The sequence below is a fragment of the Eucalyptus grandis genome, chromosome 6 (genome assembly GCF_016545825.1).
Source record: "Eucalyptus grandis isolate ANBG69807.140 chromosome 6, ASM1654582v1, whole genome shotgun sequence".
NCBI lineage: Eukaryota > Viridiplantae > Streptophyta > Magnoliopsida > Myrtales > Myrtaceae > Eucalyptus > Eucalyptus grandis.
This window is the reverse complement of record NC_052617.1, coordinates 9,165,025-9,306,216: the sequence shown is the minus strand read 5'-3', so window position 1 is coordinate 9,306,216 and position 141,192 is coordinate 9,165,025. Positions and strand designations below refer to the sequence as shown.

At 40.1% G+C, this 141,192-nt stretch overlaps 13 protein-coding genes, 1 long non-coding RNA gene and 1 pseudogene across 16 annotated transcripts; 6 read left to right on the top strand and 9 right to left on the bottom strand.

The window, feature by feature from the left end:
• Nucleotides 1-7,743: 7,743 nt before the first annotated feature.
• LOC104433994 (beta-1,6-galactosyltransferase GALT29A) lies at nt 7,744-9,462 on the top strand. Its single transcript, XM_010046928.3, is given in 2 exon segments — nt 7,744-8,455; nt 8,458-9,462. Coding segments are annotated over 2 exon segments (1,323 nt in total). The 5' UTR covers nt 7,744-7,974; the 3' UTR covers nt 9,300-9,462.
• A 1,859-nt stretch (nt 9,463-11,321) lies between these two features.
• LOC104433993 (beta-1,6-galactosyltransferase GALT29A) lies at nt 11,322-13,081 on the top strand. Its single transcript, XM_010046927.3, has one exon. It carries the CDS (start codon nt 11,669-11,671, stop codon nt 12,842-12,844), a length of 1,176 nt encoding a protein of 391 aa, XP_010045229.2. The 5' UTR covers nt 11,322-11,668; the 3' UTR covers nt 12,845-13,081.
• A 6,933-nt stretch (nt 13,082-20,014) lies between these two features.
• Nucleotides 20,015-23,165, bottom strand: LOC104433992 (zinc finger protein WIP3). The gene is made up of 2 exons (XM_010046926.3): nt 22,419-23,165; nt 20,015-20,905 (listed from the first exon to the last, which is right to left on the bottom strand). The coding sequence occupies exons 1-2, from the start codon at nt 23,040-23,042 to the stop codon at nt 20,465-20,467; spliced, it is 1,065 nt and encodes a 354-aa protein (XP_010045228.1). The 5' UTR covers nt 23,043-23,165; the 3' UTR covers nt 20,015-20,464.
• Nucleotides 23,166-33,375: 10,210 nt separating this feature from the next.
• Nucleotides 33,376-39,653, top strand: LOC104433991 (probable sodium/metabolite cotransporter BASS4, chloroplastic). Of its 3 annotated transcripts, none has more exons than XM_018869245.2 (14): nt 33,395-33,836; nt 34,339-34,435; nt 34,623-34,730; nt 34,804-34,871; nt 35,303-35,381; nt 35,468-35,526; nt 35,676-35,744; nt 36,379-36,492; nt 37,624-37,645; nt 37,893-37,960; nt 38,348-38,433; nt 38,522-38,651; nt 39,017-39,118; nt 39,217-39,653. In XM_018869245.2, the coding sequence occupies exons 1-14, from the start codon at nt 33,651-33,653 to the stop codon at nt 39,289-39,291; spliced, it is 1,263 nt and encodes a 420-aa protein (XP_018724790.2). In that variant the 5' UTR covers nt 33,395-33,650; the 3' UTR covers nt 39,292-39,653. The 3 variants fall into 3 exon arrangements, with proteins under 3 accessions (XP_018724791.2, XP_018724790.2, XP_010045224.2); XM_010046922.3 differs by having other exon boundaries at nt 33,398-33,827; XM_018869246.2 differs by lacking the exon at nt 39,217-39,653 and having other exon boundaries at nt 33,376-33,836; nt 38,943-39,081.
• Nucleotides 39,654-44,208: 4,555 nt separating this feature from the next.
• LOC104433990 (CEN-like protein 2) lies at nt 44,209-46,420 on the bottom strand. The gene is made up of 4 exons (XM_010046921.3): nt 46,128-46,420; nt 45,963-46,024; nt 45,292-45,332; nt 44,209-44,721 (listed from the first exon to the last, which is right to left on the bottom strand). Exons 1-4 carry the CDS (start codon nt 46,326-46,328, stop codon nt 44,504-44,506), a joined length of 522 nt encoding a protein of 173 aa, XP_010045223.1. The 5' UTR covers nt 46,329-46,420; the 3' UTR covers nt 44,209-44,503.
• A 3,416-nt stretch (nt 46,421-49,836) lies between these two features.
• LOC104433986 lies at nt 49,837-53,359 on the top strand. The gene is made up of 5 exons (XM_010046918.3): nt 49,837-50,144; nt 51,006-51,259; nt 51,759-51,970; nt 52,063-52,330; nt 52,806-53,359. Exons 2-5 carry the CDS (start codon nt 51,008-51,010, stop codon nt 53,094-53,096), a joined length of 1,023 nt encoding a protein of 340 aa, XP_010045220.2. The 5' UTR covers nt 49,837-50,144; nt 51,006-51,007; the 3' UTR covers nt 53,097-53,359.
• A 147-nt stretch (nt 53,360-53,506) lies between these two features.
• Nucleotides 53,507-55,230, bottom strand: LOC120285902 (anthocyanidin 5,3-O-glucosyltransferase-like). Its single transcript, XM_010046919.3, has 2 exons — nt 54,324-55,230; nt 53,507-54,249 (listed from the first exon to the last, which is right to left on the bottom strand). The coding sequence occupies exons 1-2, from the start codon at nt 55,186-55,188 to the stop codon at nt 53,702-53,704; spliced, it is 1,413 nt and encodes a 470-aa protein (XP_010045221.2). The 5' UTR covers nt 55,189-55,230; the 3' UTR covers nt 53,507-53,701.
• Nucleotides 55,231-60,801: 5,571 nt separating this feature from the next.
• On the bottom strand, nt 60,802-62,614 carry LOC104433989 (anthocyanidin 5,3-O-glucosyltransferase). The gene is made up of 2 exons (XM_010046920.3): nt 61,695-62,614; nt 60,802-61,620 (listed from the first exon to the last, which is right to left on the bottom strand). The coding sequence occupies exons 1-2, from the start codon at nt 62,560-62,562 to the stop codon at nt 61,067-61,069; spliced, it is 1,422 nt and encodes a 473-aa protein (XP_010045222.2). The 5' UTR covers nt 62,563-62,614; the 3' UTR covers nt 60,802-61,066.
• Nucleotides 62,615-66,180: 3,566 nt separating this feature from the next.
• LOC104435725 lies at nt 66,181-67,060 on the bottom strand. The gene is made up of 3 exons (XR_005551897.1): nt 66,814-67,060; nt 66,520-66,703; nt 66,181-66,421 (listed from the first exon to the last, which is right to left on the bottom strand). It is a non-coding gene; the product is annotated as an uncharacterized LOC104435725 (long non-coding RNA).
• An 11,161-nt stretch (nt 67,061-78,221) lies between these two features.
• LOC120294292 lies at nt 78,222-95,210 on the top strand (annotated as a pseudogene).
• Nucleotides 95,211-95,635: 425 nt separating this feature from the next.
• On the bottom strand, nt 95,636-97,379 carry LOC104433985 (anthocyanidin 5,3-O-glucosyltransferase). The gene is made up of 2 exons (XM_018869240.2): nt 96,469-97,379; nt 95,636-96,394 (listed from the first exon to the last, which is right to left on the bottom strand). The coding sequence occupies exons 1-2, from the start codon at nt 97,340-97,342 to the stop codon at nt 95,841-95,843; spliced, it is 1,428 nt and encodes a 475-aa protein (XP_018724785.2). The 5' UTR covers nt 97,343-97,379; the 3' UTR covers nt 95,636-95,840.
• A 9,213-nt stretch (nt 97,380-106,592) lies between these two features.
• Nucleotides 106,593-108,393, bottom strand: LOC104433983 (anthocyanidin 5,3-O-glucosyltransferase). Its single transcript, XM_010046915.3, has 2 exons — nt 107,473-108,393; nt 106,593-107,398 (listed from the first exon to the last, which is right to left on the bottom strand). The coding sequence occupies exons 1-2, from the start codon at nt 108,338-108,340 to the stop codon at nt 106,845-106,847; spliced, it is 1,422 nt and encodes a 473-aa protein (XP_010045217.1). The 5' UTR covers nt 108,341-108,393; the 3' UTR covers nt 106,593-106,844.
• A 6,988-nt stretch (nt 108,394-115,381) lies between these two features.
• LOC104435723 lies at nt 115,382-123,807 on the top strand. Its single transcript, XM_039314300.1, has 7 exons — nt 115,382-115,542; nt 121,399-121,528; nt 122,069-122,280; nt 122,373-122,640; nt 123,102-123,392; nt 123,551-123,676; nt 123,790-123,807. Exons 1-7 carry the CDS (start codon nt 115,382-115,384, stop codon nt 123,805-123,807), a joined length of 1,206 nt encoding a protein of 401 aa, XP_039170234.1.
• Nucleotides 123,589-125,398, bottom strand: LOC104433984 (anthocyanidin 5,3-O-glucosyltransferase). The gene is made up of 2 exons (XM_010046916.3): nt 124,501-125,398; nt 123,589-124,426 (listed from the first exon to the last, which is right to left on the bottom strand). Exons 1-2 carry the CDS (start codon nt 125,366-125,368, stop codon nt 123,873-123,875), a joined length of 1,422 nt encoding a protein of 473 aa, XP_010045218.1. The 5' UTR covers nt 125,369-125,398; the 3' UTR covers nt 123,589-123,872.
• Nucleotides 125,399-129,473: 4,075 nt separating this feature from the next.
• On the bottom strand, nt 129,474-130,890 carry LOC104435722 (ABSCISIC ACID-INSENSITIVE 5-like protein 1). The gene is made up of 4 exons (XM_010048423.3): nt 129,988-130,890; nt 129,818-129,889; nt 129,690-129,719; nt 129,474-129,580 (listed from the first exon to the last, which is right to left on the bottom strand). The coding sequence occupies exons 1-4, from the start codon at nt 130,888-130,890 to the stop codon at nt 129,491-129,493; spliced, it is 1,095 nt and encodes a 364-aa protein (XP_010046725.2). The 3' UTR covers nt 129,474-129,490.
• Between the last annotated feature and the right edge of the window lie 10,302 nt (nt 130,891-141,192).

The following is a 141,192-nucleotide window of genomic DNA, read 5'->3' as shown; positions in this document are numbered from 1 at the left end:
TAGTGTTTTTCTTCAATCGCGGTCCCTAGCGAAATTCTGCGTTTGAACAATTGGGAAATAGTAGGTGCGGGAAATATAATGAAATCTTAAGGACGAGGGGGCGTGGATAAGCATGAATTGGTAGACTAATCGACCTCGTGCGAGACGTGGCCCGGGTCGGAAGCTTTTGAAATACGTATTTTAATTGGGCTTGTCTGCGTATTTTAATTGGGCTCTGAGATGCGTATTTTAATTGGGTAGTTTAAAGTGGGCGGAGATGGGAAGATGAAATGGGTTTGTTAACATCAGCGGATGACGTGAGGCATAGGTGTTGATACAACGTGGGTCGTTTGCTAGTCGTGTTAATTGGGATGAAAATGATTTTTGCTGATGCGTTATTACTCAGGGAGCTAGGAAAAATCATTTGATATCGTGCTTCGGCAATTTTGAAGGATTCTAGGGGGGGTAATCATAAAGTTGAAGATCCCTTTCCGGTTTAGGCTTAGCGAGTGAAATCGCAAACCGATGGCCAGAAAGTATAACGGAGGCAACACCATCGACAGCTTTCTTAGTTGACGAGACGATTATTACCAATATCGATGATGTGGCCTAGTCTATCTATGGTATTACCTATAGTTAGGTTGGTGGGATAACTCCTGTCTCATTCGATATCTTGGCAACATAACATCCGAATTATGTTCAAATAATGTTGGTACAAGAAAATCTCACCGGTGGGATGGAACTCAATTCGGATATATCAGAATTCTAAATAACCAAGATTTATATTACCTCGCCTTCTTCAGTGATAGCAACACTTGCTATTGCAAAAGAACCATCATCGCGACAGCTAATCACCATCGATTCCTCTCATCGTGCAAGGATCACTGCCTTGCGGCTGTTCAAGGTCGTATTCCCCGACTGGAGCTTCCCGGCCGACATCTCCACCTTTGCCAAGTCGGCACTTTCCACTTGGTCCTCGATGATAGCAACACTTCTATTGCAAAATGACCTTTCACCTTCTTCTACTTCTTAGGGCCCGTATCGAACCAAACTCTACCATCGGGCTTTTCCATTTGGACTTGCTTAGCTTGAGTCGGCCTGTAAGCCGAGTCAGTTTTAAAATGTCACGTCATATTAAGGGTAATAACCAGTTTAAAATAAAAGGCTTTGACGTTGGATATCACATGTTAATTTGCTCGATAGAGTTGAAAAAAAATAGAAAAAGATAATGTTTTTGCTGGAATTTGCGTCGGCGGCAAAATATTTTGCACCAAAAGTTATTCTTCGGTCTTTGTTAAAGGTGATAGGTTTTATGGTGACTCCAAATAGAAATATTATAGATAGAAATATTACAGGTACATATGCTTTTTTAGTATTTAACCAACATTAAACAAGATAAAGATACTCCTTACCCCAAAAAAAAAAAAAAAAAAGATAAAGATACAATGTTGAAATTTAATGGACGACTAAGCACCCGAAAACAATAGCAAAGATACATGGCAAGATTTGATAGACGACAGTAAATATGAAAACTACAACTATATTACAATACAAGAACTGAAAGATAATTAAAAGATAACATGTTTCGTTTGTTTGTTGCAAGGGCTTCTACAATATAAAAACACTAGAACTTATAACCATAAGCACAGTTTTAGCCATGCTTTCACATATTCAGAGTTTTTGGTTCTATAACTTCACATCACCATGACTTCTCATATTCAGGTGAAAACTAAATTCACATGAATAACTTCCTCGTCCTATATGTCAATTTCAATGTCGATGACTTCATCCCAGATAAGTGATATTTAATGTTGATAACTTCCTCATTATTGATACTCTTCAAGTTGTCGACACTCATCCAAAAGAGCTTAAATTTCTAAAAATTTCGCTAATAGTTAAGTTGTTAACTATTCTTGTCATTGATGACTTCTGCTATTTATCAAACTCTGCTCTCATTGACTAAATCTATTTCTTGTCCATAATAACCAAAAGTTTCATTTTTTGTGTAAACAAATGCCTCATCTCAAAAGAAATGAATCATTCATCGATTATTCAATTCATTCAATTCTTTTAAGTTAAATAACTAAAAGTCATCATGTGCCCCCTTGTCATTGACAAATTTGATTTTTCCTTGCCAAATTTTATCTTGGTCAAATTCATCACACATTTTTTTTTCATACAAGGCATGTCCTATGTAAGGTCTTCATGTGACTCGCTAACTCTGTCCTTGAATAGTTGCTCATACTTAGGCGCTCTTGTTGCAAATTGGAATAAATCAGCAAAACTTCAACCTTTGAATTTTTCTCTAAGATTAAGTTTTTATTTATGGAAAGGCAAATTTGTGAATTCCTTCTCTAAGAGAGAAGTAAGACATTTATTCCTGGCCCTCTTGAATTGACTAGAAAACTGATCGACTAACTCATTATCATATTGATAGATTCTAGCTAAATCAGCAATTGATACCTCATGTAGCATTCTATAAAATTAAAAATGACATTGCCTTTCCATCTCGACCCAAGTGTGGATTGAATTAAGAGATAAATTTGTATATTAAGTAAAAAGAAATTCATTTGTTCATACTTCTCCACATTGTGCAATAAATGGTCCAATGTGTTCAATAGTCGATTGGTCATCTTCGCTAGTGAAAACAACAAAGTTAGAAGTTTTGAATTCTCTTGGGTAAGGCATAATGTCAACCCAATCCAAATCTAACTTTTTATATACTAGCTTGACCATTCCTCTGTTGGCACCTAATTGTTGTTATACAAGTTCAACTTGATCAAGATATGCAAGTTGATAAACTTGCCTTTTATACGCCTTAAGCTGAGGGTGCATCGGTTGATAGACTTGACCTTTTTGCCCCTGGGTTCAGGGTATATAGGATTTCCAAGCATTCGTAAAATCCTTACTAGTGGTGGGATCATGTGGCTTATATTATTTCCATCATTCGGTTGACTAAGAGTTGAAGGAACATATTGGAAGCCATTATGTTTGATTGAATCAGTATGGATTGATTGAATGTTGCATGTTTGGAGATGACATTATTGATCACATTGACAACCGTCAAACATATTGGAAGCCATTATGTTTGATTGAATCGGTAAGGATTGATTGAATGTTGCATGCTTGGAGATGACATCATTGATCACATTGACAACCATTGACTTGATCATAGTAGAGATGTGTCTTTATAACTCTAATACAAAAATTGAAAACTAACATTATTTGTTTATTTGTTGCGGTTTGGGGCATCTATATTACACAAACTCTAGAATTTATAGTCTTCACGTAATTTCCTATAAGCAGTTCTTGAACAATTTTAGCTACCTATTCACTTCTTTGGAGTTTTCGGTTCCAAATTTTACATCGCTATGTCTTCTCATTTCTAAGTAGTTATTGTGACCGACTTCCTCAATCTATACTTCAATGTCGATGTAGATGACTTCATTCTAGCTAACTAATGTTTGCTATTGATAATTAATTTAGTTGTTGATACTCTTCAAATAGCTTAAATATCTGAAAATATCGCTACCCATCAAGTTGTCGATTGTTTTTTTCATCAATGATTTTCACTATTCACCAAACTTTGCAATCATCTGCTGAGTTTATCTCTCGTCTTTAGAACAAAAAAAAAAAAAAAACTGAGTTTATCTCTTGTCCATAATAACCAAAAGTTGATCATTTTTTGTGTAAACACTTAATATTCTGTATGGATAGATATAATTATTATTATCACCTCCTTTGACTAGTATTAACTAAATAAGTTGGTTAGAATGATGATAGGTAATGCGCATGCAAATCAATCATTGATGCTTTTTTTTCTCAATTGAATTGTAAAAGTAAAATTAAAAATACGAAACTAATTCTTAATAGCTGCTTTTACATCCTATCTCGAAAGGAAAATTTACTCAATTAGCTTGAAATATATTGTACAATTTATTAATCCAATCATGGATTTTTCAATTTGGCCAATGAAATTTTAAATCTTTATGGGAGAGTTCTTCCGATCGATTGATATTGGAAATTGCTAACACAACAATTTACAAGTTATCCATGTCAATGTGCCACGTGGGAGAACCAATGATAATTAGATATCACGTCAGCTATATTAAGTTTTTTTTTTTTTTTTAATGTAGCCTAACTCAACATAGCCGAGTTGACATAACAAATTGAAGAGCCAAGCACAAATGATTTTTTTTTTTTTTTCTCATTCCTTTTACTTTTCTCCGGAAGCAACCAGAGAAATTGATTTGACAAGTTTTTTTATTGGAAAATTTTACAAAATTGACAAATTATTACAAAGGAGTTGTAAGTTGCACTCAACGTGATCTGTGATTCATCTTTGAAAATGAATAGTTTGATTTGACAATAAAGTGGGTTCCCTATATTCTGACAATGACGTTGTACTGATCTTTCATAATAAATCGCCTGCCATTTTACAGTGGGCACTTTCGACAAGCCATATATTAATCCTAAAATGTCGTAAGCAAGGGTGTCAGCCGAAAAGGTGTGTTTTTCATTAGGCTTCCTTTCAGAAATTTGGATAAACCTTCCCTAGATTCCATCACCCTTCTGCTCCAAAATTTGGAAAATTTCTAAGATTTAAATTAGGGAGAATCAAGGGACTAGTTTTTAAATAGAAAAACATGGATTAATATTAGTTTATAGCTAGAAATTCAGATAATATTCGCTATGCTTGTGCTTTTTATTAATTTATCATTTTATTTTCCCATAAAAAACAAATTATATGGCTAGATTTCCAATTCAGAGACTGAGTTTAGTATGAGTGAAAGATTTATTACGAATATTCAAAATTTCTTGAATAGTGATTCTTAAATCATAAACAAATAGAGGAAGTGACGCTAATTAGCACGAGTAAAAGATTGACTACGAATATTCAAAATTTTAATGTAACAACCACATTTTTTTTTTTCTTTTTTGGTCTGATGTAACATCCCATTGTCGTGTGAAATGCTTTTCACGGGAATAATAATTTGCTCTAGTTTTCGTCAAAACACGATAACTTCATGTCTCTAGGAAAGATATTATATTGGTTAGAAAACTGTTTTTTTGGAACTATAGGGTTCATTGCCGGCTATGAAAGCCAATTATATCTCATTGCTTTATCCGTTGACAATAGTGGTATCTAAAAAACAAAGGGAAAATTCGAATTTTTGTTTTTCAGAATTTTTAGAAATCATAAATACTTCAAATTGGCGTAATATAGTTCTAAAGCTCCATGCTATATGCAATATCGTTCATATGGTCTCTACTTGTTTAATTGTTGATGCCACAACACGCAGCGAAGAAATGATCAAATGATCATAAACATAGTCTTGCAAGTGAATATTACACGATTCATGATTGCAAAGGGTGTTTCCACCGTAGTATCTCGAGGCTTACCTATGGTTTTCTTGTAAATTTCTCCGTCTCTATACTTAGGTAATTTCAACTCGATCAAATTAATCTTGTTTGACTTTACAAAAACGATGAGTCATAACTTTCGAGTGATGATAAAACCAATGCTCAGCACTATCAAATGTACAAAGCCTAACAAAGAAAACGGGGAGTTTGGACAAGTGATGAAGAACCCTCAAAATCTGTAATTTGAATAACCACTAATACAATCAATATCGTCTGTCCTTATTCAACATTTAAAATAGGTGATCTTGTGATGAGATGGGCATGAGTAATTAAGCTAACTATTTAATTTCAATATCTAGCATGGACGTGATACAATTTGTTTCTTTTTAGCTGTCCTTTTTTGAATTTACCGCGAAACTTTGGGAAGCCGGACAAAGAGAAAATTATTGGAAGTCAATTCCTTTCGGTGGTTTAATTAGTAAATTTAATACTTCTTACGACAATTCAACAATGACATTAACAATTTTTTGACCCGACTCACTGGGAGAATAATTCTTTTAAATTACGATGAAGGTAACAAATTAAAATAAAAATCGACGTATAGAATAAAGGAGCTAGGTCTTCTGATCAAAGGGATAGGTCCAAAATATTATTCAAAGATTCCAAAGTGGACTCGAATGCAAGGTATTACTCCACGTCTTGCGAAGGAATCATCATCCTCTCTGATTTGTTTACTTTTTTTATTATGAAATTTAGTATTACAAATTAAAGCGGTCTGGCGAAGTAAAGGTCGCCCTCGAAATAATCGACCCAAATAAATTAATTAGACATGTGGTCACCGTCCCTAGATGGGCACGAGGTTACTTGCTTTTCAATTTTATTATTTTATTTCGGCTCCTGAATTGATTATCCGTGGGTTAAATAATTCAGCTTCTCCCGTAACTCCGCCCAGTTTAGGCGACTGACAGACTGTATTTGGATGGGAGTGAAAAATAATGCGCTGGGATACCAAATGATTAAACTCGTTTTGTAGGTCCATGGCAAAAAGAAAAAAGAGAAAAAGAGTGTTGCTTATATGTCTCAATCGATGATTCGCCTTAATTGATATCGCGGAAGTTAGTAAGAACCTTTCAAGAAACTTACTTATTTATTTATTTATTTATTATTGGGAGAAAGCATAAGATAACACTAAGAAAACCCACTAAAAAGGGGTCAATCCAATCTATGGGTTGTATGGTGATAGTTTAAAACAAAACCCGTGGTCCCAAAAAAATTAATTTAAGAACAAAGCAAAGGTTATTGAGTCTGAAATCACGATGTCCTTGGAGTTTTTGAAAAATACAAATTAGAGAACAATAGAGACCAATTTAAAATTTATAAACTTATACCATATTTTACATACAATCCTGAGATTTAAGTAGATCAAAGAGTATTTTATGAAGAAGGTCTTATTGAAAAATATAGTTGATTTCAATGCTCAATCTCACAATGATTGAAAATTTTTAAATCAATTATTCCTTTTTATTTATGTGAAAATTGAAAAGAAAAATAAAATAAAAACTCGGTTCTTGTTGATTGTGATCACTAACGATGAGAGACAAAACTTCACACGATGAGTTTTACTTATTAACCATTACTAATTTATCTTGTCTTCTTTCAATGACAACCATACTTCATAATAATTGGCTAGGGTAAATTAGAATACCACACTCTAAAGCTTTGCAATAAATTTTAAAGTAAATTATAGATGCTCAAAAGTTAGATCCGGATCATATTCTTTTTTATTAGTCTAAACTTCTCTATCATCTTTGACATTGGAAATAAGTTATGGGTCATTCACATACCTTGTACAACCTCCAATAATCGTGCCATACAAATTCTGAATCAGCAAACTTATTAACTATTCCACTCAATCATAAGCAACTCATATCCATCTTAATCAAAGCTATTACCATGCCTTTTCTTAATCAAACACAAGACGTCATGCTTTTTGAGTGATTCAATCGCCTCGCCAATGCGAATCTTTTACCCCCACCCAGGGCGGATCCCGCCCCAGATTTCACCCGACCCTGTATCTGCCTTGCTCCTAAAAAAAAAAGAGAACCCGACCCGGTCACGTCTCTAATTAGGCGGCTGAAAGGCGAATCGATTCAAAAATTTCCACGGGGGCCAAACAAAGCCTTGCCCGATTCGGGGAGACTTCGCCCAATCAAAATAACTAACTTACCCGCCCGACCATTTTCTTCAACGCCGAAACTCGTCTCGAGCCGATCTCCTCGATTCGTTCGGACAAAAAAGGGTCAACGTCGTTCATGCCGCGTCGCCAACTCGCTCCCACGCCCGCACGCCCGCCCGCCCGCCCGCTCGCACAAAAGATTCACGCGACATTCCTCCCCACAAATTCATCACCCTCACTCCCCCAATCCCTGCCTCCACCAGTCCCCCGCCGATCCTCCGTCGCCGTCCTCCCTCCCTTCCTCCAAAATTCCTTCGATTAGGGTTCATCTCCTCTCTTTAAATTTCCCCATTTCGCTCTCCTCCGCTCCGCATTCCGTCCCTGCTTCCTTTTCCCCTTTACTTTCCTTCCACTTCCCAGCTCATCCCTCCCTCTCGCATGGATCTGATACCCCAATGTGCCAGCTCAACCGCGCCGCTTCTCCTCCTCCTCCTCCTCCTCCGCCGCCATCTATAGCGGCGGCGGCCCCTCGCCGGTCTAAGCCCGCCCCGCCCGCTCCGATGAAGCGGCCGGCGCGCCCCCTTTTCAGCATTCTGCTCCTCGCTCTGCTCGCCGTCGCCCTCACCTGCCGCACCGCCCTGCTGCGCCGCGGCGGCGGCGTCATCGGCGGCGGAGGCGTCGGCGCTGGCGGAGTCGTCGGCGGGCCTTTCGAGCTGGAGGGCGCGGCCCAGTCGGTGATGCGGGGAGCGCCGCTGCCGGACCTCAACTCGTCCATGCTTCGGTACGCCGAGATCGACGCCTCGGAGGAGTGGCTCAAGAAGGAGACCGAGCAGCTCCTGGAAGGCGACCTCGCGAGCAGCGGCCGATTCCGGACCTACGGCACTTGGCGGAGGTTCAACCACCACGACCCCAAGGCGAGAAACTCCCGGGGCATGCCGCGACGCTCCGCTCGCCGATGTTCTACCGGTACTGGCTCGATTTCAGGAGGAATCTGCGGGATTGGGCGCGGAGCAAGCGGTTTCAGCCCGATGTGATGGACGATCTGGTTCGGCTGGTGAAGCATCCGCTCGATAGGCACGCCGGCCTGCCGGCCTCGGACCGCCGGTACGCCTCCTGCGCGGTGGTGGGCAACAGCGGGATCCTGCTGCAGAGCGGCCATGGCGAGTTGATCGACAGCCACGAGGCGGTGATACGGCTGAACAACGCGAGGATCGAGAACTTCGGGCGCGACGTCGGGTCGAAGACCACCATCTCCTTCGTGAACAGCAACATCCTCCACTTCTGCGCGCGGCGGGAGGGCTGCTTCTGCCACCCCTACGGCCCCTCCGTCCCGATGGCGATGTACATTTGCCAGCCGGCGCACTTCCTCGACTACATCATGTGCAACGCCTCCCACAAGGCCCCGCTGATCGTGACCGACCCGCGGTTCGACGTGCTGTGCGCCCGCATAGTGAAGTCCTACTCGCTGCGGCGGTTCGTGGCGGAGACGGGGCGGCCGCTGGAGGCCTGGGACGCCGCCCACGACGCCGCCAACTTCCACTACTCCTCGGGGATGCAGGCAGTGATGCTGGCAGCGGGGATATGCGACCGGGTCAGCCTCTTCGGGTTCGGGAAGTCGGCCGCCGCGAAGCACCATTACTACACGAACCAGAAGAGCGAGCTGGGTCTGCACCATTACGAGGCGGAGTACGATCTGTACCGGGACTTGGCGCAGCAGCCGCGGGCGATCCCGTTCGTTTCAGCTAAGTTCAGGTTCCCTCCCGTGGCTATTTATCGATGAAGTTGGTCGATTTTTCTTCTCTTTCTTTTCTTTTCGGATCTTGGGATCGATTTTGTTCCACCCTTCGATTCGTCACACGATTGGTATAGTTTGCTCATGTTACAAAAACTGTAATTTTCCCACCGGCTTGTCCAAAAAGAAATGTTCCTGCAAATTCCACCTACAGTCGCATCGTTTTTGATTCTTGCTCGTCTGTCGGCACTGGTAGAGATACCGGAGAGACTAGGAATGGCATTCGAGAGAGTAGAATCGGACGGATCGTGACGAAGGTCTTTCTCCTCCTGTCCCGATCCGATCCGGCTCTTTCTTTCATCACTTAGCCGAGTTCCTAGCTACGAAATGTGAAGCGGAACACATGGGTCGTTGAATAATATGGACCCCACACATAAGGCTCGCATGATCCAACGATTGAGATAGAGCGAATTCATATGAATCGAATGTCCGTTGACAGGACGTTTACATGAATTGAGTTGGGGGATGATTGCCTCTTGCCATTTCTGTACATGACGGGACGAAGCAGACAGTGGGCTTCCTGTCGCTAACGGTTATAGTTGGGCCCTCAAGGCCATCATGGCATTGATTTGGTCCCCGCAAGTTTCCCATTAGGGCTTAGTGGGTCCAATGGGCCGTGACGTTCATTAGCATTTTCCCGTTAAGTTCTTAAGAACAACAGGAGAACGTGACGGTTTTGTTTTCTTTTAGAGCCTCTTCTTCAAAGTCCCTCGGACAGTATCCTCCTGTTTACGAATTTGGTACTTGATTTCACTTTTTGAAGAGTATTAGGACTTGATTAAAAGTTTCGGAACTTTTATTGCACATTCACAACGGGCTTACGGAGTTTTGGTGCATTTCTTCCGATAAAGAGAGGCTATATTTTTCATCTACTTAAAAAGTTGCGGTGTGCAAACTTGCGACAACCCCACTCTTCACTTTTAAGCATTGCAAATGTAAGTGAAAGTTCAAGGTGGGCACAAGTCTGTGAAAAAGGGGATAAGTGTTGATTTAGAGTCATAGATTTTAGCTATTGGTTAATTAAGGTCTTGAAATATCCCATGTTGCTTGATTATGGTATTTATATACTTTTTAGATACACGTTTCATTTATCCTTTTTAGCTTGGGCTATCGATTGGGTACATAATATCCTAAAAAGAGCTCCAATTAGGCCTCAAGCTCCTTGTCGGAGGAATTCAACTGTTGGAGACAACATGCGACAAATGCCCAAAATTCATTCCATTGATGATGAGCTCGAGATTTGATTCTCGATTGTGATTTTTCTTTTTAAGATCTTAACTCCTCAATCGACCAAAGTAAAACCTTCGATCCCCAATTGACTTATGGCCCGTTTTAGGACTTTGTCCTGGCGGTAAACATCGCCCATATAAAGATCACCAGTCAAGAATGAACAAATAGCTGAAAAAGTCCTATAATAGCCGGCGGAACACGAGACCTTCGGATTGTCAGTGCATCATGCAAAGACACTACCGGATGCTAGTTACATCATTCGCTTGGAAAGGCCGGTCATCAACCGAGAGATTCGGCCGGTGATTAAACAAAGCTTTTGGGGTTAGAAAAACTCCACGCGAGCAAGATATTCACGATTCTCGATAACATAAAGAAAGAGATGCTCCTCCTATTCATTGCCATCTTCTGAAATCACCAATGTTTCGTAAACACCCAGTTGGACTTTCGGATGCGTACTTGCCTAGTTACTCCATCCGTCTCTGTTCACTGAAATCCATACCTAACTAACGTCCTCGCTTCGGTAACCGTCCCCGAGCCAACAAGACCAGCCGCCCAACGGCTGTTCAAATCCCAGGTGGTCCAATCGAAATCGAAATTCTATCCGCACGCCATTTTCGTGTTGGGCGGGGGCGCAGCAGCATCCTTTTCCGTCATTCATTTCTCGTGGCCTGCCAAAACAAGAAAGACAGAAACACACACAAAAATCATTGCAATTTGAAAAACACACACCCAAAAAAAAAAGAAAAAACAAAAAACAAAGATGGAAGAATTCCGCGTCGAAAATTATCAAATTAAATGACGCCCTCCTCCCCTTCTTCGCTCCGTAGCGCGTTCATCCTCCACCACTTTCCACACGCACTACTGCAGTGAAAAATTTCTTCCCCAAAAAAATTTCGTTTAGGGTTCGTCTCGATTCTCGATTCTCGAATCTTGCCGCAGAATCCTGAATCCCGCATCTTCTCCCTCCCCCCACCACCACGCGCGGCGGAATCCCTTCTCCCCCCCGTCGGGCGTCGCCGGTCAGCCGCCGTCGCTTTCCTGCGAATCCCCGGTCTTCTCGGATGATGCCGCGGTAGCGACGCCGCCTCGCCGCGGGCGGTCCCCCCCGGGAGGAGGAGCCGCCGCCGATGATGAAGCGGCGGGCGCGCCACCTCTTCAGCATCCTGCTGCTCGCGCTCCTCGCCGTCGCCCTCGCGTTCCGGGCCGTGCTCCGGCGCGGCTTCGTCGGCCCCTTCGAGCTCGAGCGGTACGGGCTCGCGGCGGCGCGGCGGCCCCCGGCGCCGGTTTTCAACTCCTCCTTGCTTAGGTACGCGGAGATCGACGGCGCCGATGAGAAGTTCAGGAGGGAGACCCAGCAGCTGTTGGACGGGAAGTTCCTCGGACACCCGCAGTTCAGGAGGTTCGCAGCTCGGAGGAGGTTCACCAACTTCGAGCCCAACGGGAGGATTAACATGGTTGTCCAGCTGTCGCTGGCGCCGAGGTATCAGAGGTACGTGCAGGATTTTAGGAGGAATTTGCAGGATTGGTCGAGGAAGAAGCGGTTCGAGCCTGATGTAATGAATGATTTGATTAGACTAGTGAAGCATCCGCTTGATAGGCACGGTGGTCTGGTGGTCTCGGATAGGAGGTATGCGTCTTGTGCTGTTGTTGGGAATAGTGGGATTTTGCTGCAGAGCGAGAACGGGGAGTTGATCGATAGCCACGAGGCGGTGATTAGGCTGAACAATGCCAAAATCAAGGGCTTTGAGAGAAATGTCGGGTCGAAGACCACCATTTCATTTGTAAATAGCAACATTTTGCATCTTTGTGCGCGGAGGGAACGTTGCTTTTGCCACCCTTACGGAGTGGATGTTCCGATCGTCATGTATATCTGCCAACCAGTGCATTTGCTCGATTGTACGATGTGTAACTCCTCTCACAAAGCGCCCTTGATTGTCACTGATCCGAGCTTTGATTTGTTGTGTGCACGGATCGTTAAGTACTATTCGGTGCGGCGGTTTGCAAATGAGACGGGGAAACCTTTGGAAGCATGGGATGCGTCACATGATAAGGTGTTCTTCCACTATTCCTCGGGGATGCAAGCCATAATGCTGGCTTTAGGAATTTGCGACAGAGTCAGTGTTTTTGGCTTTGGGAAGTCGGAGTCGGCCAAGCATCATTACTACACCAATCAAAAGGGCGAGCTGACTTTGCATGACTACCGAGCAGAGTATGAGCTCTATCACGATTTGGTTGAGAGGCCTCAAGCAATACCATTTATTTCAGATAAGTTCAAATTTCCTCCTGTGACTATCTATCAGTGAAATTGCACTGGTTGGTTTGTATTTGTTTTCAGTTTTCGGTCTTTGAGGAAATAGGTCAGTCTTTCAATGTGTCAAGATTGAAATAACGTGCTCATGTTGTAACTTGTAATCTTCCACGGGATATTCATGGAATTAAATGTCAGAATATGCAAATTACAAGATTGTTTAGATGTTAGCCCCGTTCCTTCTTACAAGATTGTCTTAGACGAATAAAAGTTGGTTTACTCATTTTGGTTATGTTTACCCATGGCACAGCAGCTGAATTGCCCAATTTGGAGAGTTAATCTCATGGAATTGATAAATCTCCTCAATGATGTGAAGATTCTAATTGGATCAGCAGTAGCCATGTGAAAAGTCAGGAAATTCATATGACTTAAAAAGTTTCTTTTGTTGAAGATTCTTTAATATGAAAATTGGGATTGCTTCTGTCTAAAAAGTAGTCGAGATATTCACTTGCAAATAGCGGGTGCTTCCTTCCTATTGAAGTTTTCGTGTATGCTGATCTCTGCAAAATAAACTGAGCATAAGAGGATGACTGAGACTGTCCATTCATATGACCAGAAAAATTAGATTTATAAAAACCCAACTTGTGTTTTCCAAAGTCGCCTGTCCGAGGATGTACATAAACTGTTCAGTATAAACATGATACTGTGATCTCCCCCAAAGATTTCTATGGTGCAAATATTGGGCGAAGCAACTAGTTCGTCAAAGCTAGATGCTGGGAAAAGAGAACCATCTCTTTTGAACTGTCATGATTTTTCGTTTTGATCTCTGTTCAAGAGCTTGACGATATGGACTATGTGTTGGATATTCTTCTTTCCCTGTCTTCCTAGCATCTAATGCCTTCATTTATTCCAGACTTGGTTATTCTTTATTATCTCCTCACTCTCATTTGTATATTTTATTGACATTATGGACATGACAAGATAAGTGGTGAAATAATTATCGGAACTGCGATCATATCTCATCTACAAGTTGCTGTTAAATGCCAACCGGCAGAATACTTTCTATTGCTCGCCATCTGGTAATGCATGTGTTTGTGATTGTGAAGCATAAGTTCATAACAAGGAGAAGAGAGGATTAGAGTAAATTTTGAGACTAGCAGTGAGGATCAGTTGTGTGAGGCTTCTGGTGGAAGAGCGTAATCCAGATTTTCTTTCGGGCGAGGTTTAATTTCAGCGTGTTGAGTAAGACAACTGCCCAGTGATTCCGACACGAATCACATGTTCTCACCCCATCCTCAAGATCCAAGGTTCCAATCCAATCTTCGACTTCTCCTCTTCTTTGGAAGGGATATGCTAGTTAGGCTATAGCCAGAGCCGCTTATCTGATTCCAGTGGTTTTAAGCTGTTCTGAAACGTTATTTGCTTCTCTCAGTGAGTTCCCCTGACTCATGGGTCGCTTTCGCTTCATTAAGTCTTGCCGTTCTTCTTGTTCTCTCTCTCTCTCTCTCTCTCTCTCCTTGTGGCAAGAGATTGACCTACAGTTGCGAGCTCAAGCAGGTCAATCAGCGGTTACCATTCTATTCACGTTGTTGTTGCAGCCATCGCTCCGCGGACAGGACTGAGGGTTGGCAAATGATGTGGTTGCAAAACTCCGGCTTTCCTCTTTCGAGAATGACCTGATGTTGCTTTAAAGTTCATATCACCTTGGTGGGCCTTAACAATATAAATACGCAATCCAAAGCGATCCTCCTTGGAATTCATGTACGCTCGTAAAGTGGCTGTGCAGCCTCGAACGTGTGGTTGAACGTGTGGTTGAGGAGAAATTCGTTGTGTTGACTTGGTATTCCTATTGAAACTCAATTTCCACGAAATAACATCTGGAGAAACTCAATTTCGACGAAAGAACATTTGGAGTGTCAAAATTTGACATAGAAGAATACTTAAATATTGAAAATTAGGAAAATAATATTTAAGTGGCAAAATTAGAGTAAAATGAATCAGTTGAGTGCTATCGGGGAGAAAATTCCATCAAAAGTTGACATGATAATTTTCTGGTAAGATAAGTACAAAATCACGTCATTTTGCACGTTGACGTGACTAAAAACAAGTGTAAAAATGATATCGTTTTGTTGATATGTTTAGATAATTAAATTATAAATTATTTTTTTTTTTTCAAAAAAGATAAAGAATACAAGTGGCAAGGGTGAGGGCCAACGACCCTTGGCCCAGATTTGGGCGAGGGCCTGCGAGCCCTCACCATCGGTTGGCTGGGGTCACTAACCTCTAACCAAGACCTAGTGACCCCTACTGACCCTTCCCCTATCGTCGCCGACCCTTCTTGGCGATGGTGGGGAGGCGACGACACGAACTAAGCCCTTGCCTTTTGCTCCTCCTCCTTCTCATACTTTAAAATATATATATATATATATATATATATATTATAAAAAATTTAATATAAATATGTTAATTTAATTGATATTTATATTAAAATTCAAAAAAAGACAAAACAACATCCTTTTAGTTCTTCGTTGCGGACTTAGTTCTCCAACATGTCACGTAAGTGAATTATATTATAAAAGAATTACCATGTAAAATTTTTGGCCACTTTCGATGAACTTGGTACTTAGGTGTTCTATTTTTTTAAAAAAGTGGCACTTAATCGATACTTTTTTAACTATTGGCACTTAAATCTCCCCCGTGCTAAATTTTGGCACTCCGGGTGTTTTCTTTTTTTATCCAATTTGAACCATAAAAAATAATGGGTCTTGACTTGTTGTTTTTGTTGACACTCTTTCACTCGTTCTGATTAATTTGTCTTTATGAGTGTAAGTTTTTGGTGCCGATCCGCTTTGTACAGTTTCTGGTTAAAGCTCAATAAACTATTACTTCACCAAAAAATGAAAATAAATAATGGGTCTCACCAGATTTGACAGTTTAGATTCAATTATGTATATTAATTAGGTTCATGCAATATTTGCTCCTAATCTAGGGTTACTTTGCATAATTGAATCGCAATTCAAGATACCATTCGATTTATTCCCATCATTTATACGAGCAAAGCCTTTTGATCTCTAGCGAATTCACGATTTCTCTCTAGATTTTGGACATAATCGATCAAAGGGTGTAGAAAATATGGGATTAAAGTCATATGTGGATGCAGTAACTTCAAAAGGAAAGAACTCAAAGTAATTACTGGAGAGAACAGGTAGGATGCATTGCTTAGCATGTTCCCTCTTTTGTTGGGGACAGAGAGAAGCGAGATTTGAATATCATGTGGGAGATTTTACTAGGTATTCCTCGAATCAAAATAAACATGTTCTCATCCAGAAAGAGTTTCATACCCATGATTGTCAAGAGATGCATAATTATTCAAAATAATCTCCTTCAAAATTATCTAGGCATCACGAAATGAAGGGAAATTATAAAAACAGTTATAAACCTATTATAATTTTTCCAATTCAGCCTTAAACATTTTTTTGTCAATTTAATCTTAAACCTTTTGTAATTGTATCAATTCAGTCTATTTGGCCATTTTTTATTAGCCATCAAACGTTAACGTGAACAATTTTTAATAATTTTTTTTTGAAACTTATTACTAATTTCTTTTTTCTTTTTTTTCTTCACTTCCTTTAGCGGCCGATGTCAACGTTAGCGCCAGTTGGCCAAAATTGATCGGATGGACTGAATTGACGCAATTACAAAATGTTTCAGATTGAATTGGTCTGAAAAAAATGATTTAAGATTGAATTTGAATAATTGCAATATATTTAGGACTGCTTTGGTAATTTTCCTTGAAAGAAATGCATTGTCCATAGTCATTCATTGCTATGCCCTACAGAAATTTTTCAAATCATGTGTCTGATGCCACTCACTGTCAAACCCCACCATGTGCCTCTTCAAAAGAACGATGGCATTTGCCACTTAGAGGTAGCGGGTTTGATCCGTTTAGGGATATGCGAGTTTGGTTCGCTCATCGAACGAAAGATTGCACCGAGGCACGATGACGAACGATTAAGCGCCCCCAGTGGGTGTTCTCGATTCTCATGGAACTTTTGAAAGCCCGCAACATTCTATCTAGTTAGTTCATTTTGCATTTGGAGGGGAGTTTCAACTTCTAGTTTCCTTCTGCCACTCAAAGTCGCCCCGGCCGTAATTTCACTCGAAGCTCGGGACGTTCCATCCAAAACACTGTCTCTCGACTCGAGGTCGCACGTATCTCCGGCCCATACCCAATCCGGACTCATCAAACGAGTCGACTTGGTGCTCCGTTCGCCACGGCTCGGATCTGACACGTCCAAACTTAGACAAGGATTTTCAGTCTCCCTACGGACAAGGACCTCTCTCTCTCAATCGAGCTTTTACTCTTGAAAAAACGGGCCGTACTTGACCCGCCTCATCTTTTGCGGGCTCCTCAATATGTAGAACCCTGGCCCATTCACCCTTATGTGCTCGACTTTTAGTTTGGCGTAGATTTGGATAAGGGAGACGATTAAGTTACGGCAGTGCCATCTCCACCACCAACTCTTTTTCTCGAATTCTTCGGAAAATCTGAATGAAAATTCGCCTGGGATTTGCTCCACTTCCGTACGAATAAGAAAGAAATCAAGGACAAAATTAATCCGTAACAAATCTAACTACTAAATTAAATAACAAGTACGAAAACATCCTCACTAAACAGAGATTTTTATTAAATTTATAAAATAGAAAAATTCAGAAACATTTTTTTTTTTTTGGAGACTATTGAAGATATTATCGTACATTTAGACGGGTCCTCATGTTTTTGTGCTTGACTTAAGTTGGTTTGAAAGGAACTCTTGTTTTTCTTCATTAGAGACTACGGTAGTGGATTTTTCACCGTCGTTGGATAACCACGTCGGCTTAACCGACCCCTTTCCGATCTTGTACCTTTGATGAATGTGACAAAAATCACGCCCATGATTTTGCTTGCTACTTTTCCTTTTCTAGGATTTTGAAACTTTAGTGCCAAATCCTACTTCTTTAGCCTAATTATCGTTTTTTTTTTTTTTTTTTTTTTGTGCTTGACAAAAGGTGGTTTGGAACTCTTGTTTTCTTAATTAGAGACTCCAGTAGAGGATTCTTCACCGTCGCTGGAAAACCACATTAGCTTAGTTGACCCCTTTTTCAATCTTGTGCCTTTGATGAATGTGACAAAAATCACGCCCATGCTTTTTGCTTGCTACTTTTCCTTTTCTAAGATTTTGAAACTTTAGTGCCAAATCCTACTTCTTTAGCCTAATTGTTGGAATATTCGTAAGCCTCCGTGTAAAGAATTAAACTCCCCATCCATACCCGTCTGAGGTGGTTTGCTTCTTCTCCCTGCATCGTGTATTAAAAAAAAAAAAAAAAAAAGAAGAAAAAGAAAAAAGAGAGGAAATTTCTGTACTTATGCAATGTAACACAAGTTCCATTTCTTTTGGTGTTATGATGATTCCTTCTTCACTAGCACATTCTAGGTCTCATTCTCGTCATTACCTTTATTTTCATCAACCACTTTACTTCGTATTCCATCGATCTACAACAGATTTAAAATATTGAAGGATTCAGCACCACTTATCGCCATATAAAGATCCACTTCCAGTTGCTTATCTTCTTACAAACTGAAATTTGCGGTCATGATAGCACCGTCAGAATTTATAGCTAACAACGCCGTGATGCCAGCACCATCCTGGAGAGTATTCATTGTATTCTTCCTCTTCACTTAAGGCATTAGCAAATGAACATATATACTCCATCGCCATCCTGGACTCTCATGTCGCACGAACTTTCGACAGCACATGGTTTGAGCAGCAAGATCGCTTCTCGTCTATAGATTTTAAGCACGGAATGTGGGCGCTTCATCATCAAATGATCTGGTTGCTAAAAGGGTTTTCATGTAGTTTTAAGGTGTAGAACTACATGGCGTTTCTTCCTTTTCTTTCCCAAATCTCGAGCTTTCGAATTCTCTCCCGACAAAGCATGGTGGCTGGTACTACATTAAACAATTTGCACGACCACTGTTAGTTTTCCCCGTTCGCTTTATAAGTCGGTCAATCCTCCTAATTGAGGAAGCAAAACCCATTCACTGGTTTTCACTGTTCCTCTTCCGCCTCTTAATATTTTAATACATTTTGAATCCATTCGGGATGATAGATCATGATGCCTTCCCATCTTCTTTTTGAAAAGAGCCGCTTTTGTGGGTATCATTTCACACGCACGAAGAGAGCCCACCGATTTCAACTTTCAAGAGTTCTCATTTTGCAACAGCTGCCCTAGCCCTCCATCTAAGGTTTAGGTTAATGATCTACCCTTCTAATTTTGTGATACATAACATAACTACGGAAGAGAATTCTCCTTTCTCAATCCAACATTATCGATATCACATGAGAAACGGAATAAGAGGCTCTTTGAGGATGATGCCGCAACCCGTCACATGACCAGATTGTTGGGAATGAAGGAGATGAGATGCAATCGTCGTTGGACAAATCGCTTCTCCATCAGATCTGTCGACCATCGGAGTTTGCACGACACCCCCACCCTCCCCCCCGCGGGGGGCCCGGCGTAGTAGACGGATCCGAGAATAAGAGAAGAAGAAATGCGGAAAGGTTTGCAGCTGTGAAGTGTGGACACAACTTCAGGAAAAGTTGACTCTCTTGGGCTGAATCTTTTTCCTGTTCCCCCTTTCCATCTGGTTCTCCATTTTTCCACCCACCAATTTACGCGGCACACAAAGGTAACTGCTGGGCTGATATACGTGTGCCTATGACTCCACAGAATTCCACCTTCAACTTGAGATTTATTTGACCAAACGCGTTCCCGGAACTCACGAAAAGCCAGCAAAAAGAAGTATAAAGATCTGAGGAGCAACCCCACCAACGTCCGAGCTAATGGTCTCACGTTCCTGTGGCTAGTAGACAAAGGCCTCGCGTGAAACTTATTTCAGATAACTATAACATGTCACGCGTATGAATAGGTCGGTTGTCTTTCATCCGGAAAAATTTCTTTTATCCATCAAAGATGCCAATAACTCTGGCACAAGCTTTTGATTGTCGCAAATCCTACAAACATTACTGAGTTCAATAATTGTTAACTGTCTTAAAATCCAATCTATTGTAATGATCCTCGTAAGATTTGAAGTTTGAAATGAGATTTTCATGTGGAACTGACCATGCACTCTAAATAAGGAATTAGTTATTACTCAAAAGTATTAAAGAGGATGAACAATATGTGAATAGACAAAGAAAAAAGACCAGGCAATTAATCGGTGGAACAACACCACAATTCTCATACAAAGTAAGATTACCAGTTGGCGATGAAGCTGACAAATTTTCTCCTTGTTGAGGTACAACAAAAGCCTCTCCTCTCTTTGAGCTGCTAATCTAGTGAAGAAAATTCATCTGCTTCACCACCAAGGCAATCAGCTTATTAGTGGCAATCATACTACTCCAACTCTCTCTAACATTTTTACTAGCTTATCGCTTGGCAAGTGCTCCGTAACAAACCAATCCCTAACCCTAACTTGCCTTCCAAGCAAGTCGTCGAGAATTTTTTGTTACCGAGCACGAGCTCATCAGATAAGTCCATCTAGTTTCAATTACTTAACCCTCTTCAAGCAAGCCATAAGAACCCAGCGGACGAAAGGACAAAAGAAAAAAAAAGGAACACCACTTATAGTTAATCACGAGCGAGCAAGTTCGTCCTCGGATCCAGTAGTGACACACTCCTTCTCGTCCTCAAAACCCTCGAGAGAAGGGTGTGGAGAGTGGCCTCTCCCAAATGACCTGATGTGGTCTTTGAGCGATCTCTTGTGCTTGAAGTCAGAACCGCAGGTGCAGTACCACAATTTCCCGCAGTTCTTCTCATGGGTCCGCCAGTCGCCTTTGACCGCGAAGGTCTTCCCGCACTTGCGGCACATGAAAGGCTTGGCGCCGTGCTTCCGCTTGTAGTGGGTTTGGAGGGTCCTGAAATCTTTGAGCGGCTTGGCTCTTGGGTGGTTGATGTTGTTCTTACAGCCTTGCGCACAGCAGTAGCATGGCAGCCTAAGCATCGCTGCTGGTTGTGTGCCCTTCAGCGAGTCTGGGCCCTTTCGATATTCCGATCCGTGTCCCCACATATGCATCTGTGGTTAAAAGGGTGTTTCAATGACTTAGAGAAACAAATCTATGTTTTACTATGGATTCATAATATTAAAACTTGAGATTAAAGTTTTTGAAATTGTCAAAGAATAGCTAAGAATTAAGGATTTTGAAAGTACAATTTCCCCTAGTGCCCATGTTATATGAAGTGTTGAGGCATTTATGCGGATAACTTAAGAAAAAGTAAGTTTATATTAAATGCGGCATTATCGAAATCTCAGAGCCTTCCAAATTTTTTTTCCGAACTAAGGCTTGATCAGTTCATACATTGATTTATATGCCGCCTCGCATAGTAAAGACCAATGAAAGGGGAGGAGATTTTGATTATAATGAAAAGAGCAGCTTTCAATTTTCAAATTGCAGCTGGCCCTCTCATTTTTCTCTCTTGACATGAATCACTTCTTGAGAGAAGAAGGAGAGGGATAGATAATCTGACTAATTTACAAGCCACAAGAGATTTGCCCGAAATCAAGAAGGTAAAATTGAGAGGCTACGGAGATGGTAATAAACACGAGATGCTCGGAGGCTGCACTCATTTTCTCCAGTAATTAAGCAGCGGAGAATGAGATGAGATGACTTTATTAGGCGATGAACACTGGTGCTGGTGAGTGCACTTAATATCCCAATCAAGCGACTGGCTAAATCAGATGGAATGAAAATGTAACAAAGAAAGAAAAACACATGGACTGGAGGAAAGTTATGAGAAAACTTAAGAAAGAATCAATTACTATAATTTTATCATTTAGCATTTCGCTCGGAATTCATTCAAAAATGAACATGAAGATCCTTTTGGTTGGACTAGAGGATTGACAACTAGAATCGTTTAACTACCGACACAGGCGCACAAGTTCAACGCAATCATCTTCTTGGTGTATTGCATTCAAAAGGAGATGAATATAAAACAACAAAAGCTAAAAAGAGAAGGAGAAAAGAAAGGCAAAGTTTCTGGATGATGCCCAGGATAGTGATCTTTAAAAAGGCGATGAAGATTTGCTAGTGCATCTACCTCCCTCAACACGTTATCCATGCACGATACCTGCTCCCACCTTGACTCTCTTTCCCATTTGATTTTTAAAACTATCTTGTTTTGTTTCTGGATGAAGAGCCACGCAAATTTCATTCCAGTCTCAAAAATTTTAGCTGGGCTTCATATGTACATTGCATCAATTCGTGAATTTATGATGAAAAGGCATGTTCGACCGAATCGTCTCACCTTGCTCTCCCGCTCCGAAGCGCCTCCGCAAAAAGAAAAGAAATCGAAAACGAAATAATCATGTTTCATCATAAGATTTTTGAATTTTCATCGTCGCCATCTTAAATTATAGTCATTGTCGGAGAAAAGTCTAAAGGGAGTGCGCGGAGAATGTGTAGAATTTTCAAAACATAAAACTGACGCAAAGATCTGTTGAAAGATCGCCAGAGAACAGATGCTAAACTCCTCCACGAGAAAACCACATGAAAAATTACTGTAGAGCAATCAATAAGCGAGTTAATTACCTGCATGTTGTTGTACCTATTGAAGGTCTTGCTGCAAATGGCACAAGCGAACTGCATGGGCCCCACGAGGATCTGAGCTGGTGTCGGGATCCAAAACCTGCTCTCCGCATTGAAGCCGGAGTACCCATGGAGCAGGTTCCTCTTGTGAACCGCTTCCTTGATCAGGAGCTCATCAAAGCCATGCTTGCTCTTCTCAAGATTGTCGCCATAGCCGCAGTCCACGCCACCGAGTGGCAATCCAATGTGCAACCCCACAGCAACGTTCGCTGCTCTCAGCTCTCCGACCCCATGCTGTCTCTCTCTTCCCTCTCCGACAACCGTGACCTCTTCTTCATCGCCTTCCTCTTGCTTCAGCGGCTTTGTCTCGGAAAGCTTGCTCAGGAGAGGCAAGCACTGGATGGTCTCACGGAGGAAGCGCTGTTCTTGCTGCTGTTGCTGGTGGAATGAGTTGGGCGAGTCCACGAAAGTCGACGGTTTCGCAAGATGAACGGGTTCGGTCAGGCAAGAGGAAGAGGAAGAAGATGGAGAAGAGGTTGAGATTGATGGTTTGAGCCACTCAATGAAAGTTGGAGGTTGATGACACGGCTCTTCCTTGCCAGTTGCGAGGTAGTCCCTGAAACCCATCTTTCACTCGGAGAGGAATTCACTCAGAGAGAGAGAGAGAGAGAGACTGGGGGAGGGAGGGAGAGAGAGGGAGAGAGAGATCCCTGAAACTATCCTTGGATGGTTTATATCCCGACTTTATGTAGTGGGAAAGGCCTTGCACTTGGGGTTGATTTATGAAAGGTGTGGTTTGGTTTGTCTTTTAGGAACTTTTTTTCCTTCTTCCTTTTTCCTCTCCAGAGAGAGAGAGAGAGAGAGAGAGAGAGAGAGAGAGAGATTAGTGGTGAGTGGGGTTAGGGATAATGACATGCAAAAAAATGAGACTTACTGATGAAAGAGAGAATCCTAGAATAGTCTCAACTGAGTGTCTATTGCAAAGTCATTGAATATTTTTTTCTTTTCCTTTTTCTTTTTTTTTGGAGGATATAATGGAATTTGACCCTTGATGCATTGTTTTTCCTAAAACCATGACAATGTGGGATGATGACTGAGTATAAGGGTGGAAAGAGAAGAAAAGGTGGTAGAGAGAGCATTTGGTCAATACCTAAAAGAAAGGAAAAATATTAAAAAAATTTGACAAAACTATGTCATGGACCTCAAAAGGAATTTAAGTACTGAGAAAAGCCAGGTTAGATGAACTTTAACTTCCGCAAGCTCTCATATTATATAAAACATACCGTATTTCTTGTGTCTATGATGACATAGAAATGGATGCCCTCAAGCTAATCTTTTTCAACATAAACTGCCGAGGGGTGCAATTGTTTTTATAAACTATAAGCAACGTACTGTAGGATCAAGAATAGGTCTTCCGACATGAGAAATATTATATTTCCTTATTAAACTAAGGAAAGGGAAGAACCAAATGACTTAATTAGTTTTCTATATTTCCATTGGCAAACATGCCGTGGTATGCTCCTCAACTTTATATGGCGTTCGGTATTTCCTCATTGGATTACATATGCGATGAGATTCATTTGATGAGTTTGAGAGAAACATTGTATTTGATCTATAACAGTGACAATGTGTTTGTGCGCAGAAACACATTCATTAGGTTATGTGCTTTGAAACCGTGTTTAAATACGCGTCATGAGAGTGGGATCTATGTGAAAAGAGAGTGATCTTTAGTGATGGAAAATGGAATCGGAACAAGACTGGATGATGACAAAGGCAAAGCAATGCTTTGGCATCAACTGCGATTTCATTGTATTCTCTCTCTCTCTCTTTTGGGGTGTGTACAGTTCAACTTTCTTGTGTCCAGCGACACCACACAAAAGAAAAGAGACCCCACCTGGCCAAATTATGCAATCCAGGTTATCTCCTCGTCCATCTTTACTTGGTACATTTCGGTATAAATAGATTCATCTTTCGAACGTGAACACACGAAGGAAGGAGGCAAAGCCAAATCCATAGAAAACAGCCGACAAGATATAATGACCGGATTTTCAGGAGACAAAACTACAGTCTCTCTTTTTAGCCCTTTCCTCTTGTTTTCTATCCCCACCCCACTTTATTCTCTTCCCAGGAAGACACCCTTCCCTTTCCTCTTTCCACCTTTTCTAGTGCGTACTCTCACTGTGTCCTAAATTCTAGAAGGTAACAGGCTCTCATTTCCTTAAATTTTTGGCGTAATTTGATGGATCGAATCAATCACACTCATTTATACAGATTTTTTTCGATTCACCCCGTGATTATTGAGAAGTCTGGTCCTGATAACATGAGGTAGTGTCAGGGATTGCTTTTTGTCACTGTCTTGGAACGTTGGTGCTAATCTTTGGGAGGTTTATGAGCTAGGCGACCTTCTAATTCTAATTACATGGAACTTTTACACGAGCTATTCTAACTTCGCAACAGCCAATAATAACTCACTCAATATTTATGAGATTATATGCGATTGTTGCCAGATGTATGACTTAATTAATAGTTAAGGAATTGATCCGAATGTGCGGTTGTTTAGATGCACAAACCCTAGTGTGGTTCCTTTTATTATTATTTGCTGACAATTTCATTTCACGTTAAGGCCACCAATCAAGGTTGTGATCATGTCTTGTATTACTCGATTCATCAATTTTAATTAGGGAGACGTTTCGTGGTCCAAGCTCTCATGATCTAAAAGTGTACTATCTGCAGTTGCTACCTTTGTTTATTCTAACCTAATTAGTGAAGGATAGATAAAATGGGCTTATAGGCTAACTTTACCAGCTTTCCAATTCATTTCTCAAACCGAACAAAATAATAATAATAATAATTCATTTTTCAAAAAGTTCACTTTCTTTAGCAATTATTGTCCACCCTTTAGTCTCGCTTACCATATTTGATTTCATTCTCTAAATATGCAAAAAAAGAAGAAGTGCAATTCTCCTTATTAATCGGTACAAATTTGTACTAGTGCACGCCGAGCTCGACACAGCAACTTCGCCACATAAGAAGAGATGACGCGTGGATAATTTCGATTAGCGTTTCCACGCAACATAAGAAAGTTCTCTAGACTCATCGAAATGAAAGCCAGAATGTTTGAGCTGATTCGTGAAATGGCATGATGAACTATTGACGGACCGCATTCGAACTGCCGACAACAACGCATCATGTCTATATTTAGTCTTTATCTCTATCTCTGGCCTTATTCATGATCAAAGTCGGGGTCAACCATTTGCTAGGTCTTTCAATGGAAACAGTGAAATGCCATTTCCAGGCTACCTAGGGTTGATCGGGCCGAAATGGTGGAATATTGAAATTTCGCCGATGTTGATTGTTGAACTTTGTCATGCTCATTCGATTCAACTCTGACATCATTGCCAGCTTCAGAGTTTTTTTTTTTTCCATGGTCGTTTTGAAGAAGAGACGCAGATGTTTTTCCTTGACCAAATCGGTCGCCACATTCATCGGTTTCTCTCATTTTAAGGCTCCCAATTGCCGTGAGGTTCTTTCAGTGTGGACTGTCCATTCACGTTTTTTGTTTTGTTTTTTCTTTGGACATACTTTTCTCATTAATGTCATATGTTTGTGTTCTCCTATAAACTTTCTTGAATGTGAACTTCTAGAGGTTAATTATGGCGGCTGAAAGAAGAAACTTAGGGTTTATTTAGGTAATACGAGTTGAAGAAATATCAGCATCATAATTTTATGGTATCCAAAAGTTAATTCGATAATATTATTTATGTAAAAATTCGATGGAAATTGAGATAGGTGAATGTATCGTGTTAAGGTTATACGGTATGAATTTGGACCTGCTATACTGCCGGTTATTTATGCACTATCATCAAAATGAGGATTAGAGAAGAAATCTGGAAACTCCCCAAGAAATGGCGCTCTCAATTGGATTTGACTTTTTTTAATGTGTATTAGGGAAAAAGATATGGAAAAATGTCTCCTAAAATCAGGACCTACTTTCCCCCCGGGGCAATGACGAGAAATTAATCGTTTTACGTACTCAACTTGGGTTTGTTTCGTCATCAACCGGCGTACAGATATTTATTTTCCACGCTTTAAATTTTTTTTTTTTTTGTTGGAAGCTTTAAAATTTGGTTTCAAAAGACTTAATTTGCGTATTTTTCTTATGGCCATTTGCATAATTCATGAACTCTTGCACCCTAATAATCATTTACTGTGTTATCGTACTTTTAATGAGAAGCGATTAAGCACTTTAAGAGTCTCAGACGCCCCATTACTAAAAGAAAAGAAAATAATTATTAGTCTTTTTTTTAAGTACACCATGTACCTTTGAGATGTTTTCACATGTAACTAATTAGCGAGACCCTCTCGATTTAGTTGTATGAGGTCATAAAATGCGAATAGAAAATAGATGAACAACGATCGGGATGTGAACCCTTTATTATCGTGCTAGGAGAGTAATTTGATTCAGGGAATGGTGTGCAATACAATCTACCTTCACTAAACCATGCATCGCAATCAAATGGAAAAATGAGAAAAAGAGAAGATGCTAATCCAGGACACACATATGCTAATTCCACAAATATTAAAAAACAACTTTTGAACATATAATTTACTTTTTTGGGTTTATTTTTGTCATCATCATCCGGTAATCCTGAGCAACTTTATTTCATTAATTTTTAAATTTAACTGGACAAAATGGCCCTTGACCATGTCTTAATTATTTTTCCTTGCCACTAATTCCAGGATCAAAACCAACCCCCCTCTCAAAAGAAGCCACCTGCCCAAATGATTATTGCCTGTAGCGGTCAAGTTAAAAGGGCAAACCATCCAAATCAAAGACGAATCCATAGAAAGAAAATCTACCCCCCAAAAAAGTATTAAGCAGGGTCGATTCCAAATTGCACTTCCGCAAGCACGTGTCGTCGTTTTCTTGGTTTTCTTGGACTTTCGTTTGGCCATCTTCTCCAACTAATTGCAATGCAGCAAGAAGTAATCACGCGACCTCTGATCTTCTGGCTTATTGGGCTCCAATTTAAATAATCTGTTCTTTTTTCTTTTTCTTTTTAACAGTGCGAAATGTTTGGTATCGTTCGATCACGTCTACTAACTTAATAAATGACGAAATTTATCGGCAACCCTACTTATTATAAACTCGAATGAGTTTTTCTGTATTTTTTATCTATTGGAGTTCTCATGTAAGTCTAAAGATTTGAATGGCCCACATCACTTGAAACGAGAAATGATATGATGTTAGTGTTTGCATAAATAAGTACGAAAGGGCACTAATTAAGAACGTATGTAAATTGGCGCTCTTGTTGTTGTTAGGTGATGGTTTTACCCCTAAATATTTTTTGATATTCATTAATGATGAATAAACTTGCGATATGCTTTTATACATTATGATTCCACGATCATGGTGAGGATCATTATTCGTTTCACTATTAACATAGGAAAATTCATTTATATTTACCAATGGATGGTCGACATGCATGTTCGTAGTTTCATCCATGCATCAACCATCCAATAGTGAACGAGTAATCTTCTTTTAACATCGATGATAGACTTAACAAATATCCTTATAATAGCGGTGACAATTGTTTTTGTTCAGTCAAATTTGACTCTATAATAGGACCAAAAGAATTTTTTTTTGACTCTATTATGTGTATACGGATGACGGTATAGCTAGTCAGTATCGAAATATCCTTCTCTACATAATAAAAGAAAATAGAATTTACAGAGTCAAAATTTTATTGCATGCGTGAAGAAAGCAATATAGTCAGTACGTTGAATGTTACCCTGGAAGTCGCGGCTGTCCCTTTTCACATTGACCTCCTCTCTGAAGCCGGATCGAGCGCCTCCGCCGCACGTCAGCACGCCGTCACGCCGACGTCACGGGTACCCATTGTTGTCTTGATTGGCGGGAGTGATGTGGTTAGCAGGGATTCGCACGGTAGGTAATTTAGGTAAAAATGATGAAAAACATCGATTCCCCCCCCCCCCCCGCCCCCCTCCTCCCTTTTTCCTCCTGCTGCAGCGTCGGTTGACGTTGACTCCAGTCTCCCTCTCTCCTCTCTCTCTCTCTCTCTCTCTCTCTCTCTCTCTATCTTTGTCTGTCTGTCAATACGGCAGTTTGAGCGGTTGACAGGTTTTCGCAAATGGGTGGAACGCGACCGAACCGTCCCACGAAATGCAGAGGCTCCGAACTCGAGAGAGAGAGAGTCGTGCGGTGTTTTTTTTTTTTTTTTTTTTTTTTTTAAGGATTTTCCGGTCGTTTCCTCTTTGCCATGCGAATCGGTCGCCCGTCGCGTGGGAGGCGGTGTGCTTTGCTGGACTCTCGCCAACTCGACTCATCATTGCATTCCTTGCGTCTTGAATCGGGCGGCAGCGTTTGCCTTTCTTTCTCCATTATTTTTCCAAGTAAACGGTTGAGGTACGGGGGGAAGTGACGACCACCATTGAACCCGGCGGGGAATTGGGCAAATCAACTCGGCCGCCCCCGCGTGCGAAAAGCGTTCCGGATCGGGGCCGCCTGCCTAGGGCCAGGGTTTAAACTTAATGAATACGTAAGGTTTGTAGAGTATTTTATGAGTTCCAAATAGTTAAGTCTTTACGCTGTACTATAAAAAAAAAATAAAAGGCTCGTGACTTTTCTTTAGAAAAAAATGATTATCTAGGAGTGATGAAATGAATAGTGTCAATCCTGATTTAGTTTTAAAATCGATTTGCAAACGCTCCTATTTTTGGAAGTGCGATGTTTCTAGCCTTGCCGACACGCAAACGGCTTTATCTTGTGAGGGGAGCTTGTAGATTGGTGGTTTTTGTTTTGGTTATCTCTCCACTTTTACATGGAGTCCCATTTTGAATATGCAATATCGGAACGAAACCTTTTCTAAAACCTTCCATTCACGGCATGCTCTTCCAAAAATAGAAAACACCTACCTATTCCACTTTAAGTATAGAACACGCGTATAAGAATAATAATGCTGTTATGATCGTATAGAAAAGATTTACATTGATCCCTATAAAATGTCGTACCGATTTTTCAACTTTTTGGTAACCCTCTATCTTAACCTATTTTTAAACCGAGAGATGGGGGGAATTAGACCACTAAATCAAATGGACCACGCAAGGGTTCGTCGAGGCCCAATCAGTAATCACCCCCCTCGGTCCAATATGTCAATTGCATACTGATTTGACCCGAAAAGAAGACTGGAATTTAAAAACGTGGTGATCCTCGTTCCAGCAAGTTCCAACGCACTACCCAAAAGCCTTTGCGTGGAGAAAGGATTCGACCTATTTGTGTGACTCGATCAAATCTTATCTGAGAATTCAGTCAAAGTGGCTCAACACTTCACCTTATATATGTCATCAAAGTGAAAATGTCACGTTACACTTGCATTATTTCGATTTGATCCGTCGACTTTTATCTCACAAGAAAATAATCTTTCATGTATTTTTCTTTCTGTTCAATTTAGATAAGAACAACCCGTCTTTGATAGGACCCATAAAAGCCGGTTCATGATATATGCCGTTTGATCGTACTGTTCATAAATAAAATAGTTAAAGATAAAGAGCTTTTATACGGTGTACAACTTGTCTACTCTTTTTATACACGACCCACTTTTGTCACCCGTTAATTGGGTAGTTGTAATTTGAAACGTGGACCGACCGTCCAAATCGATGGTGATGGACGTGAATTATGTACCAAAGAAGAGTACATACGCTGTGTATTTAAAATTTTCTCTCTAATCTCTAATTCACTACTCATTCGAGATTTGAAATCTTGTAGTGGGAGAGTCAACTTTGTTGTGCAGAGACCGGGCTTCGCTTGCATCATACAATACGAGTTGAACAAAAAAGATTTACCGTACATTTGTCTTCACATGAACATTATTAAACCCTAGAAGTCGCTACTTAAAGTCACTTTTTTTTTTTGTCCAAAAAATAAATATACTACACCCGATGAGTTTTCACGTGACTTCTAAGTTTATGCATTTATAGATATGAAGCACTTTCAGCACGAATATTATATTTATAAAGTAGGTAATAGTAATGCACACATCTTTTTCATCTTTCCTCTAGAAAGATATATTCACTCTCTTCATATGCTGCTGTGCAATTATCTTGGCATTATTCTCTTTATACTTGGCATATGGTGCGCCTTGGATTGCTTAAAAGCATGTTTGATGACCATGTTAAGTGTGTTCAATAACTATTCACAACTTAATTGATTGGTTTAAGTGAAAAAATCACTTAATGTAATAAGTAAGAATGACATGCTTAATTGGTTAAACGATAAAATGTACAAGGAAGACAAAAACCTTACAATTTCCTCGATTGATAAGAAAACTGCCACTTTAGTTTCATATGTTATCGCACGATATTTTATTTCCATTTTTAGCAGTTAAAGGCTTCAGCACTTGTCATTCAGTACTTAAATTTTTAATTTTTTATCTATTTTTTTTTCTTTTTTGGAAAAGAGAAGGAAGGTTGGGTAGGGCTACAACCATGTCCTGGCGAAATTGGCCCATTAGGATGATGGGTTTGAGGCTCAAAGGAAATTGGGCCATCTGGAATCATAGTGGCCAAAAAGTTGACTTGAGAATGAATCCAATCCAACATAGCAATACTAAGGGTGCGTTTGGTTTAACTTTCCCAATGAGCTTTTAACCTCCAAACCCCTTGGGGAAATTTTAGAATGTTTGGCAAGCCTATTTAAGAGGCTTTCAGTTAAATGTTGGCGTTTGGGAAAGCGGAAAGCCCAATGCTGATAGAGATCAATTTTGGGCTTTCAGCAATTGCCCAAATATTGAAACTACTTTTATTTATTCTTTTTCAAAACTACAATCATAATTTTTTTAATTTTTCGATTTTACTTCTCATTGTTCTAAAACTACACTCACCTTCATTAAAGTTGACAAAGAGTTTAATATTTTTTTAATAAAAAAGAAAAATGAAATCTAAAAGTCCTTTATAAAAAAAGATTTGCCATACACTCTTTACACCAAAATAGCTTTGTAAAGAATTTGTTACCAAATACAATTTGCATTTCTTTAAAGCTTTTTAAGCCAAAGATATTTGCATTTCCCCAAGGCCCATTTCCCTAAAGCATGGTGGCATTGACTATTTGCGTCGCCTTTTACTAAACAGGGAGATTATACGTATCAATTCGATTCAACACCAGAATAATGCGTAACAAAAAATTGCGTGACCATTAGGGAATCATTATGTGCTCGGGATGGATAATCAGGCCGCTGATCCATAGATATTAGCCAATGCGTTTGATTGGGAAAAAGCCAAGGCGCTAAGATGTTGTATAAATCGAGATATATGAACTGGCAGCATAGTCCACGGATATCTAAACCAGTATCGATTTTTTCTTTTTTCCCTCTCTAGATTCTCTCTTTTAACTACTTATTCCTTGTTCGCGCTTAAAGTGTTGATGGGCTCTCTTGAGGCCAAGCCCACGAGACTTCTTTTATTTGGTGGTGTCCAGTTGGGCCCAAACCTCCGGTAGTTGGAGACAGCCCAATTGGGCCCAAACACCCGTGCATCGACAGCTCTCTTTGGGAACACCTGCGTCTTAAACATGTTTACTTAGCTAACAAGGTCAAAAATAAATAAATAAAGAGCCGTTGTTCTTAATTATTTCAAGGAGCAAGTGCAATGGAACAATAGTGGTCGGGCCTAAAAAAGAAAAAATCACAAGAACAATGTCATAATTTTGACACGGCACTTTTTTTCTAAGCGAGTAATTAGGAAATCGATCACTTATGTGCATCCACAATTTTCCTTGCCTAAACAACTTATGCGGCAATAATTTAATAAATCATTCGACGTGGCTTGATGGGGTTAATGACATGTAGGATTTTCCAACAAGAAGATGGCATGAGTTAATTTTATTTGGTATGACAATAAGAGATCTCGAGTTTAAATCTTTTCAAGTTACAATTACATTCTCGATGAAATATAGGAAAATGATCGGACTAAGCATGAGGGAGGAGTGATGGAATATTAAAATATTAAACCTATTTCTGCTTAAATTTTTAGAATAATTGATAGCAATCCTGCAAAATCTTACATCATCAATCCCACATAAGTCATATGGCTTCTAAAAACACTTGAATAATCGTTTAAAAAGCAATGACAATGAGTGTTGTGTGAAAGCCAAGGCTTGTTAGTGCTCTTGTTGCGAGAGAAATTGTTCATGTGATTTGATTATGAGTTCAATTTCAATGGACACAATGCAACAAGCTACCACGATCTTGATGTCAATCTCGCAGCCCTGAATTTCGTCATTTGTGTTTCCGAAGAGGCCTCGACTTGGCATGTAAATGCAAAATGAGAAACTAACTCGTGTGAATAGAGACGAATAGAAGCGTGCATCAATTAGATTCTGGTGGGGGAACTTTTTCCTCAGTAAAGTTCTATGGTCGAAGCTTAACTACGGCAGTTCATGTACCCAATTATTCGTCATGATCTCAATATAGTCGGTGAAAAGCTAATCCGGATGAAACACCTGAAACTAGTCGCAGCAATTAACAGTGTCAAACAGATGACATCTTGCGAATCCGTTTTGACTTGTTTATTGCCCTTAGCTAAGCTGCTGCAGCTTCCTGGCTCTGTTCAAGAGCTCCCATCAAATATGGAGCGGCGAGTCTATGATGGAGCTTGAGGAGCCCAGATGGAATTCGGCCTGGATTCTTCCTCTAAGGAGAAGGCAGATTCAGTATCGATCATCATCCCAGTGGGTGAAAGCGAGAGATTCAATGATCGAAACCGTAGATGACCCGACGAAAAATCTGTAGAAATTGTCTGAATAATACGAAGATAACATAATGCATGCCAAGGAAATTGGTTGGTCTCCTTTCAAGAACGGCCCCGAGTAATTTGGAGGGCACGGTCGATGATGGTACAGCAACTTGTCGGAATGGGGCGATGGATGGATGGGACCAGTACTCGGTGCTCACCATACAAGTCCCTTCACCGCCTCCACGCCGAGCCAAACTCGTCCCAGTCACCAAAACTTTTGGCTCCTCCTCATTCTTGTTCTTCGTCACATGTCTCAAAAGAGATGAGAGTAAACCGAACGAAGTGCTCGGGTCTTGAAAGTGATCGTTTTTCTTGTACCCATTTGGGCAATTATCAGTCATACGTTGTTTCTCGTGTTGCTACTGCTTCTGGGTCAGGCTTCTTTTTCTTTTTCTTTTTTCTTGCACGCGCATCGCTGGTTCGATCATGGAGGCACGAACTGTCTGCTCCCCACGTATCAGACCTCCTTGTGCAGCTTCCCGACGCTTCAAGATTGTCCCTCCCACCAGCAATGCTCTGGTTTCTGGGGTGTCTCTGGTCTCCACGCTTAATTTGAGGACGTTTTCACCCGCTATTTGTCGAGCCATGGAAAAATCTGACCAGGTACCTGAGGTTTTTCTTCACTTCACTTGAAGGGTTCCCTGTATCAAGTTGACAACTTTTCATGCCTGAGAGATAATTTTTTAGCTGAACGAGGGGATTGGGAGTAAGACGTACACGTACCATAGGATTTTCTTGATGACGATGCAAGCACATCAAAGTGCTTTTATGAGTGAATTTAGAGTATATACATGTGTCTTATGCTGGAAAGATGTGATCTTGCGGAAAGATATCATGTTCAAGGAGTTAGGGTCTTGAATTGTTTTGGAGCATATGGGGATATGGAAGATCCAATGGTATAAGATAATCATTGTGGTTGACACAATTAAGTGGAAAAAAGACTTTGCCTGTTGCTTGCTGTTTGTATTTGTCCTAAACTGGATGATTAAAAGCAGGTTTAGCGAGATTAAGAATACATCTTCATTTCTGTTTTATTGTTCCTTTCTTCTGCTGGACACCACTCTTCGCATTCTCTCATACCCCTCTCAAGATTTCTCGGATTGCTTGCTTGCAGGGAAGAGCTGACTGGAGTCAGGAAGAAGAGATACCAGAGTCATTTCAGTTGATGAAATCAATAACAAATTTTGCACTGACTAACTTTCTCCCAATAGGTAATGCTCCAGTATTGGCTGGCATCAGTTCATAATGCACACAGTAGGTTTCTCTAATTTGATTAGTTGATCCTCACTGCATTGTTGTGGCTTCAGATGCTTGAGCATTTAAACTCCCACAGAACTTAGTAGCTTAATTTTTAAAAATACATGACGAACGTTGTAACTAAACATGTTGAATTTGCAGCTCTTCTCAGTGGAGTAGCTTTGGGATTAGCAGATCCTACTCTCGGTTGTATAGCACATAAACATTCATTGACACAATTTGCCACTTCAGGAATATTCTTTATATCAGGTGAGACTTTGGTCTGATGCATGTTGTTTACAGGCTTTTGTTGTCAACGTCTATATCTGTTTTAAGTTTGCAGGTCTGAAGTTGCAGGACAGGGAAATAGGAGCTGCCACACAAGCGTGGCCTTTAGGATTATATGGGCTAGTATGACCTCCGCTTTTTTTCTTTTTTGACCATATGGTGAAACTTCCTTTCTCCATTCTTTCTCATTGATTCGTGTATGCATCACTTCTGGCCATGCCTAACGTTTACTCAAACTTAGATCTGAAAGGAAAAGCCTTCTATACTGAATATAATTAGGTCAATTTTTGTACTTGTTCTGTAGATAAATCATGGGACGAGTCTTTTATTCTCTTCTGACTCTTATTAAATGCAAAAATGACAGCACTGACAAATGTGATGCCTGATTTCTAATGCATTTTTCTTAAAACCTTGAAACGGACGAAAAATGTGTATCTGTTTTTAATATCGGTTTGTGTTTTCTCTTTTGCTAAGAGTGAATCGTCTGTGTTTTGCTTTCTGAAGAGGAAATTTGCTGGGACTGTTTCCATCTAATGTTATTATTCTTTATTCAGGCTTCTATACTTCTGATCAGTCCTTTCTTGTCCAAACTAATTTTGCCATGTCAGCTCGCACCTCAGGAATTTGTTACAGGCTAGTGGCTCAACTTTAAACATGATCATTTTTTGTTTCTTTTATCTGCAAAAGTTACTTCTCTAATTTGAAAGTTGTTGGAACAGGGTTGGCCATTTTTACTTGTGTGCCAACAACTCTATCTAGTGGAGTTGCTCTAACTCAAGTATGTTCTTTCTATGTTTTCATAAATCAGTTCTGCATCTTTACTACAATGTTTCTCCAGTGTCTTTTTGTTTCTTCTCTGTCTCTCTCGGTTTAGGTAGAGGTTCCTTGAATTTTCATTGTTTGACTTAAAAGATTGCATTTTTGCAGCTTGCTGGTGGAAATTCTACTCTGGCACTTGTATTGACTGTAATGTCTAATTTATTAGGCACTGCTGCTGTAAGTCTTGAGTTCCTAAGCTATTTCTGCTTTCCTTCTTTCCATTAGATAATATAATTAGTGAAAATGAACTGCAGCAACATGTCTTAAGCAGGTTGATTGTCTGTCATCATCCTATTGTTGGACCTGATTTCTTTCTGGGATTTGCTGCAGAAATGCTGCTATTATCCTCTTTGGAATCAAAGCTGAAGAAAACATAACACTCATGCTTTTGTGTTATTTTTGTTGTTCGTGACATTTTAATTAGCAGTTAAACTCTCATCTTGCCACCATTCACAGTCTTCAAATTATCCAGGCTTACTAATACTCATGAGCTTCCATCTTTCTCTCATCAATATTATTGCATTTTCTCATTGAAGCTATTGACAAGTGGCAGGCTCAGTTGTATTAAACGATTTAGCTAGATCAAGCTTTGTTTGATAAGCAATCTAAATAATCTGTTTGTGAATAGTACATAGTGATTCTGCCACAAGTGACTAGGCTGCATGACTTCTGAACCTGCCACGGCACTTTGCAATTCTTATGTGCCAAGTCTTATCAAAATTCAGAACCATCTTTCATGCAGCCAACTTGGACTCTGTTTTTTCATTATTCAGGGAATAGAATACTATGCTTATGAGTTCTCATCTTCTAGGTGCCATTTTGGGTATCAAAGTTCTTCGCTGATGGTTTTGGTGTATCCATCCCTACCGAGAAGCTTTTTTGGAGCCTTATGTATACACTTCTTGCCCCTTTGGTTCTGGGAAAGGTTCATTTCCTATCTAAAGGATTTTACTCCCCAACTTTGTGGATTAGTTACTGCTATCAGCCTTGTGAGATTAAATGCCTTTCAATAAGAGCTAAGTAAAAACTGGACATGGCATCTCACTGAAATTGCTAACATTTATCTGCCACACTACAGTAGATTCTCAGGTCTAGAGTCTTGATTTTGAAATAGGTGTCCTGTGTTGAGACGCTGAGCAAGTGAGAATTTTGAAATTTATTTCCAGCAAACAGATGAAATTAATATATTAAGACTGAGCATTCAACTTCGATCTTTATGAACTGCACAATTTGTAATTGCAAATTTCATGCAGCGAGACAATTCAGGAAAAATGCACAATTTTACTGTTGGCTTACTCTATCCCCCAATTTCCTATTAACTGCTTCTCTAGTTTTGGTTTAAAAGACTCCATCAAATCGTTTTTCTGTTGGGTGCTTGTTATCCATGAAATCAATTCAATCGTTGGTTACTTATCCAGAGCAAATTGTTGTTTGCTGCCGACCAGTTCACTTAGCTTTTAGGTAAAATGAAATTTTTTCTAAAAGAAAGTTTGGTGGTGTCTGCGGGTCTTTGAATTCCTAGGAATACAAACAACCGGGTGGACAGAACTTAGGTCTTGGTCTCTTGAAGGCAGTTTAAGCTGGGAACTTTCAAGGATCTTCTGCATTTGCTGTGATGGATGCAACCCATTTTTCTGAACCTAGGTCATGTCGCTGACATAAATGCCCATATATGAAATGTCTTTCAACTGCATGTATACTTGATTGTGCATCGTTACAATTTCTGCCTGCTACCTGGACTGGATATCTGTGCCACGTACCTGCAGTCTATATTGCCTAGTATAGTCATGGTTCTTACAGCATTTAGAGCTTATAGAGGATCCAATACAGGATCTAGTGCAATGGCATAGTTGAGTTCATATAGGCGATTCCACTTAGTGGGAAAAGGCTTCTTGTTTCTTGTTGTTGTTATTACATTAGCAGTATTTTGAATACAGCTTTTATTGAAGTTCTTTCTGGAGCTGTCTAGCACAATTTGAGGGATTTTCTGCCTCTTAAAGCATGTGTTTGTGCATCTTCTCTACATCATAATTTTGACGAGACTTTTCATTAACAGGTAGCACGGTATTCCTTCCGAGGTAAGTTTCTCGACTGTTCCTTACTTACAGAGACTATGTCATGCATTCTTGAACTTTACCAACCTGTGCTGCTTCTTGTCCCACTTCCAGAGACTATGTCATGCATCAGATTTTGTGAAAGATGACCTTTTCATTGTTCTTCAGAAATGAATAGATGAATGGCCATTTGTACTTAATTTGTCTGTCCCTGGATCGTATGTTTCCATCATCTCCTTTCACTATGAGACAGCTTGTCTCTAGTTTGCAGGTCTGGCAACCTATGCTGATCAGAACAAAAGGGTTTTGACAATGATTTCTACGATCCTTCTAAGCCTTGTAAGCTTTGAAATCTTTCAAGTGCTATTCAGAGAATTTCAGAAAACTCAATCCCACCGACTATATAATGTTTTCCTTTCTCTATATTCCTAACCCTCTTAAAATGCCAAAAATGCTAAATAGACTGAAAATGGATGAGTGCTTGCTGCTTACTGATTTATTCGATTAATTAGGCTGATATGTATGCTTCTATCATTTGTGAAGAGAATGTTATCTAACTGTTTGCATTTAAGCGCCTTCTCGCACATACATGCACAAGGAACCAAATCTTGATCTGAAAAAGCACATGACATGGTGCATGGTGCATCGAGCTTTGGACTGGGAGATGCTCTTGATGGATTCTTCTTCATTGTTACTTGAATTAAATTTGCTTCTTTCTTGCTTTAGACGCCATGGATGCAAGTGAGTAAATCAAGAGAATTGCTCTTAATGGTGAAGCCACTTGTTTTTCTCAAAGCTATTGGGCTAGGAATGTGAGTTCATGGTTCCTCTGGAATTTCACGATTTGGGGTTTTCCTAATTTTCAATCTTGTTCCAACTGATGTATCCAATATCTCGCAGAGTCGTGCACCTTTTCTTTCTAGGTTTCAATGCTGTTGCCTTGAAGATTTTCTCGGCTGCCTCTGGTTCGAGGATGGCTTCTCTAGTGAACAAAAAGAATGCCCGTGCCCTTATGATAGTTTGTAGTCAGGTGGGTTTCCAATGGATGAATTCATATTGTACTCAGATCATCAATGGATTCTTATCGTTGTGCACCGAAAGGTGATTAATGAAGTATCATGCCAGTTATTTTTGTTTAATGTGAGGAATTACCATGCTAAAGCAAAATATATTCTAATTCATCTCCATACCTTCAGAATTTTGTGAATATCCAGCCAAAAAAGAATAATAAGTACTTTCGTCTATTAGCAACATCCATTACTCAGTTTGACATCCTTTCTTATCATTTTCTATTTTATCTGTTAATAGCTGATTCTTTCAGTTGTAGGATTGTTTCTTCTAGCTCAAAAGGTGCAAACGTGGGCATCGAGCTCATGAATCTTTCTAATTTTACAGAAAGCGCTGCTGATTGTAGTAGCAGTGGTGGAGCAGCTGAACGGTGCACTTGGCGAGCCTGGGCTGCTAGTGCTCCCTTGTGTAGCAGCACACATAACCCAGGTATCTCGTTTCTTCTTTCCTTTTTACAACCATTATTGGTGATTATGTTTTTATTGGCAATCTAACCGTCGGATGTGCATTTTTGTTCGTGGCTGTAGATCATCATTGACTCATTAGTAGTTAACTTTTGGCTTCAAAAAGATCGAGCATACAAGAAAATCAAGACAGCATGAAGTTTGTCTTCTCAGCACTTGTTGGGTATTGGCATCTTCTGCATTCTTCAAGAATACAGCGCTAATGCTACTGAAGAACGTTTCATCCTATCATCTTTGGATGGAAAGAGCGCGTTCTTTATAATGCTGAACAAACTCTTCAGGATGACAATTTACGATTTTACATGTTCTGCTAACCCAATAAGCTGCTAAAAGTCGAGCTGTGAGCTTGTGCGCCTTGTGATGACGCCTTCCGATCTCTAAATCTGATGCAGATAGATACCCGGTTGGGAAGAAGAATTTAAAGGTTCTGTGGGTACCGTTATAGCTTCATTAAACAGCAAAGCGTTCCTGCATCTTCACCTACATGAGATGCTTAAGAAGAGGTCTCATGTTGCATCTCTTTACTTTTACTGCAGCCAATGGCATAGTCCAGACAGAACTTCACCAAAGAGGCTTTCAAACTGAAAAGTTTTGATGAATAATTCTCCTCAAGCCCTTAAGATTTCTATCACACCATGATCTCGAGAATCTGTAGTACGCCCTGAAGTTTTGGTCGGCGAGACAGTCGACGGATTTCACTTCAGAAAATGATACGCCCTAAAGCAATAAGCGTCTGGTACAAGCCCAAATCATCAAGTACCTTCAATTTTCTTAAGGACATGAAATTGCAAGTTGCAGATTTACCACTGTCGTCTCTTCATCATAGGCTTCAAGCTTGTTCCGGCACATAGTTTCATTATGTACCACTATTAGTAATCGGCCCGCGTTTCTTGCAAAACTAATGTATTTTCACTAGGAGTTGAAAATATTTAATAAGATGGTTTTAGTTATTATTTAAAACTAAAGAAGTTTTGTCCACTATTTCTGTTAAAAAGTTCTATTTAAGAGGATAAATTTTCGTTTTTTGTAAAATAAAATTTATATTAGTAAAATTGTGAATTAATATACATCTTCATCTGTAATTAACTACAAAGTTAGCGAAGTAGTCGAGGGATATTGACTTTCATCATTTTGAGGTTGCGCCATGCAAAAACTGTTTTAGGTCAAGAAAAATATGGGAGAGTGAGGGAAGAAGGAATAGTCATGTTTAGAGAAAATAGAAAAAAAAATTATACTCAGATTTTAAGAATTAATATTATGAAAAACTTCAAAATATTACATTTGTGACAAATTTATCATAAACTAATTTTTTTAACAATAAAAAACTCAGAACCGGTATGTTTTTGATAAATTTATTTTCCGTTAGTTTTTGTTAAATTGAATTATTATATTAGTATACTTATGACCAATAAAATATAAAATTCCAAACTGATATATCCATTAACTTGTGTTATTTAAATCAGTAATTTGACGATAAAATTTAAAAGAAACTAACGAATGATGAAATTTATCGTAAATGTATTAATTTTGGATTTTTTTGTAATATTAGCCTTAATTTTAAATGGTAATTGACCTTTAAAAGGGTAAATAGGAAGAAATTTTTTTACCGGACACCGTCCGTTTCATCCGCTTTATTTCAAAATACCGGAGAGAAAATATAATTCCTTGATATGATCTATAATTCCTCGATATGTGTTTCTAAATTTATTAAAATAAAATAACTTTCTTATGATTTGACACCTGGACTTTTTAGGCACTGTCAAATATCATCAAATAAGTGCATTTATAGTAGACTGCGCTTTTTCTAACTTTTTCTACTTTAGAATATTTACGTACTGTAAAGATGTGACTTTTTCAATTCTATTTAATAGGATGCACAAAAAAAACAAAACAATTCTATTTAATAGAATAAGTTATCATGATTTATCATTTGGACAGAATTTCAATGCAACTAACCTAGCAATTTTTAAAAGAAAATTCAAAATAAGAATTTGAAGTACAATCATCTTCTCAAATAAAAATATGAAGTACACTTATTTTAAATAATAATTTGAAATAGTTATGTTAATCTAAAAAAGGACTCAACATTAATGCTGGTAAAGGACATTTTCTGTCATTTTATTCTTTCCTTTTTGTTGGTGGCCAATCTCAAGTACTGGCTAGCCACCGATGATGCTTGAAGAGAGCCAAGCAAAATTCACCCTTGCGTTAGCCGAGTTAGGCCGCCCTCGAAAGCCATAGGTGAGGACGAGCCTCGCCAACTACAAGCAAGGCCGACCCTTGCCAAAAATGGGTGAGGGTCACCTCGCTTGCGACTAGTTAGGACTTGGGTAAGGCAAGGACTTGCAAGCCTCACCCATGACTTGATGCTGCGCAAAAATTAAGTGTTTCTGTTAATTCTGTTCAATTTAAGTAATAGAAAAATGCTGAAATGGTTTTTTTAATATTTTATTTCTCTCACATGGCGTCTTATGCGATGTAAAATTAATTAAATTATTAAAACAACGAAATCCGAATCCTAATTTTTTAAAAATCCAAAAAAATTCCATAAAAAAGACTAAAACAAAATAAAAACACGTAAAAAATGAAAAAAAAAAAAAAACCTAGTACCTTTGCCTCTAGCCACTGCCCCATCACTAGTGGAGCGTCTACGATGGCTGACAGGGTTGATGGTGCCTTTGCAAGGGCCGGCTACCTTTGCCAACCAAACCTGGCCCTTATCGAGGCACGAGCAACCTTGTTAGCCATCGCCTAACGCCCTATTGACAATGGGGTGACACCCTATCACGTGTTCTTTATTTTTAAACTTTTAACTTTCTTAGTTTTCAATTTAATATAACTAAAATTTAGGTTAAAATTGTCTTTGGACGAAAACGCCTTTGACTAGCTAGAATATTTAGCTAGCCAACGAGGTTATACCCTTATTTGAAACTGTAATGACCACTTCAAACCCTTTTTTGAAATAAAGTTTACTTCATACCCTTATTTGAGAAATTGAGAACATTTTGGGCTTTTTACATTCCTATCCCAAAATAATAAATTGAGTTCATATAAGTATTTTGGACGCCACTATTGAAATAGCCTTTTTGGCTATATTTTCTGCTACTTAGCTCATTTCATAAAGTAATTTGCTTGGTTTAATGACCGCTATCCAATACTCAAGAGATACTATACCCAAACTCATACGTGTTTCTGCAGGTCTTACCGTAACTGGTTTGTCTGGAAATATATGTACCCATATTTTTCCACCACAGCGCACATTTCTTGTTATTGCTCGTCACCCTGCTTCTATTTGTCTTGATCACTCATATATCATTATTCTGAAAAGAATTGTTGTATAATCCATAACCAATTCGATTTATTTTCCCATTTTACTACCAAGTAAGGTCCCATTGTCTTCCATTAAAAAAAGAAGACCTATTACGTGCTCCGTTAGTTTCACGAAAATGAATATTTTAGAATATATATATTTTTAAAAATGATCGCTTTTATCGCTTAAAATAATTGATCAGTGAAAAATATTTTCACAATGAATAACAATTTATGTCTAATTATTTTAGCGGGCAATGAAAAAAATTTCCATTTATTCAATTTTATTAGTGATATAAGAAATCATTTTAAAAAAATACTTTTCAAATTATTTGTTTTTCGTGAAACAAACGAAATCCTTTGACATAAGACTGCTTTTTTCTTTATCACGCACATACTTGAGAATAACACGCAAAACCCAAATGAGCAGCACATGTTCATCCACAAGAACAACATCGATGGTACTATCTTAATCGCTGGGTCAAGAAAGAAGAAACCAACTTGCCAGAATTCATCCATCATCATTGATTTTCGGCCCATCATCATCTCTTGACTTAAGCAACCAAAGCATCTTTCCCCAAACAGTGCTAAAACCCAATGTCAAAAACATGCTATTCCCAACAAGAAACCGAGTCAAAAAGGGGGAGGAACTGAGCGGACTGCAGAAAAAGCAACGGACCCATTTCAAATGCAGGCGCAAAAAAAACTGCAGCAGCTAGGAGCCTCACGGGTCGTCAGGCGCGAGTTCTGCGGTGGCTCTTGCTGTGGGGGCGCCCGTCTCAGTCGATCCTGAAAAACTGGGTACGATGCATGCATGTGATGATGGAGGAGCTCTATGCCAGGGGTATGAAGTCGTCAAACGTGAGCTGCAAAAGGCTAGGAAGAAACCAGTAGATAGACAAAAGAGTTCTTCCGACGGTGGAGAATTGTGAGGTGACAGTGCCAACTTGCAGATAATTCTGTGATCTATGATCTATTGCCCTGCCTTTGTATGCACTAGGGTGCGCAAGAGAATCTATGACACGTGCAAAACTGGTAGTGGGTTTCGAGAAAAGTATTTGAGAATGTACGGTAGATTTCGGATTCCAAAGTTTTTTTGATAGCTTCCGGGGTCAAGGTCATATCCGCCCTCCACTCATCCGGTGCGCAGGGTACTATGTGAAAATAACACAATACCCTTAAATCATATTTACTCAAATACACATATACCAACTACTTATGGTGAGTGCAGTGGATAGCTTGGTCGATCCCAGATTTTTCCCGCCGACTATCGGCTTTTTGGTTTCTTGAAAAAAAAAAACTAAAAAAAAATTTACAAATGTTTCATACTTAGACCTATAAGATAATAAGAGGAAACATATATATACATATATATATTTGTAATTTATAATTTGTGTCATTATATCTTAAGACTTTGTCGCAATATACATTGTGTCATGTATTAAAATTTTATTTTTCCTAGCATAGCTAGCTAACTAACTACACTTTTATGGATAGTTAATCTTTTGTTATATTGTCTAAACATGATGAGAAAGCTATTTTTTTTGGGGGGGTAGAAATTATTTCTATTTATATTTCTTTTTTTTCTTATCTAATTAGTTCATTTTATCAAACTAAAGTCGAGAAAAATTAGCTGGACGAGAAAATGTCAGCCAAACGATGAATTAATTTTGTCGATAAAATGACTTGGTTCATTATATTTTTCAAGTGAAATTAGTGATTGCTCTTTCGGGTCATCTTGCCGGGCAAACATTTCGCATCCTAGCTTGTTATTATTGCAAGACGTAAGATACAAGATGAAACGCACACTATTGCGTTACATCAAAGTCCATTTCGGACTCCACGCTGAACTTGACAATAATATCCATTATTCTGACCACCGGCACAGTCGCTTGACACACTTCACGCGTTATAGAAAGAAAGCTTTCTCTTAAGCTATATCACATCATAGTAATCTAGGGTTCCATCCAGATGCATGAACCTATCCATTTATGTTGCGCACACAGTTTCATTGCCGTTACAGTCACGGCCGTGTCGTCTTTCAACGTCTCCTGGCGGCTGTTTCCCTCTGAGCGTTGAAGTAGACGGCCGCAACGGGAAGGCCAAGCTCGTTGTCTTCGGCAAATCGCCGGGTGTTGAAGCGATCCCTCGACGAAGGGCCTCTCACCATGTCCCTCCTCTTCTGCTTGAACAGGATGAAGACGAACCTGTGTATTCCGATGTTGGGCCTCGGCATCTCGTACTCTACCACCTCTTTTCCTGCGTTGTCCAACGGGTGATGATGCACACCACGCCGAAACGAAGTTAAAAAAAAAGGGCAGCATTTTGATTATGGTCTTTATTCCGCTGACGGTAAGTGGGAAAAAGTAGCTTTCATGACGGTCGGTTGAGAAGTTGACAATTTCCTATAAAGCAGCTTGTGCAAATTGCTTTTTTATATCGATATTGTCAAACCCCGAAATATTGACAAAGGTAGCCGGTTAAGCGTGCTTGGTTCCGATGTTTGACATTTTATGTTGATCCCTATCGATTGGTTCGAATGAAAAGTTTAAAACTCATTACATTTTAAAAGAAACATTGACATTATGTCTAATGATTGCGCTTTTGTGTTTATGCATGCGCGTACATGAGATCATGTCGAAATTGCACCTGAATCATATGAATCCAATATTCATGAATTGACCGGATTCATGCTAGGCTTACCCAATCCAAGAATGCATGGAAGATGGACTTGCATGCGTTAGATCTACAGGAAATACCTTCTCTGACCAAAAGAGAGAGAGAGAGAGAGAGAGAGAGAGAGAGAGAGAGAGAGAGAGAGAGACTTACCGAACGTGGCATCTGTTGTTCCTGGGATGTCCGTAACCATCCTGTAAGTAATACAATCGAATCAATAACACATATTTAAGCAATAGGCGCGATGCCAATTTTTCTTTACATGATATATAGGGCTTGGCTCTTCTGTATTCTCCGGTTACTGTTGAGTCACAACCAACATGAAAATGCTTTGAACTTGGGAGTGATCTACTTTCATGTCTTGTTGAAGTTCGTTTCTCATATCAACAATATTTATCTTAGCACAAAATCCATTACCAATTAACAGCCTAAAAACAAATGGGACTTACACTCAAGACTAACAAGGACATTGGGTTGTTCACAAATGTATCATGAACCGTGGTCTAGTCCTAAAAAGAATAATGGTAAGTCTAGTTAGAATGGAAACTAGATCATGGAGTATCCGGTTGATTAACATGAAAGACCAAAATAAGACACGAGTCGAAATCTAGGTTACCGTGCCCAAACATATTTGCTTTGCACTTTGTGACATGGGAAGTCAAATTTATATAGTGAGCCCTCATACACACATATGTATGTATGTCGAAGCAGAAGACTAGGGAAACTCCTCTTCACATTTTATTGTGGATTGATGATCTTTACAAAGGTAATAGGAAGATTTCATCTTGATCCGAGCTTGGAGAAGGGTGATTATCAGTGATTACCAGTGCAAGTGCTCCCTTAAATATGGATCGCTAGGACCAGGAACATCTGGGTCTGTCATTACCTGCAGACATGCGTTAGAATTGGCACCTTATGATTAATCAACTTTGAAGCCCGAAATGTAAGGAAGAAAGCAACCCCGAGAGGTATAATGGTTCAAGTATTACCAGTGTGAAGAAGGACCTCATGTCACCGCCATGAACCTCAACCCTAGGCTTAGCGGTAACAGTGGAAGGGAAGAGCTCATGACCATTGAACACATGCTTGTTGGAGTTGTAAGTGACCGTCGTTTTGACACTGGTTGCAAAACAGTCGATCACATCCCCGATCACTCGACCAACCACGAGTGGATCAGACATTCTTGCCATGAGAAATTAATATAGGACACAACCAAAAAACGAGAGAGAGAGAGAGAGAGAGAGAGAGAGGCAAGTGTTTGAGGATTGGATAATCAGCTGAATATGTGGTGTCCTTTGGAGGCTTCTCATTGGGCACCGATGGGGAAGTACCCCTTTTTATAGTGTTGAGATCAAGACTCAAACTGATGCGCTCTCTCTCTCTCTCTCTCTCTCTCTCTCTCGAGCATGTGCATAGCACATAATTCCAGAAAGTCCAGAAATGGGAAATAAAGCAAAGGGAGCATAACAAACAAAAGAGGAAAAGCAAAGTACAGTTTCAGAAACAGGGTAAAAAAGGGGAAGAATACAATAAGAAACAGCTCCACCTATAAAGGATAAGGATCGGTTGCTTGAATCCAACTTGCATAGGTTGAGTTCATACCAAATTTTACATTTTACGCTTTGATATTGGTAATTCACTTGATTTGTGCAAGAATCATTTACTGATGCAGTAAAATTTTGTTATTTTCGAGGGAAGTGCTGGACAATTAGTTAGGCTTGCACTTAAATATCGCATCGTGATGTCTATTCAAATTGTACAAAGCGCTTTGCAATAATTCGTACTGCCCATCATGTGATATGTGCATTCGCCAAATCATGTGATCTTTTAAAATGTGATTGGCTTGAGTTTACAAACTAAAGTTCAGCGATCTTCTATTCATGGTCATGTTACACAGCAAACTTTGAGCAGACATGGTGGGGGCTTTGGCAGAAGAATCATATCAATGCAAATCACTGTAAGGGCAGAAAGAGAATCACACGTTCTAACAGTATTAACATGCAGCTCTTTTTTCTCAGCTCGCTTGAATCGAAATGACATTATTTTACAGATGAAAGTGTACTTTAACTGTGCAAGGAGACGTGAAAAAGGCTTAAGCTTTTTAAAGCATGGGGTGTCCACCAAGATCAGTGCTCTAAGTTCATCCTCAACTTGCTTCTTTCCACAAGAAAAAAAAAGGCAAAAAAACAAGACAGGAAGTATTTCGGCAGATCCTGCATAGACATTCTCTAACTGGGAGAGACTCGAGGCCCTTTTGTATATCAGGTAAAAAAAGGAGATGGTTCCCTTGTGATCGTTGCCATGAGGACATCTGTCCATAACATATTATTAAATTAGTCTTTTGGGGCAGGGTATGCAAGAGGACATGCTTAAGTTCAAGAAACTCCACCATTAAAAAATCGCCATGATCAGAGGCAAAGTTTGTGGTGTTAGGCACATTTTGCAGTAAAGTAGATTCTAACCTAGGCAGGCCTAAATTGGTGATGGGAGAGAGTGGATTGCCATATTTGGAAAAAGAATTGAGTCACTCTTTTTCAATATTATTCCCCTTGATAACGTTACTTAATGCCTCCCTAGATTCTGTGGCTTCTTTTCCTTGTGTCCAGTCATCAGATATCACATGCCCATATAAAAATGGATACTTTCTCCTATCCTATTTCTATCCTAGATGAATTGAACCTACCATAAAAGATAAATATCAGGTTGATGAAACATCTTAAATATCCAATTAGATGGCCAAAACATGGAATTATTTGCAATCAATAGAGCGAACAAAATTGAACTGATGTCATGCACGTGATGTATGCACATCGGTCTGTACTAAACCAACCTAAGAAAAAAAAAAAAGAGAGACAAATCTGCCAGTGAAACTACAAGGTGGTTGTACAAAATAGTTTCATCTCTCATCAAGCCAATAAGTCTAGGTAGGTCTTTCTCGGTAAGTGCTATATTGTTTCTTGTGCAACCAGCTCATTTGCTTTCCCTTGAGTTAATTCTCAACTCAATTTGAGGACATGCGACTCGGCGGAAAACCAATAACGGGGATTGCCCCTATGGATTGCACCACCCATTATAAAGAGTGAAACCCGGTTGTTCGGTCAAGTTGGACTTGCGACGTACCGCGATGATCGGGGGTGCTGACCGGGCGCTTGATCCTTCCGGGTCACAAGTGTGCATTGTATTGAAAGCTTGAATTGAATCCATTTCGTGGCTGACATCAATGACAAGACCGTGCAAATGGACAAGGGGTCAGGATCGGTAGATACTAGAGTTGTGTAAAAGAACCGGGACTCGTCCGAATCGCTTGGAATTGGACCGAAACCGCCCAGAACCGATGGTTCTTAAGGAAATCGGTCCGGTTCCCGATTCCAATTTATAGAAACCAGTGGGTACCAGTCCAATTCCTGGTTCCATGGACGAATCCGCCCACCGGCCCATTCGGATCGGACCGCTTATATTATAATAATATATTAATTTTTAATATTAAAAAAATTAAAATTAGCAAATAAAAAATTTAGTGCTCCAATCATCATCTTATTTCAATTTACTTACTCTCCTACTCCATCTCGTCTCTCTTAGTTTAAAATCTCCCCGAGCTCCATTTTTCTCTCCAATTCACCTCCGGATCTACTCATTTCTCTTTGAGTCCTAGTTTGAACTTGGCGAAATAGTGAGTTCATTTTCTTTTCCTCCCTCGAACTTGAACTCTCTCTTCACGTCGTCGCTATCCTCATCGCCACCTCCGCATTCATGTCACTATCGTCCTCTTCATTATTGGGCTCGTCCCGCTTCTACCTCCCCTCTTCCTCCTCCCCCTCCTCAAGCCTCCCCCTCGTCCTCATTTTCGGGGACAATGGCGAACTCCAAGTCTAAGAATGGCTCATCGTCCCCATTGTCCTCCTCATTGTCAGTCTCGAGGGAGGAGTGGGAGACGATGGAGGCAGTGGCGAAGATGGTGGTGGTGGTTGGGATGGAAGGAGCGCGAGGATTGTGACCACTGCCGCCACGGCGCTAGTACTTGAGGAGAATAAAGCTATCATGATCGAGAGAGCCAAAATAAGTAGATGTGTGGGGGGGGGGGTGAAAAGGGGAAGGCGCAGAGGTTGGACCGGTTCTATGGATCCACCTAGGAATCGAATCGAATCGGTGGTGCGGTTCCCGAGTGGATCTAGCAACTAGCGGGTGATTCCCGATTCTAATTTTTCGAACTGATTCTTTGCAGGCAGTTCCGGTTCTATGTCGGGAACTGCTCACCTCGACCATGCACACCCTTAGTAGATACGTCCTACTCTGGACCGATCCAATTCTGCAAAATGGGTTTTTCAGGCCCAACAGAGCAAAACCAGAACCGGCCTGATGGGCCTCCTGAACGAGTCGTCGACGAAAGGCTTCGGGCCTGAGCGTGATGAGCTGATCGATGGGTCCGTTTAAGGGCGATTCGAAAGGCCTCCCTGTCACGATCATCGCTCCGGTCGGAGCGTAAACAAGGAAGATCCGTCGTCGAATCGTGCGCAACCTTGGAGTTTTCCGAAATTTTCAAAGTAATTTTGGGCAAAAGAAGTCTTTTTCTTTGGCTAATCATCCATGTGGGGACGCGACTCGACGATTAGCCAAGGAGTCACCGGTCGATGTCAATCGAATAATTGAACCCAATTATTAGGTAAGTGATCCGACATGGGTTTGGCACCAAAAGCCAAGTGCAGAAGGCACGCTTGCGAGCGAAGAAGGCGACGCTCAACTACCATTCATGGCGACAAAGGCCGCCATTCTTTTGTCTCCACGCGCCTTTCTTTCCGGTCTCGTGCACTCCAGACATTCCGGTGCGAGACGCCAAGACCATCGTTTTTGTCTTCTCTTCCGACCGCCCTGCGTCTCACCGTTCTCCTGTGGGTCTCTTTCGGTTTCGCTTCTCCAGTTCAGTGACCAGCTGTACTACAAAGTCCAGTGGCGAGATCCTGACGGCTTCGGGTTCGCTCTGGTTCGAGAGAAGTCGATTCGACTTTGAGGTTTCTTCTTGTCTATCTATTCCATGAATGTGTTGCATCGCTCGCTCTCCTTTTGTGGTCTGTGCTCGAGTGGGGTGATGGTATAATTGGGAAAGTTCGCATTTTCGCTATGGTCATTAGCGAAACGCTCCTGAGTTTTAGGAATGTGGTCGAGCCGCTACGTTTTTGTGAGGGGGTCATTCTCGGTTTGGATTGCAGAGTCCAGAGTCCAGGAATTCCTTATTTAGTAGCAGAAGATTGAAAAAAAAGAAGAAGAACAAGGTTTTTTTGAGTAATTGGTTAGCAGGTCCTAAGTGGACGGCTGCTTCTGGAATTTTAAAGAGCGAAACGTAGAGTTTGAGTCCGATTTATGGCAGTCGATTGTTGATTTAAGTGAATCGGATCGATGTAAATGCATGAAGGATGCTTCAATATGATTCACATAAAGCTCTCCGACCATCTTTACTGTGTATCACAGGCTACGTTATGTTGCCTTTACTTTTTTAATTGGTTACAATCCCGGGATGAGATTTTCACAGGCATTCTGCGAGTCTTGTTCTGCTCGTCTGAGTCGTTTTGCGATGGGTTTTCTTAACGATCGTTGATGATCAGTGACTGAGCTTGAATGAATGTCTAATTTGCCGTGGCCAAATATATTAATAAATGGAAGAGGAAAGGATAAAGAAGTGATTATACAACTATCAGAGGATTTATCATTTTAACTAGGATTGAAACATCATCTTGATCCTGGTGGAGAATGGTGGTTGCTGTCATACTCTAGGCTGTTCATATATGCATATCTGTCTGTGGCTTCTAGGGCATATTAACATTATCTCTATCTAAGCTGGAAGATTACTCAATGGCCACTCCTCTCGTTTCCAGCGATGTTGGGGCCTATTGCGGTGGCAGTGGTGGTAGGTGTTCTCGGATGGGTATACCAGGCATTGAAGCCCCCACCTCCAAAGATATGTGGCTCGAGAAATGGTCCTCCAGTCACGTCCCCCAGGGTCAAACTCAGTGATGGGAGGTATTTAGCTTACAGGGAGATCGGCGCTCCAAAGGAAGAGGCTAAGTACAAAGTTATTGTAATCCATGGGTTCAACAGCTCCAAGGATCTCAATTTACCAATTCCACAAGTAGGGAACATCTCTGCTTTTCTTTACTGATGTAGATCGTAGACCAATAATTGTTGCCTATTTCTTGCGGGCATTGCATCCAATTACTGCATTTTCTTGTGTGTTTATTTCCTGAAACGTACTTTATGGGAGAAAATTCATTGTTAATTAAAAAAAAAATATTTAGCTATACTGGCAGAGTTAAAGGTGGCAAATTCAGCATCAGAATGTCATTGCACTATCACATAACAGCTTTGGGTACGGGGATGTTGAACTGAGGTTGTTTTGGGTGAAGAAAAGTAAAAACTGTTTGTGGCATTTTGCACTGAACAAAAATATGATTTGTCTTTGCATCATGGATTTTCAGCTTGCCCTCTGCAGTAATGCCTTTTGACTTCCCAATCTGATGCGTGTAGTCCTTTACTAATGGTGATTGATTGCTGGCATTTGTGCATCTTTATCAAATGTGGTAGAAGTCTTGAGGATTATGGTACAATCATCATCATGTTTTCTTTTACAGGAACTTATAGAGGAGCTAAAAATATACTTTCTCTTCTACGACAGAGCAGGTTATGGGGATAGTGATCCAAATCCATCTCGCACTGTGAAAAATGAGGCATCAGATATTGAAGAATTAGCTGACCGGTTACAGATTGGGTCCAGATTTTATGTGATTGGGGTCTCAATGGGTGCCTACCCGGCTTGGGGTTGCCTCAGATATATACCCCACCGGCATTGATCTAGCCATTAGCTTTTCAAGTTTGATTGCCCGATTAAGTCGCTGTTTGAACTTCTCATGTTTATCGACCTGTCCTCACATGTAGGTTATCGGGAATTTCCCTTGTTGTCCCTTTTGTGCACTACTGGTGGCATTCATTTCCTTCCAGGCTATTAAGGGAGGCCTTTGGAAAATTGCAAGTAACCGATCAATGGACATTTCGAGTCGCTCATCATGCCCCTTGGTTACTTTACTGGTGGATGACCCAAAAATGGTTTACCTCGCTAAGCATCATGGCTGGCAACATGAAGATTTTCAGCCCAGGAGATATGGAAATTATCAAGAGCTGTGGGGACAAAATTAACCTTTGTCAGGTGAGTTGTATTCTCTTATGCATTTATAAGAGCAGTTCGCTTTTTGTTATGTTGATGCAAACAGAAGTATTTCCTTGCTGAGAGATGTTTCACTTTAAAAGCTAGTGCTGCAAATGCGAAGCTAAATGCAAAGCTATTTCATGCTCAGATGCACTAAAGGCTGGAGATCTTCGTTGGCAGAACATAATGATGAAAAACCATTTTTTCGGAACATGTTGATACAGATGCTACTATCCTCTGTCGCAACAGAGATGACTTCTCTCATTGAGATATTTCTTATTCAGATCTGTAAACTTGTGTCGACCATCTCATGGTTTTACTTGATTTTGTTTGATGGATAGTGTTTGAAAATAAATTGATCAGCCATTTCTTATCTGCGACTTAGTAAGGAAAGTACAATCATTTTTGGGTCGTCAAAGTTAGGGCATGAAAAATTTAGAAACACTTTGTGTAACTGCAATGTTTTGGAATTCAGGAAAAGATACAGCACCAAGGTGTTCATGAATCTCTACACCGGGATTTAATAGCAGGTTATGCAAGCTGGGAATTTGATCCCCTGGAACTGGAAAACCCTTTTCCCGACAATCAGGGCTCAGTCCACCTTTGGCAAGGGATGGAAGACCGCATAATTCCATGTGAGATTAACCAGTACATTGCACAGAAACTTCCATGGATTCGTTACCACGAGGTGCCCAACGGCGGACACTTGTGCATCTTCGAGAGCGATCTTTGTGTTGCTGTGATAAGGGCACTTTTACTGGGATAAGCTTTGCTTGTGCGGGGGAACCTACCCACCTCGCCTTGAACAATTTCCATGTAACAGGTGAGGCTCCTGGAGATCATTGGCTTGTGTATGGACTGGTGCACCCTGCATACGTGAGAGAATTAGCTTCTCTAATCATTTTCCGGCAACAAGTGTGTCAGTGTCGCCTTGGACTTTAAGATGATTGAGATCTCTAGTTGCTTGCTATGCATATGCTTGATGATTGGTCTCTTCCTAATTTGATGCTTTCTTACTTGCTTTTCTTCCTTATCTCTAGCACTAGTTCTCTATGCTTGCTGTTTCAGACGCAGCAATCCACTGTACAGAATCAGTCTGATATGCATTTGTTGAACATGTTAAAAAATGTCCCTTTTTCTTTGAACTCGAGATCGGTCTCGGTATATCTTGAAAAATTAGAACTTCCAAATGGAAAAACTGGTTTATCGAAAATCTAGCTAACAAACTAAGATACCCGCTCCATGTTTTTTGTTTATTTTTGGTGTACTTCATGGGAAACAGTTCGACATAGTACTCTAATTTGGTCACTGTGACACCTCCCTGTTGAGGTCAGCTAATCAATTGACAATGAGTGCACTAGGGTCTCAGCCTCATTTCCATAGTGCCGCCACCGCGGCCAATGAAACCTGAGAGGATCCGCCGTCGCTCAAGGTCTCCACCATGCCTTCTCTTGCGGCCAAGACCCGCTCTCTGACCACTTTTCCTTCTCCCGAGCCCTCCATCAGCTCGGTGACCTGCTTGGCTAACTCGTCCGCACTCACGGACCTGTCCTCGTCCGACATGCTCAGTGGGAGCGCCAGGGCGGCATCCTCCACGAGAAACGCCCTGTTCACCTTCTGCTCCGCGTAGAGAGGCCAGGCCACCATGGGCACGCCGGCGTGCACTGCTTCGATGATTGAGTTCCAGCCGCAGTGAGTGACGAACCCGCCCACCGAGCCGTGGCTCAGCACCTGAATCTGTGGTGCCCACGACTTCACCACCATCCCCCTCTCTCTTGTCCTCTCCAGAAATCCCTCCGGCATGAACTTCTCTATGCTCGTGTCGTCGCCATCGTTTGACCCCGATGTTGATTTTGCGGACGCATCCTGCGGCGGAGGCCGCACCACCCACAAGAATCTCACCCCGCTTCTCTCCAAACCTAATAAACAGGAGAATTGAATTTGAATAAAGCAGCGGCACGTGAAGTAATTTTTGCACGAAACGAAAGCTTACCTGAGGCCATCTCCTTCAGCTGCGCAGCGGAGAACCTTCCCTGGCTGCCAAAACACAAGAACACGACGCTTCGGCTCGGTTGCGAGTCGAGCCAACTCAAGCACTCGTGCCTTCTTTCTCTTGTGTCGCCACCGCCCTCGTCACCGTCAACCTTTGACTCAACCAAAGGCCCAACGGCAAAAATAGGCGGAGTCGGCCGGTCTGGCACGCACAATCCTTCTTTGATGACTCTGATGATCCGACTCTCAAGCGACTCGCACGTGTTAACAATGATGCCGGACGACGAGATCATGTTCCTGCAAGCATCCAACAAGTAGCCGTACATTCTCCAGCTTCGGTCATGCATACCCCACGGCATGTCCGAGGCCTTGATTGGAGGCAACCCAGGAATGTTCAGGGTCTCGTCTCCAAGGTCCTTGAAGCTCTTGGTGGTGCTCCCGTGGAGCGTTGGAAGGTGGAGGAAGACGGCGAGGGCAACGGCACCCGAGGTGAAGTAGTAGTAGGTCGGGACGCCAAGGGCTGCCGCCACAGGGAAGGCGGCATCTGAGAAGCCGTCGATGATGAGGGCTCGGAGGTCTGCGGCGGAGGCGATGGCGGCGAGGGCGAGGCGGAGGTTGGAGGTGTTGTGGCGGGCCAAATCGAAGGGCGTTTGATCAAGCTCAGCTGCTGCGGGGGCGGCGGTGGATGAAAGGTGGAGGACAGTGATGGAAGAGGAGTTGGTGACCGGGGCGGCGGTGGAAGCGGAGGAGAGGATGATGATGATGGAGAAGCGAGGGTGGTGTTTGCCAAGGAGCCGTCCAAGCTCGAGCATGGAGACTATGTGACCTCTCAATGGCGACGGGTAGAGGACTATGGTCTCCTTCATATTTTCCTATGTTGTGTCTGGGAACTGTGCTTCTGAACGTCGAAAAATAGTTTATATAGGCAAACAATACCGCCCGCGGTGTTCAATTGTTTCATACTTCGCGGGTTCTTTTTTAATTTCATTCATAAATTATCATAAAAAGTTCAGAAAAAATTAATTTCGGATGGCAACAAGCCCTAGGTAACGAGGAAGTATTTTGCAATGTAAGGACATCCAAATAAATAGATATAGATTTACAACGTAGTATTTAGAGAAATTAATGTACGTATGACTTGTTTGTGCTTATCCATCAACAAGGCAAGCTGCCAGACTGCATTTCTTATATTGACATACCAAGCTTTACTTTTTCCGATTGTCTTTTGTTTTTTTTTTTTCCTAGGAGAAGAGCATACCTTTAAGTACTTTACAACTTGAAAGTCTCGAGATTCGGATTGAATAAGGATAAAATTTTTTAAGGACTTGCTCAAGTTTAAATGTGCGTATGAATACTAAATAATGTTCCGTGCTTTTTATATTTTCTAAGAATCTACTCCAACCGCTTGTGCGGTGCAGTGCAAATTGGGAAGTTCCTACCCAAATAAAGGACAAAAAAAGAAAAGAAAAAAGAATTATCATTACTTGCATGTTTGAACCATGCGAAACAAGCCAAAAAGGACCTGTCCTTACCAAGCATTAAAGTGAGTGACCCATGATGGGCCACCTAATTCGGTGACCGTCTACTAATTAAGAACCAGACGCAACAGATTTTTCTTTCTGGGCATTTGATCATCGATCGCTTGTTTTAACTAGGGATAATTGGTTCAGAGAGAATAGGTTACAGAACCGAAACTATCCTATGAGAACCGATCTGTAGTTTGTGAAACATGGAATCTATCATTTTTTTCAAAAGCCAACTAGAATCTTACCTTATTTGCACGATCCGATTCCAAGATCTACTTGAGAATTGTTTTTTTTTTTTTTTTTTTTTTTTCACTTTGTTTGTATAAAAATCCAAGAGAAATAGCAGTTATGATAAAATGATATAAACAAGAAAACGGCTTTAAAGCAACAGGGAAGTTAAGCTCATTTTAAAAAGATAAAATCATCTTCCTCCAACTTTATAAAATAGGTTTTAGTCGGTGGTTGATAGGTGGATGGATTCAACACCAACAATCTAAAACCTCCCCGTACAGTACCAATTCCAAAAATTGGAATCAAGAATTGGACCTATTTCCATAAGCAATTGATTCATATCCTCACTAAAATCGGACAGGCTATCTCATGTCGTGTCGTATACGAAATTACAAGGGTGCACTAAGCAATGCTTCCCATTCCTAACGTCATCCCCAGCACATGATTGCCGACAAGTATATTCTTTTAGGGGGAATGGAACTCCGCGTTGCCACCTCTACCTTTGACGTCATCCCACACAGAAAAAGATGAACATTGAGTAAATGACATGATTAATCTCTAAATTTTGACCAAATATGTAATATAATGCATAATTTTTAATTTGTTCAATATTGTTTATAAACTTTATAACTCAATGTGGAATGTAGTTCAATATCGTTATTCTATTAATATTGGACATTTTTCATATTATTCAGGAATTAAGAATATATACCAAAAGTTTAGGAATCACATTGAACACATAAAAGTTGAAGGATGATATTGCACATTTGGTTAGATTTCAAGGACCACATGGAACAAATTAAAAGTTTAGAGACTACATTGCACATAGGAGAAAGTTCATGGACCATCTGTGTTAGGAGTGAGTAGTCCAAGTCTGTACAAGTTCCACCTGGAATGTAGAATCTGGAACGCGGAACCTACCTTGCATACTTTATAACTTATAACCTACTCTATCACAAGTTCCAAGGTTAACTTTAGTTCCATGTGTATCATTAATTAAATGATTGCAATAACCACCATTCACTACTACAATTCATTGACCATAACTTATATTTGGACATAAAAAAATCCAACATTAACAAAGTAAAAGTCTAAGTCATAAAATGGAAATTTATGCTAGTGGCTTTAGATTATATATTCATCATCCAACGTTATGGAATACTGTAAGATTGCGTGAAGAAATAGATTGAGAAAAACACAAGAACTTATTTTAGGTTTTAAGTTCTAGGTTTCACTAACTTAGAACTTTGAACTTACCCATCCAAATAAGTTTCCAAATTTTTGAAATCTAAAACCTATCTTGCATACATTAGAGTTTAGAGCCTGAAACGAGACGGATTTTCACCAGAGTTTCAGGGTCTATCCTATAATCATGTTTGCCCCTAATTTGTGTAACCGTACCATAATGAGACTTCGCAAAGCCACCTTTATCCAAGAAAATATCAGGTAGGCTTATCTTGTAGGACACTCTATTTAGCTAGCCACTTGTCCAAGGTGGGGTTCACTGGTCAGTCTCTAGTCTTTTGTGCACCTTGCATGTGAGGTTAAGGGCATGTCTCCCGTCCCATATCGCTTAGGGGGGGGGGAGTCATGGGGCTAGTTTATAAAGGCTTGGGTCTTTTTAATATGTATAATGCGTTTTAAAATCGTGAGGGCTTAGTGTCCAAAGTGGACAATATTATACAGTGGGGCCCAAATCGTTACAAATGGTATCAGAGTCGATTCCCGACCGCGTGTGGGGGCCACATCGAGGGCCCTGTGCCTTAAGGGGGGGAGAATGTGACGATGTGAGGCTAAGGGCATGTCTCCCGTCCCACGTCCCACATCGCTTAGAGGGGGCGGACAATATTATACAGTGGGCCCAATTCGTTACATTGCATTTATGTTCTTCCTCCTCCTTTATTCCATTCAACCACCACCAACGTAACCACTGGGGGTTCGCCCCAGTGATCACCCTTCCAACATGGAAGGGGGAGGTGAGGGGTTCAAATCCCCACCTTCTCGGGGGATAGGGAGTAGGGACGCGTAAGTTTGAGAGTGGGTTGCGACTCCCACGCCCCCGCAAGAGGTAGGGCACAAGTCCGCAGTGAGTGTAGAGTAGGAATAGAGTAGGACTAACCAAAAAAAAAAAAAAAAAAAAACCACCACCAACGTCAATAATCATTATATAGTGGGGCCCGTGTCGTTATATTGCATTTCTCTTCTTCCTCCTCCTTTATTCCATTCAACCACCACCAACGTCAATAACCATGCCCACGAAGCCCCCACCACCAATCACCATGACCTCACTCTGGCCTTACTTAACTATGAGTTGGATTTTGTTTTGTTTTGTTTTGTTTTTTTTTTTCTTATGGAGTTAAAAGAGGGGTCATCTTGAGTTTCTTCCTAATAGGACTTTGCTTGTTCTGGTTTTGAATTGGTGAGAAAAATTCGATATTTTTGGGGTTTCAGATGTTCGTGGAATTAAAAGGGAGATTTTGATTTCTTTGTTGGATGGTGATTCCCTCTTCAGCAACACCTCCAGCAAAACGTAGAGTTGCGTTTCCATCACACCCTCGACCATCGCCCTAATCATTGACACCAAGCTAGATTGCCAACCCGAAGTCCGAGAGCTTCAGGTCATTGCACCAGTTGATCGGAATGTTGTTAGGCTCCACGTTACAGTGGACGACCACGGATACAGTGGCAGCGCTCTCGTTTGATGGCATGGCAAGTCTTGGGCTCTGAGAGGGGGCAGTGAGTGATGAGATCGCAGAGGTGCGGCGCTTGCAAAGCTTGAGGACGATAGAAAGGCAGTCTGGGAAATCGAAGGCATCGGTGGTGTGTGGTGGGGAGACAATGCAGACGAAGAAGTCGTGCGGTCTGTTGTGGGTGTCTTGGCCACGTTTAGTGCAAGGTGTGGAAGAGGGAGACAAAAGAGACTAGCCAGTGAGCCCAACCTAGATACATGGCCAAAGCTAAATGGAGTGTCCTAGTGCCCAAGCAGTAAGATAGACCTAGCTAGTATTTTTTCACACCATTGTGGTTGTCGACGTCATTGGAGTCGGTAAATTTGGTATGTAATTAACGAAAAGCAAATAAAATTGATAATAATTGATGGAGAATTGATAAATTTAGTAAGCAACTCAGATATAAGTTGATAACCCAAATTAAAAAGTAACTTGATTGGAGAAAATATGATAAATTATTCTAATTAAGGTTAATAATCTCTAAAAAGGGTCAATAGACTTAAAGAATCGCTGGAAACACATAAAAATGGGTTAGTATTCTGAAAAATCCTAAATTTATGGACTTATGATAAATTTACCAAAAATTAATTTTTTGAACACTAAATATCCCAAATTAATAGATCTATGATAAATTTACCCCAAATTAACTTTTTGACCATCAAAAACCTCAAATTTGTATATTTATGACAAATTTACCCTTTGTTAGCTTTCGTTAAATTAAATGTTAAATTTGCTGACTTAGATGACACATGGTGATGTAGTGTAGTGATGTGGCAAGTCTACGTGGAAATTCATATGGTAAATATCATAAAAAAAATCTCAAATCGGTATATCTCGTGACAAATTTAACAATATTTTTGTGATAATTTAACAGTATTCTCATAATAAATTTAATGATATGCTCATGACAAATTTGGGATTTTTCGTGACATTAACCCTATGTTTTTTTTTTATACTTACCTTACCAAAAAAAAAAAAAAACCCTACGGATTTTCACGTGGACTTGCCACGTCAACATGGGTCATCCAATTAGCAAATTTAAGGGTAAAATTTGATGAAAGTTAATAAAAGGTAAATTTATTACAAGTGTATCAATTTGGGATTTTTTATGGTCAAAAAATAGATTTTGGGTAAGTTTGTCACATGTGTATTAGTTTGGGATTTTTTTATAGTAAAATATATATATATATATATATATATATTTTAATGTCGATAAGAAGCGCGATTGAGAGTTACTAGGAAAACATTTAGAGATAATGTAATCAAAACAAAAAAATGGTGAGTGGCACTGATTTAGATTGGTTGATAATTTCATATAAAATTACTAAATTAAAAATTATAAAAAATTGATAATCTCATAAATATATTAATAGTCTACCAATAGGCTTTTTACACTCATCAATACTTCTTGAAATTTACCGGCACCCCCCAAAAAAAAGAAAAGAATTCGCAATCTCCCGCCACGAAACAAAAGAAAGTTCTGTAACAATTAAATAATAATAGCAAGCTCACCATCTTCTCCCAACTTAACGTAAATACAAAAAGGAAATAAATCAAATTACATCTTTTTTCTCCAGCTTACTAGTGATACCAAATAAATACTCTAAAACCCAAAAAGAATACCACGAGCAAAAGCCGCTCTCGCCATAAGATTGTAATTGCCAGTTCTTTAGTGCTATTGTCTCATCTTTTCCTCATTGAAATTGTCTAAAAAATTTGGCAAGATTGCACCGCATAGTTCTTCATTTGTTAAAAGCAACAAACCATGAAAAAAAAAAGTTATGTGAAATTTAAGAGGTGAGCGAGCTGTGTTTGTAAGGCGGGCCGAGAGAGATGAGCGATTTCACTAGTTGAGCGGCATTGGTGAGATGAGTAGCGAGGTGAGTGAAGAGGGGTTTTTTTTAAATTATTTTTTTGATTGAATCAAGGATGGGTCTTTACTTCCTAATTTACCTAGTAGAACCACATAAGAAGAATAGAAAGAGTATATATATATATAGGATTGATCCAGGTTGGATCAGTTCTAAAATATCAAAACTGCGAATCAATGCGTACAGTATATGATCCATGGGTCCCAGGATTAAGAAATGCCCTAATTCCCCTCAAAACCGGATCAAGATTAGCCGAATCAGGCTGATCCAAGTCCATGGGTAATCCTCCACGGATGCTCACCCTTATGACATAGTACTCTAATTTGGTCGTTGTGACACCTCCCTATTGAGGTCAGCTAATCGATTGACAGCGAGTGCGCTAGGGTCTCAGCCTCGTTTCCATAGCGCCGCCACCGCGGCCAATGAAACCTGAGAGGATCCGCCGTCGCTCAAGGCCTCCACCACGCCGTCTCTTGTGGCCAAGACCCGCTCTCTGACCACTTTTCCTTCTCCCGCGCCCACCATCAGCTCGGTGACCCGCTTGGCTAACTCGTCCGCACTCACGAACCCGTCCTCGTTCGACATGCTCAGTGGGAACGCCAGAGCGGCGTCCTCCACGAGAAACGCCCTGTTCACCTTCTGCTCCGCATAGAGAGGCCAGGCCACCATGGGCACGCCGGCGTGCACTGCTTCGATGATCGAGTTCCAGCCGCAATGAGTGACGAACCCACCCACCGAGCCGTGGCTCAGCACCTGTGTCTGCGGTGCCCACGACTTCACCACCATCCCCCTCTCTCTTGTCCTCTCCAGAAATCCCTCCGGCATGAACTTCTCTATGCTCGTGTCGTCGCCATCGTTTGACCCCGGTGTTGATTTTGCGGACGCATCCTGCGGCGGAGGCCGCACCACCCACAAGAATCTCACCCCGCTTCTCTCCAAACCTAATAAACAGGAGAATTGAATTTGAATAAAGCAGCGGCACGTGAAGTAATTTTTGCACGAAACGAAAGCTTACCTGAGGCCATCTCCTTCAGCTGCGCAGCGGAGAACCTTCCCTGGCTGCCAAAACACAAGAACACGACGCTTCGGCTCGGTTGCGAGTCGAGCCAACTCAAGCACTCGTGCCTTCTTTCTCTTGTGTCGCCACCGCCCTCGTCACCGTCAACCTTTGACTCAACCAAAGGCCCAACGGAAAAAATAGGCGGAGTCGGCTTGTCTGGCACGCACAATCCTTCTTTGATGACTCTGATGATCCGACTCTCAAGCGACTCGCACGTGTTAACAATGATGCCAGACGACGAGATCATGTTCCTGCAAGCATCCAAGAAGTAGCCGTACATTCTCCAGCTTCGGTCATGCATGCCCCCCGGCATGTCCGAGGCCTTGATTGGAGGCAACCCAGGAATGTTCACGGTCTCGTCTCCAAGGTCCTTGAAGCTCTTGGTGGTGCTCCCGTGGAGGGTTGGAAAGTGGAGGAAGACGGCGAGGGCAGCAGCACCCGAGGTGAAGTAGTAGTAGGTTGGGATGCCAAGGGCGGCCGCCACAGGGAAGGCGGCATCTGAGAAGACATCGATGATAAGGGCTCGGAGGTCCGCGGCAGCAGCGATGGCAGCAAGGGTGAGGCGGAGGTTGGAGGTGTCGCGGTGGGCCAAATCGAAGGGCGTTTGATTGCCCTCGGCTGGGGCGGCGGCGGATGGTGGAAGGTGGAGCACAGTGATGGAAGAGGAGTTGGCGACCGGGGTGGGGGCGGCGGCAGAAGCGGAGGAGAGGATGACGATGACGGAGAAGCGAGGGTGGCGTTTGAGAATGAGCCGTCCAAGCTCGAGCATGGAGACGATGTGACCCCTCAACGGCGACGGATAGAGGATTATGGTCTCCCCCATGTTTTCCTTTGTCGTATCTTACAACCTCTATTTGGGTAATGCCTGCATATGGACGTCGAAACATTTGTTTATATAGGCAAACAGTATGGCGGGCGGGGTTCAATTACTTCATCCTTCACGGCTTCTTTTTTAATTTCATTTTTTCATAAATTATCAAAAGTTCCAAAGAAATTAAATTCTTATGGTAACAATCCTTAGGTAACGAGGAAGTATGTTGCGATCTTAAATTGCTAGGTTTATATCCTAGCATCACCCACCCTTTTTTCTACAAAATATAAGAGAAACTAAGGTATGTTTGGATATTAAATGATATTTTATGCTGTTTATATTTTCTATGAATTCATTTAAATTACATTTACTTATGATGCTATTTTAGTCACGTATATGCAAACAAAAAATAATAATAATCTAAACGAAAAAGTGCTAAGTAAATGAGTTATAAATAAGATGAAGAACAAATCAAAAGAGTTAAAAAAAAAAAATACAAAATATAATAATATGCTCATTAATGTGGTGTAGAGCTCGAATATCACTCCATTTACTTTTGTTTTTCATATTATGATCAGTTTTTGTTCTCCGTGACAATTAAAAAGTTGACTTTCATGGACAAAAGTCGAATAATAAGTATGGGTCGTTACAATAAATTATCTACTTCAACTGCTTTTGTACTACTCGAATATTCATTGGATTCCTATTCACGGGAGTAGAAAGCATTGCTTAGCGCACCCTTATAATTTCCTATGCAACACCACGCGAAATTCAAAGAACTAATTTAGTGAGATTCACCTATTTTAAAAAAGCCGCTTGTAGTTCAGCGCGTTTGGCAGCCTTGGCATATTTGATTGGTCGTACTGGCCGCGGTACAATATAATGATCAAGAATAAGAACGACACCTTGCTGCTCTGACCATGTAGTAAGTATCTTCTCCGCGTCAAGAACGTCATTGCTGACGTCATCGGAACGTGATTGCCAAGGAAGTCCCACCCCACAAGAATATTATTTTAGGGAAGGTGGAAGTCCGCTTTGCCTCCTCTACCGTTGAGTTCATCCCGCCCTCCAAGGATATTATTTCAGGGAAGATGGAATCATGGAAGTCCGCGCTGCCGCCTCTACCGTTGAGTTCATCCCGCCACCTCAATTAATCCTTAAATAATTTTAGTTTAATGTGTAATGTATTTCCTAAAGTTCTAATTTATTTAATATTATCTTTAGCTTAATATGTATTGTAGTAATTGAAATTTTAATTTATTGTTCTTTTATTAATTCAATTTCACGGATGATATAGGATATTTTCATATAATTTGGAAACTAGATTAAATATGTACCAAAAGTTCATGAATCATATTGAACATAAAAAAAAAAAATTGAGAGATGATATTATATATTGAGCTAAAGTTCATGTAATAAATTCATGAACCATTTGTGTAATGATCTCATAATAATTTAAAGAAGACCTTGCAAAGTCATAGCTATTCGAGAAAATATCAAATAAGCTTGTCTTGCCATATAGGTAGTAAAATACTTAATTTAGCACTTGCCACATGTCTAAATGGAGCTCACTGATTAGTCTCTCGTTCCTTTTGCACTTTGCATTTCTTTTATTCATCCCATCACGTTGCCCAGGAAACCCCCACCACCAACCACAACAACCTAGCGCTGGCATTGCTCAAGTGTGAATTGGATTTTTTTTTTCTTATGGAGTTAAAAGACGTTTCTTCCTATTAGGATTTTGCTTGTTCTGGTTGAGGACAATGCCGTAAGGCGTGTCAACCCATTTGTGAGTATTTAACTCACCCTTACTCACTCCAAGCGCGAGATGCTATTATACCTGTCTACCTAATAATAGCCAAAATAGAAGTTTTGACGTAATATCTATCTTTACCATTGTGAAGTCCCTTAATTCCCTATCTATCTTTGTCTTCCCAACAGAGAGGGAATAGGAGGACAATGCGGGATCTCTCACCCCAGGGCGGTCCTCCCGCCTGTTTCCTCCGTGATTCTTTTAAGGACCTGCTCAAGTCCAGTTTAGAATTTGAAGGGAGATTTTGATAAGCATGTTTGATTTCTTTATTTGTTGGACGGTGATTCCCTCCCGAGCAGCACTTCTAGCGGAGCGTAGAACTGGATCCCCATCTCGCCCTCCACCATCATCCTTGCCCTCGTCAATAAGTGCTGGTTGGGTCCACCTCTTGTGGGCCTAGCTAACATAAAACAAAACAAAAGAAAAACAAAAGAGAAAAAGGAAGAAAAGTCAAAAGGAAAGAAAACAACAAAAAGAAAAGTAAGTGGTTGCCTCGGGCAAGACCAGAGGAGAGAGAGGAAGAGAGTGTCCCCACTCGAGAGAGTTACCCAAGAGTGTGGAGAAGAAGAAAAGAAAAAGAGGCAGAACTTTGGAGCTTCCATTCGAAAGTCAAATATTGACGGAATTGGCTTAAATTAGAATATGTCGTATTAACGGAATTGGCTCAAATTAGAATATGTTGTTCATGAGATTGAGAACTACAAGTTAATGATTTTCGTTCATCAAGATTCACCTCTGAATTCTCCAATTACGGTTATGGTTGCCCCATTTATGTTTATCCACTTTTGTTGTGAGGAAATGAACCTATAATATTTATGAGGAGCCTAGTGTGTGACTGGAGAAATATATTTTATGTATCCTACTATTTTTAGTGATTAGTGAAAGTTTTTGGACGATCTGTAATTTTTCTGACATTGGGTTTTCACGTTAAAACCTTGGTATTGTTGTTGACTTTGTCTACTTATCATTTATGCATTATATTTGCTTATTTCGAGGTTATATATGGCTGGTTATTGATGGAGCTAAGTTGATTTTGCTCGGTTTAGTTTCAGGGAGAGAAATTGATCTTGGATTGGGTTTAGTTTGTGATGAATTGTTGCCTAAGTTTTCCCCAACACTAAGCAATCGTCGACCCGAAGTCGGTGAGCTACGGGTTGTTCCATCAGTCGATCAAGATGTTTTCGGGCTTCACATCACAATGGACGATGATAATGCACCCGTTTGACGACATGGCAAGCCTTAGGCTCTGAGAGAGTGTGTTTGGTGATGAGCCGAAGGGGGTGTAGCAATTGCAGAGCTCGAGAACGAGAGAGAGGTGGTCTAGGAAGTCGAAGGCATCAACAATGTGCGGTGGGGTAAGCTTGTCTCCCTTTATACCGGCTCTTTATGACACGCACACTAGATGGCTTAACTGAGAGACCCTCTTCACACGCATATATAAGGGCTAGTGCTTGTCGAGCTATCTAAGATGACTAAGATAAGTAACTATGACTAGAATGCATACGAAGAAGTTATGGGGTCTGTTGTGGGTGGTGCTAGGGGTGAGCGATTCCTGGTTCTTTATAGGTTCTATCTGGAACATGGAACCTACTATCGGGTATAAGTTCCTCATTTTTTGGAACCTGAAATCTACCTGTCAGAACCAAGAACCTGGAGTTTGTCCCGTCACAGGTTTTGGGGTCGATTCCAGGTTTTAATGGATTTTTTTTTTGTCTCATTTTTTTGGTTTCATTTTCAAGGTAAACTATGTAACAATTGCTCATTCCCGCCATTGGGTAAGATCTTAAGGAAAATCTGTATGTTATAAACTAGCATTGTGATATTCCAAACCACTCTTAAGTTTACAAGCAAACTTAGTTTTGCTATATCATATTAAAAAAAAAAAAAACCAACAGCATACCTAAAAAAATTCGGATGTTGAGCTCACATCCATCTCCTTCTCCGGCGAATCCAGTCGCAAGCATTTGGGGACTTCAAAGTTGCATTCCCCGCTTCTATTTGGCGATGCTAGGTCCTCCATTCGCACAACATTGAGCATGAATCCATTAGGAACCCTTTCTGCCGGTAAAAGATCAGCAGTGTTCCATCAGGTATGTCATTGGATTCTTCTACTTCATGGTACAAAGGTTAGAGTAGGGAAAAAGAACACAACATACCTAAAAAAATTCCAAATCCCACTGCGGATGATTTCCAAGCTAGCAACGATTGCAATCAAGGCCATTCTATGTAGGAAAGGCGCTTCTCTGAAGCCTAAAATGTTTTGCATCCGTGCAAGTCTCAGTGTGACATTCAGTACTTGCAGTTGCACATAAGTCAAGCAGGGTTAATCCATGAGAATGCCTGCCAGCAAAACAAGAAAGTCGAGAAGCTTCTAGCATTCAGCCTTCAACTTCTCTAAGTAGAAATTACGAAAGTTGCAAAGCACAATGTGAATGTGAGCATTTGCTTACCATGGCTACAAAGTAAATACTTCTATTTGGAATTGTGAGTTTATCTCTTAGCCGGGAGTTCTTGGCGTTGCGCCTCAGGAGGCCCCAATCAATGACAAGATCCCAGTACGTGCTGGCGACCGTTGCAATCCCCGAGTTGGCCGCTGCAACCCCCCTTCTCAAATCATGACTTGTTCTCATGACAACTACAACGATGGTGGAAAAGTACCTCAGGCCATTGCGCCCTTGCATTATGTCTCCCTCATTGTACAAGCGCTGGAGGCACAAAAAACATTAGAATGTCATGAAAATGTTGAGAACCAACATGACAGAACAAATGTATATGATATTACATAGCAAATAGGAAAATTCTTAAAGGAAATGAGACAAGACGTTAAAAGCAGTTCTTTGAAGAGGCTTCGTCAATGGAGAATTTCATGAGATCTAATATGCCTTCATGCAAGTTTACCTGAAGGAAACGCATCCCATATGGAATAACTGTAATGATGAAGTAAAATGCTTCGTAGAGTTTGCTTGCATCGCACTTGTTTGATCTAGTTTTGAAATCTCCCCAACCATAGTGACATATAAAATTCTAAATTTCTGAAGGCCTGAACCTGAATAATATTTACCATCGGTATAAGTTACATGCAAAGAAACCTTGGTTTGAAGATTACCACAAGAAACGACAATGTAATGAGTTGATTCAGTTTTGTTTGTTCAGATGACTTTACACCCAGGATCTAACAGATCACGGTCACTTATTCTTTGATATGACGAGAAAGGATTTTGCTGAAGTAGGCAATGACCAATTTTCAGAATACTGCTATAGATCCTCATTAATATGTCAAGCAGATCAGACCAATGAAAAACATGTCAAAAATAAACCATGCTCTTATTCTTTGATATGATGTTAAATGATTTAGAAAATCTGGTCATAGGCTTGAGACTAACACAAGCTGAAATCACTTGGGAATATAGTAATAGCTAGTATTATAGAATTTTGTCATGAGAAGTATGAATACTACAAGAGCAAACCTAGCTGGTGAGTTGATCTGCCAACAAAAAATCAAGTAGCGTTATCGGCAACATTGACATAGTGAAATGAAATCACCCCATACTTCATGAAGGTTATGTATGTGGGCTTGATTTGTCTTAAGTTAGTGTGCTCACCTTGTAAAATAGAGCACATATACAATGAAAAGCACACTGACTCAGGAAGAAGCGGCTCGAACGGTAAATGATGTTGAAAGGGCAGAATGTTATCCAAATCACAACCTGTCGAGTGGAGTCCTTAGTCTCGTTAACTACCAAATAAAGCCTTCTCCTATTAACAAACTTATCCACCTTCAAATGCATAAGTATCGACACTGGATGATTGGAGCAATTTCATTCAATCTTACCACGACCAAAATGAGTGGAACTAATTCTGTTAGTGCCTTATAGCTTTCCATTCTTGGGTCCATGTCCTTATCAAGATTAGATAGAACTCTAGCCAACATTAACAACGACAGCCCTGAACTAAGAAGGATCTCCAGATAACCCAGTTCTGTCCCCTTTTTGAAGCCAAATATAAAGGAGTAATTGATACGGTAGCGCCTCCAGTAGTATATGTTCGCGGCATACATTAACATGTGCAAAATAATGAATTCGAACAAGCTGCAGAAAGAAGATATTCCAGAATGATTCATCTATCCACTTAAAGCCATCATATTGTTTCTCAATAAAGAAGACGTTTTCAAAGTTTTCCATCGTTCAAATGGTAATGAACCTGAAAGAAACATTTTAACTCACCTATAAAGGGGAAATATAGTTTCCACGTATTTTTGGCGCCCGTTTCTTTTTAGGAGATTTCTTGCATGTACAGCCACTATAATGCTTACTGCAAAAGCCAATAAACATGCAGTAAAGCAACCTACAAGCACCAGAAAAACATAAAAATGTACCTTGATAAACATAACTGATAACAACTTAGGTAGAAAGAGGCAGTCTCAGTCTCACAAATTGAGAGAGCTTGTTAGCCTTGTCTCGCACTTACAGAGAAAGAAAGCATAGAGGAGTTCATTATTTGAACTAACAATGTTTCTTCTTGTAAAATGTATACCTAGAAAGAACGCAATTCTATGCTTCTCTCTCTTATCTATCGGTCTTAGGGTTCACATCCCTTTACTGCAGTTTCCATTAGCAAAATGCTTTATAAATGCAGCTTAAACTCTTTCCATAAGCCTTGAAACCTGGGGTTCTAAAGATGATCCAAATTTTCCCTTATTGAGAAGGGTGTCATTGTTGGGAAAAAGTTTAGTATCTCAGTCGCTCGTCATAATGCTTCAAAGTCTTACTTAAAGACGGTGGATGATTTGCTAGCATAGTCGAGCATCGAAAGACCTTGAAGAAGATAGTTAGAACGATAGAATTAATGTATCTTGTCGTACTTCTTCATAATTTTGGAGAATGCTAGTTGGTTCAAGACGCTGTCAGGTTAACTAGCTTGTCATTGTACTGAGAAAAGGAACACGGGTGATCCTCGATTACCCAAAATTTGGCGAAGATTGGCCTTACCAGTAGCTCTTTAGAAGTTGAAGCTTTTGGTAGAATTCTGTGAAAGCTCCGGTCATCAATTCCTCAGCTTTCCTCAGCCCTGCCTTGGCGAATGACGTGTCCTCATTTGAACTCATCAGGATTCCGTTAACAGATGTTACTGGACTTTAAGGTTGGACAGTGACCTTCACCTGTTCCTTGATACTAATTGGAGCTGCTATGAAGTTAGAGCTATTAACACGTGCTTGTATCATTTAGAGAAGTATCATGGTTATCATTGCTGATTCCTGCTTGTCATCTCCTGGTTGGTGTTGCATATCTAATTTGGTTCTCAAGTCATCTTTTAAAGCCTTTTTAGGTGCAATGTATATTACTAATGTATTTATCTGTTGATTTTTACCGGCTGATTCAAATATGGAACCTGCATAGTAGGCAAATGCATTACTCCCACCAAATTGTTGAAGCACCATCAGCCCAACTGCTATCTATTGCTTTGACAATATTATGAATATAAGAAAGGGGCATGAAAATTGCAAGCAATTTGAATAATTTTGAGGGCATTCTCACTATAAGTGGATGAGCCTAGCATCTTTGGAACATATCTAGAATTCTAGACTGAGATTACCGTTCAAAGGTCTTTGTATAGTCCTATAAGACAAGTGAAAAGAGAAACCTCAGTAGCAAAAATCAGATGCTTCCAAATTATATGAAAGACGAGCGAGATTGAGATATTACTCTAATATTGGCTGCTTCCTGAGTAATATTGACACTTTTGCCTCTCAGTCTTTGTAATGTGACTTCAAACTCCTTCTCTCGGTGGACTTTTACCCGTGAATGACTTTCTAAAACTCTTCTGTGATATATCTTGGCAAAGCACATATAGGTAAAACTGTTGAGGGACCTTAAAAAGGTGGAAGTTGATTTTCTTAGGGCTTTAGCAATGAGGTCCATGCACTTCAAATCACAGCATACATACATACATGCATCCTCAGGGCTCGGAATAAACAGAAACCGACTATGCTCCTTCAGACGTGGGTGGGATTCAATCATCTGCCCAAGCTTGCCAAACTGCGCTCTACACGAACACAATACTTGTTACCATCTAGTACAAACCACTGTACAGAGGAAAATATAAGAAACTTGTGTTCTGTGTATAACAAGAATTGAATGCAATGCCTTTACCAAAAGAAAAAAGAAAAAAGAATTGAATGCAATGCTCACCTGATGCTACCGCTCTTTTTTCTAACTTTGCGAGTCTGGGCTGTAAAATGCGTAAAGAAAAATGAAAATACATCAGAAGTTTCATAAACTAATTGTACATTTTCACCATCTAATTAATCCATAGAGTTTTCAGGATACAGTCTCCTCTTTGGTTAATGCACCGCCTCCAAAAAAATCAAGTCCAGCGAGTGCTTTCAGAGACTTATCTCGGTCTTCTAAAGGAGGAAATCCACACGTAAAGATCTTCATGCAAAGCCAAAAAAACTCTTAGAAACTTAAATTGATAACTATCATAAAATCACAAGACAACCTGCAAAAATAACTTAAGTAACAGCTCTCTTCAGCAACCTCTCTAACAAGTGAGAGCAATCTCTTAAACATTGGCAAAAAATGGAGAAGTCTAATAGACTTACCACGTATATTCATTTCGCTTTAACTAGTAAACTCTATTTACAGATGATAATCTCCTCATTAAGACAATTCATATCTAAAAAAAAAAAAAAAAATATTCGCTTATTAAATATACAAAAAAAATTACAATATATAAAGATATAAACATCACTTACCCAACTCAATTTTTTCTGCATTCTCAATGCACTTTTCAATATCAATCGGTATATGAACGACTTTCAACCAATCTTGAGTGCAAATCAAAGCTTCAACTACTTTGAGAGTTAAAGAACTTCGAAAGCCAACAAACACACGATTCAATGTACTAAAAGTTGACTCCGAAGCAATAATATTTATGGAAATAGACAAAATATCTCGAGCCATCAAAGAAATGATCTTATATTTTGAGCTAGTAGTCTTCCATCACATCAAAAGGTCAAGATGAAAAACATTTTCATTTTTTTCTTGAAGATACTCATCAAGCTCAGATTTATTGTTAGCATCGTTGTTCATTTGAGTATAAAAACATTTTCTTCAAAGCTTGGATGTCATACTTCTTTATTCCTTCATTATCACCCGCATCGGCATTGGAATCGCTATTACTTGCACCCAAACTATGGTCACCAAAATTTCGATCACTTGAAATAATAGAATATTGCTCATAAAATTCATACAAACGCTCCAATGCATCCTTCACATTGTAAAACATTTTTTTAATTTTCGATTTATCATCATAAATTTGTTCATACAATAAACTCACAAAATTCAACTTGGCTTTAGGAACTAACACAACTGCAATCAACACCATCATATTCATTTTATCCAAGCTTCCATAATATTTGTCAAATTTTTCTTTCATTTTTACACCTATAGTTTGAAGCTTAGGATCCGAAACATCGATCGCATCCTTCAAATATCTATACAAAATAGCTATTCCTTCAAAATAATCATTTAAAGTAACATATGAACTCCCCAACATCCGATTGGTGGCATCATAGATACTTTTAGAAATTCCGTAAGAAAAATAGTATTTTCTCAATCATCATCACTAGGAATTTCATAATTAAGCTCACTTGCAAAAGATAGATCGTCTTTTTCCATTCTTTCGAAAGCTATTCTAAACTTTATGGTGGTGTCTAATATGAGGTAAGTGGAGTTCCATTTAGTGGCAACGTCAAGAACTATCGAACCATTATAAGTGATCAATTCATTCTCAATGCAAGATTGAAATGTTTTGACTCTCGTGGGAGAATTCCTTACATACCTAACCACATTTCGGATACATGTAATGAAGTCACATACCATAGTCAAGCTATCTCTTACAATCAAATTTAATATATAAGCTGTGCACCTTATGTGCAAAACACTACAATCTAATATCAACGATATTTCTTTCGAAATTTTTTCCCTCAAATAGCCAATTGCGACATCATTCAAGCTAGCATTATCCACAGTAATTGTGGATAACTTTTTTTGTATTTCCAACTCCTGAATGCATTTTTTCACAATTTTCCTAATCTCCCTACCCTTGTGACTATGCATCACCACAAAGTTGATGATTCTTTTATGCAACTTCCAATTTTCATCAATAAAATGGGCAGTGAGACAAAAATAATTTAGATTTTGAATGAAACTCCATGTATTAGTTGTGAGTGCGATCCTAAAATTAATTTTTCCAAAATAATTCTTCAAATAAGTTCTTTCATATAAATACAACTTCATGCAATTTTTTGCCACTGTGAAACATAATAAATGTGTAAAGAGAGATTGTAACTCACTGACAAAATCATGAAATCCAACACGCTCAACCAAGGAAAAAAGGTTGCTCATCAAGGATGATGAACCGAGTAAGCATTTGCCTACAACGTTCTTGATTAAACGACTATATTTTTTTTTTTTTTTTTTTGGTGACCCAGAAAACCCCCGTGCGCCGCTTCGCAGCGGAGTAAACCCTGGGGAGACAGTGGGAAACCACCACCCACGTGCCCCAAGTAAGGCGCAGCTAGCACTTAAGCAACGACGACGCCGTGGATCAAACTCGGGACCTCTCGTGAAAAGTTCCCTTGCTCAACCACCTACGCCGCCACCACGGGTGGTATTAAATGACTATATTGATAAGACGCTACCGGTACTAGAATCTCCTCCTGCCTTGTCAGCCATGTCTACATTATATGGTGCAAAGAATTTCTACTTCTTATCTACATTACGGGGAAACCTTTTGTATATGGTTAAGTGCTTCCTCATTACAGAAGTATTATTAGCAACATGGTACTTAAGCACGAATCCACAATGAATGCACTTCACTTGATATGTTTTTTTATCTTTATCATTGATTCTCGCATAATGATTCAAGCATTCGGATGTATATTTCTTATTATGAGAAAGATGAAACTAAGTACCTTATTTGTGGCACTCATGGTAAGGGGGTGCCTCTTCTTCATTTTCATCGCCAGAAAACTCCAATTCTATGATCGGAGTCATCTCCTCACGTCCTTCCACCTTCATTGACGTGTTATCTTGATACATTAACTTCGCATTACATAATAATAATAGAATATAATTAGAAATTTTAAAATAAAGAGCAAATTATAAATGAAACACCACAATAAACCCGTTTATTTCAATGCAACTCATAAAATGATACCCATTGGCCAAGAATTTCTAAATGCGACACCAAATATATAAAATACAGAATTGCCAAAAGATACAGAATTGCTGCTTCAACATATTATTTTATTAGAAGAATTTCCTGAGTTAATTTTTAAGGAGGGAGGCGAAGGAATTGCTTCTTTTTTGTTTGTTGAAGAAGGAAATGAAAAATTGGAGGTACTAGGAGAACTTATTTTACCTCGGAGATTGGTTTGTACGTAGTCTGCTCTAATTTGGATGAAACACTAAGAGAAGCTGCTGAGAGCATCGGCCTTCCAATTATTGTAGTCATTGATGCTGGAGGAACTCAGGTATGCATATGCATGTCCTTGCTTATGGCACGTCTGAGAGCCTTTTTTAATAACATGCTTCATGATGGCAACTGCAAAAAATTCAAAAAGATAGGGTCAACATATGGATGTACTCAAAAGATTGTACTATTGCTGTCATACTTTTCACATCATTTCTTTTTTGTACATACAAGCCTGTGTCATCGATTTGATTGGACTTTTTGATCTATGGTCATTAGAGGACTACATTGAAAAATGGACTGAAGTTCCGGGACCTTGATTGCACGAATTAAGAGTTACGGGATTTGGATTACACAATCCACCTAAGCCATAGGACCAGAAATGAAATTACCCCTAAACAATAACTTTGGATGTATAATGCTCATGAACGTCTCATAGATCATAACCTTCCTGAATAAGAAAATTTAAACTTTACATAACGGTAAAAACATGGTCACATGATGAAATTTTAACCTTGGAAGTGGCTCAATACAAACAAGGAATGGTTCTATGGAGGCCTCCTATAGCAGCATGAAAGGTAACGCCAAATCTTCAAAGAGAAAGCTAATAGATGATGCAAGCTATGGCTCAATACAAACGAGAAATGGTTCTATGGAGGCCTACCATAGCAGCATGAAAAGTAACACCAATTCTTTAAAGAGACAGCTAATACATGTCGCAAAGGAGGGAGGGATAATACATCCACAACATATAACTTTAGAGGTCGATTAAGGGAAACCATAGCTAAAGGATGCATTTGTCCCCTTCTATGTTGAGAATTTTTATTTTCTTATTTCTTGCTTATTTTTTCTTGAAGTTTTTTATTGTTTTTTTTCCGGAACCATCTTGACTGAACCCACTTGCTCCTCCACCCTCATCAAAGAAACCAATCTCGGGAGATTCTGGCACGGTGGACTTTCTCATGGTGGTGCTTACTGATGGATTTTCCTTTTGATGGGCCTGAGTTGGCCCATCCGCCCAAAAGGCCCGGCCCGTGAGTTGAGGGCCCATGAAGGAAGTTACTAAAAAATTAAAGGAAAATCAGAGAGGTGGTTATCTGAGAAAGAGATGTTACGTATTTTGAAAAAGAGAGATTACGCTCTCTCTTGATTTTGCACGTCCTCTCTCAGAAGTTACGTCTTTTCACATCGCTTTCTCCCGAAGAACAGTAAAAGAAGAATCCTCTGAAGAACGATGTGGATTATTCCTCTTTGATTTGCAACATCAGGGTTTAGTCTGTGAAAACAAAGGTACGTTCGTTTATGTGATATGCCTTAGGATCGGTGATACATGTTTGTTTTTAGGCTCGTCTTCCGCATTTGTTTTAGGGGTTCGATTTAGTGTCGAATCCGGTTTCAGGGAATCAGTAATTTTTGACATTGGTATCAGAGCCTCTTAATCATGTTTCCTGATTACTATTTACGTTTATAAACAATTTTTGATTGATTGTTTTTTGTTAAACGTCACTGTTAATCGTTTTAGAGACGGAAAAATCTCGACGCTGTACTGTTCCCCCTATTTCTGGTTTTTCCGTAGATCAAATTGTGATTCTGATTGCTTAGGGTTGAAGTGTTTAGCGATACGAGAATTTCGAGTGGTCGCTTGCTGCTAGACGCCACTGGACGCGCTGCCACGCGCGGCCAAAGAGTTCGGCTTCGTCAGTGCGTGCAATGCACACGTGCGGTAACCACACGCGCACGCGGCAATTGCCTGCGCGTGCGAGGCACGCGTCGGCTGACGTCATCGTGACGTCGGCCAGCGGTTGCCCACGCACGCGCAGGGCACGTGCCGATCGATCCGTCTGACCCGCCCGACCGGCCTGACCGGACCCGACCCGTTCGACTCGGAGGACCCGTTGACTTGACCTGGTCATGCGTTGACCGTTGACCACATGTTGACCTGTGTTGACCGGCATTGACCATTGACTTTGACCGTTGACTTAAAAAAAGAAAAGAAAATTAATTGTTTCTTTTTTCAATTATGTCTATGTGGATTATATGTAATCCTTTTTGTTCTGCATTTATTGCAGAAACTATGATGCGTTATGCACGCATGCCTGCATTTCCGAGAACGGATGAAGAGAATGCAAGAATTAAAAGGCTAATAATAGAGTTAGCTAATTATTGGTGGAATGATAATGATATAGTATCACACGTGGTCATGGTCAATAAGATGATACAAGAAATTATCTGGAGTGATTATCTTATGCCGGATTTTGAGAAGGTGTCGGCCTTAATGGACACTCTTTCACCTGAATGACAAGCAGTGTTAGATCGTCTATGGGAGGTCAACGTGGTCCCGGATTATAAGAGGCTTGCAGAAGTTTTTGTAAGAGAATATTATAGGATCGAGTTGACCAAAACTTTAACCCTTGGATTGAGTGTCACATGGCGTAGAGTGAATGCGCCTTGGAGGTGGCATGAGAGCTCTTCAAAAGTTTTTTTGTAGTTGGCCGATGTGTCTTCAGATCTCTTAAAGAATATTACTGATAGATTAGATAAGACTTTCCTTACTTATTTCTTAGATGAGTATGAGATGTTTCAGGTGTAGATGTCTCTTTCTATGTTGATATTTTTTCCTTTGAATATATTGCTTAGTGTAATGGACATGATTAATTATTGAAAGTTCAATGTTATTTATTGTTGTAAATTAGCATGTTAATTTACAATTTGTTGTGGGAAGTTCAAGAAAGTTTTAGTGACTTTGCTAAACTTATATTGTATAGAAAATTATATTAATGATAAGGGATAAGTGTTCGAGAAGTCCTACACATCACTTAAAGTGCATTTCAGTCCTAAAACTTGCAAAAAAGTGCATTTAAGTCTAAAACTTGTCAAATTGTTTCAAATGAGTCCTAAAATCGACGCCGTTAGCATTTTCCGTTAAAAATGCTGACGTGGCATTTTAAATAATTTTTATTTTCCACGTGGATTTTTTTAATGATTTTTATTCATTTTTTTAAAAAATTAGATTTAAAAACTAAAAAAATCAAATTTATTCATTTTATATTATTTTCACAAAAAAATTTTAAAAAAAAAGTTAAAATATTTATTAAAGAAAAAAATTCAGCGGTTCCTTCTCCACCGCCGCCGCGCCGCGCCGCCCATCGCCGGAGGGGCCGGGCCACGGTCGCCGGCCCGGGCGGGTGGCCGGGCCTCGCCGGCCCCGGGCGAGGGCCGGCGACCGCCGCCCGCCCGGGCGAGGCCTCGTCGGCCCTCGCGGGGCGGCGAGGATCGCCAGAGCTGGGCGAGCCTCGCCGGCCCGAGCGAGGGCCGACGAGGCCTCGCCTGTGGGGCGACGGCCGCCGGCCCCCGCGAGGCCGGCGACGATTCGCCCAGGGGGCGGCGGCGCCGGCCCCGCGAGGGCCGGCGGGCCCCGACGGGGCACCCTCACTGCGCCGTGCCCGATCCGGGGCCCGTCGGCCCTCGCGGGGTCGGCGGCCGCCGCCCCCGGGCGAATCGTCGCCGGCCCTCGCGGGGCCGGCGACGTCGCCCTGGGCGAGGGCCTCGTCGGCCCTCGCCGGGCCGGCGAGGCTCGCCGATCGAGGCGATCCTCGCCGGCCCCGAGCGAGGCGGACGAGGCCTCGCCGGGCGGGCGACGGGCCGCGCCGGCGAGGCCGGCGAGGCCCGGCCACCCCGCCTGGGCCGGCGACCGTGGCCCGGCCCCTCCGGCGATGGGCGGCGGCAGCCGCGGCGGCGGGAGAAGGAACCGCTGAATTTTTTTTTTTAATAAATATTTTAACTTTTTTTAAAATTTTTTTGTGAAAATAATATAAAATGAATAAATTTGATTTTTTTAGTTTTTAAATCTAATTTTTTAAAAAATGAATAAAAATCATTAAAAAAATCCACGTGGAAAATAAAAATTATTTAAAATGCCACGTCAGCATTTTTAACGGAAAATGCTAACGGCGCGATTTTAGGACTCATTTGAAACAATTTGACAAGTTTTAGGACTTAAATGCACTTTTTGCAAGTTTTAGGACTGAAATGCACTTTCGTGACAAGTTGTAGGACTTCTGGAACACTTATCCCTAATGATAATTTCAAGTTATGATTTTTGGATGATGATTGTAAACATAGTGACCTCTTGATTCTGAAACCTAATTTGAAATTATTCATTAATATGATGTTTTATGCAAAATAAATGCATAAATGATATGCATTAATAATTCGTGTATATATTTCTGATATGTTCAGATCGATGGATTCAGCAACTAAGAACATAATTGCTGATTTGAACAAAGAAGACAAAATGAACTGCGAGAATTGTGAAATATTGAATATGAAAATCCAATGTGTGTTTGAAAAGCAAAAAGCACTAGAAGCTCTTGACCATGTTATGGAAGAAATTGGGAATGTTGTGCGTCACCTTGAGCTAGCAGATGACTGCCTCAAGGCATTTGAGAAGGAAACACATATTTGCTATACTGCTTCCAACTTAGAAGGAGCTTCGAGCTCTAAGTGCAAGCACATTGATTCGTTCAATATGTGGAAATGCAAGGGATCAAGTCATTCTTGCAAGAAACCAAGAGCTAACCAACATGAGAGAGGAAAACGTCCTCGAGTGAAGAGTATTGCAAGAAACCAAGAGCTAACCAACTATGATCAGAAGGGTCACTATGCTCGCGACTGTCGCGAGTCAAAAAAGGTACTCACCCTCGTACTCTTAAAAGTTTTGCTAATGTGTCAAGTTCTGTGTTTTTAACTAAATCTAATCCTTTGTAGACTGTAGATTCGGGAGCAACAGACTATGTAGCGAAGGATAGAGAATCCTTCGTAGAATTTCGACGAGTTCCGACTGGAACTAAGTGGATCTATGTAGGAAATAACTCCAGAGCTGAAGTTAAAGGAATTTGCACCTTATTCCTACATGATGTTTTATATGTTCCGAGGATTTGTCGAAATTTAGTGTCTGTTTTGGTGTTGGTTAAGCTTGGTTTTAGTGTGAACTTCTATAATAGCAGTGTAGATTTGTATTTGGATACAAACTACTATGGTTGTGGTCATTTTCTGGATGGTTTTATTGTACTAAATGTTGACTGTGGTGATGTCAATATTTGTTATTCACATTTTCACGTCTTTTTACTTCATATGATAATCATGTGAATGTGTGACATGCTAGACTTGGTCATATTGGCCGACAACGTATAAATAGACTAATCAAAGAGAGCTTGTTGGGTAACATTGAAAAAGTCGATTTGCCCATATGTGAGCATTACCTAGTAGAGAAAACGACAAGAAAACCATTTGGAAAAGGTAAAAGAGTTGAATTTCCTTTGTAATTAATCCATTCTAACGTCTGTGGTCCGATGAATGTAAGAGGAAGGCATGAGGCTGTTTATTTCATCACGTTTATAGATGATTATACTCGATTCGGATATGTCTATTTGATTTCTCATAAATTTGAAGTATTGAGTTGTTTCAAAAGGTTTATGAATTTGGTAGAAAATCAATTAGACAAGAAAATAAAAGTATTGCGATCCGATCGAGGTCGAGAATATTTATCTGATGAGTTTAGAAAATTATGTGATGAAAAAGGAATAGAAAGATAGTTGTCTATTCCATATACTCCTCAACAAAATGGTGTTGCAGAGAGAAGAAACAGAACCCTACTAGAAATGGTTAGGTCCATGATGGTGCATGCTAACTTACCTATCACTTTTTGGAGTGATGCGTTGTTAACTGCTGCCTATATACTTAACTGGGTGCCTTCCAAATCAGTTACTTCCACTCCATACAAGTTATGGACAGATAGAAAACTGGACTTAAGTTTTCTTAAGCCATGGGGTTGTGCTGCTTATACTCATGAGCCCTCTCACAAGTTTGGGAAATTGGGTCCCAGAGGAAAGAAGAGTATTTTCATAAGATACTCCGAACACTCGAAAGGATATGTGTTCATAGGTAAGCAGGAAAGTGGGAGTATAACTGAATTTGAATAACGGGACGTCACATTCTTAGAGAATGAATTTCCTAAGAAGGGCGAAATAGGTGAAGCTTGCTCCATATTTGAAACCTTGGATCAAGATAATGATATTAGTGGAGTTTGTCCAAGTGAGAGTAACATGAGAAGTGATGAATTTAATTCAACTCACTCTTAGTTACAACCACATGATGAGATGATATCGTCATTATCTAATCCGAGTGGGAGCATGATGGGGAATGATGTGCAAAGTGTACAATCTCCCATACAGCGAACAAGTCGCAAAAGTATTCACTGTCGACGTTTTGGCATTGAAGGGGAAACTTTCATGGTTGCTTCACAAGATGAGGATGAGTCAAGAAATATTAATGAGACTCTAAATTGCCCTAGTAAGGAAAAATGGATTCATGCAATGGAAGAGGAGATTGAGTCAATGAAGTCAAACCAAGTTTGGGAATTGGTTGATATTCCAAAAGGACGCAAAGTTATTGGGAACAAGTGGGTTCTCAAAATAAAGCGTAAAGTCGATGGCTCGATAGAAAGGCATAAGGCCTGCCTTGTGGTGAAGGGGTATAATCAATAGAAATGAATTGATTATGAAGAAACATATTCTCTTGTAGTGAGATTTACCTCGATTCGCATTATTCTGGCAATAGTGGCTAGTATGGATCTTAAGTTACATCAAATGAATGTAAAGACTGATTTTCTCAATAGAGAATTAGACGAAGAAATTTATATGAAACAACCTGTTGGTTTCATTATGAAATGCCAAGAACAAAAAGTATGTCGACTTTTGAGATCGATATATGACCTTAAGCAGTCGTTGAGACAATGGTATATACGTTTTTATAATGTCATAATGTGATATGTGATATTGCTAGTATGAGTACCTAGAGGGGGGTGAATAGGTATATAAAGAATTTTTCTCAATCAATTGCACAATACTAGACAGTTGGTGGAAACAATAATCAAAGTAAGATTGAGAGAAGAGAAAATTGAACACGCGGTTTATAGTGGTTCGGCTTATATCAAGCCTACGTCCACTCTTCTTCACTGACAGCCTATTGGCTGGATTCCACTATGAACAAGAGAGGGGTTACAGCACGCCTTGCCTTGATTCCACAAAGGTAGATGTTCTACCACACCTCCTTAAGATTTCTCACAAATATAGACTCTCTCTTTCGTATACAAGTATTCGCTCAAAGGATTTGTCTAAACAAAAATGAGCTTTAGACTTTGGAATTCTTCTATCGCGCACACCTTGAACAACTAAGACAGTCTTCCTTATATACTCCTTTATGCCATCATACCCGTTGGCACTTACCAAAGGAATTCCTCCAATCTACCCGTTGGACGGAATCAATTAGGAAGATTGTTCAAGCTATTAAAGGAACGTGTTGATAGCCAATCAATCCTGTTTGCCCATACAATCAGGATCTCGGTTTCCATAAGCAGAACCTTCCAATAATATTTAGGCAATCACCGGATCTTCAATTATCGAATCAATCTTCGATCAATCAAAGGACTCCGTTTATGTCTTCTCCAGCCATGAGATCTTCTCCAGTTGATAAGGTTAAATCCTTAACGAAACATCTAGTTCTGATAACCTTTCTTCAACGGATTAGTGACTGCCAATGAGGATAGACTTTGAGTCTTGAGTCTGGTGTCCCAAGGTCTTCAGACTTTAATTAGCAGAGTCTGCAAGCCTTCAGACTAGACTGATAGAAACGATTTGTCAACTTCAAAACACTTCAAGAAGATTTCTCCAACAATATGATTTTAACAATGATTGATGAGGATCATTATGTATATATCAAAAGATCCAAAGATTAATTTGTGATCATATTATTATGTGTTGATGATATACTAATTGCCGGAAGCAATAAGGAGTTTGTTAATATTGTCAAAAGTTGATTATCTTCCAATTTTGAGATGAAAGACATGGGTGTGGCTGCATACATTCTTGGAGTTAAGATTTCAAAAAATCGTTCGAAGAGACCATTGTCTCTTTCGTAAGAAACATACATATATAGGGTTTTTGAACGATTTCTTATGCAAGACTGTAAATCTATAGATACTCCTATTGCAAAAGGCGAAGGATTGAGCCACGGATTGTGTCTAAGGACTCCACAAGAAAAGGAACAAATGCAACATGTTCCTTATGCTACTGTTGTTGGGAGCTTGATGTATGTTATGATGTATACAAAACCTGACATATGTTTTGCAGTTGGAATGGTGAGTAGATACTAATCCAATCCAAGTCAAGCATATTGGAAAGCCGTTAAGAGAATACTAAGGTATCTAAAGGGAACTGCTGATTATACGCTGAGTTATCAAGGAAAGGATCTACGACTGGGGAGGAGATTTAGATGAAATGAAATCTATCTCTGGGTTTGTTTTCTTACTGAATAATGACGTTATATGTTGGAGCAGTAAGAAACAAACGTGTATATCCCTGTCTACGATAGAAGCTGAGTTCGTGGTATTATCAGCAGAAATACAAGAAGGTGTTTGGCTTAAGAGATTTTTGGATCATTTAGGTATTATTGGAAGTGCTGCAGATTCATTATTGGTTAACTGTGATAGCCAAGCAGCAATAGCGTACACCAAAGATTCAAAATATCATGGAAAGACCAGACATATAGATACCAAGTATAATTTTGTCAAAGATATGGTTACACGAAAAGATGTGAACTTACAGTACATGTCTACGCATAGAATGGTAGCAGATCCTATGACAAAGCCAATACCTAGAGATGTATTTTGTGGCCATATGAAATCTTTAGGATTGCGTAGAGGCTGATGTACTGAATATTGTAATTTCACTAAGTGTTCACATTTGATGAATTTGTGTTTTCATCATTAATGCCTATGAATCTTTGTTTGATGTTTATGCATCTTAATGCTCAGTGCATTATATATTAAGTTGAGAAAGTATGTCGGACAGATAAAAGATTAGCCCACTCACACGGGTAATCGCCTCTATTTACTGTGTGATAAATAGAGATAAGACGGTTTTTAAGCTTATTATCTAGGTGATAATCGAGAGCTCAAGCTTAAAATGTATATATCGCCTTAACTAAGTGTTAAGATGATGACATAATATTTACTATGTCCAAAAGTAAAATAACCCACATATTTTACTTTATCTGTCTATGATGCTAGATGTGAGTTCTGATGAATTATGAATGAGTAGATACGTGAACTCAAGTTAGACATTAAGTATGTCTGAACTATCATCTGTATGGTATTAAAGGTGTAGGCATACGCTCAATGGGAAATGAGTTAAATACCGTAATACGTATTTCATACTACGTATGCATGAGACGACCAATAAGAGTGGCAAAACAAAAGTTTTTATCCTAACTTTTATGCTATGTGAGACTCTTGAGGAAAAGAGTTCATCAATTTAGTGCCCTCATGACTCTTACTTATTCTCAAGATTTCTATTTAGTGTTTGTTATCTTAAGATGTTGCCAATGATCATGAATTGATTCGATCTAATGGGACATTTCTAGAAAAGCAAGCTAAACTGAAATTGAGAGTTTGAAGAAAAGAGGAAGATCGAATTTGGAAAATCACATTATAGTTTTGTGTTCACTGGTCGACCAATTATGACTGTCTTTGGGATAATCATAATTATGAATACAATATATCAATGATTAAAAAGAGATCAAGAGAGAGATATAAATGTGATCGATCGATCTAGGGTACTGCATACTAAATCTACTCAGGATGTGATGCCCATTATGAGCTGCTATATATTCTTAACAGATATATGGTAACGAGCTCTCAAAGTATGTTGGTCGCATGGACTATTCACCAGTATGAATGTTGCAGTGAGGAAAAGAGGACTATGTTCGGCCCACCATGTAAAATGGGAGTCTATGATGGACTTTTCATTGATAGGCCTAAGTAGGGCCCGTCCGCCCATGTTGGTTTTGGCCCACCATGTGCGAGTGGGAGATGATGGATTTTCATTTTGATGGACCTAAGTTGGTCCGTCCGCCCAAAAGGCCCGGCCCGTGAGTTGAGGGCCCATGAAGGAAGTTATTAAAAAATTAAAGAAAAATCAGAGAGGTGGTTATTTGAGAAGAGAGGTTACGTATTTTGAAAAAGAGAGATTACGCTCTCTCTCGGTTTTGCACGTCCTCTCTCAGAAGTTATGTCTTCTCACACCGCTTTCTCCTAAAGAACATTATAAGAAGAATCCTCTGAAGAACGACGTGGATTATTCCTCTTTGATTCACAACACCGGGGTTTAGTCTGTGGAAACAAAGGTACGTTCGTTTATGTGATGTGCCTTAGGATCGATGATACATGTTTGTTTTTGGGCTTGTCTTCCGCATTTATTTTAAGGGTTCGATTTAGTGTCGAATCCGGTTTCAGGGAATCAGTAATTCCAAACACTTACAAATCTGAAGGCTTTGTCGATACATCGTGGCCTTTTCGAGCTCCGAATCGTTTGGACAACAGTAACTCTCCTCCTCCATATGGCAAAAGCCCAAAAAATTCACCCATTTATGATCGTCAGAATGAAGGTTTTATTTAGTAATTGGTAAGCAGGTCCTAAGTGGATGGCTGCTTCTGGAATTTTAAAAAGTGAAACGTAGAGTTTGAGTCCGATTTATGGCGGTCAATTGTTGATTTAAGTGAATCGGATCGAAGTAAATGCATGAAGGATCCTTCAATATGATTCACATAAAGCTCTCCGACCATCTTTACTGTGTATCACAGCTACGTTATGTTGCCTTTACTTTTCTAATTGGTTACAATCCCGGGATGAGATTTTCACAAGCATTCTGCGAGTCTTGTTCTGCTCATCTGAGTCATTTTGCGACAGGTTTTCTTAACAATCGTTGATGATTAGTGACTGAGCTTGAATGAATGTCTAATTTGCCGTGGCCAAATATATTAATAAATGGAAGAGGAAAGGATAAAGAAGTGATTATACAACTATCAGAGGATTTATCATTTTAACTAGGATTGAAACATCATCTTGATCCTGGTGGAGAATGCTGGTTGCTGTCATACTCTAGGCTGTTGATATATGCATATCTGTCTGTGGCTTCTAGGGCATATTAACATTATCTCTTTCTAAGCTGGAAGATTACTCAATGGCCACTCCTCTTGTTGGGGCCTATTGCGGTGGCAGTGGTGGTGGGTGTTCTTGGATGGGCATACCAGGCATTGAAGCCCCCGCCTCCAAAGATATGTGGCTCGAGAAATGGTCCTCCAATCACATCCCCCAGGGTCAAACTTAGTGATGGGAGGTATTTAGCTTACAGGAGATCGGCGCTCCAAAGGAAGAGGCTAAGTACAAAGTTATTGTAATCCATGGGTTCAACAGCTCCAAGGATCTCAATTTACCAATTCCACAAGTAAGGAACGTCTCTGCTTTTCTTTACTGATGTAGATCGTACGATTTCACTGACCAATAATTGTTGCCTATTTCTCATGTTGCGGGCATTGCATCCAATTACTGCATTTTCTTTGTGTGTTTATTTCCTGAAACGTACTTTATGGGAGAAAATTCATTGTTAATTAAAAAAAAAAATAGCTATACTGGCAGAGTTAAAGGTGGCAAATTCAGCATCAGAATGTCATTGCACTATCACATAACAGCTTTGGATACGAGGATGTTGAACTGAGGTTGTTTTGGGTGAAGAAAAGTAAAAACTGTTTGTGGCATTTCGTACTGAACAAAAATATGATTTGTCTTTGCATCATGGATTTTCAGCTTGCCCTTTGCAGTAATGCCTTTTGACTTCCCAATCTGATGCATGTAGTCCTTTACTAATGGTGATTGATTGCCGGCATTTCTGCATCTTTATCAAATGTGGTAGAAGTCTTGATGATTATGGTACAATCATCATCATGTTTTCTTTTACAGGAACTTATGGAGGAGCTAAAAATATACTCTCTTCTACGACAGAGCAGGTTATGGGGATAGTGATCCAAATCCATCTCACACTGTGAAAAATGAGGCATCAGATATTGAAGAATTAGTTGACCGGTTACAGATTGGGTCCAGATTTTATGTGATTGGAGTCTCAATGGGCGCCTACCCGGCTTGGGGTTGCCTAAGATATATACCCCACCGGCATTGATCTAGCCATTAGCTTTTCAAGTTTGATTGCCCGATTAAGTCGCTGTTTGAACTTCTCACGTTTATCGACTTGTCCTCACATGTAGGTTATCAGGAATTTCCCTTGTTGTCCCTTTTGTGCACTACTGGTGGCATTCATTTCCTTCCAGACTATACACAGTCCCTTACTTATACACTTGTAAGATGAGTGTAGGAAGTTCCATACCCGCAAGGTAAAGAGTTTTCTCGCAAAAGGTACGATAATCAAAATGATGAGGGGCAATTCATTTTTCTATCCCAAACACTACATATGATCCATTGCTTAACCCTTTGAGCTCCATACACTTGTGAAAATTCTTTCAAATTACCCCTGTCAAGAACAACCCCACATTGGGGCAAGTTGGAGGTAAGACAGCATCATAAGGTGAGCAAAATGAATTAAAATTTTCTTGCTCTCACTTGCATCAATCTTTTAGTCATGCTATTACATTGAATTCATGTGGTAATTTAAGTGCCCTAGGATGACGAAGAGCATTCCTTTCTCTATCCTAAACACTTATATCCTTTGCGTAGCCTACTTGAGCCTGCAATTTCATTTCTTCAAACCTAGTTGGTGATCATCCTTCCACACTGGGGCAGGGCAAAAGGCAGATGAAGACTCTTGAAAGGTTCGAGTGTCATTCAAAGTGCAATTGTTTGACGCATGCATTGTGCGCAAGAATTGAATTCAAAATAGAACTAAGAAGCATGAAAAAGCAGTGTGCCTGGTAAAAGCAAGGCCAATGCTCATGAAAAAAAAGTGAAAAAAATAAATAAGAACTAGGGGCATGAAAAAGCGGTGTGCTTAGTAAAAGTAAGGCCAATGCCCATAGATGAAAAAGAGAGTCAAGATAAGGTGACTGTCAATTGCAAGAATTGAATCCTGATGGAGCAATACTCAAAGAACTCAAAAGTTGAGTTTTTACAATCAATGGGGCATTTCATGAAGACAATTTCCGATGATGAAAAAGAAAACTGGTGGCAATGCCAAGATGATCACCAACTCTCGCCATTCACATGCATTTTGAGCCTAATGATCCTTTCATTTCTTAACCCATGAACCCAGCCTACGTTACGTCCTTTACAAACTCTCTTCAGATTATGGCACTTGAATTAACATAGGAGTTCATATGTTTATAAGCATCGCTCGAAGAGATGCGAGCAAGATTATTTCTTTCTCATTTTGCAGGGTTCTTGACTTGTAAACCTGAAGATAATTGCGAAGTTGTTTTTTCAATAGCCTTGACTCAAAGAGTCCCTTTGTTAAGCCATTGACCAAGCCCACATTACGGTCCTTATTAAAGACATCTCAAATTGGTAAGGTCGTACCGCTTGCGAGAATACTTAGACCCTTGTTGGTATGATGATAGTGAGATGGAGTAATTCTCATAAAATAGCCTCTAAATGAGAGTGAGTGAAAGTCATCTCTAACTGAAGGTCTCTTATTTGGTATTCTTAGGAAAATCATGTCATCGTCTTGAATGGTAATTCTCTAGTTGAAATTTGGGTAATGCAAAGGTCATTATGCATGAACCCCGATTGAATTGATAAAAAAACTTCAGTGGATTTTGAAGCGTGCGTTCCAGAATAGCATTAATTGCTTATTTTTTTGGTGAATGCATTTTTGCTCTAATCATGTCTGACAGGTAATGTTTTCTCAAAGACCCAAGAGCTCCTGACATTCAAGTTCCTTTCAGAATGCCTCATGATATTAGGAGATGAGGAATTATCGCAAACATTGAAGGTCCATCCTTGATGTTCCAAATTTCTACCAGGAGGTGAGAGACCTCTACAGGATATCTAAATCCAAGAAGACATATCCCCAAGAATCAGAGATGTCACTAGGTAAGTATATCTCTACCCATACTCTAAATACTTGTCATTGTGCAGGTATTCTCTCCCAAGTGCATCAACACTTGACTCAATCAAGCTGTCTTTTATATTGACCCGGCGTGCTTTCGTAGCCCAGAGTCCCTTTCATCGACTCGGCGTGCTTTTGTAGCTCGGTGTCCTTTATATTAACCTGGCGTGCTTCCATAGCCCAGAGTCCATTTCATCGACCCGGCGTGCTTCTATAGCCCGGTATCTCTCTTTATTGACTCGGTGTGTTTTCGTAGCCCGGTGTCCCTTGATATGACCTAGCAAATCGGCATGCTTCCGTAGCCCAAAATTCCCCTTCATCGACATGGGAGTCACTTCATTAATTTAGGAGACATATCCTTAAAGATCAGAGATGTCACCTTAAATACTTGTCATTGTACAGGTATTCCTTTTCAAGCACTAGCACTCGATGGAGTTGCCCCCCAAAGATTTTTTCAAGATTCAGGCGACCGAAGAATGGTTCGGGTCCTGGTCAGATGATCTATGTTGCAACGCTGGGCGATCGAAGAATGGTTCAGGTCACAGCCAAGCAAAATCTACGTTTAGGCGACCATAGAATGGTACGGGTCCTAAACGACATTTATTGCTCTAACAGGCAACTGTAGAATGATACGAGTCCTGGAAAAGTAATTTCCTTATTCAGGCGATCGTAGAATGGTACGAGTCCTGAAGAATCAATTTCCTGTCAAGGCGACCGTAGAATGGTACGAGTCCTCGACAACACCTATTCCTTATTCAGGCGACCGTAGAATAGTACGGGTCCTGGAAAGTGAATCCCCGTTTAGGCGACCGTAGAATGGTATGGGTCCTAAACAACATTTATTGCTCTAATAGGCGACCGTAGAATGATATGGATCTTGGAAAAGCGATTTCCTCATTTAGGCGACCATAGAATGGTACGGGTCCTGAAAAATCAATTTCCTGTCAAGGCGACCGTAGAATTGTACGAGTCCTCGACAACACCTATTCCTTATTTAGGCGACCGTAGAATGGGACGGATCCTGGAGAATGAATCCCCATTCAGGCGACCATAGAATGATACGGGTCCTGAAAAAATCAATTTTCCGTCATGGTGACCGTAGAATGGTACGGGTCCTAGACAACCAAACACTGCCATACTGGGCGATTGTAGAATGGTACGGGTCCTGGGAAAGCAGTCTCTTCATAAAGTCATGTTACTATTCTAGGCGACCGTAGAATGGTATGGGTCTTGAACATATAACACCAACTACCTCAAACTACTATATCCTCTTTGAAGGTAAGTTATTCCAGGTAGGTTCATTTATCATTTGCATTAGCATTTTCATGCATAATATAAATTGCATTAAAAAAAAATGGAATTCATTTTCCTAAAAAAAAAAAATCATTCATTGCATGTGCATAATCAAAATTTAGGTCTCAATTTGTCTTTGAAGGCAATCTCTTCGAGCTCACCTTCAAAGAGGGGCAACGGTTGACACCTAAATTTTGGCGATCTGGTCATTTATTTATTGCGTAGAAAATTATGGGTTAATTTTATCCCTGAAAAAATATTAATTGCATAACATATAATTTTAGGTGCATTCATTTTTCTATTTATTGCATTCACATTGGGTCAACGATGGTGGATGGACTCGAACGAACGGTTTTAAGCTTGATAGATAAGAAGGCATTTCTTTATTTCAAACAAGAAATGGATATCTTCGTCAAATATCTAGAGGAAAATTCACGATCGGAACAAGACCAAAAGAAATATCGTGTCAATATTCATTCAAGAGCATAAAAGGAAAATTTGACCAATGAAAATGAATAAAAAGAAAGGATGATATGGTAGTCGACGTTTTATATATTCATGCAATGTATCAGCAAGAAGCGTACACGGCGTGATATATTCTTCGTTCGAAAACATGAAAGTCGCAGATTTTGAGCGCACCCGAGAGGGGAAAGAAAAACAAAAGCGAAGATTTTATAATATTTTAACACATTTTCTTTCCTTGGTGGGGGACTTCGTGCATGCATATAAAAGGGGGGCGACAGAATTTAGGTCAGCCACAATATAAAAATTGTGAGTGAGAGACGAGAGAGAGAGAGAAAGCACGAGAGGTGGTCTTCTTCTTCGGTGCTTGACCTACCTCAACCCATGACTTTGTTGTGATTGTCCAAATTGCTTGTTGGCCACCACTCTACGAAGATACTGGAGTCGCAAACGTCCAGTCTTGTTGCACTTCATCGTTCTTTATTCTAGGTGCACCAAGACGCACCACCCTTGCCGATGCCGTGCCATTGCCATATCGTTGCCCTCTGCACTACGGCTGAACCCTTCGTTGTCGACCTGTTGTTGCCGCTCACTGTTGTGGAGTCGCAGCCCGCGTTGCCCTGACGCTGAGTTCCACCCCCATGAGCCATGGCGATCCTGTTGCAGCTGTAACGTTCCTCCACGTCTGAGCTGTCATTACCTGACATGAGCCACACTCATACGGCCTGTTAAGCCATTCGTGGAATCCCCAGCAATAACGGCGTGCTGCTGTCCAAGCTCGAGCCTGACCATTCCAAACAGAGAAGTTGCAGTATCGGTGAATCACCGTTCTTCTGAAGTCCACCAACGAAGAGAAAGAGGGGCACATAAAGAGCAAATAAAAAGGAATACAAAGATCACTTTCGTTTTCTTTGCAAACCATTCACGTTGGCTGGTGAAGTCTTGCTGCTAGGCTTTCAACGAAGACTTTCTTTCCTCGTAATTTTTGCAGGACATCCCCTCGTCTTTTGGAGAGAGACATGGGAAGCCTTTCCTAAGTGTTCACCCCTGCATTGCATGACTACCCGCTGACTGTGGTGCCAGTCACGAGCCATCATTAGCCGCCTCTCGCCACTAGTCATCCCTTCGAGGAGCCTGTTGCGATCCCGGTCCGATTGCACTTGGTCCAAATTTGGGAAGAATATCATCAAATTAGGTAAGATGCACATCTCTAGTATATTTGGATATTTTATTGTCTAACATATGTCCATTTATATCTAGTTTCATATCCATGAGTGATAGACATAACTTTCAATTAGGATATATTTCCTAGTTCGCAACCGCATACCGATTTTTTATTGCGTCTATAAGGCTTTAGATGTAATAATTAATTACGCGGGAATAAAATTGATATCTTGATCTTTAAGGCTTAAGATCAATTTATCGATTTTATTAGCGAAATAATCAAGTCTGATTTAGATATTGTTTCCTAATTTGGACGATGTGCGTTATTTGTGATGATTCTGAATGATTTTGTGCTTATCTTTTAATTGCTTTATTTATCCCGAAAATACAAAAAGATTGCATTTGCATATCATGTAGATTATATTTGATTTCCTATATAGAATTGCATGATAGACTAGTTAGATACCTTTTTAATTATATTAGAATGCATGTTTAGATGATATCTAGGTTAAATAATATCTTGGAATTAAATTGCATGTCGAGACAAATTTCTAAGTTAAGATAGGATTTAGATTAGTCTATTTCCTAACTTAAAAATAAATAATATCTCACTTTAGTTAGATTTTTATTATTAGTAATTTTTAATTACGAATTTTTATAAGAAATAAAAATGTCATTGCATGTCATTTAGAATTACATTCATGAAATGCATCCCATTTAGTGATTGTTGCTAGGTCCATTCAATTAGAAATTACATGTTATTAGAGTTAGGTTATTTAGTTAATATTGCATCGCATATTGCATAATTTTCATTAAATAAGTGAAAAAAAGAAGAAGAAATTGCGTGTTAATTAGAAACCATATCAAGGATTGTTGATGTTGATTTTGAATTAACATTGCAGATGCTTTCGTTGCTACGAGGTAAGTCCTGCATTTTTATTTGTTTTCTTGGGTGTTAAATTGATGGATTGCGCACCCGCATGATTGCCTCACATGTTAAAGAATTAGATTTAAAATCAATCCAAGCTGCCTGCAAAACATTTTCTTTGAAATAAAAGAGAAAGGTACCGAAAGAGCGTTAGAAAAGTCTAGCATAACCAAGTCCCCGAACTCATAATCTCTAGTTCGTAGGAGTAAAGTAAATCTCCCGTTACTTTACTTGGGTTTCTAATTGACCCACCAAAAATAGATTAGTGGCGACTCCTAATTGAAAAATCATTTACATGTTATAAACTTGAACCTAAGTCGCGAATTGGTATGGGCTTGAGAGAGCCCGAGTTAAGTCTAGGTTTAACAATCCATTAGCCAAACCCTAGGTGGTTCACACCTGAAAAATTGGTCGCGACAAGGAGGAATTCCACATTGCAGAACTTGTCTTCTTGGCAAGCAAGTCAAATTTCCTTTCAAAGGAGGAGGCTGGAGAGCATGTGAGAAGCTGCAATTAGGCCACACAAATTTATGTGGACCTATGTCAGAGTCTTCTCTCAATGGTAGCAGGTATTTCATTACTTTCACTGATAATATGACTAGGATGAGTTGGATTTATTTTCTGCGAGCCAAGTCTGAAATTGCTGATGTGTTTGTGAAGTTCAAAGCCTTAGTTGAGAATCAGAGCGGGAAGAAAATTAAAATGCTTAGATCTGATAATGGTTCTGAGTATACTGCTCACAAGTTTAAGTTGAATTGTGAGCAAACAGAAATTGTGCAGTAGTTCACTGCTCCCTATTCACCTCAACAGAATGGGGTCAGTGAGAGGAAAAACAGAAGCATTATGGAGATGGCTAGATGTATGATGTAGGAGAAGAAGTTACCTAAGAAGTTTTAGGCTGAGGCAACTAATACTGCAGTGTTTCTATTGAATAGATTGCCCACAAAGGCCTTAGAAAAGTCAACACCTTTTGAAGTCTGGCATGGTGTTAAACCTTCTGTGAAGAATTTGAAGGTTTTTGGGTGTTTGTGTTATACTCATGTTCCTCAGGTCAAGAGGGACAAATTGGATAAAAGAGCTGAGCTTGGAATCTTCATTGGGTACAGTCTCCAATCAAAAGCTTATAGGATTTTTCACCCTATGACAGGGAAGGTGATTGTGAGCAGAGATGTTATTTTTCTAGAGGAAGATGAGTGGAATTGGATGGAAGGAAAGAGTGCAGAACAACAGCAGTTTGAAAAACAACCTGCAACAGATGTAAAGGTTGATGAAGTTATAGATGGATTGGAAGACAGTATGGATGATTTACCAGTGAGAGGCACAAGGTCACTTGCTGAAATTTATGAAAGAAGCAATGTGGCAGTGCTCGAACCATCTAACTTTGTGGAAGTTAAGGAGGACCAGAGGTGGATTGCAGCAATGTAGGAGGAGATTGCAATGATCCAGAAAAACCACACATGGGAGCTTGTTGATAGACCATCTGATAAGAATGTGATTAAGGTTAAGTGGGTGTTTAGAACAAAACTTAATCTTGATGGTTCTGTCAATAAACACAAAGCTAGACTGATTGTGAAAGGCTATGCACAAATATGAGGAGTAGACTATTCTGAAACATTTACTCATGTTGCACGACTTGATACAATAAGGTTACTGTTAGCTATTGCAGTAGAGCAGGGGTGGCCTATATTTCAGTTAGATGTCAAGTCTGCATTCCTGAATAGAGAGCTTGAGGAGAAGATTTTTGTTGAACAACCTGAAGGCTTCAGTACCAAAGGGCAAGAAGAGAGTGTATACAGGTTGAGGAAAGCTCTATATGGACTGAAGCAGGCTCCAAGAGCTTGGTATGGGAAGATATATCGATATTTGCAGGATTTTGGCTTTGTAATAAGCTTAAGTGAGTTCACTCTTTATGTCAAGAAGGTGAATCATAGTGTTGTAATTTTGTCACTTTATGTAGATGATCTATTAGTGGCAGGGAATGATATGGAATTGATAAAGAAGATGAAGCAAGATCTATTTGCAGGTTTTGAGATGTCAAACTTGGGAAAGATGGCTTATTTTTTTGGTCTAGAAGTCAAACAAGCTTCATATGAAATGAAATCTTCATCTGTCAGAAAAAATATGTGAATGAAATTCTAAAGAAGTTTCAGATGGAAGATTGTCGAAGTGTAAGCACTCCTATGGTTGCTAAAGAGAAGCTGCAGAAGAATGATAGAACAGATGCAGTAGATGTTTCTATGTATAGAAGTTTGATTGGGTGTCTCATGTATCTTACAGCAACCAGACCATATATTCTATTTGTTGTGAGTGTTTTATCCAGGTTTATGAGTAGTCCTAATCAGTTACATTTGGTTGCAGCAAAAAGGGTCTTGAGATATCTCAAAGGAACATTGTTCTTTTGTGTGAAGTTTAAGAAAGGTTAGAAGTTTAATTTCCAAGGATTTTCTTATAGTGACTAGGCTGGTTCAGTAGATGACATGAAGAGTACGTCTGGATATTGTTTTAGTATTAGTTTTGCTTGTTTCTCCTGGTGTTCTAAAAGGCAAGAGATTGTAGCTCAATCTACTGCAGAGGCTGAGTTTATAGCAGCTACTGCAGCTGCAAATCAAGCTTTGTGGCTGAAGAAGATAATGAAGGTTTGTGGCTGAATTCTAGTGATTGCATTGAAGTTAATATTGACAATAAGGCTACTCTAGCAATATCACAAAATCCAGTTTTCCATGGCAAAACCAAACTTTTTAAAGTCAAATTTTTATTTCTGCGTGAGGTACAACAAAATGGCGAAGTTAAGTTGGTCTATTGTAGATCTGAAGATCAGCTTGCAGATATGTTTACAAAACCACTTCAAGCTAGAAGATTTGAGCTATTAAGAGAGAAAATAGGAATCTGCAGCAGCAACTGATCCAAGGAGGAGTTTGTTGGAATTGTCGTAGTGCTGCTGTTTTCGGTCATGTTTCCTTTGTTTTCCTTTGTTTTTTAAAAATAGCCAAGTTCATTTAGTTATGCAGTTAGTGTTTTTGCTATTTTCTAGGAAGTTAATAGTACGTTTGTGTGCAGTTATGTGTTGCACGTATGTGAGCAATTTCTGCTTTGTATTTATTTTTGCTTGCTATTTTCTAGAAAGTTAATAGTACGTTTGTGTGCAGTTATGTGTTGCACGTATGTGAGCAATTTCTGCTTTGTATTTATTTCTGCTTTGTATTTAGTTGTGGTACTTGACAATTTTTTCTTTTGCACAAGACGTATGAAGTGCTATGCTCTGTTTTTTTTTTTTTTTTTTTTTTTTTATCCTTTCTCTCCCTCAAACAACAGAGATGTTTTCTGTTTTGATTGTTGTTTTATGAGCTTTAACAATTTGATCCCCTGGAACTGGAAAACCCTTTTCCCGACAATCAGGGCTCAGTCCACCTTTGGCAAGGGATGGAAGACCGCATAATTCCATGTGAGATTAACCAGTACATTGCACAGAAACTTCCATGGATTCGTTACCACGAGGTGCCCAACGGCGGACACTTGTGCATCTTCGAGAGCGATCTTTGTGTTGCTGTGATAAGGGCACTTTTACTGGGATAAGCTTTGCTTGTGCGGGGGAACCTACCCACCTCGCCTTGAACAATTTCCATGTAACCGGTGAGGCTCCTGGAGATCATTGGCTTGTGTATGGACTGGTGCACCCTGCGTAGGTGAGGGAATTAGCTTCTCTAATCATTTTCCGGCGACAAGTGTGTCAGTGTCGCCTTGGACTTTAAGATGATTGAGATCTCTAGTTGCTTGCTATGCATATGCTTGATGATTGGTCTCTTCCTAATTCGATGTTCTGCTTTCTTACTCGCTTTTCTTCCTTATCTATAGCACTAGTTCTCTATGCTTGCTGTTTCAGACGCAGCAATCCACTGTACAGAATCAGTCTGATATGCATTTGTTTGAACATGTTCAAAGACGTCCCTTTTTCTTTGAACTCGAGATTGGTCTCGGTTTATCTTGAAAACAAGCATCTCCTTCAGAATGTGAGCATTAGAACTTCCAAATGGAAAAACTGGTTTATCGAAAATCTAGCTAACAAACTAAGACACCCGCTCCATGTTTTTTGTTTATTTTTGGTGTACTTCATGGGAAACAGTTCGACATAGTACTCTAATTTGGTCATTGTGACACCTCCCTGTTGAGGTCAGCCAATCAATGGACAGTGAGTGCACTAGGGTCTCAGCCTCGTTTCCATAGTGCCGCCACCGCGGCCAATGAAATCTGAGAGGATCCGCCGTCGCTCAAGGCCTCCACCACGCCGTCTCTTGCGGCCAAGACCCGCTCTCTGACAACTTTTCCTTCTCCCGAGCCCACCATCAGCTCGGCGACCCGCTTGGCTAACTCGTCCGCACTCACGAACCCGTCCTCGTTCGACATGCTCAGTGGGAGCGCCAGGGCGGCGTCCTCCACGAGAAACGCCCTGTTCACCTTCTGCTCCGCGTAGAGAGGCCAGGCCACCAATGGCACGCCGGCGTGCACTGCTTCGATAGTCGAGTTCCAGCCGCAGTGAGTGACGAACCCGCCCACCGAGCCGTGGCTCAGCACCTGTATCTGCGGTGCCCACGACTTCACCACCATCCCCCTCTCTCTTGTCCTCTCCAGAAATCCCTCCGGCATGAACTTCTCTATGCTCGTGTCGTCGCCATCGTTTGACCCCGATGTTGATTTTGCGGACGCATCCTGCGGCGGAGGCCGCACCACCCACAAGAATCTCACCCCGCTTCTCTCCAAACCTAATTAACAGGACAATTGAATTTGAATTAAGTTGCGGCAGGTGAAGTAATTTTTGCACGAAACGAAAGCTTACCGGAGGCCATCTCCTTCAGCTGCGCAGCGGAGAACCTTCCCTCGCTGCCAAAACACAAGAACACGACGCTTCGGCTCGGTTGCGAGTCGAGCCAACTCAAGCACTCGTGCCTTCTTTCTCTCTTGTCGCCACCGCCCTCGTCGCCGTCAACCTTTGACTCAACCAAAGGCCCAACGGCAAAAATAGGCGCAGTCGGCCGGTCTGGCACGCACAATCCTTCTTTGATGACTCTGATGATCCGACTCTCAAGCGACTCGCACGTGTTAACAATGATGCCGGACGACGAGCTCATGTTCCTGCAAGCATCCAAGAAGTAGTCGTACATTCTCCAGCTTCGGTCAAGCACGTCCCACGGCATGTCCGAGGCCTTGATTGGAGGCAACCCAGGAATGTTCACGGTCTCGTCTCCAAGGTCCTTGAAGCTCTTGGTGGTGCTCCCGTGGAGGGTTGGAAGGTGGAGGAAGGCGGCGAGGGCAGCGGCACCTGAGGTGAAGTAGTAGTAGGTTGGGACGCCAAGTGCGGCCGCCACAGGGAAGGCGGCATCTGAGAAGACATCGATGATAAGGGCTCGGAGGTCCGCAGCAGCGGCGATGGCAGCGAGGGCGAGGCGGAGGTTGGAGGCGTCGTGGCGGGCCAAATCGAAGTGCGTTTGCTTGTCCTCAGCTGCGGCGGCAGTGGATGGTGGAAGGTGGAGGACAGTGATGGAAGAGGAGTTGGCAACCAGGGTGGGGGCGGCGGCGGCGGCGGAAGCGGAGGAGAGGATGACGATGACGGAGAAGCGAGGGTGGCGTTTGAGAATGAGCCGTCCAAGCTCGAGCATGGAGACGATGTGACCCCTCAAATGCGACGGATAGAGGACTATGGTCTCCCCCATGTTTTCCTTTGTCGTACCTTACAACTTCTATTTTGCTAATGCCTACATATGAACGTCGAAACATTTGTTTACATAGGCAAACAGTATGGCGGGCGGGGTTCAATTACTTCATCCTTCACGGCTTCTTTTTTAATTTCATTTTTTCATAAATCATCAAAAGTTCCGAAAAAATTAAATTCTTATGGCAACAATCCTTAGGTAACGAGGAAGTATCTTGCAATATTAAATTGCTAGGTTTATACCCTAGCACCGCCCACCCTTTTTTCTATCAAATATAAGAGAAACTAATGTATGTATGAATATTAAATGATATTTTATGCTGTTTATATTTTCTATGAATTCATTTAAAGTACATTTACTTATGATGCTATTTTAGTCACGTATATGCAAACAAAACAAAAAATCTAAACGAAAAAGTGATAAGTTAAAGAGTTACAAATAAGATGACGAATTAATCAAAAGAGTTAAAAAGAAACAAAATATAGTAATATGCTCATTAATGTGGTGTAGAGCTCGAATATTGCTCCATTTACTTTTGTTTTTCATATTATGATCAGTTTTTGTTCTCCGTGACAATTAAAAAGTTGACTTTCGCCGGCCAAAGTTGAATAATAAGCATGGGTTGTTACTATAAATTATTTACTTCAACTGCTTTTGCAGTACTCGAATATTCATTGCCTTCCCATTCCCGGGAGTAGGAAGCATTGCTTAGCACACCCTTATAATTCCGTATAGAAAACTGCCGCCCGAAACTCAGAGAACTAATATAGTGAGATTCACCGATTTTAAAAAGCCGCTTGTAGCTCAGCGCGTTTAGCGGCCGTGGCATATTCAACTGTCCGTACTGGCAGTGGTGCAAAATAATGATCAAGGATAAGAACGACACCTTGCTGATCAAGTATCTTGTCCGCGTCAAGAACAACATTGCTGACGTCATCGGAACGTGATTGGCCACGAAGTCCCGCCTCAGGAGAATATTATTTTAATTTAATGTGTAATATAATTCCTAAAGTTCTAATTTATTTAATATTATCTTTAGCTTAATATGTATCATAGTCATTGAACTTTTAATTTATTGTTCTCTTTTTAACTCAACTTCACGGACGATATCAGATATTTTCATATAATTCGGGAACTAGATTAAATATATACTAAAAGTTCATGAATCACATTGAACACAAAAAAAATTGAGGGATGATATTATATTTTGAGCTAAAACCGTTGCTATTTGAGAAAATATCAAATAGGTTTGTCTTGCCATATAGGTAGTAAAATACTCAATTTAGCACTTGGCATGTGAGCTCCATTGATTAGTCTCTCGTCCTTTTTGCACCTTGCATTTCTTTTATTCACATATAGGTAGTAAAATACTAAATTCAGCACTTGCCATGTGAGCTCCACTGATTAGTCTCTCGTCCTTTTGCACCTTGCATTTCTTTTATTCATCCCATCACGTTGCCCACGAAACCCCCACCACCAACCCAATGACGTAGCATTGGCGTTGCTCAAGTGTGAATTGGATTTTTATTTTTTCTTATGGAGTTAAAAGAGGTTTCTTCCTATTAGGATTTTGCTTGTTCTGGTTTTGAATTGGTCAGAAAAATCTAATATTTTTGTGGTCTCAAATGTTTTAGGAATTTGAAGGGAGATTTTGATAGGCATGTTTGATTTCTTTATTTGTTGGATGGTGATTCCCTCCCAAGTAGCATTTCCAGCGGAGCGTAGAACTGGATCCCCATCTTGCCCTCCACCACTGTCTTTGCCCTCGTCAATAAGTATTGGCTGGGTCCACCTCTTGTGGGCCCAGCTAAATAAAACAAAACAAAAGAAAAACAAAAGTGAAATAGGAAGAAAAGTCAAAAGGAAAGAAAACAACAAAAAGAAAATTAAGTGATTGCCTCGGGCAAGACTAGAGGAGAGAGAGGAGGAGAGAGTGTCCCCACCCGAGAGAGTTACCCGAGAGCGTGGAGAAGAAGAAAAGAAAAAGAGGCAGATCTTCGGAGCTTCATATTGATGGAATTGGCTCAAATTAGAATATGTCATTCATGAGATTGAGAGTTACGGATTAATGATTTTCGTTCATCAAGATTCACCTCTGAATTCTCCAATTACAGTTATGATTGCCCCATTTATGTTTATCCACTTTTGTGGTGAGGAAATGAACTTATAATACTTATGTGGAGCTTCTAGTGTGTGACTAGAGAAAAATGCTTTATGTATCCTATTATTCTTAGTGATTAGTGAAAGTTTTTGGACGGTCCGTGATTTTTCCCACATTGGGTTTTCACGTTAAAACCTTGGTATTGTTGTTGACTTTGTCTACTTATCATTTCTGTATTATATTTGCTTATTTCAAGGTTATATATGGCTGGATATTGACGGAGCTAAGTTGATTTTGCTCGGTTTAGTTTCGGGTGGAGAAATTGATCTTGGATTGGGTTTAGTTTGTGATGAATTGTTACCTGGGTTGTTCCATCAGTTGATCAAGATGTTTTCGGGCTTCACATCACAATGGACGATGGTAATGCACCCGTTTGACGACATGGCAAGCCTCAGGCTCTGAGAGAGTGTGATTGGTGATGAGCCGAAGAGGGTGTAGCAATCGCAGAGCTCGAGAATGAGAGAGAGATGGTCTAGGAAGTCAAAGGCGTCAACGATATGCAGTGGGGTAAGCTTGTCTCTCTTTATACCGGCTCTTTATGACACGCACACTAGATGGCTTAACTGAGAGACCCTCTACACACACCTATATAATGGCTAGTGCTTGCCGAGCTGTCTAAAATGACTAAGATAAGCAACTATGACTAGAATGCAAACAAAGAAGTCGTGGGGTCTGTTGTGGGTGGTGCAAGTTGTAGGAGAAAGAGACTAAGAGACTAACAAATGAGCCCTGCCTAAACATATGGCGAAGACAAAATGGAATGTTCTACCGCCCTCGTAATAAGATAAAAATCCACCTAATTTTTTTTTTTTTTTTTGCCCTATTGTGTTTGCTGACGTTATCGAAGTCAATAAATTTGGCACGTAGTTACCAAAAAAAAATTGATAATAATGAAAGAAGAATTAATATATTTAGTAAGCAACTCCTAGGTTGATGACCCAAATTAAAAAGTTACTTAATTGGAGGAAAGTTGATAAATTATTCTAATTAGGGTTAATAATCTCTAAAAAGGGTCAGTAAACTTAAAGCATTGCTAAGAATGCAAATTAAAATTTGTAAACGATTTTCTCAAATAAAAGTCAATAAGAAGCTTGATTGAGAGTTACTAGCAAAACAATTAGAGATAATGTAATCGGGAAAAAAATGGTGAGTGGTACTAATTTAGGTTGGTTGATATTTTCATATGTGATTTAGCAAATTTGAAGTGTGACTAAAAGAAATTACTAAATTACAAATTATAAAAAAAGTGGATAATTTCATAAACATATTAATGGTGGACCAAAAGGCCTTTTACACTTTGCAATACTTCTTGAAATTCACCGTCCAAAAAAAGAAAAAAATAATAATTCGTATCTCCCGCCACGAAACAGAATAATTCTGTAACAACCAAATAATAATAGCAAGCTTCCCACCTTCTCCCAACGTAATGTACATACAAAAAGGAAATAAATCAAGTTACATCTTTTTATTTTAACTTACTATTGATAACAAATAAAATACTCAGAAGCTCAAAAAGGAAACCAAAAACAAAAGTAGCTTTCCCGTTGAAATTGCATTTGGCGGTTCTTCAGTGCCATTGTCTCTCCTTTTCTCATTGAAATTGTCTGAAAAATTTGGCAAGATTGCATCACATAGTTCCAGCTTCCAAAAGATTCAACAAGTAAATAACGAGAGAGACTAATCAGAAGGGCCCCAGAAAGAAAAAAAGGAAATGCAAGTTACATCTGTCTGCTATAAATTACATAGACATGTACATATATATAAGTCAAATGCCCGACAGTACATGCATACCCTTTCAATCCCCACGCAAAAGCCGACCTTATTAACATACATATTATTGTTATTATTACCTGATTTTTTATTTTTTATTTTTTGATCTGCTTATGCATGCATGCAAATTGCAACGACATCATATATAGAACTAGCCATCAGATTATATGTACTGTATATATAAATATATATAACAAGAACTGTGAACTCGGTGTGCTTCGAACATGGCGTCTCCTTCACCACGCATTGCTCGCCGTCCTCCCCATCAACTTGAACTTCTCAGCTGCCTTCTCCGCCTTGGTTGGCAGTTTCCATTTCATCATCATCTGTCATGGATACAACGTTAGCGCTCAAAAAGTTCACACGACACGTGCAGCAGTCGGGTCTGAATTGAGGCGAGATCATGCTTGTAGATGAATGTTCAGACTAAATTTTACCTCCTTTCTGCGTTTCTGCTCGCTCTCCGCCTGCCCAAAACGGCAAGAAGTAGAGGATAGTCAGATTATGCAGTGAAGTGAGCGCAGTGGCAGTTTTGAGATAAAACGATTTTTTTTTTTTACCACAATCCTTTTGAGCTTCTCGTTCTCTTCTTTAAGCTGATTGAGCTCTACTTCTAACTCAACTGTGTACACCTGCGGGAAACGCGTTGATTTATCAGAAGATGGAAAAAAAGAAAAAAAGAAGAAGAAGAAGGTTTTTTTGAGTAATTGGTTAGCAGGTCCTAAGTGGATGGCTGCTTCTGGAATTTTAAAGAGTGAAACGTAGAGTTTGAGTCCGATTTATGGCAGTCGATTGTTGATTTAAGTGAATCGGATCGACATAAATGCATGAAGGATGCTTCAATATGATTAACATAAAGCTCTCCGACCATCTTTACTATGTATCACAAGCTACGTTATGTTGCCTTTACTTTTTTAATTGGTTACAATCCCAGGATGAGATTTTCACAGGCATTCTGCGAGTCTTGTTTTGCTCATCTGAGTCGTTTTGTGACGAGTTTTCTTAACGATTGTTGATGATTACTGACTGAGCTTGATTGAATGTCTAATTTGCCGTGGCCAAATATATTAATAAATGGAAGAGGAAAGATAAAGAAGTGATTATACAATTATCAGAGGATTTATCATTTTAATTAGGATTGAAACATCATCTTGATCCTGGTGGAGAATGCTGGTTGCTGTCATACTCTAGGCTGTTGATATATGCATATATGTCTGTGGCTTCTAGGGCATATTAACATTATCTCTTTCTAAGCTGGAAGATTACCCAATGGCCACTCCTTTTGTTTCCAGCGATGTTGGGGCCTATTGCGGTGGTAGTGGTGGTAGGTGTTCTTGGATGGGCATACAAGGCATTGAAGCCCCCGCCTCCAAAGAAATGTGTCTCGAGAAATGGTCCTCCAGTCACGTCCCCCATGTGAAGAAAAATGGAATGAACAACAACGATGAAATGAAAGTGTTTCTGATCCTCTGTATTCTGTATCCAATGAACAGTTGGAGAAAATGTTCATCCGAGAGCTCAATCCACATATTCCCCTTCTTCTCTCTTTTATACTACATGATCTAAAGAAACCAAGAAGGAAGAAACAGAATTAACAGAAAAAATAAACTGTTGCTTATTCTGTCAGTATTGTAAAACAGAATAACGGTTCTTTATTAATAAAGCTCCATTTGTATTATCATCGCCTGGGTGGCCGCGATGGTTTGGGCTCTCTCCCCCTCACGAAGGGGAGGAGTTTGAATTCCCTCACGGTTGCTTGGGGTCTTAAGTGGACACCGGGGGCGGTGGGTTCTCCCGCTTACGTGTCCCCCCAAGTTTACTCGCCCGCTGCCGGTTGTACGGGGTTTCTAAGTCACCAAAAAAAAAAAAAATAATAAAATAAAATAAAAATAAAGCTCCATTTGTATTCGAACACGTGGAGCTCTGAATTGAGCTCTAAGTTGGGCTTCTGACTTTGTCGACTCTGTTCTTCTTAGTTGAACCTCCATCGACTCCATGTGCACTTGTCGCTAATACAACTGTCGACTTACTACTCTTTCTTGTAGTAGCATACTAGCAGCATATTCCTCATTTTCTCTTTGATAAAACAGCAACATTTGCTGAGTTTACTTGTGTAGACTTTACTTCCACAAGCTTCGTTTCATGATCTTTAACATCCCCCGCAAATTGGGAAGGGGTATATAACCCAGACCCAATTTGGTGCAAAGAGTAGAGTGTGCTAAATGGGATAAAGATTTAGTAAAGATATCAGCAAGCTGATGAGTAGTATGAACATATCGAACAACTAGGGACCCTAAGGACACTTTCTCTCGAACAAAATGAAAATCCACTTCAATATGTTTAGTGAGAGCATGTATAATAGGATTATAGTAAGAGAAATAGCAGACTTATTGTCACAAAACAGAATTGTTTGTCCAGACAGACATATTCCAATGTCACAGAGAACAAAGCTGATCCATATAAGATTAGCCGTAATTGATGCAAGACCTCAGTACTCAACTTTTGTTGATGAACGAGACATGGTAGGTTGTCTCTTTGCTGACCAAGAAATGAGGTTAGAGCCAAGATATGTGCAGAAACTAGTAGTTGATCGCCTGGTAGCATTACATCCAGCTCAATCAAAATAAGAAAATCCATATAGGTTCATAGATCTGTTAGAATGGATGAAAATACCAAGATTAACAGTTCCTTTAACATAGCGAAGAACCCTTTTTAGCTTATGAAAATCTCCAAGTGTTGGCTGCTACATTTTCTAACATAAGAGATTTGTTGCATAGGCAAGAACTGTCGAGTTATGGTGAGGTATTGAAGACCACCAACTAGACTTCTATACTCAAGTGGATTGGTCAAGGGAATGCCATCAGTTGCCATGATGGCTGATCTCAGAGACAAAGGAGTTGAAATAGGTTTACACTCTTTCATGTTAGCTCAAGTAAGAAGATCAAGAGCATACTTTGTGTGACAAAGAAACAGATCTTAGGATGTACGTTTGGCTTCAATTCCTAAGAAATAATGAAGGTATCCAAGATCTTTCATGTGGAATTGAAGACTTAGAGACTTGATCTGTTTAGATAGCAATTGATCTAAGCTGCCAGTTAGCACAATATCATATACATAGAGCAGCAAAATTACTGTATCTGACCCATTATGAAACACAAAAAGTGAATGATCAGTTATGCTGCAAAAGAAGCCATTTTCAAGAAGAAAATTGCTAAACTTATCAAACCAAGCACGTGGTGCTTGTCGAAGACTCTATAAGGATTTCTTAAGGAGACACACATATTGAGATTTTTTAGGATGTATAAAACCTGGTGGTTGTTCCATATACATTGTCTCATGTAATGTTCCATGTAGGAAGGCATTTTTAACATCAAAAGAGACTAGCCAGTGAACCTAACCTAGATACATGGCCAAAGCTAAATGGCGTGTCCTAGTGCCCAAACAGTAAGATAGACCTAGCTAGTATTTTTTCACACCATTGTGGTTGTCGACGTCATTGGAGTCGGTAAATTTGGTATGTAATTAACGAAAAGCAAATAAAATTGATAATAATTGATGGAGAATTAATAAATTTAGTAAGCAACTTAGATATAAGTTGATAACCCAAATTAAAAAGTAACTTGATTGGAGAAAAGATGATAAATTATTCTAATCAAGGTTAATAATCTCTTAAAAGGGTCAATAGACTTCAAGAATCGCTACAAACAGAAATAAAAATGGGTTAATATTCTGAAAAATCCTAAATTTGTAGAAACACAAATAAAAATGGGTTAATATTCTAAAAATTCCTAAATTTGTAGACTTATGATAAATTTATTCTCAACTAATTTTTTGATGACAAAAAACCTCAAACTGGTACATTGGTAATAAATTTATCAAAAACTAATTTTTTGACCACTAAAAACCCGAAATTAATAGATCTATGATAAATTTTCCCAAAACTAACTTTTTGACCATCAAAAACCTCAAATTTGTATACTTATGACAAATTTACCTTTTGTTAACTTCCGTCAAATTTAAACATTAAATTTGCTTACTTAGATGACACATGGTGACGTAGTGTAGTGATGTGGCAAGTCAACCTGGAAATCCATATGGTAAATATCATAAAAAAATCTTAAATCGGTACATCTGTGACAAATTTAACAATACTTCTGTGATAATTTAATAGTACTCTCATAATAAATTTAACGATATGCTCGTGACAAATTTGGGATTTTTCGTGACATTAACCCTATGGATTTTCACATGGACTTGCCACGTCAACATGTGTCATCCATTTAGCAAATTTAAGGGTAAAGTTTGACGAAAGTTAATATAGAGTAAATTTATTACAAGTGTATCAGTTTGAAATTTTTTATGGTCAAAAAATTGTTTTAGGGTAAATTTGTCACAGGCGTATTAGTTTGAGATTTTTTATAGTAAAAAAATTAGTTTGAGATAAATGTTTTTCAAGGTACTAATCCAATAAAATTTTGTAAACAATAAGAAAAGTCAAAAGAGAACCAAATTAACGTCAATAAGAAGCGTGATTGAGAGTAACTAGCAAAACATTTAGAGATAATGTGATCAGAAAAAAAAAATGGTGAGTGGCACTGATTTAGGTTGGTTGATAATTTCATATAAAATTTAGCAAACTTGAAGTGTGACGAAAAGAAATTACTAAATTAAAAATTATAAAAAATTGATAATCTCATAAATATATTAATAGTCCACCAATAGGCTTTTTACACTCATCAATACCTCTTGAAATTTACCGGCACTCCAAAAAAAAAAAAAAAAAAATCACAATCTCCCGCCACGAAACAAAAGAAAGTTCTGTAACAATTAAATAATAATAGCAAGCTCACCATCTTCTCCCAACTTAATGTAAATACAAAAAGGAAATAAATCAAATTACATCTTTTTCTCCAACTTACTAGTGATACCAAATAAATACTCTAAAACTCAAAAGGGATACCACGAGCAAAAGCCGCTCTCGCCATGAGATTGTAATTGCCAGTTCTTTAGTGCTATTGTCTCATCTTTTCCTCATTGAAATTGTCTAAAAAACTTGGCAAGATTGCACCGCATAGTTCTTTATTTGCTATAAACAACAAACCATAAAAAATAATTATGTGAAATTTAAGAGGTGAGCAAGCTGTGTTTGTAAGGCGGGCTGAGAGAGGTGAGCGATTTCATTAGTTGAGCAGCGTTCGTGAGATGAGTAGCGAGGTGAGCGAAGAGGGGTTTTTTTAATTATTTTTTTGATTAAATCAGGGATGGGTTTTTACTTCCTAATCTACCTAGTAGAACCACATAAGAAGAATAGAGAGAATATATATAAAAGATTGGTTCGAGTTGGATCAATTCTAAAATGTCAAAACTGAGAATCAATACGCACAATACATGGTCCATGGATCCCCCTAGTTTCCCTAAAAACCGGATCAAGATAAGCCGAATTAGGCTGATCCAGGTCCATGGGTAATCCTCGACGGATGCTCATCCTTATGACATAGTACTCTAATTTGGTCGTTGTGACACCTCCCTATTGAGGTCAGCTAATCGATTGACAGTGAGTGCGCTAGGGTCTCAGCCTCGTTTCCATAGTGTCGCTACCGCGGCCAATGAAACCTGAGAGGATCCGCCGTCGCTCAAGGCCTCCACCACGCCGTCTCTTGCGGCCAAGACCCGCTCTCTGACCACTTTTCCTTCTCCCGAGCCCACCATCAGCTCGGTGACCCGCTTGGCTAACTCGTCCGCACTCACGAACCCGTCCTCGTCCGACATGCTCAGTGGGAGCGCCAGGGCGGCGTCCTCCACGAGAAACGCCCTGTTCACCTTCTGCTCCGCGTAGAGAGGCCAGGCCACCATTGGCACACCGGCGTGCACTGCTTCGATAGTCGAGTTCCAGCCGCAGTGAGTGACGAACCCGCCCACCGAGCCGTGGCTCAGCACCTGTATCTGCGGTGCCCACGACTTCACCACCATCCCCCTCTCTCTTGTCCTCTCCAGAAATCCCTCCGGCATGAACTTCTCTATGCTCGTGTCGTCGCCATCGTTTGACCCCGATGTTGATTTTGCGGACGCATCCCGCGGCGGAGGCCGCACCACCCACAGGAATCTCACCCCGCTTCTCTCCAAACCTAATGAACAGGACAGTTGAATTTGAATTAAGCAGCGGTACGTGAAGTAATTTTTGCGCGAAACGAAAGCTTACCGGAGGCCATCTCCTTCAGCTGCGCAGCGGAGAACCTTCCCTCGCTGCCAAAACACAAGAACACGACGCTTCGGCTCGGTTGCGAGTCGAGCCAACTCAAGCACTCGTGCCTTTTTTCTCTCTTGTCGCCACCGCCCTCGTCGCCGTCAACCTTTGACTCAACCAAAGGCCCAACGGCAAAAATAGGCGGAGTCGGCCGGTCTGGCACGCACAATCCTTCTTTGATGACTCTGATGATCCGACTCTCAAGCGACTCGCACGTGTTAACAATGATGCCGGACGACGAGATCATGTTCCTGCAAGCATCCAAGAAGTAGCCGTACATTCTCCAGCTTCGGTCAAGCATGCCCCCCGGCATGTCCGAGGCCTTGATTGGAGGCAACCCAGGAATGTTCACGGTCTCGTCTCCAAGGTCCTTGAAGCTCTTGGTGGTGCTCCCGTGGAGGGTTGGAAGGTGGAGGAAGGCGGCGAGGGCAGCGGCACCCGAGGTGAAGTAGTAGTAGGTCGGGACGCCAAGGGCGGCCGCCACAGGGAAGGCGGCATCTGAGAAAACATCGATGATAAGGGCTCGCAGGTCCGCGGCAGCGGCGATGGCAGCGAGGGCGAGGTGGAGGTTGGAGGTGTCACGGCGGGCCAAATCGAAGGGCGTTTGATTGCCCTCGGCTGTGGTGGCGGAGGATGGTGGAAGGTGGAGGACAGTGATGGAAGAGGGGTTGGCGACTGGGGTGGGGGCGGCGGCAGAAGAGGAGGAGAGGATGACGATGACGGAGAAGCGAGGGTGGCGTTGGCGAATAAGCCGTCCAAGCTCGAGCATGGAGACGATGTGACCCCTCAATGGCGACGGATAGAGGACTATGGTCTCCCCCATGTTTTCCTTTGTCGTACCTTACAACTTCTATTTTGCTAATGCCTACATATGAACGTCGAAACATTTGTTAATATAGGCAAACAGTATGGCGGGCGGGGTTCAATTACTTCATCCTTCACGGCTTCTTTTTTAATTTCATTTTTTCATAAATTATCGAAAGTTCCGAAGAAATTAATTTCGCATGGCAACAATCCTTAGGTAATGAGGAAGCATCTTGCAATCTTAAATTACTAGGTTTATACCCTAGTATCGCACACCCTTTTTTTCTACAAAATATAAGAGAAACTAAGGTATGTCGGAATATTAAATAATATTTTATGCTATTTAAATTCATTTAAAGTACATTTACTTATGATGCTATTTTAGTCATGTATATGCAAAAAAAAAAAAAAAAAGTCTAAACAAAAAAGTGCTAGGTAAAAGAGTTACAAATAAGATGAAGAACTAATCAAAAGAGTTAAAAGAAACAAAATATAATAGTATGCTCATTAATGTGGTGTAGAATCTGGAATATCACTTCCTTTATTTTTATATTTCATATTATGATCTGTTTTTGCTCTTTGTGATAATTAAAAAGTTGACTTTCATGGACAAAAGTCGAATAACAAGCATCAGTTGCTACCATAAATTATCTACTTCAATTGCTTTTGCAATACTTGAATATCCATTGCATTCTCGTTCCTAGGAATAGGAAGCATTGCTTAGGGCACCCTTATAATTTCCTATGCAACATGATGCGAAATTCAGAGAACTAATTTAGTGAGATTCAGCTATTCTAAAAAGCCGCTCGTAGTGCAGCGCGTTTGGCAGCCTTGGCATATTTGATTGGTCATACTGGCTGCGGTACAAAATAATGATTACTAATAAGAACGACACCTTGTTGCTCTCTCTGACCATGTAGTTAGCAGTAAGTATCTTCTCCGCGTCAAAAACGTCATTGCTGACGTAATCGGAACCTGATGGCCCACGAAGTCCCGCCCCCCAAGAAAATTATTTTAGGGAAGATGGAAGTCCGCGCTGCCTCCATTCAGCACTTGCCACATGTCTAAGTGGGGCTCGCTGATTAGTCTCTTGTCCCTTTTGCACATTGCATATATTTTCTTCATCATCCTTTCTTCCTTTCAATCATCGCGTTGCCCACGAAACTCCCGCCACCAACCATAACGACCTCGGGCCCGCATTGCTCAAAAGTGTGAATTGGATTTTATTTTTTTTTCCTTTTGGAGTTGAAAGAGGTTTCTTCCTATTAGGATTTTCCTTGTTCTGGTTTTGAATTGGTCAGAAAAATCTAATATTTTTGTGGTCTCAAATGGTTACGTATTTGAAGGGAGATTTTGATAGGCATGTTTGATTTCTTTATTTGTTGGACGGTGACTCCCTCCCAAGCAGCACTTCCAGCGGAGCGTAGAATTGGATCCCCATCTCGCCCTACACCATGGTCCTAGCCCTCGTCAATAAGTGGTGGCTGGGTCCACCTCTTGTGGGGCCCAGCTAACATAAAACAAAACAAAAGAAAAACAAAAGAGAAAAAGGAAGAAAAGAACAAAAAGAAAAGTAAGTGATTGCCTCGGGCGAGACCAAAGGAGAGAGGGTCCCCACCCGAGCCGAGAGAGTTACCCGAGAGCGTGGAGAAGAAAAAAGGAAAAAGAGGCAGAACTTTAGAGCTTCCATTCGAAACTTAAATATTGACGGAATCGGCTCAAATTATAATATGCCGTTCATGAGATTGATAATAATGAAAGAAGAATTAATAAATTTAGTAAGCAACTCCTAGGTTGATGACCCAAATTAAAAAGTTACTTAATTGGAGGAAAGTTGATAAATTATTCTAATTAGGGTTAATAATCTCTAAAAAGGGTCAGTAAACTTAAAGCATTGCTAAGAATACAAATTAAAACTTGTAAACGCTTTCTCAAATAAAAGTCAATAAGAAGCTTGATTGAGAGTTACTAGCAAAACAATTAGAGATACGGCCTATAATGTAATCGGGAAAAAAATTGTGAGTGGTACTAATTTAGGTTGGTTGATAAATTCATATGTGATTTAGCAAATTTGAAGTGTGACTAAAAGAAATTTACTATATTACAAATTATTTAAAAAAAAAAAGTGGATAATTTCATAAATATATTAATGGTGGACCAACAGCCAACAGGCCTTTTACACTTTGCAATACTTCTTGAAATTCACCGTCCAAAAAAAAAGAAAAAAGAAAAAAAAGAATTCGTATCTCCCGCCACGAAACAGAATAATTATGTAACAACCAAATAACAATAGCAAGCTTCCCACCTTCTCCCAACGTAATGTACATACAAAAAGGAAATAAATCAAGTTACATCTTTTTATTTTAACTTACTATTGATAACAAATAAAATGCTCAAAAACTCAAAAAGGAAACCACAAACAAAAGTAGTTTTCGCGTTGAAATTGCATTTGCCAGTTCTTCAGTGCCATTGTCTCTCCTTTTCTCATTGAACTTGTCTGAAAAATTTGGCAAGATTGCATCACATAATTCCAACTTCCAAAAGATTCAACAAGTAAATAACGAGAGAGACTAATCAGGAGAAAAAAAAAAAAAAAAAAAGAAGAGGAAATGCAAGTTACATCTCTCTGCTATATATTACATAGACATATATATAAGTCAAATGCCCGACAGTACATGCATACCCTTTCAATCCCCACGCGAAAGCCGACCTTATTAACATATATATTATTGTTATTATTACCTGATTTTTTATCTTTTATTTTTTGATCTGCTTATACATGCATGCAAATCGCAACGACATCAAATATAGAACTAGCTATAGATTATATGTGTCGCGACCTAATTTTTCGGGTGCACTATCTAAAATTAGGCTAATGGATTGTTAAGCCTAGATTTAACTCAGACTCTCTCAAGCCCATACTAATTCACGACTTATGTTCAAATTCTTAACATGCAATTGATTTTTTAATCAGGAGTCGCCACTAATCTATTTTTTGGTGGGTCAATTATTTCACTTTACTCCTACGAACCAGAGACTATGGGCACCGGGATTTGGTTACACTAGATTTCTCTAATGCCCTTTCGGTACCACTTCTTTTTAATTTTCAAAAAATGTTTTTTGCAGGTAGCTTAAATTGATTTTAAATCTAATTCCCTAACATGTGAAATGATCATTTGAATACACAATCCACCAATTTAATACCTAGATAAACATTAATAAATTGCAAAAACTTACCTCAAAGTAACGAAAGCATCTGCAATGTTAAATTAAATCCACATCAACAACCCTAGATATGATTTTTAATTAACACGCAATTTTCTTTTTATTTTCACTTAATTAATGAAAATCATGCAATATGCAATGCAATATTAACTAAATGACTTAATTCTAATGACATGCAATTTTTAATTAAATGAACCTAGCAATGATCACTATGGCATGCATTTCATGAATCTAATTCTAAATAAGATGCAATGACATTTTTTTTTTTAAAAAAACATGCAATTCATCCTAAAGGATTAAAATTAATTTATCCTAAGTCATTTTTTGTATTTTTTCATGAAAAATCGGAATTAGGAAAAATGTGAAAATTATTTAACTAGATTAAGATTCTATTTAAATTGCATTGGGAATTAGGTTAAGCCAAATCCTAATTTAAACAAAAATATTATCTTAACCCAAATAATCATAAAATGCAATTTATCTAATATCTAAACTTATAATAAATTAAGAAAACTATTATCTAGAATGAAACTAAGTGCAATTTTACCCTAATATACAGTGACGTACAAAATATGCCCTATATCTACATGATATATGCATGATTATTTTTTTGTTGTGTTTTTGTTTAATTAATTTCGAGAAAAAAGTCAAATAATTAAACATGCAATTTAAGCTAATGAAACAAAAATCTAACATCCTAAATTCATGTTTTTTATTTTTATTTTTATTTTCAAAAATTGATGATAAATAAAATGTCTAGTCTAAATATGCAAATGACCCTAAAGCACGCAATATTCTAACTCAAACATATTTCAAGATAATTAAAACAATTAAGATAAAACAGATCATCTAAAATCATCAAAAATATCACACATCATTCAAATCATAGGGTTAAATTCCGCTAGTAAAATCGATAAATTGATCCTTAAATATCAAAATATCAATTTTATTCCCATTTGATTAATTATTTCATCTAAAGGCTTATAGATGAAATAAAAAAACCTAGGCACGATTGCAAATCGGGTGATAGGTTGGAAATTCCAATCATATATTAAAGAACCATTGGGATTCGCCCCAGTGGCCACCCTTCCAACATGAAATGGGGAGGTGAGGGGTTCAAATCCCCACATTCTCAGGAGATGATTTCTCAGGAGAGGATGGAGGTAGGGACGAGTAAGTTTCAAGAGTGGGTTTCGGCTGGACAAAAGTCTGAGAGTGAGTGTAGAGTAGATATAGAATAGGAGTGACCAAAAAAAAAAAAAATCATATATTAAAGACTAATTATACTAAAAAAAACAGGATAAAGTAAAATAAAATAAATTAAATTAAAAAGAAAAAACTACCTAATGTGTGTGTGTGTGTTTTTTTTTTTTTCCAAGTAAAGATGATGGTTGCTCCGGTAAGGGGATTCGCAGGCAACGGACTCCGGCGAGAGCAGCAAGGGTAGCTATCGGCGAGGGACTCCGGCGAAGCAGGGCGACGGTGAACAGCGGCGGGGGAGGCTTTGGTGGCGTCGGGTCGCGGCAGGGACAGCAGCGCGGCGGCGGCTGAGCGTTGGGCGGAGGCGAGCAGGGGCGGTGTGGTCTCCGGTGCTGCAGATCGGCGACGGCAGAGCGCTCGGGTAGCGGAGGCGGCTGGTGTCGCGGTGGCGCGGCTCCGGCTGGGCTGGCGAAGAACGGACGCGCGGTGGTGAGCCGCCGAAGGCGTGGCTGATGCAGGCGCGGCGGCGATGTCGGGCTCCGGCGCAGGGGTGCGTCGAATCGAGCGGCACTCAGACGAGGTGACAGGCGAGCAGGAGGCAACGGCGTTGGGTCGTCTGGCGGAGAACAACAGCAGCGCCTCGGGCTACTGGGCGGTGGTGCAGCTGCAGGCGGAGCAGAGGGTCAGTGCAGGTTGCTGCAACGGGCGGTCAAGGCGGAGCCGCAAAGGCGTCGGGTGCTTCTCGGGGACAGCGAGCGGGGGCTCGGCTTGCGCGAGTCGCGGCTAGAGCAGAGGACGTCGGGCGCTGAGTCGTGGGCGTCGGCGAACGGAGGAGACGGGTAGCAACGGACACCGGTGAGGGACTTCACGAAGAAGATGAACAGTTCCTCTTCCTTTCTTTTTTTTTTTTACCTCACGTCACTTCCCACGTCTCTCTTGCTGACTTTTCTTTTTTCTTTTCTTTGTACTTCAGTCAGAGAAGAAGAGGAGCTGCCACCCTTTAACGAAGGAAAATGTTCCTTTTTTCTTTCCCCTCTTTTCTTTTCTTGGCCTTTTTTTCTCGGAAACAAAGACAAAAGAACTCTTTTTTTATCTCTTTGAATTTCGAATTCTAACGAAACGAAAGAACCACTCTCACTTTTTTACTCCGAATTTTTTTTGAATCCGCCCCTTAACCCTGTGCAGGTCAACTCCTTTTTATAGTAGTTATGATCGGCCGCTTTTTATGGAAAATTTTAAACTTCCATCTTCTGTTGGATTAAATTATGGATGCAAATCGGAGCATGATTTCGCAATCAGCTCAATTTTGCACCGATTCCTTCCATTTTATCAAAAATCATTGCCCTTTATTCACTTGATTTTTAATTATTTCTGCATTTATCAAAATTTGAATATCCATCAGAATTTCAAATTTCCATACATAATCAATCAAATCGATTTCCTCCATTTTTTTTTCATTCTTTCTATTATTTGTTCAAAATGTAATTTTATTTTTTCAAAATTAGGTGTCAACAATATGTACTGTATATATAAATATATATAACAAGAACTGTGAACTTGGTCTGCTTCGAACATGGCGTCTCCTTCACCAAAGATTGCTCGCCGTCCTCCCCATCAACTTGAACTTCTCAGTTGCCTTCTCCGCCTTGGTTGGCAGTTTCCATTTCATCATCATCTATCATGGATACAACGTTAGCGCTCAAAAAGTTCACATGACACGTGCAGCAGTCGGGTCTGAATTGAGGCGAGATCATGCTTGTAGATGAATATTTAGACTAAATTTTACCTCCTTTCTGCGTTTCTGCTCACTCTCCGCCTGCCCAAAACGGCAAGAAGTAGAGGATAGTTAGATTATGAAGTAAGTGAGTGCAGTAGCAGTTTTGAGATAGAACGATTATTTGTTTTTTACCACAATCCTTTTGAGCTTCTCGTTCTCTTCTTTAAGCTGATTGAGCTCTACTTCTAACTCAACTGTGCACGCCTGCGGTAAACGCGTTGATTTATCAGAAGATGGAAAAAAAGAAAAAGAAAAGAAGAAGGTTTTTTTGAGTAATTGATTAGCAGGTCCTAAGTGGATGGCTGCTTCTGGAATTTTAAAGAGTGAAACGTAGAGTTTGAGTCCGATTTATAGCAGTCAATTGTTGATTTAAGTGAATCGAATTGATGTAAATGCATGAAGGATGCTTCAATATGATTCACATAAAGCTCTCCAACCATCTTTACTGTGTATCACGGGCTACGTTATGTAGCCTTTACTTTTTTAATTGGTTACAATCCCGGGATGAGATTTTCACAGGCATTCTGCGAGTCTTGTTCTGCTCATCTGAGTCGTTTTGTGACGAGTTTTCTTAATGATCGTTGATGATTACTAATTGAGCTTGATTGAATGTCTAATTTGCCGTGGCCAAATATATTAATAAATGGAAGAGGAAAGATAAAGAAGTGATTATACAATTATCAGAGGATTTATCATTTTAATTAGGATTGAAACATCATCTTGATCCTGGTGGAGAATGCTGATTGCTGTCATACTCTAGGCTGTTGATATATGCATATATGTCTGTGGCTTCTAGGGCATATTAACATTATCTCTTTCTAAGCTGGAAGATTACCCAACGGCCATTGCTTTTGTGCGATGTTGGGGCCTATTGCGGTGGTAGGGGTGGTAGGTGTTCTTGGATGGGCCTCCAAAGATATGTGGCTCGAGAAATGGTCCTCCAGTCACATCCCCCATGTGGAGAAAAATGGAATGAACAACAACGATGAAATGAAAGTGTTTATGATCCTCTATATTCTGTATTCAATGAACAGTTGAAGAAAATGTTCATCCGAGAGCTCAATCCACATATTCCCCTTCTTCTCTCTTTTATACTACATGATCTAAAGAAACGAAGAAGGAAGAAACAGAATTAACAGAAAAAATAAACTGTTGCTTATTCTGTCAGTATTGTAAAACACAATAATAGTTCTTTATCAATAAAGCTCCATTTGTATTACCACCGCGCTTGGGCTCTCTTTCCTTCACAAAAGGGAGGAGTTCGAATTCCCTTACAGTCGTTTGGGGTCTTAAGTGGAACACCGGGGTAGTGGGTCCTCCCACTTACGTGTCCCCCAGGTTTACTCGCCGGCTGCCGGTTGTACGGGGTTCCTGGGTTACAAAAAAAAATAAAAAATAAAAAATAAAAATAAAAATAAAGCTCCATTTGTATTCGAACACGTGGAGCTCTGAATTGAGCTCTGAGTTGGGCTTCTGACTTTGTCGACTCTGTTCTTCTTAGTTAAACCTTCATCGACTCCATGTGCACTTGTAGCTAATACAGCTGTCGACTTACTACTCTTTCTTGTAGTAGCAGCATATTCCTCCTTTTCTCTTTGATAAAACAGCAACATTTGCTGAGTTTGCTTGTGTAGACTTTACTTCCACAAGCTTTGTTTCATGATCTTTAACATCCCCCCGCAAATTGGGAAGGGGTATATAACCCAGACCCAATTTGGTGCGAAGAGTAGAGTGTGTTAAATGAGATAAAGATTTAGTAAAGATATCAGCAAGCTGATGAGTAGTATGAACATATCGAACAGCTAGGGACCCTAAGGACACTTTCTCTCGAACAAAATGAAAATCCACTTCAATATGTTTATTGCGAGCATGTAGAATAGGATTAGCAGTAAGAGAAATAGTAGACTTATTGTCACAAAACATAATTGTTTGTGCAAACAGACATATGCCAATGTCATAGAGAACAAAGATGATCCATGTAAGATTAGCCGTAGTTGATGCAAGAGCTCGGTACTCAACTTTTGTTGATGAACGAGACACGGTAGGTTGTCTCTTTGTTGACCAGGAAATGAGGTTAGAGCCAAGATATGTGCAGAAACTAGTAGTTGATCGCCTGGTAGCATTATAAGCAGCCCAATCAGCATAAGAAAATCCATATAGGTTCATAGATATGTTAGAATGGATGAAAATACCAAGATTAACAGTTCCTTTAACATAGCGAAGAACCCTTTTTAGCTTATGAAAATCTCCAAGTGTTGGCTGCTACATTTTCTAACATAAGAGATTTGTTGCATAGGCAAGAACTGGTCGAGTTATGGTGAGGTATTGAAGACCACCAACTAGACTTCTATACTCAAGTGGATTGGTCAAGAGAATGACATCAGTTGCCATGATGGCTAATCTCAAAGACAGAGGAGTTGAAATAGGTTTACACTCTTTCATGTTAGCTCGGGTAAGAAGATCAAGAGCATACTTTGTCTGACAAAGAAACAAATCTTGGGATGTACATTTGGCTTCAATTCCTAAGAAATAATGAAGATATCCAAGATCTTTCATGTGGAATTGAAGACTTAGAGACTTGATCAGTTTAGATAGCAATTGATCTGAGCTGCCAATTAGCACAATATCATCTATATAGAGCAGCAAAAGTACTGTATTTGATCCATTATGAAACACAAAAAGTGAAGGATCAGTTGTGTTGCAAAAGAAGCCATTTTCAAGAAGAAAATTGCTAAACTTATCAAACCAAGCATGCAGTGGTTGTCGAAGACCATATAAGGATTTCTTAAGGAGACACACATATTGAGATTTTTTAGGATGTATAAAACCTGGTGGCTGTTCCATATACACTGTCTCATGTAATGTTCCATGGAGGAAGACATTTTTAACATCAAGTTGATGTATTGACCAATGCTTCATCATTGCCACAAAGAGAACTATGTGAATTGTGGCATGTTTAATAACAGGACTGAAGATTTCTGTGAAATGGACTGCTTCTTCTTGATGAAATCATTTAGCTACTAACAGAGCCTTTAACCTGTCAAGACTCCCATCAGGGGCGAGCTTAGTTTTAAACACCCATTTACAACCTATGACATTCATTTGATTAGTTCGAGGAACTAATTCCCAAGTCTGGTTTTTATATAGAGCATCCATTTCATCCTACATTGCTTTATACCAGCCTTTATCTGCCAATGTTGACTTAGCTGATTTTGGTTCAAGAGGAACCTTATATTCAGCTAAACATGCATATCTAGGATTTGGCTTTACAATCCTAGATTTTAGTCGTGTTTGTATGGGGTGAACAGAGAGTGTACCTTGTGTATTAGGTGGATAATCGAATTGTGCTTGATGAGTAGTGATCTCAATTGATATTTCAAGTATTTGAATAGGACCTGCCTGTTCTCCAGAGGCTAAGTGAGACTGTGACTATAAGAGATGTGAATTTTGTGATATTGTAGCAGGATATGATGTATTGATGTTGTTTTCCAATATTCCATTATCCTGTAAATGTCCTATAGATTCATTTGAGTGATACCTCATTTGTTCTGCACTCGTGGAGTTTAGAAGATTAACTTCATCTATCCACTGTTGATACAAAGTAGTACACTGATTGTACTCTGTTGTTAGTCCATTAGTGAAGGGAAAGACTCTTTCATCAAACACCACATGGTGACTAATATATATATGTCCATTAGTAGGCAGAAGGCAACAATATCCTTTGTGACGTTCACTGTATCCCATAAATACACATGTGAGTGATCGTGGATCAAGTTTATGTTGTGCATATGGTTTGAGACAGGGGTAGCATGCACATCCAAATACCCTAAAATGTTCATAACTTGGCTTCTATTGATAAATTTTGCTATAGGGTGAGTGCATGTGTAACTTTGATGTGGGAAGTAGATTGACAATGTAGTTGGCTATCATGAAGGCATCCACCTAGTACTTTAGTGGAATTTTAGCATGATAGAGCATAGCTATTCCTAACTCAACCACATTGCAATGTTTCCTTTCAGAGATCCCATTCTGCTCTGATGTATAAGGATAAGAAACATATTGTTTGATGCTACACTATTGTAAGTAATTCCGAAACCGTTTGCTAGTGAATTCTCCTCCTCCATCACATTGGAAAATTTTAATTCTACGATCAAATTGATTCTCTACTTGTTTCTTGAACATGACAAAGATGTCATAAAAGTATGACTTCAGTTCCATTGGATACATCCAACTGTAACAAGAAAAATTGTCCACAAAGATGAAATAGTATTTGAATTTCTGAAATGACTCAACTGGTGAAGGACTCCAAATATCACAGTGTATATTTTCTAAGAGAATAGTAGATGCAGAATCCGACAAAGGAAATGGTAATGCATAACTTTTTGCAATCTGACAGCCGCTACATATGTTTTGATTTCTTGTATTGCATTGGATTAGGTGTTGATTCTGCAGATACTTCAATATTTTGAAATTGGTATGTGCTAACCGTTGGTGCCACACATCTTCTCCCACAGCTTTATGTATTTGAGTAAAGAAGGCTTCTGTGGTTTATGGATCAACTTGGTAGAGTCTTTTAACTTTCCTTCCAAGCCTCACTATCGTATTGGTGCAGTTGTCCTTTATATAGACCCCATTTTTATCAAAAACAAATGAGCATGGATAATCATCTATTAGTTTTGAAGCTGAGAGTAGATTTTTCTTGATTTCAGGGACTATCAACACATCATTTAGGGGTAAAGAACTGACTTCTGTATGTAATAAAACATCACCAATACATGAAATGGATAGAAATGAACCATTTCCTATCAAAACTATATCAGTCCCATTATATGTAGAATAGTTATGAAGAATACCCGAGTCTGCAGTAATGTGAGCTGTTGCACCAATATCTGGATACCATTCATTGCCCTGAGAATCTTCAAGGTGCATTGCTACTAGGGCAGTTGGAATTTCTTCAGCCTGATATGAGTTATCAAAGTGGTACCAGCACCTAAGTGCATCATGTCCTAGTCGTTTATAGATTTGACACTCCAAAGGAACATTGTTTGTTATTTTCTCACCTTGCACACATTTGTTAGGTGTTAAATTTTGGGATGGATATGATTTGGTAGCTTGGTACCTTTGGGAAGAATTTGCATATGGTCGAAATCCCTATCCAAAGTTAGACCAATTATTTGACTGCTTGAAACTCTGATTCTCTTGATTCTAACTCAAATTACTTAGCTTGTAATTTTGAGTTCTTCCAGTTCCAGTATAACCATACTCACGATTCCTATTGTTCATTGCATGTCCTTTGCCATAACTCCGTCCCACACGACTATTATCTCTTTGACTTCCAAAACTAGAATTCTGCAAAACTTCATATTTTTTTTGTCCACAGTAGGCTAGATTAGGATTGTATTGACTTGAGGAATAGGTTTGCAACCTAGTTTCGAACCTTTCAAGCTGAGAGATTACTTCATCATATTCTGGTTGTGGTTTCAAGCAATACATAGTAGTTCTAAAACTTTCATATTCTGATCCTAATTCTTCTAGAATACCAAACATCTTTGTTATCTCATCTACAGGCTTCCTAATTGCATTAAGCTGATCACAAATTGATTTATATTCCCTGAGGTAAACAGATAATGTTCGATCTCTTTTCTGGCAAGCTTGTAACTTTCCTCTTAGTTCAAACTCTTTAGCTACTGATTTTTGCGTAAAGCGATTAAGTAGTGTTTTCCATACCTCATGTGAAGTTTCCAACCCGATGATCAAGCTCAGAATGTTCTCAAATACTGCTCCACTAATCCATGATGATACAAGATGATCAGTTTTTACCCAATCTATATAATCGAGATTCGCTATTTTAGATTCATGACCTTCAACCTCAACCTGCAATGTTTGAGCCGGTGGTGGTGTTTCACCATTGATGAATCCAAAAAGATCTTGACTTCGCAAGAATATGTGGAACTACGCTTGCCAAAGAAGGAAGTTATCTTCAGCTAACTTTATCGTGACAAAGTTAGAAATATTGACATGGATTGGGAAAGGATATTTATGTGTTCTTGCTGTCATTTTGTGTTCTCAGGGACCTTGATGATGTTCATTTGCAGTCACAATCGCCTGTGTCACAATCGCCTGTTGATCTTTACAAGACGAAGTTCTGTGTGCATCACCACAACAAAACCTTACACAGAACAATCTGAGATCTCTCAACAACAAAACCTTGCACAGTTCATAATCAAAAGATTCAATTAGTGAAAACTCAGAAGCTGCTTCGATCTGCCTCAACTTCGTTTAGATTTCGCGAGCGATCGGTTGCTTGATTGGAATAGCCAGCGAAGATGATTTGAGCTCTCAGAGAATGCTCTGATACCATGTGAAGAAAAATGGAATGAACAGAGAAGAAGAACAACAATGAAATGAAAGTGTTTCTGATCCTCTGTATTATGTATTCAATGAACAGTTGGAGAAAATGTTCATCTAAGAGCTCAATCCACATATTCCCCTTCTTCTCTCTTTTATACTACATGATCTAAAGAAACAAAGAAGGAAGAAATAGAATTTACAGAAAAAATAAACTGTTGCTTATTCTGTCAGTCTTGTAGAACAGAATAACGGTTCTTTATTAATAAAGCTCCATTTGTATTCGAACATGTGGGCTCTGAATTGAGCTCTAAGTTGTGCTTCTGACTTTGTCAACTCTGTTCTTCTTAGTTGAACCTCCATCGACTCCATGTGCACTTGTAGCTAATACAGCTGTCGACTTACTACTCTTTCTTATAGCAGCAGCATATTCCTCCAGTCTCTTTGATAAAACAGCAACATTTGCTGAGTTTGCTTGAGTAGACTTTACTTCCACGAGCTTTGTTTCATGATCTTTAACACCCCAGGGTCAAACTCAGTGACGGGAGGTATTTAGCTTACAGGGAGATCGGCGCTCCAAAGGAAGAGGCTCAGTACAAAGTTATTGTAATCCATGGGTTCAACAGCTCCAAGGATCTCAATTTACCAATTCCACAAGTAGGGAACGTCTTTGCTTTTCTTTACTGATGTAGATCGTACGATTTGACTGACCAATAATTGTCGCCTATTTCTCATGTCACGGTCGTGCATCCAATTGCTGCATTTTCTCGTGTATTTATTTCCTGAAACATACTTTATGGGAAAAAATTCATTGTTAATAAAAAAAAAAAATAGCTATACCGGCAGAGTTTTTTTTTTTTTCAGTTATACTGGCAGAGTTAAAGGTGGCAAATTCAGCATCAGAATGTCACTGCACTATCACATAACAGCTTTGGATACGAGGATGTTGAACTGAGGTTGTTTTGGGTGAAGAAAACTAAAAATTGTTTGTGGCATTTTGCACTGAAGAAAAATATGATTTGTCTTTGCATCATGGATTTTCAGCTTGCCCTCTGCAGTAATGCCTTTTGACTTCCCAATCTGATGCGTGTAGTCCTTTACTAATGGTGATTGATTGCCGGCATTTCTGCATCTTTATCAAATGTGGTAGAAGTCTTGAGGATTATGGTACAATCATCATCGTGTTTTCTTTTACAGGAACTTATAGAGGAGCTAAAAATGTACATTCTCTTCTACGACAGAGCAGGTTATGGGGATAGTGATCCAAATCCATCTCGCACTGTGAAAAATGAGGCATCAGATATTGAAGAATTAGCTGACCGGTTACAGATTGGGTCCAGATTTTACGTGATTGGGATCCCAATGGGCGCCTACCCAGCTTGGGGTTGCCTCAGATATATACCCCACCAGCATTGTTCTAGCCATTAGCTTTTCAAGTTTGATTGCCCGCTTAAGTCGCTGTTTGAACTTCTCATGTTTATCGACCTGTCCTCACACGTAGGTTATCGGGAATTTCCCTTGTTGCCCCTTTTGTGCACTACTGGTGGCATTCATTTCCTTCCAGGCTATTAAGGGAGGCCTTTGGAAAATTGCAAGTGCTCGATCAATGGACATTTCGAGTCGCTCATCATGCCCCTTGGTTACTTTACTGGTGGATGACCCGAAAATGGTTTACCTCGCTAAGCATCATGGCTGGAAACATGAAGATTTTCAGCCCAGGAGAAATGGAAATTATCAAGAGCTGTGGGGACAAAATTAACCTTTGTCAGGTTAGTTGTATTTTCTAATGCATTTATAAGAGCAGTTCGCTTTTTGTTATGTTGATGCAAACAGAAGTATTTCCTTGCTGAGAGATGTCTCACTTTAAAAGCTAGTGCTGCAAATGCAAAGCGATTTCATGCTCAGATGCACTAAAGGCTGGAGATCTTCGTTGGCAGAACAGAATGATGAAAAACCATTTTTTCGGAACATGTTGACACGGATGCTACTATCCTCTGTCGCAACAGAGAAGACTCTCCTCATTGAGATATTTCTTATTCAGATCTGTAAACTTGTGTCGACCATCTCATGGTTTTACTTGATTTTGTTTGATGGATAGTGTTTGAAAATAAATTGATCAGCCATTTCTTATCTGACTTAGTAAGGAAAGTACGATCATTTTTGGGTCATCAAAGTCAGGGCGTGAAAAATTTAGAAATATTTTGTGTAACTGCAATGTTTTGGAATTCTGGAAAAGATACAGCACCAAGGTGTTCATGAATCTCTACACCGGGATTTAATAGCAGGTTATGCAAGCTGGGAATTTGATCCCCTGGAACTGGAAAACCCTTTTCCCGACAATCAGGGCTCGGTCCATCTTTGGCAAGGGATGGAAGACCGCATAATTCCATGTGAGATTAACCAGTACATTGCACAGAAACTTCCATGGATTCGTTACCACGAGGTGCCCAACGGCGGACACTTGTGCATCTTCGAGAGCGATCTTTGTGTTGCTGTGATAAGGGCACTTTTACGGCGACAAGTATGTCAGTGTCGCCTTGGACTTTAAGATGATTGAGATCTCTAGTTGCTTGCTATGCATATGCTTGATGATTGGTCTCTTCCTAATTCGATGTTCTGCTTTCTTACTCGCTTTTCTTCCTTATCTCTAGTACTAGTTCTCTATGCTTGCTGTTTCAGACGCAGCAATCCACTGTACAGAATCAGTCTGATATGCATTTGTTGAACATGTTCAAAGACGTCCCTTTTTCTTTGAACTCGAGATCGTTCTCGGTATATCTTGAAAACAAGCGTCTCCTTCAGAATGTGAGCATTAGAACTTCCAAATGGAAAAACTGGTTTATCGAAAATCTAGCTAACAAACTAAGACACCCGCTCCATGTTTTTTGTTTATTTTTGGTGTACTTAATGGGAAACAGTTCGACATAGTACTCTAATTTGGTCATTGTGACACCTCCCTGTTGAGGTCAGCCAATCAATTGACAGTGAGTGCACTAGGGTCTCACCCTCGTTTCCATAGTGCCGCCACCGCGGCCAATGAAATCTGAGAGGATCCGCCGTCGCTCAAGGCCTCCATCACGCCGTCTCTTGCGGCCAAGACCCGCTCTCTGACCACTTTTCCTTCTCCCGAGCCCACCATCAACTGGGTGACCCGCTTGGCTAACTCGTCAGCACTCACGAACCCGTCCTCGTTCGACATGCTCAGTGGGAGCGCCAGGGCGGCGTCCTCCACGAGAAACGCCCTGTTCACCTTCTGCTCCGCGTAGAGAGGCCAGGCCACCATTGGCACGCCGGCGTGCACTGCTTCGATGATCGAGTTCCAGCCGCAGTGAGTGACGAACCCGCCCACCGAGCCATGGCTCAGAACCTGTATCTGCGGTGCCCACGACTTCACCACCATCCCCCTCTCTCTTGTCCTCTCCAGAAATCCCTCCGGCATGAACTTCTCTATGCTCGTGTCGTCGCCATCGTTTGACCCCGATGTTGATTTCGCGGACGCATCCTGCGGCGGAGGCCGCACCACCCACAAGAATTTCAACCCGCTTCTCTCCAAACCTAATAAACAGGACAATTGAATTTGAATTAAGCAGCGGCACGTGAAGTAATTTTTGCACGACACTAAAGCTTACCCGAGGCCATCTCCTTCAGCTGCGCAGCGGAGAACCTTCCCTCGCTGCCAAAACACAAGAACACGACGCTTCGGCTCGGTTGCGAGTCGAGCCAACTCAAGCACTCGTGCCTTTTTTCTCTCTTGTCGCCACCGCCCTCGTCGCCGTCAACCTTTGACTCAACCAAAGGCCCAACAGCAAAAATAGGCGGAGTCGGCCTGTCTGGCACGCACAATCCTTCTTTGATGACTCTGATGATCCGACTCTCAAGCGACTCGCACGTGTTAACAATGATGCCGGACGACGAGATCATGTTCCTGCAATTATCCAAGATGTAGCCGTAGATTCTCCAGTTTCGGTCATGCATGACCGGCGGCATGTCCGAGGCCTTGATTGGAGGCAACCCAGGAATGTTCAGGGTCTCGTCTCCAAGGTCCTTGAAGCTCTTGGTGGTGCTCCCGTGGAGGGTTGGAAAGTGGAGGAAGGCGGCCAGGGCAGCGGCACCTGAGGTGAAGTAGTAGTAGGTCGGGACGCCAAGGGCGGCCGCCACAGGGAAGGCGGCATCTGAGAAGCCATCGATGATAAGGGCTCGCAGGTCCGCGGCGGCGGCGATGGCGGTAAGGGCAAGGCGGAGGTTGGAGGTGTCACGGCGGGCCAAATCGAAGGGCGTTTGATTGTCCTCGGCTGCGGCGGCGGCGGATGGTGGAAGGTGGAGGACAGTGATGGAAGAGGAGTTGGCGACTGGGGTGGGGGCGGTGGCGGAAGAGGAGGAGAGGATGACGATGACGGAGAAGCGAGGGTGGCGTTGGCGAATGATCCGTCCAAGCTCGAGCATGGAGACGATGTGACCCCTCAATGGCGACGGATAGAGGACTATGGTCTCCCCCATGTTTTCCTTTGTCGTACCTTACAACTTTTATTTTGGTAATGCCTACATATGAACGTCGAAACATTTGTTGATATAGGCAAACGGTATGGCGGGCGGGGTTCAATTACTTCATCCTTCACGGCTTCTTTTTTAATTTCATTTTTTCATAAATCATCAAAAGTTCCGAAGAAATTAAATTCTTATGACAACAATCCTTAGGTAACGAGAAAGTATCTTGCAATCTTAAATTGCTAGGTTTATACCCTAGCGTCGCCCACCATTTTTTCTACAAAATATAAGAGAAACTAATGTATGCATGGATATTAAATGATATTTTATGCTGTTTATATTTTATGTGAATTCATTTAAAGTACTTTCACGACACCTTCCTGCTCTAACCATGTGGAAGGGGATCTCTGCGTCAAGAACGTCATTGCTGATGTCATCAGCCACGAAGTCCCGCCGCCCCACAAGAATATTATTTTAGGGAAGATGGAAGTCCGCGCTGCCTCCTCTACCGTTGACTTTCATCCCGCACAGAAAAAAGATAAAAATTTGAGCAAATGACACAATTAATTCTTAAATTTTAGTCTAATATGTAATGTAATCCCTAAAGTTTGAATTTATTTAATATTATTTTTAGCTAAATGTGTGTTTTAGTCCTTAAACTTTTAATTTATTGTTCTTCTATTAATTCAACTTCACGGACGATATGAGAAATTTTCATATAATTCGAGAACTAAATTAAATATATAACTTATCACATTAAACACAAAAAAGTTGAGAGATGATATCATATATTGAGCTAAAGTTTATGAAAATTCATGAACCATTTATGTAATGCTCTCATAATAATATACAGAAGATCTTGCAAAGCCATAACTACTCAAGAAAATATTAGGTAGGCTTGTCTTGTCATATAAGTAGTAAAATACTCCATTTAGCACTTGCCACATGTCTAAGTGAGGCTCGCTGACTAGTCTCTTGTCCCTTTTGCACATTGCATTTCTTTTCTTCATCATCATTTCTTCCTTTCAACCATCGCGTTGCCTACGAAACTTCCGCCACCAACCAGAGTGACCTCACGTTGGTGTTGCTCAAGTGTGAATTGGATTTTTTTTTTTTTCCCAGTGGAGTTAAAAGAGGTTTCTTCCTATTAGAATTTTGCTTGTTCTAGTTTTGAATTGGTAAGAAAAATCTAATATCTTTCTGGTCTCAAATGGTTGAGGAATTTAAAGGGAGATTTTGATAAGCATGTTTGATTTCTTTATTTGTTGGACTGCGATTCCCTCCCAAGCAGCACTACCAGCGGAGCGTAGAACTGGATCCCCATCTCGCCCTCCACCATTGTCCTAGCCCTCGTCAATAAGTGTTGGCTGGGTCCACGTCTTGTGGGGCCCAGCCAACATAAAGCAAAACAAAAGAGAAAAAAGGATAAAAAGTCAAAATGAAAGAAAAGTGAGTGGTTGCGTGCAAGACCAGAGGAGAGAGAAGAAGAGATTGTCCCCACCCGACGCAAGAGAGTCATTCGAGAGCGTGAAGAAGAAGAAAGAAAAGAAAAAGAGGTGCAACCATGAACCCTTCCATTTGAAAGCTAAATATTGATGGAATCGGTTCAAATTAGAGCATCTCGTTCACGAGATTGAGAGCTACAAGTTAATGATTTTCGTTCGTCCATATTCACCTCTGAATTCTCTGATTACGGTTATGATTGCTTCATTTATGTTTATCTATTTTTGTAGTGAGGAAATGAACTTGTAATACTTATGTGGGCTCTAGCGTGTGGCTAGGAGAAAATTACTTTATATATCCTACTATTTTTAGTAATTAGTGAAAGTTTTTGGACGATTCGTGATTTTTCTCATATTAAGTTTTTACATTAAAACCTTGGTGTTGTTGTTGATTTTGTCTACTTACCATTTCGGCATCGTATTTGCTTATTCCGAGGTTATATATGGCTGGTTGTTGATGGGGCTAAGTTGATTTTGCTCGGTTTAGTTTCGAGGGGAGAAATTGATCTTGGATTGAGTTTAGTTTGTGATGAATTGTTGCCTAGGTTTTCCCCACACTAAGCAATCGTTGACCCGAAGTCAATGAGCTACAGGTTGTTCCATCGGTCGATCAAGATGTTTTCAGGCTTCACATCACAATGGACGATGGCAATGCACCCGTTTGACGACATGTCAAGCCTCAAGCTCCAAGAGAGTGTGATTGGTGATGAGCCGAAGAGGGTGTAGCAATTGTAGAGCTCGAGAACGAGAGAGAGGTGGTCTAGGAAGTCGAAGGCATCAGCAATGTGCGGTGGGGTAAGCTTATCTCTCTTTATACCGGCTCTTTATGACACGCACACTAGATGGCTTAACTGAGAGACCCTCTTCACACACATATATAAGGGCTAGTGCTTGCCGAGCTGTCTAAGATGACTAAGCTAAGCAACTATGACTAGAATGCAGATGAAGAAGTCGTGGGGTCTGTTGTGGGTGGTGCAAGTTGTAAGACAAAGAGACAAAGAGACTAACCAATGAGTCCCGCGTAGACATTTGGCGAAGACAAAATGGAATGTTCTACTACCCACATAACAAGACAAATCCACCTGATATTTTTTTTTTTTTGCCCTATTGTGTTTTTGGCCCTATTTTGTTTGCGGACGTTATCAGTAAATTTGGTACGTAGTTAGCAAATAAAATTGATAATAATGAAAGAAGAATTTAAAATTTTAGTAAGCAACTCATAAGTTGATGACCCAAATTAAAAAGTCACTTAATTGGAGGAAAGTTGATAAATTATTCTAATTAAGGTTAATCTCTCAAAAATGTCAATAAACTTAAAGCATTGCTAAGAATACAAATTAAAATTTGTAAACGATTTTCTCAAATAAAAGTCAATAAGAAGCTCGATTGAGAGTCACTAGCAAAACAATTAGAGATAATGTAATCGGGAAAAAAAATGATGAGTGGTACCAATATAGGTTGGTTGATAAATTCATATGAGATTTAGCAAATGTTAAGTGTGACTAAAAGAAATTACTAAATTACAAATTATACAAAAAGTGGATAATTTCATAAATATATTAATAGTAGACCAACAGGCTTTTTACACTTTATAATACTTCTTGAAATTCACCGTAAAAAAAAAAAGAAAAAAAAAAAGAATTCGTATCTCCCACCACGAAACAAAATAAGTCTGTAACAACCAAATAATAATAGCAAGCTCCCCACCTTCTCCCAACGTAATGTACATACAAAAAGAAATAAATCAAATTACATATTTTTTCTTTAACTTACTATTTTTTTTTTTTTATGACCTAAGAACCTCGTACAGCCAGCAGAGGTAAATCCGAGATGACGCTAGCGGAGGACCCACCATCCCGACTGCGGCCAGCGGGATTCGAACTCCTCTCTTCCTCGCAAAGGATCATGGAACCTTATCCAACTGGCCACAGCAGGCGGTGGTTTAACTTACTATTTTTTTTTTTTTGGTGACCCAGGAAACCCACCGCACGGCCGCCCGCCGGAGGCACGCAAGAAACCACCGGCCGGAGGCACGCAAGAAACCACCACCCACGCACCCAGGCAAGACATTGATACCAAATAAAATACTCAAAAAGGAAACCACAAACAAAAGTAGCTTTCGCGTTGAAATTGCATTTGGCAGTTCTTCAGTGCCACTGTCTCTCCTTTTCTCATTGAAATTGTCTGAAAAATTTGGCAAGATTGCATCACATAGTTCCAGCTTCCAAAAGATTCAACAAATAAATAACGACAGAGACTAATTAGGAGGGCCTCAGAAAGAAAAAAAGGAAATGCAAGTTACATATGTCTGCTATATATTACATAGACATGTACATATATATAAGTCAAATGCCCGACTGCTATATATTACATAGACATGTACATATATATATAAGTCAAATGCCCGACAGTACATGCATACCCTTTCATTCCCCACGCGAAAGCCGACCTTATTAACATACATGTTATTGTTATCATTACCTGATTTTTTTATTTTTTTTTTGGATCTGCTTATACATGCAAATCGCGACGACATCATATACAGAACTAGCTATCAGATTATATGTACTGTATTTATTCAGATATGTAACAAAAACTGTGAACTCGGTCTGCTTCGAACATGGCGTCTCCTTCACCAAGCATTGCTCGTCGTCCTCCTCATCAACTTGAACTTCTCAGCTGCCTTCTCCGCCTTGGTTGGCAGTTTCCATTTCATCATCATCTGTCATGGATACAACGTTAGCGCTCGAAAAGTTCACATGACATGCAGCGGTCGGGTCTGAATTGATGCGAGATCATGCTTGTAGATGAATGTTTAGACTAAATTTTACCTCCTTTCTGCGTTTCTGCTCGCTCTCCGCCTGCCCAAAACGGCAAAAAGTAGAGGATAGTCAGTTTATGCAGTGAAGTAAGTGAGTGCAGTGGCAGCTTTGAGATAGAACGATTATTTGTTTTTTACCACAATCCTTTTGAGCTTCTCGTTCTCTTCTTTAAGCTGATTGAGCTCTACTTCTAATTCAACTGTGTACGCCTGCAGGAAACGCGTTGATTTATCAGAGACACATGCTTCTCAATTTCGCCCTATATAGTTTCGATGTGGGGGATTTTTGGGATAAAGAAAAAGGTCACCTGTTTCCTGGCTCGAGATCTCGCGGCCGATTCCCGGTTTTTGATCATCCGTCGCTGCCTTCGCTCAACCACTATTTCCGGCGGGCCGTCAATTATCCTTCGACTCTTCAGCCCCACTGCCTCCGCCAAGCTCTGGCATCGCTCGTTCATGATGCCACTTGTGCATTCCCCCATGTACCGATTGTTGTGCGCGTACATTTGGAACCCTGGGTACCCATTTCCCACCAAGTTGTTCCCGCTGCCATGAGGAGCGTTGGTGTATCCATACCCGCTCACGCTTGTGCTCGCACTTCTCATCCCGAGCCCCGCGTCCAGAGATGGAGTGGGATCCATGAAGTTCCTCTGTGGCTTGTGAACAGGCGGCTGCGGCGGTGGAGTCGCCTTAGGCAGGGGCTCTTGCACGACCCCGGCTTTGATCAGGAAGTCCTCCAAGGTCATCTCGCCAAAGGTTTGTTGTCGCCTAGGCGGTTCATGATCAGCGAGGTTGGTGTTGTTCTCGTTATTCGGGGACTGGCGGTGGTCCTTGTGTATCTCCTCCCACACCTCGTCCACAGTCTTGTTGCAAAGTGGAGTCGGGATTGAGAACGAGCCTTGTCTCGCCAGAGACGACTGGCCCGCCGTATTTATATTAGCACTAGGGGGCTCATTCTGGCAGGGCAACGACTGGTTTTCCTCGACGCTCCATATGCTTGCTAGGAACTCGTCCATGTTCATCGAGCCGAAGCTCTTGCCGCTTCGGTACTGGATTTCATCGAGGGTGAGTGAGAGGATCGAATTCTGTTTGCCGAGAGACGACGGCGGCTGCTGCTCCTTGAGCAGCTCACCCGGCGGCAGTTGCCCTGCGAATGGTGGTTCCAATTTAAGGTCGTCGCGGCCAGCATTTTCCAATTCCGCGACTTCCATTTTAAATCAATTGCACAATTTTTTTTTCTTTTTTATGGGACTGATGCTAATTATTACATGGGCAGGTTCCAGCGTCTGCATGGAAGAAAAGGGTACATGTAAGCAACAGAATTATTTGAAAGAACAAACAAAATTGGCTAGTCCTCCCATGACATCATTTCAACAAATCTTAGCACTTTAGCAATAGCAAAATCAATTTCTATTCTTAAAATGCTTTATAGATTGAATTACGGGAGATTGAAGAGGGGCTAGCAACAGACAGAGAGTACTGATTCAAAGTATACAAAAATCAGATCATACCGGTTGCCATTTCCTTCTATTTGCAAATGGTGTGATTACTAGCTTGCAAGCTTGTACCCCAAATTGTCACCTGATCATGCATTATCTGTGAGAGAACGTTACTCAAATCGTAAAAATACTTATATCTCCATGAGAAAAAACAGTCACAAAACACTAAAAGAAAATAAAATTACAGACCATGCTATGATGCATGTCGATGTCGCATTAAAAAAGAGAAGAAAAGATAAATTGTTTTGTAATTTGAAAATGTCGAAAAGTTAGTGGGAAACATTGAATGGATCGCAAGACCCGAGTCCAATCTCTCTCTAGCGGACCTATCAATCAAAGAGCCCGAAACCAACCGAAATCGAAATGGGCCGAAAGACTGCCCCGAGTCGAAAGCTCTTCGATTAAGGGGACAGCTCCCGACCCAAGAAAAAAAAGATCGATGGCAACGACTTAAACGGGAAAGCTGATACCAGAAATCCGCACTCGGAGTTTCACGCTTTCCCTCAGTTTCTCGAGGCGTTTAGCGGCGACCCATTCCGTGGTCAAGTGCAGAGAATCGACATGCATGCAGGTTGCGCACCACCTCCTCCTCCTCCTCCTCCTCCATCCACATCGCAACGAAAGATCGAGAACCCCAAACGGTACCGCAAAGCAAACCACACCGAAAGAGAAGAAGAAGGAGGAAAAGAGAAGACAGGACATCGTTCAGAAAACCAGCTGCATGCGAAGGACACGCACCTGGGAAGCGGAGATCTCAGCTGAACTGCATGATGAATCTTGAACAAGAAAAGCCCATTCGTCCTCCCCGCTCTCTCTCTCTCTCTCTTCAAAGGTCTCCCGCGACCCGCATTTCCTCAAAGAACTGAGAAGCGATCTTAGAGAGAGAGAGAGAGAGAGAGAGAGGAGGAAGCAGTGAAGGAAGAGAGAGAGGGGGAGGGGGAGGGGGAGGTGGGCTTTTGTAGAGAGGGAGGGAGGGCTGCTGGGTGGGTTCTTCTGTAACTGCAAATAGCCCATGCACCATGCAAGCTGATGCCCGCCCCCGGCTCCCTCCTGCCCGGGTAAACAGTGGGCCCCCGACCCGCCTCCCCGGGTTCACTCAGTTTCGACACGTTCGCGACACGTGCCGCTCCTCCCCTGCCCACAAGAAAACAAACGAAGGAAAAGACTATGTTGTCTGGTCCTGCCCATAGAAAAAAATTTGAATTTCAAGAGAGGACCAGGACATGGATGTCCGAAATTGGTTTATTCTAATCGTCCGTCTAATAAAGGAAAACTGATTTAAGGGGCCTAAATATTTCGTGTTTTAGCGAAAAAGCTCGTGCCCTATTTTCACGCTCTAAATGGTTATAAACTTATAACCCGGCGAAGATGACCCCAAAAGTACTAATTTATCGAAATCACAAAAGAAATGGGGGGAAGTCGCGATTTATTGAAAATGCAAAAGTTGCACATTATCAGAAAAAAAGAAAAGAAAAAAAGAGAGAAGACTGTCTATATCAATCAAAATAATGATATTTTGTTTCACCATCTTGTGTTATTTCTGTTTCTCGTGTACAAACTTTGGTTACTATCTTCAACTTACTAATGTGCCCAAATTGATTTTTTCTCGATTTTTTTAATAAGCTTGAACCTTGTTGGTAATCCTTATTGATTAACAAATCTTAAATATAAACTATAATCATAAAGAGCTCGCAACTTGAACGAAAAAATTCTCTTGAAAAAGTTTGAACTAGAATCGCATATTACAACAAGTCATTAGAGATTACACTTTCGAGAGACATTGTGAGTATATGTATCTTTAAATTAGAACCCCGATCATTAAATCTATTAAAATAAACTATTATTACTCAACTCTAAAAATAAAAATAAAAAGCAGTGGCCATGCAAACTTCTCCAATTTGAACATAAAAGTAAAGGCAAACTAGTTAAGCAAGATTATAAAAATCATTAAGTTGATCGATCCCATGAAAGGTAATTCTTTCCTCTTTCATCGATTTTGCCATTAATAAGGTGCCAATGAGAGATTTTTTTTAGAGCATTGAGATTTTAGGGTGTGCCTAAAGTTATAAGGGATGAACATAGTGTCTACCTTAACAAAAAGGTATGATCTATCTATTGAGATATCCACTCAGTGACATAATTGCTCAAATTTAGTACAAATCCATCAATAGGATGAATGCGCCCAAATTTTACGTGGATTATTCAATTTATGAGAGTAATCTGATTCATATGTATAAATCCATCAATTAGATAAATGTGCCCGATTTTTACGTGGACTATTCAATTTATGGCTCCCAAATTTTATGTGGACTATTCAACTTATGAGAGCAATCCGATTCATATGTATAAATCCATTGATAGGATGAACGCACCCGGATTTTACGTGGATCATGTAATTTATGAGAGCCATCCAATTCATATATATATAAACCCGTTACGGTTGTTTGTTTTAGCTTATTTTAAAGAAAAAAGTTATTCATCATCTTACAAACTAGACTCCCACAATCAAACTACGAGATCCAACATCTAAACATGCACAGAAATATTTTTCAAAAGTTTAAAGCATTTCGTATTTGATTTAAAAATTCATATAGTTATATCACGAAAAACCTCAAATTGATATATATGTGACAAATTTATCTCAAATTAATTTTTTACCGTAAAAAAATCCAAAACCAACACATTTGTGACAATTTTATCCTTTTTTAATTTTTGTTAAATTTTACAGTCAAATAACTAAGTTGAATAGTACATGACGTGTTAATGGGTATATCAGTTTGGGTTTCACGTATATATCAAATTGTGATTTTTTGTGATATTAATTTAATTTAATGGAAACTAATATATGATAAATTTATCGTAAATATATTGTTGGTCAAATTTGTCACATATATATCACTTGGAGTTTTTTATGGTACTATTCCAAAATCAAATTAATTGGTCGTAAATTTGGAAAGAATTTTAAAAATAATAATAATTTCGAATCGAATGTAAAATGCAGTGAGGTGTCTTTATCATCTTGTAATTTGTAATAAATGGAAAATAATAATTTTTTACAGAGGTCAACGCAGACTGCATTCAATGGCACACTTTGCATGGCACCGTGAAACCTGGGCAACGTCTTTTCCTGGACCGTAACCGTACAGTCTCGTCGCGGTCGAGGCCTCGGCGTGCTGACGTATTGCCCGGTATTTCTGTAATTTTTTTTTTATTCCAGGAGATTGATATTTATAAGGAAAAAAGCCACCAAATATCCTAAATTTTGTCCAAAATAACAAATTTATCCCAAACTTTTTTTATGACATGAAAAACCTAAAATTTTGCTAAATGTGACACATTGATCCAACCAAGGGCATTTACGTCTTATTTTTTATGTTTTTTCTTTTTATTTCCTTTTTTCTTCTTCTCTCTTCCCTCCATCAGCCATGGTGGAGAAAAGAGAGAAGCAGAAGAAAAAAAGTAAAAAGTAAAAGACAAAAATATCATATAATTTAAAGTAAATGTGTCACACGATACAAATTTAAGATTTTTTTGTGTCACGAAATTTTTTTTTTTTGTATAAATGTATGACGATTAGCAAAGTTTGGGGTTTTTCATGTCAAAAAAAAAAAAATTGAAGTAAATTTATCACTTTGGGCAAAGTTTGAGATTTTTGGTAGTTTTTTCCTTATTTATGATACCAAAATTGACTAATCCATTATGAATTCACGCATCATGTCCAGCCATGTGCATTGGTTAAGACTTCCGTCGGACGTGCTTTCCAAGTTAATACGGAGAATGCCTTAAAATGGAAAGTGTTAACTTTCAATGGAAAGATTATTCCACTATTCCTAAATTTATTATGCTTTTATCAATCTAATTTTAAAATTTTCAATTTTATCAATTGATTCCTAAATTTTTTTATGTTTGCCAATTGATGGTCAATTTTGACCAAAAATCGCTAACGTGGATACCAATTATTCTACGTGGTAAAGTCCATGTGTTTTTACCAACTTGATTTTAAATTTTTCAATTTTATCAATTGAATCCTGAATCTTTTTATGTTTTGTCGATTGAGTTCATATGACTAATTTTGACTGAAAATTGCTAATATCAATATTCCTATGTGATATAATTGGCGTTGATGTAAATAATTTTTAATAATACTTCAATATTTTTTGAGTTTTTTTCCTTTTATTTTTCTTCTTTCTTTTTCCCGTTTACCCTCCACCGGGTAGGCCTTATTAGGAGTGTGCAAAAGAACTGAGACCCGCCTGGACCATCCAGAACTAGATCGGAACCGCCCAAAACCGGTGGTTCTTGAAGGAATCGGTCCAGTTCTCAATTCCAATTTATGGGAACCGGGGGTACCGGTTCGGTTCCCAGTTCCATTGGTAGATCTACCCACCCAAACTGGACCAATTACATTATAATAATATACTAATTTTTAATATTAAAATAAATTTCGAAATTACTAATTAGTAAACCTAAATTTTAGGGCTCCCTCTCCTCTCACGGTTTCTAGGGGTGTGCATGGTCCGGGCGGGCGATTCCCGACCTAAAACCGGGAATCGCCCGCTAAGGACCGATTCCGAAAAATTGAACCGGATCCACCCGTTTGTTGCATGGATCCGATTTTGACGCGAAGGCGAGCTGTGGTGACGCGGTGATGGGCGAGCGAGTAAAGGGCACTCACGGCTTCTGGTGCGGTGGTCGGCGCAAAGGCGAGCTGTGGCGTCACGGGTCACTAGGGTTTTGACCTCGGGCGGCGAACGAGCTCAATAGATAGGGCTACGTCCGTCCACCTCGCACAACTCCAAGCCGAGATCCTTGGGAAACCGACCCCATATCGGAAAAGTCAAAAACAAAGGGGGACGAAATCTACCGTGATTTTGACTCGAAAGAGAAGTCGGGGTGGGTCGTCGGCTATGGTTCAAGCATGGTGGTTGACGGTGGCTCTCTCCCTCACACTCTACCCTTACTTGCAGCTCTTAGATCTCACTCGATCTCCCCCTCTCTTTTCACCGTCTCACAGATCTCTCTCTCTCTCTCTCTCTCTCACACACACACACACACACACACATCATCTCTACTCGACTCCCCCTTCATCGAGCTCCAAGAAGCCCTATTTATAAGCTGGAGAGTCCGGTGGACAGGAGCATTTCCGCTGCCGGTCCTGGGTGCGCCGACTGGCCTCCCTCTTGGCCGACCCAGCATCTTAGCCTGTCTTCTCCGCGTAGGCTTGCTCGGCATCGAAGGCGTCTGCCAAGATGTCCCCTCCGTCCGGGTTTCTCACCAAATCTCACGTTGCTCCATTCGGCAGCATTGATGGCTCCTGCGAGGCGTCCCCTCCGTCACCGGTCTACCCTCCTCTCTCTCTGCCCTAGGTCGTCCTGCGTGCCTTTAGTCTTCACCGAGCGTGGTGTCCACTGTCCACCACGAGGAAGGAAGGAGGAAGAAGAAGAGGAGAGGGCCGGACCGCAGAAAAGATGAAAAATGGATTGGGCCTAGCTCACGTGAGGGAAAAGAAGAAAAGAGGGGAAAAGAGGGAAAATGGTCTGGTTTCGCTAGGGTTTGTTTTAGTATTTTTTTTAATGTTAAATATTAATCGGTCCAGTCTGGGTGGGCGGATCCGCCCATGGAACCGGGAACTGAACCAGTACCCACCGGTTCCCATAAATTGGAATCGGGAACCGGACCGGTTCCCTCAAGAATCGCCGGTTCCGGGCGGTTCTCGGGTATTTTGCACACCCCTAACAGTTTCCATGTTTTTTTAAGAATTTAATAAAGTGTATAAGCTACCTTTTAGCAACTCAACAAATGACTCATTCAAATGATACTTTCGGAACTCACATAGGATATTGTTTTCAAGAATATGTGGAGTACTGGTGGAATTGTTTCTATAGAATGAATTTAATAACACAAAGGTTATAAGAGATTGAGCACTATTAGGGGATAAAGGAAAATATAATCTACATATGACAATCACCAAAAACATTGAACTTAAAGAATACTTTAGATTTCAACTAAAATGATTCAAAAATAAGAAAAAAAAAACCTATTTCTCTTCTTTGGTAGTGTTTTCCAATAAAATAAAGGAAAATGGTACCCTTAATTAAGCTGGTTCGATTTAAAGAAAAATATTAGTCAATATGAAGAGTCCTCACAGTGGGATTTGGAAAATGATATTATTATTGGTGAGATCGGTTCCATGAATTTACTCGGGAACCGAATCGGACCGGCGTTCTGGTTCTCGAGTGGATCCATGCAACAACGGGTGGTTCCCAATTCCAATTTTTTGGAATCGATCCTTAGTAGGGGGTTCCCAATTCTAGGCCGGGAACCGCCCACTCGAACCATGCACACCCCTAGGCCTCGTCAATGGCCGATGAAAGTTGCCGGCCTCGGGTGAGGGTTGCCCTCACTTGGTGAGCGTGGGCCGCTCTCACCTAATCTATCCATCGAGGCAAGGGCCCGTGCCTAGGCCATCGACAAGGCCTAGGATGGTTGGCAAAGGGAAAAGTAAGAAGGAAAAAAAAAAAAGGAAGGAAGGAGAAGAAGAGAAAGGAAAAATGAAAAAAAAATATTCGAAAAAATATTCGAAAAAAATATTAAATATTATTAAAAAATATCAACGTCAGAATCAACTATGTCATATAAGATAATCGATGTCCACGTGCAATGATTTCTTGCTAAAATTGACCGGATTGACTCAATTAGTAAAACATAAAAAAAGTTTGAGATTTAATTGGGAAAATTAAAAGGTGTATAACTAAGTAGACAAAAGTGCGATAAGTTTAGAATTTTTTTAACAATTTTCCCTACCTTCCTTCGATTATGCTATTAAGGCATTAAATGAAGAAATTTCCTATGTGTAAAAGCTTAACTTGCAAACGTGGGTCAGTATATTGAAAATTGAATGTTTTTACATCAATTGTGTTTAATTTCGAGAAAATAAGGTTGGGGTTAGGAGTGTTGGGGAAGATCTAGGCAGGAAATTGAAGGTCATCTCTCTGAAGGTGCGTTTGGTTCGATATTTGCAAAGGATTTTGGGACTCTAAAGACTCCTACGTCAAAGTTGAAGTGTTTGGAAACAAAGGCTTTTGAGCCAAAATTAGAATTTATGAAGTTCGCAACCCAATGCAAGTGACATCGTGTATAGGTATTTCAACATTCTTGGAATGCTATTCAGAGGTTTAATAAGATTTATATCTTCAATATTGCCCTCATTGTTATTTTTGTATTATAGTCTTGCCCTCACGAAAACAATGTTCATCTTCTTTCTCAAGGCTTGTTTGGGGTCACGCCACATTGGTTGATGTCGCTGAGGTTTGCGCGACCTCGACATCAAATTGCCTAGGGTTTCCCTAATAGTCGAAGCATTAGATTTTGGTCACCCAACGATACGATCTCGGCGTCCCCCACCTGTGGTCACACCATCTCGACAGCCCATCACTTTGGCCTTCGCTTGAGGCACTGAGGATAAGCATGATAGTCATTTTATTTATGGCCAGAATTATTTTTCTATTTTTAGGAATAGATTTGGAATAGAACTCCGTTTAGTAACGCAATTTTATTTTTCTATTTCTGAAAAAAAAAATTAATCCAGAAATAGATTTTGAATAAAAATGAGAAGTAATAATTTTCTATTTTTCTATTTTTAGAATAGAAATGATAAATAAAAACTTTTCTCATTAGTTATCTTTGCTATTAGCCGGCTGCCCACCTACCACCACTCATCATCTGTCACCACAAATCACTATCCGTCGTTGCCGATCACCATCCATTAGTCTCCATTTGCCGCCGCTGCCATCCGCCAGTGGCCTGTCACCGTCTACCGACTATTGTCATTTGACATCTGCCATCATCATTTGATCCACCATCACTCAATCACTCAAAAAGGAAAAATTTTATGTCATCATTAAATGCATATTTTTACTGAGAAACTCGTTTGGAAAATAGAAATAGATTTTTGAAACAAAATTACTATCATTCGCCTTGCCTTGGGTTGCACCGAGGGTAGAAGGGCGAGATTTCGATTGCTTGAGGACACAATCTTGGCGTCCCTCGCCTGTGGTCACGCCATTTCAGCGACGGGCCGTTGCTTGAGCTTCGCCGGAGCTACTGTGCATTTAGGCTTTGTCAAAGGGCCAACAGATCTGGACTTCCACTTTCCTTCTTTTCCTTTTTCTTTTTCTTGTTTTAACTTAAGTCTTTATCAAGTTTGTGCAAATAATGTTATCACACACTATTTACGTTTCATAACTTTTTTTGATGCAAAGGTTTTTCCCAAATGCTCCCTAAATCCTACCAGTTGTTTGTAAATTATTTTTCATTAAGGCTATTTATATAAGCCAATGGCCTGCACAGTATTTCATGAGCTTTGAGATAATCGCGTTTTTATACTGTGCTCCTCTTGCATTATGGGGAAAAAAACAAATAATATCTCAAGACAAACGAGTTCCGCGGTCAACGAATGGTGATAAATTACCTGGACTAAATGGGTTTTCAGCTCATTTCTTTACTTCAGCATGGTCAGTTGTGGGGCAAGATGTTAGTAATGTCGTCCTGGACTTCTTCAATACAAGGAAAGCTTGTAAGGAAGTGAATGCCACTGGTCTTTCTTTGGTTCCTAAGAGGGAAACTGCTTCTAAATTGACACAATTTGGACCCATCTTATGTTGTTATATCATCTATAAAATGCATCATAAAGGTACTTGCTAACATTCTTAAGCAATTTCTGCATCACTTCTTAAGTTACAATGAAGCTGCTTTTGAGGAAGGGGGGAGTTTGGTGTACTTTTGCGGAAAAGATCACCTCCAGGATGAATGCACGGACTGGGAGACATTTTCCTTTGGTGGAGGACTCCAGCTTATTGAATCTGTGATCTATATTTTAGTAAACTTTTAGTGTCAGGTCTTTGTGCTGCCAAAGAAAAAAAAAATATGGAGATGCTTTAGAGTAAACGCATTGCTTCTCTTTGGAAGGTGAAGATAGTTTGGGCTGAGGAAGCTTGTTCCTTGGAAGATTCTGATTCAATCCGGATATATTTGGGTGGCATGGATCGAGTGTTACCTGCTGAAGGGGCAGTCTATATGGGCAGCTCAGCTTAAAGGAAATTACCCCTATGCTTGGAGGAAATTGCTGAAGATGATATCAATGTTAAAACCTCATGTTAGATATATTGTTGGTGATGGTAAGAGCACTTCCCTCTCTGGTTTTATAATTGGCAATCCCATGGCATTCTTCTTGAAGCTCATTCTCCGAGAATAGCTTATGATTCTGGTCTTATTTTGCATACCAAAGTAGCTGAGGTGATTCATGACAATGAGTGGGCTTGGCCTCCTGCAAGATCTGATCAATTAGTGGATATACAGGCTGCTCTAAGCGCAACGACAATTTCTTGTTCTGAGTTAACTGACAGAGTGGTTTTTGAAGGGTTACATCTGGAACGTCATGTCAAGCTGATGCTTGGGCTCTGATGAGGTGTAAGAAGCAGCAGGTCCCCTGGAATAGATTCATTTGGCTTAATTGAAAAGTTCTTAAACTTGCTCTCACCTTCTGGTTTGCCATGATTAACAAGCAAGCTACTCAAGACAGAATTGGCAAGGGGGTTTCTTTGGTTAATCAATGCTTGCTTTGCAAATCATCTTCAGTGTCAAGACAACTCGTTTCTCAAGTGCCCTTCTCAAATGCAGTTTGGTCGTACTTTCTTCAGCTAAGAGGTGTGTCTTGAACAGCTCATGGCTGGGAGATAGAGCCGGATTGGATGCTGCGGATTTCAAAAAGGTGAAGAAATGGCATGGGATGGTGCCATCTACTATCTTTGGAAGGAAGGAAGTGAAGTATTTCAAAATGACTTCGCTCCTTGTTTGAGAAGGAATGTTCACTTCTGTATCAGAACTAAGGTGAGCTGGTACTTGCAGGATAGGAAGCTTCCGTTCTAATGCAGATAGAAGTTTGTCCGTAATTTGGATCGTTTCTATGTCCTCAATGATGACCACACTGGTATTCTCGACAACCAATACAAAATA

Excerpts from the sequence above, each read along its gene's own strand:
- LOC104433993 (XM_010046927.3), top strand. The coding sequence starts at position 11,669 with ATGATGAAGCGGCGGGCGCGCCACCTCTTCAGCATCCTGCTGCTCGCG.
- LOC104433992 (XM_010046926.3), bottom strand. The coding sequence starts at position 23,042 with ATGGGTTTCAGGGACTACCTCGCAACTGGCAAGGAAGAGCCGTGTCAT. Across the intron at positions 20,906-22,418 it reads ATAGGTACAACAACATGCAG|ATGCATATGTGGGGACACGG; the intron begins GTAATTAACTCG and ends TTTTAACCACAG.
- LOC104433991 (XM_018869245.2), top strand. The coding sequence starts at position 33,651 with ATGGAGGCACGAACTGTCTGCTCCCCACGTATCAGACCTCCTTGTGCA. Across the intron at positions 38,434-38,521 it reads AAAGCTATTGGGCTAGGAAT|AGTCGTGCACCTTTTCTTTC; the intron begins GTGAGTTCATGG and ends AATATCTCGCAG. Across the intron at positions 39,119-39,216 it reads TAGCAGCACACATAACCCAG|ATCATCATTGACTCATTAGT; the intron begins GTATCTCGTTTC and ends TCGTGGCTGTAG.
- LOC104433990 (XM_010046921.3), bottom strand. The coding sequence starts at position 46,328 with ATGGCAAGAATGTCTGATCCACTCGTGGTTGGTCGAGTGATCGGGGAT. Across the intron at positions 45,333-45,962 it reads TTAAGGGAGCACTTGCACTG|GATGGTTACGGACATCCCAG; the intron begins GTAATCACTGAT and ends TATTACTTACAG. Across the intron at positions 44,722-45,291 it reads AACAACAGATGCCACGTTCG|GAAAAGAGGTGGTAGAGTAC; the intron begins GTAAGTCTCTCT and ends TGGACAACGCAG.
- LOC104433986 (XM_010046918.3), top strand. The coding sequence starts at position 51,008 with ATGTTGGGGCCTATTGCGGTGGCAGTGGTGGTAGGTGTTCTCGGATGG. Across the intron at positions 51,971-52,062 it reads CTCAGATATATACCCCACCG|GTTATCGGGAATTTCCCTTG; the intron begins GCATTGATCTAG and ends CCTCACATGTAG. Across the intron at positions 52,331-52,805 it reads ACAAAATTAACCTTTGTCAG|GAAAAGATACAGCACCAAGG; the intron begins GTGAGTTGTATT and ends TTTGGAATTCAG.
- LOC120285902 (XM_010046919.3), bottom strand. The coding sequence starts at position 55,188 with ATGAAGGAGACCATAGTCCTCTACCCGTCGCCATTGAGAGGTCACATA. Across the intron at positions 54,250-54,323 it reads GCTGAAGGAGATGGCCTCAG|GTTTGGAGAGAAGCGGGGTG; the intron begins GTAAGCTTTCGT and ends CCTGTTTATTAG.
- LOC104433989 (XM_010046920.3), bottom strand. The coding sequence starts at position 62,562 with ATGGGGGAGACCATAATCCTCTATCCGTCGCCGTTGAGGGGTCACATC. Across the intron at positions 61,621-61,694 it reads GCTGAAGGAGATGGCCTCAG|GTTTGGAGAGAAGCGGGGTG; the intron begins GTAAGCTTTCGT and ends CCTGTTTATTAG.
- LOC104433985 (XM_018869240.2), bottom strand. The coding sequence starts at position 97,342 with ATGGGGGAGACCATAGTCCTCTATCCGTCGCATTTGAGGGGTCACATC. Across the intron at positions 96,395-96,468 it reads GCTGAAGGAGATGGCCTCCG|GTTTGGAGAGAAGCGGGGTG; the intron begins GTAAGCTTTCGT and ends CCTGTTAATTAG.
- LOC104433983 (XM_010046915.3), bottom strand. The coding sequence starts at position 108,340 with ATGGGGGAGACCATAGTCCTCTATCCGTCGCCATTGAGGGGTCACATC. Across the intron at positions 107,399-107,472 it reads GCTGAAGGAGATGGCCTCCG|GTTTGGAGAGAAGCGGGGTG; the intron begins GTAAGCTTTCGT and ends CCTGTTCATTAG.
- LOC104435723 (XM_039314300.1), top strand. The coding sequence starts at position 115,382 with ATGTTGGGGCCTATTGCGGTGGTAGGGGTGGTAGGTGTTCTTGGATGG. Across the intron at positions 122,281-122,372 it reads CTCAGATATATACCCCACCA|GTTATCGGGAATTTCCCTTG; the intron begins GCATTGTTCTAG and ends CCTCACACGTAG. Across the intron at positions 123,393-123,550 it reads GGGCACTTTTACGGCGACAA|ACGCAGCAATCCACTGTACA; the intron begins GTATGTCAGTGT and ends TTGCTGTTTCAG.
- LOC104433984 (XM_010046916.3), bottom strand. The coding sequence starts at position 125,368 with ATGGGGGAGACCATAGTCCTCTATCCGTCGCCATTGAGGGGTCACATC. Across the intron at positions 124,427-124,500 it reads GCTGAAGGAGATGGCCTCGG|GTTTGGAGAGAAGCGGGTTG; the intron begins GTAAGCTTTAGT and ends CCTGTTTATTAG.
- LOC104435722 (XM_010048423.3), bottom strand. The coding sequence starts at position 130,890 with ATGGAAGTCGCGGAATTGGAAAATGCTGGCCGCGACGACCTTAAATTG. Across the intron at positions 129,890-129,987 it reads GATCTCGAGCCAGGAAACAG|GCGTACACAGTTGAATTAGA; the intron begins GTGACCTTTTTC and ends CGTTTCCTGCAG. Across the intron at positions 129,720-129,817 it reads AGAAGCTCAAAAGGATTGTG|GCGGAGAGCGAGCAGAAACG; the intron begins GTAAAAAACAAA and ends CGTTTTGGGCAG.